Source organism: Phyllobates terribilis, unplaced genomic scaffold (assembly GCF_046119375.1).
Source record: "Phyllobates terribilis strain yellow unplaced genomic scaffold, ASM4611937v1 Scaffold_11__3_contigs__length_659146591, whole genome shotgun sequence".
NCBI lineage: Eukaryota > Metazoa > Chordata > Amphibia > Anura > Dendrobatidae > Phyllobates > Phyllobates terribilis.
Window position 1 is genome coordinate 139,164,760 of NW_027362771.1, and position 144,179 is coordinate 139,308,938.

General features: G+C 46.5%; 1 protein-coding gene across 1 annotated transcript; it reads left to right on the forward strand.

Moving 5' to 3' along the window:
- Window positions 1-14,197: 14,197 nt before the first annotated feature.
- LOC141167231 (uncharacterized) lies at window positions 14,198-108,593 on the forward strand. Its single transcript, XM_073654675.1, has 6 exons — window positions 14,198-14,569; window positions 14,686-14,900; window positions 15,302-16,876; window positions 97,281-97,549; window positions 97,972-98,547; window positions 108,576-108,593. The coding sequence occupies exons 2-6, from the start codon at window positions 14,705-14,707 to the stop codon at window positions 108,591-108,593; spliced, it is 2,634 nt and encodes an 877-aa protein (XP_073510776.1). The 5' UTR covers window positions 14,198-14,569; window positions 14,686-14,704.
- The last annotated feature ends 35,586 nt before the right edge of the window (window positions 108,594-144,179 follow it).

A 144,179-nucleotide genomic window follows, 5' to 3' on the forward strand; every position in this document is an offset into this window, starting at 1 on the left:
TCAAGGAAAGATCTGAGCCTCCTCCCTCTTCTGCTGCAGTCTTGACCTTTTCCTCCCCCTTCTGAGCAACATAGTCATCTGGCTCCCTGCAAAGAGAATATGTTACAGTACCACTGGGCATCTCCACGCCATCCTATTGAAGAGTTCAGCTGTACATCCCCCAAACACTGAATCCCATATTCTACATGTGGCCTTATAAGTGATTTCTAAGGAGCTAAGAATACGTTGCAACCATGGGAACGTTTATCCCAGCTGCCACTACTTTTCCAGGCGGCCCATCCCTGCCCTGAATGAACATGTTGCAGACAAAAGAAGGTGTGCACTGCGCAACACCATCAGTGTAAAGGTCCACATAACCACTGATACATGGACCAGTAAATATGGGCAGGGACGTCACATCTCTCTAACGGCTACTTAGTAAATGTTGTGGCAGCTGGGCATGAGGCAGAAAGCATTTTGGTGCATATCCTACCACCACAGAGAATTGCTTTATGTTTTTTGGATGTTTCTCTGTCCATGTTGCCTCCTCCTCCTACTCTGGCTCTTCCAACACCTCCTCATCAGGTCAGCATAACACCTGCACCACTATCTTCAGCTCAGCCAGAGATAAACTACAGCAAGCTGTTCTGAAACTCCTCTATTTATAGGATAAAGCACACACTGTGCAGGAGCTGTGGTTGGGGATCAAACAACAAACAGATGTGTGTTTGGTGCCAATAAACCTCAAGTCCGGCCTAGTGTTGTGCGATAATGGGCAAAATTTTGGCCCTGGGCCTAGTCGGTTTGACACACATCTCTTGCCTGATGCATGTACAAAATTTGGTGGTGCAGAGCTTCCTTATTTACACTGAAATGCTAGAGCTGCTGCAGAAAGTGCAGGCTGTCTGTCCCTGCTTTCAGCATTCTCACCCTGCTGCTTGTCTGCCTGCGCTGTAGCTTCACTTCTGTTTTCCCACTCACCGCCTCATATACAACGTACCAACAAGGTGGAACACCACCTTACATATGCTGTAGAAACTGTGCGAGCAGCAGGTGATACTGGAATTTGAACTGTCTGCAACACACACTGGTGAGTTGCTCTGCGGAACAACATCACTTCACGACCAAGAAGTGGGCCTCCATGTGGAACGTGTGTCCCATGTTGCGCTGTTTCGAGTACCTCACGAACATGGCTAGCGCTGATGACGCCATCATCAGCGTTACTATCCAACTTCTATACCTCCTAGAAAAAAAAGCTTTAGGCAATGATGGATGAGGTGGTGGCATAGGAGGAAGAGTAGAAAGAACCGTGAATATTCACACCATTATCAGGCAAGCCATCCACACATGTCGTGGAGGATGGATTCCTGAACCAATAGCAGCCGGGTATACAAATGGGACATTTTTGGATGATGAGAAAGAGGAGTCGGAGGATGAGGATGAGGAACAGTGTTCACAGCAGGGTGCCTCTCAAAGCAGCTCACGGGCATCACTGGAGCGTGGCTGGAGAGACTCAGAGGATACAGACAATACAGAGGACCTAGATTGTACACCTCCCACCGAGGATAGCTTGTTGTTGCCTTTGGGCAGCCTGCAAAATATGAGGCAATACATGCTGCTGTGTCCACACAATGACCACCGACTTGCACGAATTGCTGCAAGTGCTGATTACTGTGTGGCCACCCTGCTGGATCCCTGCTACAAGCACAATGTGCCATCCTTCCGTCACTGGTGCCAGATCGAAAAATGCGACTCACTACTGACGGCTTCCTCACCTGACAGCTGGGTCTCAGTGGAAGCACAAGGCAGTGGAGGATGAAGTTGCCAATGCAGCTGGGGCACTGGCACACCTCGGAAGGGATAGTTAGTATGGCAGAAATGTGGAAAACTTTACTCAGCACGTTACAAAATCCAGCACCACCATCTGAAAAGGTCCCTATTAGAAGGAGTCAGCATTTAGGTTATGCCAGTGTTTCAACTGGGGATTAATATGTTAGACACTAAAAAAGGAATAGATGGACAATTGAAAACTACTGTGTTAAGCTAGACAGACTGCAGCCAGAAAACAGAACCCAAACACCCAGAGAAAAGGTGTGTCTCCTGTGGCTTGGCAGAAAGAGATGCCAACCACAAAACACAAGCTTAAGGGATCAAATCCATGAGCAAGACAGTTTCAACAGCATGGTGGAAGAGTATGTGTCCACACGTCTCCACATACTGACTGATTGGTCTGGCCCATTTAACTTCTGAATCTACAAGTTGGACATATGGCCTGAACTTTCCTTTCATGCCTTGGAGGTGCTGGCCTGCCCTGCAGAAAGTGTACTGTCGGAACCTGTGTTTAGCATGGCAGGAGGTGTTACCACAGGCATGTGCATGCGCATGCACTTGTCCACATCCAGCATGGACAAGCTCACATTCATTTAAATGAACCAGGCGTTGGGCCCACATGACTTTTCCCTACCTTTGGCTGAATATAGAAGTACCAGATGCACCCAGTCATTGTTAGACTCCACCCCAGTTCGTTTTGTTCTATTTTCCATTCACAATGTTTGGGAGGCCTACCCAAATAAAATAAGAAAAGCTGGTGTTTTGCAGAGTACTCCCACACTGGCTGCTTTGCATCGTACCCCCGCAGAGGCTTTTTTTCAAAATACTGCCACAGGGACGCATGCAGAGTACACTCACAGGTTTTTTGGCACAGTATTCCCATAGACATGGTTGAAAATTTAAAATATATATATTTTTACTCACATTACTCCCACAGACACAAGTGCAGACTATAACTCTTTTAGGATCACAACTCATACAGACACAGTGGCAGAGTGTAATTCTTTTTAGTCACACTACTCATACAGAAACAGCTGCAGTGTGCGCAGAAGCTTTTTGGCACAGTATTCACAGAGGCAGGGTTGCAGAGTAGTGTTGAGAGAGTATAAATTGTTAACCCCTACGAGTATTTGGGCGCCTCAGCACAAACAGGCAATCATAAACATGCTCGATGAAGGGGTTAACAAATCATACTCGCTCAACACTATTGCAGAGTACACAAAGAGGCTTTTTGGCACAGTACTCCCAGAAGCTTTTTGGCACAGTACTTCCAGAGGCTTTTTGGCATAGCACACACAGAGGCTTTTTGACACAGTACACACAGAGGCTTTTTCGCCCACAAATGGGAAAGAGATGGCTGCATGGTAGAATTTTTTTTTTTACACTACTCACACAAACACTGCAGCAGAGTAGAAAAATGTTTTAGATACACTAATCAGATAGACACAGCAGTAGAATAAAATAACTTTTTTGGCCCACAAATGGGAAAGAGACGGCTGCAGAGTAGAATTTTTTTAGACACACTACTCGCAAAAAGACAGCTGCAGAGTAAAGCAATTTTTTGGGCACACTACTCATACAGATACGGCTGCATAGTACACAGAGGCTCTTTGGAACAGTACTCTCACAGGCAGGGTAGCAGAGTACACACAGAAGCTTAAAAGCACAGTACTCCCACAGGCAGGGTAGCAGAGCACACACACAGGCTCTATGGCACAGTACTCCCATAGATATTGGTGCAGAGTACACACAGGCTTTTTGGCACAGTACTCCCACAGATATAAGTGCACAGTACTATGAGACACAGGTGCATAAGAGTAGAAAAACTTGTTTGTACATGCAGTACTATCACAGACATGGTTGCACAAGAGTAGAAAACTTTGTATTGACGCACATGACTCCCACTGACACGGTTGCAGATTAGAAAAACTTTTGGGTGTGCACAGTACTAACACAGGCATGGGTGCATAGTGCACATGGATAGTGTTTCTGGAAAACTGGGCACATACACACGTGGTCAAAATTGTTGGTACCCCTGTTTAATGAAAGAAAAACCCACAATGGTCACAGAAATAACTTGAATCTGTCAAAAGTAATAATGAATTAAAAATCTATGGAAATGAGCAAATGAAAGTCAGTCATTGATTTTCAACCCTGCTTCCACAGAATTTTAAAAAAAATTAAACTCATGAAATAGGCCTGGACAAAAATGATGGTACCCCTGAAAATGTGACAAAAGGGACATGTTAAATCAATCTTGTAATCAGTCAGTGGGCCTGTATATAGGGCTACAGATACTCACTGTGATGTTTGGTGACATGGTGTGTACCACACACATTTAAAACTATTTTGTCCGTCACACGGATCATATACATTTTCTGAAAATTCAGCCATTTCTGGCCTCCAGTCTAATTTTTTTTTCAGTGTGTCAGCAAAGTTTTTGACACCGGTTTGCTGTTCAAAAGAGTTACCCACAGGCCAGGTATTTAAAACTGTGGTTTCTCCATCACACGGATTACATATAACTTCGCTCCAAATTCAGCCAATTGTAGTGAGCGTGGAAGATATTGTCCTCCATTTAAAATGGGCAAAGTGAATGTCAATGGACAGGGAACTGGATGTGATGGTGATGGTGCATGCAGAGGCCGAGGCAGAGGCCGTGGGCAGGCTGAAATTGTGCCACAACAAGCACCCACATTGTCTCGTCCGAACTTCCTGTGCCAATTTCTAGGGGATGGCAGCACACCACTATTGAACCCAGAGCAGTGTCAAAAGGTTGTTGGTTGGATAGCGGATAATGCTTCCAGTCACTTAGCCACCACCACCACCCTTTCTTCCACACGGTCAAGTATCAGTAGCCGTGAGTCTGGACTGCATATTTCACTCTGATCCTCCTTCCTCCCACCATGCCGAGTGCCCGTAGACAACTGATCCCACACTTGGACACTCTGAAGAGCTGTTCACTTTTCCCTTTATAGATTCGGGCCTCTCACCTGGTCCACTTGAATCGGCGTAAGAGGAGATCGCATGTAGCGATGCCCAAATATTTTAGCAGCCACGGTCACATGAAGGCAACGGTGAGAAAGTGTCACAAGAGGTGGACGAAGATGAGACACAATTGCCAGAAAGTCAGGAGGAGGACCAGGGTGCGGAAGTGGAAGACGAGGCGGTGGATGAAATAGTAACCGACCCAAACTGGAGGACATGCAAAGCGAGCACAGCAGCACACAGGGGGAGGGAGGCTGAGCACCAAAACAGGCAGGAAGAGGCAGTGTGGTGGCTGCAAACAGAAGGCAGGCAACCATTCCCCGTAACACCAACACGAAGGAAGTTGCCAGTACAACTGTTAGGTCTTCCCGAGTCTGGTTATTTTTTGAAGACTCTGCCAGTAACCCCAAAAAGGCCATTTGCACCACCTGCCAGGTAAGCATCAGCAGGGGTGGCAAAACTAGCAGCCTGACCACCACCAGCATGATCAGGCACATGGCAGCAAAGCACCCGACTTTGCGGGTTGAACCCCAGGGTCCAGGAACAGTGTCTGTGGGTGGCACCATTGCTTCTTCCACTGTTGTGCATGCAAGTCAAACCCCTGTCCATGGTGCATGCGAAGATGCCTCCTGCCCTGCACCTGTTGTTGCACACTCTCAAGTAGCAGCATCAGGAAGCACAGCCACGTCCTTGTCCCAGCGCAGCGTTCAGCTGTCCCTACCCCAGACCTTGGAACGCAAGTGCAAATACGCAGCCATCGCCCCACAGGCCGCACTACTAAATTCCCACATTTCACGACTGCTTGCGCTCTAAATGTTGCCTTTAGACTCGTGGAGACGGAAGCATTCCGCAACCTGATGGCGGCGGCCGTTCCTCGGTACTCGGTCCCCAGCCACCACTATTTCTTCCGGTCTGCCGTCCCCGCATTACACAAGCATGTGTCCCTAAACATTAGCCTTGCCCTCAACAATGCAGTTATTGTGAAAGTCCACCTAACCACGGACACGTGGGCAAGTGCTTGTGGGCATGGACGGTACATCTCGCTGATGGCACACTGGGTTAACATAGTGGAAGCTGGGACCCGGTCGGACCTTGGGACGGAACACATCCTTCCGACGCCATGGATTGCGGGCCCTAGGTCAATCAGGGTTGCCCCCACAGTCTACAGCTCCAGCACCTCAGCCTCCTCCTCCTCTTCAGCCTCCATCTCCGAAATGACCACATCAGTCATAAGCTGGAAGCACTGCAGCACTGCCTCGGCCACTCGGCAACAGGCTGTGCTGAAGCTAATATGCTTAGGACTAACCACACAATGCTGAAGAGTTGTGGACAGCTCTGAAAGAGCAGGCAGATCTGTGGCTCACACCAGTGAACCTACAGCCAGGCATGGTCTTGTGTGACAATGGCCGGAACCTGGTGGCGGCTGCTAGGCGAGCTCACACACGTACCATGCCTGGCCCATGTGCTTAACCTCGTGGTTCAGCAGTTTCTCAAATCCTACCCGGACCTGCCGGATCTGCTTGTTAAAGTATGCCTCCCATTTTCGAAAGTCACCTACAGCTTCTGCCGCCCTTGCCGTGTTTCAGCAGGGTTTGCAGCTTCCAGCTCACAGACTGGTGTGTGATGTCCCCACGCTTTAGAACTCTACACTGCAGATGTTGGAAAGGATTTGTGAGCAGAAGAGGGCAGTTGTTGAGTAGCAGCATCAATAAGGCCGTCGGTATTCAGTTCAGACTCCACACATAAGACCTCAGGAGTGGACATGAATGTTAGACATATGTACCATCCTCCAAAACTTTGAAGACTCCACCAAGATGGTGAGCGGTGATGATGACATAATTAGCGTCACCATCCTGCTTCTCTGTCTTCTGAAATGCTTCCTGCTCACAAAGAGGATGCATTGCAGGTGGAGCACGATGAGATGTAGCAAGGAACCATACAGGGTGATTTCACACCGCCCAGCCTCATCTCATCCCAACGTGGATTGGATGATAATGAGGAAGAGGAGGAGGAGGAGGAATAACAGGATCTAGTTTCATGCGCTATAGACGGTACTACCTGCACAGCTGTCATACCATCTATTCAACATGGATGGGCAGAGAACAGAGAGGAGGAGGAGGAGGAGAGCATGGTCAATCAATCTCTTTGTGAGGACACGGAAGTCTTGCCTATTAGCAGTCTGGCACGCACGGCTGAGTTTATTTTATGCTGCCTTTCCCTTGACCCTCGTGTTCTCAAAATTTTGGGTGACAGTCATTACTGGTTGGTGACACTTCTAGACCCACGCTACAAGGAGAACTTTATATCTCTTATTCCTGAGGCGGACAGGTCTACAAAAATAGGGCAGTACCAGAAGGCCCTTACTGCGGAACTATTAAAAAATTCCCATCTGAAAATGCTGGCGGCAGAGGTCACAGTCCAGTGGACAACCAAGAAGTACAAGCGAGAGAGACACAACTTTAATCCAGCAGAGGCAGGGGAACACTGTAAAAGTCCTGGGAGAATTTTCTCAGCCCCTCCCATCGCACAGGCCCTGAGATGCTGAGACTCCTCATCCTCATCCTCCACCACCATATCACCAGGGTGACCATGATCCGTGATGCAACACCCACAAAAAAATTTTAAATGTTGTTTATGATGCCCGTAAAAAAAAATTGTATACAGTATGTTCATGTATACCCCCCAGGGGTAAATGTTTGTCAGCCCATACACTTAGTGCATGGGCTTTACAAGTATAGGAGACCCACTCCTTTCTAATGAGAACATTTTTTATGAGGCCCTCCTCCACGTCTCTTCCAAGGGGCATTGGAGTGCCTCCAAATTTTTGGCAACCCTTGCATTCACTGCATAGGCAAACACAATGGGAGACTCACTTCCTATTAATTGGAACATTGTTTTCAGGAGGCCCTCTGACCTCCATGTCTCTTCCAAGGGGCATTGGAGTGTCTCCAAATTTTTGGCAACCCTTGCATTCACTGCATAGGCAAACACAATGGGAGACCCACCTCCTAATAATGGGAACAGAACATTGTTTTCAGGAGGCCCTCTGACCTCCACGTATCTTCCAAAGGGCATTGGAGTGCCTCCAAATTTTTGGCAACCCTTGCATTCACTGTATAGGCAAACACAATGGGAGACCTACTTCCTAATAATGGGAACATTGTTTTCAGGAGGCCCTCCTCTAAGTATGCAGTGAGTGGCAGTGCTGCCCAAAATTAAGACTCACTCAAATACCACTTTGAAAATTTAGATGCACCCCAATACCCCTTTTGGAGTGTGTCAAATTTTCAAAGTGGTATTGGGGTGTGTCCAATTTTTGGGCAGCCCTGCCACTCACTGCATATTCAATAACATAATAGGAGACCCACTTTTTAGTAATGGGAACAATAAAACATAGCCGGCTCATTGCTCTCTAAGAATAGGGAGGGCCGGCTGCTGGCCCTTTAAGAATAGTGAAAGCCACCTGATGGCCCTATAAAAATAGGCTTTGTGACTTTCAGAGTCCCTCCTTCATAAATGAAACGCGATGTGTCTAATGATATCTCACACACCACATGACCAGATAAGGTTGTAAAATGTTAAAATGACATTTCCTGGTGAATGCATTTGTCACGGTTGAAAGCAATGCAAAAGTGCAAAAACGCATCAAAAACGCTAAGTGTATACATAGCACAAGGTGTGGAGGAGTATTTTTGTTTTTGGCTATTTATTTTGCTTTATATACAAGTCATTACCCTGGAAAGGATGTTCCTTAACATATTTTCCAAGAAAATCCATTTTGGTTTCATTTTTGTATGTTTTATTGTGAGTCCTTAAAAGTGGCGTAATACCTCTGACAACGTTGTTGACAGAAGTAACATGGGAGTCAGAGATGCTTCCAGGGGTCTTCCCCATGCTGTTCCCATGTCATTTGAGCACTGTACCCATCGATTTGGGCAATTTTTAGGCCCTCTGCAGACCGCAGGGGGGAGCCGCCTGACAAATGCTCGCGTTTCCCATAGACTTACATTGGGCTTGTTGCTCGGGTCGAGCACCCGAGTATTCCAATGTGTTCAACCCGAGCATCGAGCACCCGAGCATTTTAGTGCTTGCCCATCACTACTAGTCATCCAAACGTGTGGACAAGTCCTGTGGGATCTATGCCTGGTTCATTTTAAGAAATATTAGCATCCCCACATTGGATGTGAGCAGACAGATCCGCCTGTCTGTGATCACACCCCCTGCCATCCTAAACACACATTCTGACAGTACACTTGCCGCAGGGCAGGCCAACACCTTCAAGGCATAGAGGCCAAACTCAGATCATGTTTCCAATTTGGAGACCAAGAAGCTAAATTGGGCAGACCCATCAGTTAGTATGTGGAGACATGTGTACAGGTACTCTTCTACCATGTTGTTACAATGCTGCCTCCTGCTAATATGGACCGTATCGGATACTATTGCCAGATAGTGTCAAGTGCCCATAAAATTTTAGCAACATTTCAGCTATGCTTGCTAACCCTGCCTTCCAAGGTGCTAGTGGTGCCCCAGATGCATTGGCGACTTTTTCCTCTGCCTTGTTCTTCCGCTGTCAGGTGGGAAAGCCATAAGTAGTTTCTCTATCAGCGTGTGATTGTATTCACACCTTTTGCAATCCTGCTCCAGTGACCGAAGTAATAATGGTACGTTGTCCTTCTAGCGAGGATCCAGCAGAATGGCCACCCAGTAATCTGCTCTGGTAACAATACTGGCAACTTGGCGGTCATTGTGCAGGTACAACATCATGTATTGGCTCATGTGTGCCAGGCTGCCCAGAGGCAACGACAAGCTGTCCTAAGTTGGAGGTGCATGGTTTGGGTACTTTGTATCCACCCAAATACACTCCAGTGATGCCCTAGGGTTGGTCTGCTTGCCACCCTGCTGTGAACACTGTTGTTCCTCCTCCTCCTCGTCATCCTCTCAAACTGTCCCCTGTCTGTACAGTTGGATACCTGGCCGCTGTTGGAACAGTAACCCACCCTTTCAGCAATGTTTGAACGACAGGCCTGATGGTGTGAATTGCCCTGCTCTTCTTCCTCTTATGACACCACCTCATCCATCATCACATAAATTAATGCCATCATCAGTGCAGGCAATATTGGCGGAGTATTCAAAGCAGTGCAACACAGCACACGCGTCTCGCATGTAAGCCCACTCATTGATGGTTGAGTGGCGTTGTTCTGCAGAGCGACTCAACCGTGCGTGCTGCAGCTGAAACTCCACTACTGCCTGATGCTGCTCGCTCATTCTCTCCATAACATGCAAGATGGAGTTCCAACTTGTTGGTACATTGCATATCAGCTGGGAAGGCAGAAGTGACACTGCAGCGCAGACAGGAGAGCAGCAGCAGAGTGAGAACGGCAAAACACAGCCCGCACTTTTATCAACAGCTCTGATATATGTGGGTAGTTTTTCAGGAAGCTCTGCATCACCAAGTTTAGCACATGCACCAGTCAAGGGATGTGCGTCAAATTGGCTAGGTCCTGAACTGCTACTAGATTTTGCTTATTATCGCACACCACCAGGACAGGCTTGAGGTTCACCAGCACCAACCACTCATCTATCTGCTGTTTTATCCCTGTTCACAGCTCCTGCGCAGCATGAGTTTGTCCCTCAAACAGAGTAGTTTAAGAACAGCCTGCTGTCGTTTCCCGCTGGCTGTGTTGAAGTTGGTGGTGCAGGTCTTACTGTGATCATATGGGGAAGCAGAGTGGGAGGAGGATGCAAACTGGTCAACTAAACATCCAGCAATTCAAGGTTGTGGTAGGACATGGTCTAGAGTAGATTTATTTATTTGCCACACTACTTGTATAGACACAGCAGTACAGAGAAATTATTTGTTTGACCTACAAATGGCAAAGAGACAGCTGCAGAGTAGAATAACTTTTTTGGACAAAAAATGGCAAAGACATGACTGAAGAGTAGAATGATCTTTTTGGCCACACAACTCTATTAGACACAGAAGTACGGTAAAAAAAAATTTGAAATACAAATAGCAAAGAGACGGCTGCAGAGTAGATTTATTTTTTGCCACACTACTCATATAGACACAACGGTACAGTAAAATTATTTGTTTGCCTACAAATGGCAACAAGACACCTGGAGAGGACAATAACGTTTTTGAACCAAAAATGGCAAAGAGACAGCAGCCGAGTAGATTTATTTTTTGGCAATATTGCTCGTATAGACACAGCGGTACAGCAAAATTATTTGTTTAGCCTACTAAACAAAGAGACAGTTGCAGAGTACAATAACTTTTTTGGACCAAAAATGGCACAGATAAAACTGCAGAGTAGAATTATTTTTTGTCCACACTACTCTTATAGACACGGGGGTACAGTAAAATTATTTGTTTGACCTAAAAATAGCAAAGCGACAGTTGCAGAGTAGATTTTTTTTACCTCACTACTTCTATCGACAAAGCAGTGCAGTAAAATTTTTTGTTTGGCCAACAAATGGCAAAGAGATGGCTGCAGAGTAGAATAACTTTTTTGTTCCAAAAATGGCAAAGAAATGACTGCAGAGTACAATTATTTTTCTGCCACACTACTCGTATAGACACAGCGGTACAGTAAAAAAAAATTTGGCATACAAATGGCAAAGAGACTACTGCAGAGTAGATTTATTTTTTGCCACACTACTTGTATAGAGACAGCAGTACAGTAAAATTATTTGTTTGGCCTTCAAATGGCAAAGAGACGGCTGCAGAGTAGATTTATTTTTTTGCCACACTACTTGTATAGACACATCAGTACAGTAAAATGATTTGTTTGGCCTACAAATGACAAAGAGGCAGCTGCAGAGAGCAATAACTTTTTGGACCAAAAATGGCAGGCACAACTGCAGAGTAGAATTTTTTTGGGCCACAGCGGTATAGTAAAATTATTTGTTTGGCCTACAAATGGCAAAGAGACGGCTGCATAGTAGATTTATTTTTTTGCCACACTACTTGCATAGACACAGCAGTACAGTAAAATTATTTGTTTGGCTTAAAAATGGCAAAAAGATGGCTGCAGAGTACAATAATTTTTGTGGTCTACAAATGGCAAAGACATAACTGCAGAGTAGAATTCTTTTATAGCCCCACTACCGGTATAGATACAGTGATACAGTAAAATGAATTGTTTGGCTTAAAAATGGCAAAGAGACGATTGCAGAGTAGATTCTTTTTTGCCACACTACTTGTATGGACACAGCGGTGCAGTAAAATTATTTGTTTGGCCTACAAATGGCAAAGAGACTTCTGCAGAGTAGAATAACATTTTTAGCCTACAAATGGCAAAAAGACGGCTGCAGAGTAGATTTATTTTTTAGGCACACAACTCACACAGACATGGCTGCCGAGTACACGGAGACTTTTTGGAATAGTACTCCTACAGATGGGGTTGCAGAGTACACATAGCGGCTTTTTGGCACAGGACTCCCACAGACAGGGTTGGAGAGTACACACAGCGACTTTTTGGCACAATACTCCTACAGGTGGGGTTGCAGAGTACATAGAGCAGCTTAAAGGTACAGTAGTCCCTCAGATAAGGGTGCAGAATACACACAGTGGCTTTTTGGCACAGTACTCCCACAGGCACTAGTGCAGAGAGCACACAGTAGCTTAAAGTCACAGTACTCCCACAGATATGGGTGCAGAGTAAACACAATGGATTTTTGGCACAGTTCTCCAACTGAGACACATGCAGAATACACACAGCAGCTTGTTGCAGAGTGCGCAACTTAACACTGTCCCTCACTCCAGCTGCGTCCTGTCCCTATTAGTGTTGAGCGAGCATGCTCGACACTGCTCGGTACTCGCCCGAGCATCTCACTACTCGGGATGTTCGGCAAGCGCAGAGCATTTTCGGGTTACTCAGGCGGGAGCTTGGGTCTCCGCCCTGCATGTTTGGCGCTCTTTACAGAGCCAATGAACATGCAGGGATTGCCAGCCAGTCACTGTAATGCTGCAGCCATGTTGGTTGTGGGCATTACAGTGATTGGCTGGCCGCACAGCGTCACCTCGAGTATTTAAAACCGGGCCCCGCAATCTTGGAGACAGTCGCTCCGGATCTGACAGTGTAGGGAGAGTGCTGCTGAGCTAGGGAGAAATTTATACTGCGAAATAGGTAGTGTAGGGTCTCTAAAGCCTGCAAAATCAAACAAACAGTCCTTCTGAAGACTAATATCCATCCCAGATATCGGGCAGGCTGCATAGGAGGCGCAGTGGTTATACCAACAAACACAGCATTACAGTCCTGTGTGCTGCTGCTGCTGCTCAAATTGCTAGACTTAGCCCCAGGTCTCAGGGGCCAGGAAAAATCCTTTTTTTTTCATCTAAATCCTCTTTTTTTTTTTTACCTCAGTCAGACTGTACAAATACTCGTCTTATTAACCTTTTGGTATATCCCCCCCCCCAAAAAAAAAATTGAGTGTGTCTGTGAGTGTTCAGATACAAATATATCTGTTTAAAAGAGTCTGGTTTCAGCCAGTTAACTAGAAAACTGTGGTTTTGCAGTTCCACTATTCAAATCTCTGTATTATCCACTTTTTTGCCTTTTTTCCATAAAAAAAAACAGTTTGATTGTCTTGCTGACCGTTCAGACACAAATATATCTATTTAAAAAAGTCTGGTATACGCCAGGAAATTAGAACTGTGGTTTTCTTCTTCCACGGTTCAAATCTGGGTGTTATCTACCTTTCTGCCTTTTTTCCATGAAAAAAAACAGTTTCAATGTCTCGGTGACTGTTCAGACACAAATATATCTATTTTAAAAAGTCTGGTATACGCCAGGAAATTAGAACTGTGGTTTTCCTCTTCCACGGTTCAAATCTAGGTGTTATCCACCTTTTTGCCTTTTTTCCCATAAAAAAAACAGTTTCAGTGTCTCGGTGACTGTTCAGACACAAATATATCTGTTTAAAAGATTCTGGTGTAGGCCAGAGAACTAGAACTGTGGTTTTCCTCTTCCACGGTTCAAATCTGGGTGTAATCCACCTTTTTGCCTTTTTTTCCATAAAAAAAACAGTTTGATTGTCTCGCTGACCGTTCAGACACAAATATATCTATTTAAAAAAGTCTGGTATACGCCAGGAAATTAGAACTGTGGTTTTCTTCTTCCATGGTTCAAATCTGGGTGTTATCTACCTTTTTGCCTTTTTTCCCATAAAAAAAACAGTTTCAGTGTCTCGGTGACTGTTCAGACACAAATATATCTGTTTAACACTAGAACTACTGATGGAGTCATTTTGACTCCTTTCGTTTTTATTTCTCTTCTGTGACTACATTTTTCAGAATTCCGGCTTGAAACTTGGTGACTTTTCCTCAAATATGATGTGAAAAAAGATTTTGTGAGAATAAATAATTTTGGTGAAAAATTTGCGCGTTTTTTTCAAAATTTACCAAGAACTACTGAAGGGAGTCATTTTGACTCCCTACTATATTTTGAGGTCCTTTTGTCACTAAATGTTGCTATAAAGTTTTGTGCATAATTTTTTCACTCTGTCTTATTTACCCTGATGTTCATATAGATGTAGTTCAATTTACATGTCAACTTTTCACATTTTCCTTGTGTTTTACCTGCTTGTATTACTGTGTAATGCTGAACAAAATAGCTTGTTTACTCTAGGCTCTTATCTTATGCTAATGAAGGGTGGTGTTTTTCTAAGGTCCTAGCAGGAGACAGTATTCTGGATAGTAACTTTACTTTCAGTTCAGCTGAAGAGACAAAGAGAACAGACGCAGACATACGAGCTCTGAAGACTCATACAGGTATGAATTGTTATGAAATAGTTTAGCTGTCTGTCAACTGTTTCAGCCCACCTACTTTTGAAGGTGGCAGAACTGTTATTATTTCTTTTAGTTTTCATTTCATTTCTATTTTTCAGCAGGGAACTATATAGAATTATGGAATTTGTGAGGAATATGGAGAGAAGACATTTGATAAAGCCTCAGGATATTCTGGCTACTTTGCAATCCATACCGGAGGATGAATCGGAATCCGAATTGCAGGAACATGTATTTGATTCTGACAGTGATGAAGATTTCATTCCTCAGAACATATCAAGTGAATCTGAAGACTCAGAAAGAACAAATCCAGAAGGTAAGTAGTTATGTGTATTTATTTGTTCTTCCACACACTGAGTTAGGGCCTGTGCACACTAGCAGAATTCTGGCTGAATAGCCATCTGGATATTCTTGCCGCAATACAGGCCGTACCTGCCCGCTCATGCCTGAAGCTCCGCTCCGAACCCAGGGCTGGAGCCGCTGTCAGGGACAGAGCAGCGCTTGCTTACGCGCGAGCACGGCTCCGTCCCAGACAGCGGCTCCAGCCCGGGGTTCGGAGCGGAGCTTCAGGTATGAAACTCCGCTCTGTACCTGAGCGGGCAGGTACGGGCCGGATTGTGGTGAGAATATCCGGTCGGATATTCCGCCGCTAATCCAGCCAGTGTGCACAGACCCTTACAAAACAAAAATTCTAAATATTCATCAACTTTTTTACAGATATTCCAAGCACATCAACTGGGGATCGGGCTCATGCAGTTATGTTGCCTCGTGACCATCCTCCTGGTCGTGGACAGAAAAAATCAGCAAAACGTCCCAGAAATGAAAGAACAACAGATAACGATGGCGGCGAAGGTAATGCAACAACAAACACCAGAGAAGGCGAATCTGAAGGAATACTAGTTTCAGCGGATGGTATTCAATGGAAACCTGTTGAAATTGGAGAACACTTGCCTGGTAGGCGTGACAGCCAAAATATTCTTCGAGAAGCACCTGGCCCTACAGGATACGCCAGAAGAAATATCATTATCGATAGTCCTTTGAGCGCATGGCGTTTATTTTTTGATTCATATATATTGACACATATAAAGAACTGTACGCTTGCAGAAGCATGCAGGAACAATAATTTACAGTTTACTCTATCTGATGAGGAGCTAGATGCATTCATTGCGATATTCTATGCTCGTGGAATATCTGGCACGAACCGTTATTCGATTAGCAGTATTTGGTGTAATGACTGGGGAATACCGTTTTGCAAAGCGACAATGTCTAGGGACCGCTTTGTTGAAATTATGAGGTTTCTCAGATTTGATGAGAAATCTACTCGATCGGAGAGACTGCAAACGGACAAGTTTGCTCTATTTTCTACTGTGTGGGACAGGTTTATTGAAAATTGTATTGCGTGTTACAAACCTGGCCCATACATAACGGTGGAAGAGCAACTTTTCCCAAGCAAAACTAGGTGTCCATTCACGCAGTACATGCCTTCCAAACCAGATAAATATGGCCACAAATATTGGCTAGCTGTTGATAAAAGGAGCAAATATCTGGCAAATGGCTTCCCTTATCTAGGCAAAGATGACACACGCCGTGCTGAGGACCGTTTAGCTGACCATGTGGTAATGAAGTTATTGGACCCGTTTTTGAAAAAAGGTCGCAATGTTACAACCGATAATTATTTTACTTCAGTAAAATTAGCTAAACAGCTAAAAAGCAAAGGAACAACCATCGTGGGAACACTGAACAAGATAAGGCGAGAAGTGCCTAAAGAAATAAAATCCATGAAAGAGGAACTGTACAACACTAAAGTGTTTAGAAATGAAGACAATTTTACACTTACAGTATATCAAGGAAAGCCCAACAAAAATGTTGTCATTTTGAGTTCCGTCCATCCAGATGTTGTTGTTGCGTCTGATTCCGCTAAAAAAACTCCAGAAACGGTAAAGTTTTACAATGAAACAAAATATGGAGTAGATGTAGTGGATCAGATGGCACGAAAATATACCACACGAACATGCACAAGGAGATGGCCTGTTCATGCATTTGAAAATGCCTTAGACTTTGCGGGTATAAATGCATGGATAATATTCAAGGAGATTACCCACCAAAAAATGTCACGCAAGGCATTTTTGCAAACGCTTGTGAGAGAGTTGAGTGGTCCTTATGTCACAGATAGGGAAAAGGGTTCCACGTCCCAAGTTTCTACATGCTCAGAAGTGATGGTTCAAACAAAATTTTGCCAGATCAAAGAAAAGTGCAAGAAAAATAGATCTGTCGGAAATTGTAAGACTTGTGGTAAGTCTTTGTGTGGGCAATGTACTGCCATAAATCAAAGGCAATGCCTAAAATGCGAAACACCAAATGTTTAGAAGGTGAATTCTGCGCCATATTTTCATTTTTATGCTCCTCCACCTATATTTTCTCTGCTTTTTGTTCTTCAGTTGTTGTTTATATGTGTGCACTTGAATAAAAAAAAATGTTTGAAAAACGTCTATTATAATTATTGTTATTTTCTGTAGAAAAATAAGAAAAGCAGAAAAAAAACAATCAAAAGCATTACTGTTGGATCTCACAATAATAATACATTACAAAAAATATAATTATTAATAAATAACCACAAATGAAACTCTAAAAATAAACGAAAACAAGCAAGGAGTCAAAATGACTCCTTTCAGTAGTTCTAGGCGAGGTCACGAGTCCAGTAGTCCTAGTGTTAAAAGATTCTGGTGTAGGCCAGAGAACTAGAACTGTGGTTTTCCTCTTCCACGGTTCAAATCTGGGTGTAATCCACCTTTTTGCCTTTTTTTCCATAAAAAAAACAGTTTGAGTGTCTCGCTGACTGTTCAGACACAAATATATCTGTTTAAAAGATTCTGGTGTCGGCCAGAGAAATAGAACTGTGGTTTTCCTCTTCCACGGTTCTAATCTCCTTTTTATTACCCTTTTGCCATTGATAGTGCGAGTGTAAGCTATTTTACTTAATTTACAATGGGCAAGGTACGTGGCAAGGGACATGGAACTGGACGTTCTGGTGATGGTGCGTGCAGAGGACGAGGCTGTGGCCAAGGTGAAAATGTGCCACAACCAACAGCCACATCTTCTCGCTTCCAGTTCTTGACCGAATTACTAGGGAAGCACACAACAACACCACTATTGTGAACTGATCAGTGTGAACAGGTTATTAATTGGATAGCAGATAATACTTCCAGTCACCTGGGCACCACCACCTCCGGTCTGTCTTCCACACAGTCAAGTCTTAGTAGTCGTGAGTCTCGACCGCATACTTCTCCTCACCCTGATGCTCCTTCCTCCCACCATGCCGAGTGTCGTCAGACAGCAACTGATCCCACACTTGGACACTCTGAAGAGCTGTTCACTGGTCCATTTCCATATTTGGGCCCCTCGCCTGCTCTGCTTGAAGTGGTGGAAGAGGAGATCCCATGCAGCGATGGGCAAATATTTGAACAGCCACGGCCACAGGAAGGCGACGCTGGCAATTTGTCACAAGAGGTGCACGATGACGAGACACAATTGCCACGAAGTGAGGAGGAGGACCGTGGTGCGTAAGTGGAATAATAGGAGGTGGTTGATGATCTAGTAACTGACCCAACGTGGCAGGAGGACATGCAGAGCGAGGCCAGCAGCACACAGGGGGAGGGAGGCAGAGTACCCCAACAGGCAGGAAGAAGCAGTGTGGTGGCCGCAGACAGAAGGCGGGCAACCGTTCCCCGTAACACCAACACGAGGGACATTGTCTGTACAACCGGTCGGTCTTCCAGAGTCTGGAATTTTTTTAAAGACTCTGCTGATAACCCCAAAAAAGGCCATTTGTACCACCTGCCAGGCCAGCATCAGCAGGGGTGACAAAACTACCAGCCTGACAACCACCAGCATGATCAGGCACATGGCAGCAAAGGACCAGACTAAGTGGGCCAAACCACAGGGTCCAGAAACAGTATCTGCGGGTGACATTGTTGCTTGTTCCGCTGCTGTGCATGCACGCCAATCCCCTGTCCATTGGCATTGCCAAAATGCCTCCCGCCCTGCTCCTGTCATTGAACACTCCCAACTAGCACCATCAGCAACCACGTCCACTTCATTGTGCCAGCGCAGCATTCAGTTGTCCTGACCCCAGTCCTTGGAACGCAAGCAAAAATATGGAGCCAACGCCCCATAGGCCACACTATTAAATTCACACATGCTTGCACTCGAAATGTTGCCTTTTAGGCTAGTGGAAACTAAAGCTTTCCACAACCTGATGGTGGCGGCCATCCCTCGCTACTCGTTCTCCAGCCGTCACTATTTCTCCCGATGTTCTGTCCCCGCTTTACACGAGCATGTGTCCCACAACATTAGATGTGCCCTCAACAACACAGTTATTGGGAAAGTCCACCTAACCACGGACACTTGGACAAGTACTTGTTGGCAGGGACGGTATATCTCGCTGATGGCACACTGGGTTAATATAGTGGAAGCCGGGACGCAGTCGGGCCTTGGGATGGAACACATCCTCCCGATGCTGAGGATTGCGGGCATTAGGTCCATCAGGGTTGCCCCCACATACTACAGTTCCTGCACCTCCTCCTCCTCCTCTTCAGCCTCCATCTCTGAAATGACCACATCAGTCACAAGCTGGAAGCACTGCAGCACTGCCTCGGACAAGCGGCAACAGGCTGTGCTGAAGCTAATATGCTTAGGTGACAAACCGCACAACGCTGAAGACTTGTGGACAGCTCAGAAAAAACAGGCAGACCTGAGGCTGACACCGCTGACACTACAGCCAGGCATGGTCGTGTGTGAAGTGACAATGTTCGGAACGTGGTGGCGGCTCTGAGGCGAGGCGAGCTCACACACATACCATGCCTGGCCCATGTGCTTAACCTTTCGGTTTAGCGGTTTCTCAAAACCTACCCTGATCTGCCAGATCTGCTTGCCAAAGTACGCCGCCTGTGAGCCAATTTTAAAAAGTCAGTTACAGCTTCCGCCACCCTTGCAGTGCTTCAGCAGCGCTTGCAGCTACCAGCTCACAGACTGATATGCAATGTCCCCACGTGTTGGAACTTTACATTGCAGATGTTGGGAAGAATTTGTGAGCAGAAGAGGGCAGTTGTTGACTACCAGAATCAACAAGGCCATCGGTATTCAGATCAGACCCCACACATAAAGCCTCAGGAGTGGACATGGATGTCAGACATATGTACCATCCTCCAAAACTTTGAGGATTCTACCAAGATGATGAGCGGCGATGACACCATAATTAGCGTCACCATCCCACTTCTCTGTCTTCTGAAATGCTCTCTGGTCACAATTAAAGAGGATGAATTGTAGGCGGAGCACGATGAGATGGAGCAAGGAACCATACAGGGTGATTCCACACAGCCCAGCTTCATCTCATCTGTAATGCAGCGGCTTGCTGCATGGCTAGAATGTCCAGGGGGTGTGCTCTAGCTGACCATTTACCTCCCCCTCAGGTGACTGATCACGTGTCCTGTGTGCACAAAAGGATATATAAACCCTGGTAGTTTTGAAACAGGTAGAGAAAGAGTGGCCTGGTGAGGCCTAGAGAGAGAGGCCTGGTGAAGCCTGGAAGGCAGAGGCTGGATCCCCCTGTGTTTGAGATACTAGTAGCCTTTGAAGGTACGTGGCCCGGAGGCCCCATCTGGGAAGCCTTAAAGCCACAGCTGTGGTAGAACCGAGCTGACTGAAGCAGCTACGACCCGGTAAAGGTAATGTTGATGTGGACAGTGATATTGTTACCTTGCTGAAGGCTGTGTCTGGAGCCAAGTGGGCATATCTGTCACTGGAAAGGCTCTTGGATATTATATGTGTAACATGTCGGCGAGCCACTGAGATGGAATATGTTATGTGCAGTTTATGAGGTGTAATAAACTGCTGTACTACATATTACCGGAAAACGTTGCATGTGTGCTTTAAATGACCCGGTGAAGCGAGTACCCCAGCATGATGAATAACACTACCTTACATGTGGTTGGAGAATGCAGGCAACTGCAGCCTGGTTGCTAGGGGTAACGGCACAGGACGACGATTGTGGATGCAAGCATCTTGCTGTGGCTCGGCGGGGTCATGAAGATTAAAGCATCTGGCTGTAACTCGGCGAGATTGCGAAAATTGTCGTCGCACTCAAACTTGGCTTTCTGTGGCTTGGTGGGGCCACGAAAATTTTCCAGGGAGAGCGGTGTGAGGTGTCTAGTGTGAACAGGGTACCGCGATGGCTTTGAATGGAGCAGTATCCTCAGACGGAATGGAGAAGTGGTGGGATGACCCGCTACAAATGTTCGGCAGCAAAATGGAGTGTCCTGAGGAAATGCAGGAGCTGATAAAGATGGCTCTGAAGGGAGCAGAAAATGAGACTGAAGCTATTGAGCGATTAAAGTGACTGTTGCAGCAGCAGGACATGCTACAGGAATGGCGGTGGCTGTTGGCACATTACAGAATGGCAACAGCGGACCATTCTGTGAGTTCTCCTGGGGCGCCGGTACTATCCCAGAGAGCCCAGGGAGGTAGTAAGAGATGTTGTGAACTGGGTCCTAAGACTATTGCTGGTTTTTGTTGTAAAAATCCCCCTACAGATGTGGGTGTCCAAAACGGGGTGGAGTCTCAAAAGGGGGAGGATTTTCAAAAGAGCATGGAGTATAGGAAACCAAAATTGGTTACTGGTTGTGGGTTGGTACCGCCTAAAAATGACAATTTGACCGTTGATAACGGGGTAGCTCCAGTAGAAGGGGTTGACTTCAAAGTGAGAGGTGACTTGTTGGTCCACAACACCATGGGGAGTGACACAGACCCCACAACTGAAGGTGACACTACAAAAATAGAAAGAGAGTTCAGTCAGGAGGAGCTAGACGAGGTGAGGAAGTCCCCCTCTCGTCGTCGACGGCGCAAGGGCCACAAAAAAGTTGCTCCTGTAGCCTTTGCTGAAAGCACAAATAAAGAAAATGTAATGCTGTGTGCTTTTATTCCGAGTGTGGATCCTCATTTAGAAACAGAAGAGGAGGTGATGTTGCCAGTAGCAACCTCCGGTACAGTACTGAGACAGAAGGATCCGACATCCCTGAAAGAGGAGGCGGCCAGTCATGACCAAGAGCTGGAGCCTATCAGGCAGTAGTATCAGAGTGACGTGCAGCAACTAAGGAAAAACCTGGAGAACGTGTCCTCAAACCAGCTGTGACTGGAGTCTGAACGGCAGAAAATAAACCAGGTTGTGAGGAACTTACAGCGAGAACTGGAGGAAAGCAGCAAGGAAGTCAACAATTGGAAGGAAAAGTTCCAGAAAAATAAAGAGGTTTTTCAGTTGGAGCTTGACAAAGCGGAGTTTGAAGATGAGCTGTGCGAGTTGAAAGATTGGTTCTCCCTGGTACACTTAGAGCTGATGCAGGTGAAGCAAAAGCTGGATGAGGGACTACACCAGAGGGATAGGGAGCTGTCGGCCTTACAAGAGGCGCTGCTGGATGAAGTTTCTGGAAGTGACCAAAACCTAGAACGACTGCGTGAACAGTTCAACCGGGAGCTGTGTGACTCCTAGAAGGAGTATGGTGAACTAATGAGGGAGCTGCAGCAATTCCAGGACCAAGTAAAGCCTCTAATGCAGGAGAAGGAGCCGCTGGTGGACTCTCTGTACCAGCGAGACCGGGAGCTATCCGCCCTGAAAGAGGAAATAAAAGATGAAGTGTCTGGTCACGACCGTGAGGCAGAAAAGAGGCATGAAAAGTTCAATAGGGAACTGCAACAAATCAAGAGAGACTATGAGGATTTCCTCAAGGTTAAGGATAAACTAGAGGATGATAAAACTGATGCAGAGCACATGCGCCAAGTGATTGAGACTACTCTACAGGACACCCGTGATGAGAATGATGATCTCTGAAGAGAGATCCCTGTCTGGAAGCTCAGGTGAAGGAGCTGCAGATGTTCTGGGGTGAACTCCAGATGGCAGAGATGTGCCTTAAGGATAGAATCTGCAGGATGGAGGAGTCCATTGGCTGCAGACATTCTGTGGTGATCTCCAGAGGGCAGAGATGTGCCTTAAGGATAGAATCTGGAGGATGCAGGAGTCCATTGAAGAAGGGAGGTATGAAGCTAATGCCTCTTCGGATAATGCGAGCTTGGGTGATTCGGTGGATGTGAGAGCCGAGATCAAGGAGCTCAAGGAGTCATTGCAAGCCCATTTGAAGCAAGAGAAGCTTGAGAGACTGGCTGTCGAGAGCCAAGTGGGCACATTGGAGACAGAGAGGTCTGAGAAAGTTCTGCTGATGAAGGAGCAGTTGAAGCCGGAGGAGCTTCAGAGATGGGTTGCAGAGAGCCGAATAGCTGAGCTAGAGAAAGAAGTTGTCGAGCTCAAAGGTCGCCAGGCAAAGTACCAATCAGTGAACGAGGCCTCCTTGGAGAAGGGCAAACAAGTTGCGCTCAGTCCTTTGGGCCATGAGAGGGTGGACCTGAGGAGAGCTGAGAGAGTGTTGAAAGAAAATAAGTATGAAATGGGAGTGGTCAAGAGGAAAATTCTTGAGTTCATAGCCGTGAGTCATCTCAGGGGAAGCATACAGGGTGCAGAAGCTGAAAGTCAGTTGTCCCTGAAACCTGAGCCAGATGATCATTTGGAGACCACTGGTGAGACAGAAACATCTCGGTACAAGTGTCTCATAGATGTACCCGAAGATTTGAGAGAAGAATGTACTAGAGAGTCAGTGCATGAAGAGTTTAAGAAGGCTGTGGGAGCCTGTAAGGTGTACTCGACCTCAGAAGCTAAACAGCTGATGGTCCTGTCCACAATCGAAGTCACAGTGAAGAGGGTGGCTATCCTAAGTAACATGCACTGGCGATGTATTCGCACGAAGCGTGTAGCATCGGCGTCTCTGCCCCCTGCCAGGCAGAGACGCCGCCCCTCTCACCACTGCGCTCCCCGCCCAGCATCCTCCAGCGCTCCTCTTCCTGCTTCTGATGGCGCGCGCAGCTTCCCGGGCACTGTGCTTAGGGCGCGCGCGCTCCCTCCCTCTTAAAGGGGCTGCGTGCACCACCCTAAGGAGTCCCCGAACAATTGCCGGAGGTCCTCCAATATATAAAGCACCACCTCTAATATGGAGGTGCCCGAGCAATAGTTGATGCACGGTGTACTTACCTCTGCTTCAGCCCTCAGGTCCCGCTACTAGCCTGACTACTAGTCCTGCCCACCAGCCTGACTATCAGTCCAGTCCGCCAGCCTGACTACTCTCCAGCCCGACAGTCTGTCTTCCATTCAGTCTGCCAGTCTGTCTATGGGCTTTGCCCGCCTGCTTACCTGGAAGCACCTGCCTGTTACCTGCCGTGCCTACCTGGAGGCCCCTGCTTGCTACCTGACCGTCACTTGCCGCGACCACCTGTCTGCCTACCTGGAGGCTCCGGCCCGTCGCTTGCCGTGACCGCCTGACAGCCTACCTAGAGGCTCCAGCCTGTCACTTGCCGTGACCACCTGTCAGCCTACCTGGAGGCTCCTTCCCGTCACTTGCCGTGGCCACCTGACAGCCTACCTAGAGGCTCCCGCCTGTCGCCTGCTGTCTCTGCCAGTTCATCTACCCAGATCACTCGTCAGCCTGCCTGCTGTGCCCATCTGCAGTATCGGTCAGTCCCAGCCATCTGACCCGTGGGAGTCACCTGCTCTCTTACAAAGTCGTCCCCAGAGTAGCACCTGATCCCTCTTCTCGGTCCCTCCCTGATCACGGAGTCGATAGCCGTCGTACGACCTAGGTCGGTCCGAGTTGATACTTAGTTACGCCCCTCTGGGTCCCTCCTTGCACCGCAGCACAGAGGTTCCACCACCCGGATCCATAACAGTTTGCTCGGGCCATGGAACCCGGTGCCCCCCAAGCTCCTTCACTCTCTGACCTGTACCAGGAGGTTTCTCGTCAGAGATCCCAACAGGAAACCATCCTGAACTTCCTGCGGAGTGTCAACTCCCGCCTGGACACACTGACTGTTCCACCTGTGTCCGCCTCGAGCCATGCGACTCCCGCTCCAGCAGCGCCGCTGCCCACCAATACCTTAGCATCCAACCCAGGTCCTCGGCTTTCTGCATCTCCTTGTTTTGGAGGCCACCCCGGGGTTTCATAAACCAGTGCACCCTGCACTTTGAACTTTTGGCACATCAGTTTCCCTCCGACCGGGCCAAGGTGGCGTTCACCATGTCTCACCTCACTGGAGAAGCACTAGCATGGCTAAATCCCCTGTGGGAGAGAGGGGATCCCCTGTTGTCCGATCTATCGTCTTTCCTCGCTGCTTTCCGAAAAGTCTTCGATGAACCAGGACGAAAATCCTCTACTGCCTCCTCTCTGCTTTGTATCCGCCAAGGGAGTCCCACCATGGGCCAATATGCCATACGGTTCCGTACCCTAGCTTCTGAGCTTGCCTGGGACAACGAGGCCATGGTGTCCATCTTCTGGGAGGGCCTTTCCGTTCGGATTAAGGACGAGTTAGCCGGCCGGGACATTCCTACCACCGTGGATGAACTGGTGTCGCTAGCTACCCGGATCGACATCCGTTTCCTGGAACGTGCTAAAGAGATTACCCGGCAGCCAGGATTTCCTCGTCTTGCTCCTACTTTCCCGAGACTTGCCTCTCAATTAGCAGCTCCCCGGGCAGACTCGTCCGAACCTATGCAGGTTGACCCGACCAAGATGGTCAAATCTCGCGAAGAGTCACGCCGAGCTGAGGGGAGCTGTTTCTACTGTGGCAGTAAGGACCACTTCATCCGTTCCTGCCAGGTGAAGCCGGGAAACGCCAGTATCTAGGACCGCTCGGAGAGGTCATCCTAGGCAAAAGTAAACCCTCTCCTTCCCTGACTTTGTCTGTCTCCATCTCCTCGGGAGAGAACCGCTACTTTGAAATTGCACACCTAGATTCCGGAGCTGCTGGGAACCTCATTTCCCAGTCCCTGGTAGAGAAATATCACATTCTCACCAAACCTCTGGCTGAACCATTGGCAGTCGCCTCCGTGGATGGAAGTCTCCTTCCGGTGACCATCCTGCTCGTCACAGAACCTATAACCCTGCAGGTGGGAATGCTGCACTCTGAGAGGATCTCCTTCCATGTGATTTCCGGTCTCTCTCACTCCCTATTTCTAGGTCTACCCTGGCTTCAGAAACATGAACCTGTGCTGAATTGGCAATCCAGTGAAGTTCTCTATTGGGGGCAGGATTGTCATAAGACCTGCCTGATCACGGTCCGCCCGGTTCGTCCTCCACCCACCCCGGCTAATCTACCCGGTTTACCGGCACCTTACTGGTCCTATGCAAATGTCTTCGACAAAAAGGAAGCAGATACATTGCCACCTCATAGGCCATATGATTGCCCGATCGACCTGGTACCCGGAGCCACTCCACCCCGTGGGCATATTTAACCGTTGTCGTTGGCCGAAACCCGGGCCATGTCGGAGTACATTGATGAAAATCTGGCTAGAGGATTCATCCGGAAATCTACCTCCCCGGCTGGAGCCAGATTCTTCTTCGTCAAGAAGAAGGATGGCTCGCTATGCCCCCTGTATTGACTATAGAGGACTCAATCTAATCACGGTCAAAAACAAATACCCCCTGCCGCTCATCTCTGAGTTGTTTGTCTGCCTTAAGGGCGCCAAGATCTTTTCCAAGCTGGATCTACGTGGGGCGTATAACCTAGTCCGGATCCATCAAGGAGACGAGTGGAAGACAACATTCAATACCCGGGACGGTCACTATGAATACCGTGTGATGCCCTTCAGTCTCTGCGATGCTCCCGCCGTCTTCCAAGAATTAGTCAATGACATCTTCTGTGACCTTTTATATTCCTGCGTGGTGGTGTACCTGGACAACATCGTGGTCTTCTCTCCAGACCTTCACACACTCCGGAGGGATGTTCGTCAGGTCCTGCTTAGGCTCAGGCAGAATCACATCTATGCCAAATTTGAGAAGTGCCTCTTCGAGCAGACCTCCCTTCCATTCCTGGGCTATATTATCTCCCAGACAGGTCTACGAATGGACCCCGGGAAACTCTCTGCCGTCTTAAAGTGGCCCCGTCAGGAGGGGTTGAAGGCGATTCAGCGATTCCTGGGCTTCGCCAACTACTACCGTCTCTTCATCCCACACTTCTCTTCCCGGACTGCTCCCATCTCTGCGCTCACCCGTAAGGGAGCAAATCCCAAGGTATGGCCGCCCGAAGCTGAGGAGGCCTTCCTTTCCTTAAAGCAAGCCTTCTCCTCTGCCCCAGTGCTGCACCGTCCGGACTGCAACAAACAGTTCTTCCTGGAGGTTGATGTTTCCTCCTCCGGAGCCGGAGCGGTGCTCACCCAAAAATCTTCATCCGGGAAAATGGTAACCTGCGGCTTCTTCTCCAAACTCTTCTCCTCGTCTGAGTGCAACTACTCCATAGGATATTGAGAATTGCTAGCCATCAAATTAGCGCTGGAGGAGTGGCGTTACCTGCTTGAAGGGGCTCTATACCCAGTGATCATCTATACTGATCACAAAAACCTTGCATATCTCCAGAATACCCAAAGACTCAATCCGCGTCAGGCCCGGTGGTCTTTGTTCTTCGCTCGCTTCGACTTTATCCTACATTTCCGCCCGGCGGACAAGAATGTTAAAGCTGACGCCTTGTCCTGATCCTTCCTGTCCTCCGATCTAGAGGAGGAGCCTATGCACATCATCGACCCCTTCAAAGTGATGAGTATGGCCCCCTTAGATCTGACTCGTCTCCCACCCGGTAAGACGTTTGTAGTGGTTCCAGATCGGGAGAAGATTCTTCACTGGGGTCATTCATCTAAACTAGCCAGCCATGCCGGTCAGAAGAAAACTTTCTTTCTCATTACCCGGCATTACTAGGGGCCCACCCTGCGCAAGGATGTGGTAGACTTCGTTTCGGCCTGTTCGTCTTGTGCCCGCAACAAAGTTCCCAGACATCTTCTAGCCGGTCACCTCCTGCCTCTTCTCGTACCTGCTGCCCCTTGGCAACACATTGCTATGGACTTTATTACAGATCTCCCTGTTTCTGCCGGCTGTACAGTCATTTGGGTGGTCGCCGACTGCTTTTCTAAAATGGCCCACTTCATCCCTCTGCCAGGTCTTCCGTCTGCATCAGAGCTTGCTAAGGACTTCTTCCTTCACATCTTCCTTCTCCATGGCCTACCCCTCCATGCTGTGTCGGATCGAGGGGTTCATTTTACCTCATGCTTCTGGAGAGCTACGTGTAAGCTGCTGGATGTCACCCTGGATTTCTTCTCTGCTTACCATCCACAGTCCAATGGCCAAGTGGAGCGTATCAACCAGATCCTTACCAGCTACCTCTGGCACTTTGTTAATGCTCACCATACCGATTGGGTGGACCTCCTACCATGGGCTGAATTCTCCTACAATAACCATAAGAGCGAATCGACTTCCAAATCCCCGTTCTTTGTAGTCTATGGTCAACGTCCCCGAATTCCGTTTCCCGTCTCCGCTTCTGTGGACAACCCTGCTGCGGAGTCTCTGGTCAGCGAATTTTCCACCATTTGGGAAAATAGTAGGTCCGCACTTCTTCAATCCTCCGACCGGATGAAACGATATGCTGACAAGAGACGTCTGGATCCGCCTCAATTCCATCCGGGAGACAAGGTTTGGCTCTCCTCCAAACATGTTCAGCTCAAAATACCCTCCTACAAGTTGGGTCCTCGGTTCATCGGTCCATTTGAAGTCCTCAAACAAATCAACCCAGTGGCTAACAAGTTAAAACTCCCGGCCACCTTACGGATTCCCAACTCCTTCCACGTATCTCTCCTCAAACCAGTTGTGTTTAATTATTTTTCCAACAATCCAGGTACTCCCCCTGCTCCGGTTTCTGCTGAGGACGTTTTGGAGGTAGAGAACATTCTGGCCACCAAGAGGGTAAGAGGAAAAACCTTTTTTCTGGTGGATTGGAAGGGGTTTGGCCCAGAGGAGAGAACTTGGGAACCCAGGGGGAACATTCATGCCCCACTTCTCCTTGAAAAATTTCTTTCTGGCCTAAAAAAGAGGGGGCGTAAAGGGGGGGTAATGTAGCATCGGTGTCTTTGCCCCCTGCCAGGCAGAGACGCTGTCCCTGTCACCACCGCGCTCCCCGCCCAGCGTCCTCCAGCGCTCCTCTTCCAGCTTCTGCTGGCGCGCGCAGCTTCCCAGGCCCTGTGCTTAGGGCGCGCGCGCACCCTCCCTCTTAAAGGGGCTGCGTGCACCACCCTAAGGAGTCCCCGGCCAATTGCCGGAGGTCCTCCCATATATAAAGCACCTCCTCCAATATGGAGGAGCCCGAGCAATAGTTGATGCACAGTGTACTTACCTTTGCTTCAGCCCTCAGGTCCCGCTACTAGCCTGACTACTAGTCCTGCCCACCAGCCTGATTATCAGTCCAGTCCGCCAGCCTGACTACTCTCCAGCCCGACAGTCTGTCTTCCGTTCAGTCCACCAGTCTGTCTATGGGCTTTGCCCGCCTGCTTACCTGGAAGCACCTGCCTGTTACCTGCCGTGCCTACCTGGAGGCCCCTGCTTGCTACCTGACCGTCACTTGCTGTGACCACCTGTCTGCCTACCTGGAGGCTCCTGCCCGTCACTTGCCATGACCACCTGACAGCCTACCTAGAGGCTCCTGCCTGTCACTTCCCACGACCACCTGTCAGCCTACCTGGAGGCTCCTTCCCGTCACTTGCCGTGACCACCTGACCACCTACCTAGAGGCTCCCGCCTGTCGCCTGCTGTCTCTGCCAGTTCATCTACCCGGACCACTCGTCAGCCTGCCTGCTGTGCCCATCTGCAGTATCCGTCTGTCCCAGCCATCTGACCCGTGGGAGTCACGTGCTTTCTTACAAGGTCGTCCCCAGAGTAGCACCTGGTCCCTCTGCTCGGTCCCTCCCTGGTCACGGAGTCGATAGCTGCCGTACGACCTAGGTCAGTCCGAGTTGATACTTAGTTATGCCCCTCTGGGTCCCTCCTTGCACCACAGCACAGAGGTTCCACCACCCGGATCCGTAACATTACGGTTGTGCTCTGGCTAAGTAGCCTTGTTTAGTTCTTTGTGCTTTGGACAATTGTTATGCTGGGCCTTCTTGTTCCACCAGTTTTGTTCCCTTTAATCTTTGCTTCTGCAACTAACTTTTCTGTTAGGAGGTCTCCTGCTTTTGCTCCCAGTCCTTAGATCTTTTAGGGACCCCTTTCCCCTTCCTACAGGTCTTCGTTTGAGATCAGTGCAGGAGTTTCGGTGGGGCTATTCATAAAGAATAGGGCACCCACCCCAGCGTAGGGTTAAGCTGAGTCTTAGTGCAGGGACAGCTTTTCCCTCCTATTCATTAGTTCTAAGTTGCAGGACATAACAGTTTTCTCAGAGCAGATTTTTAGAGCCGCTGGTGGAATTATAACCGACAGGCGCATTCGCCTGTCAACTGAAAATGCTGACAGGCTGACTCTTATAAAAATGAACAAGGGCTGGATTGGGCCAGACTTCTGAACACCACCGAATGAGAGCAGCGTAACATAAACTCAAATACAGTGTCTTTTTTTTGGGAGGTCTAACTCTATTCTTCTGTCTTCACACCCAGACATGTGTATACACTTCCTGATTTTGACTATTTGCTCTTGTCCTCCCCCTTCTTCACATCCTCATCCTCCACCATCATATCACCACCATATGTACCATATCAACATATCTACGTCTCTTGAAAGGGACATTGGAGTTCTTCCAAATTTTTAGCAGCCATTGCTTCACTGCATAGGCAAACAGTATGGGAGACCCATTTCCTCATAATGGGAACATTGTTTTCAGGAGGCCCTCTGACCTCTATGTCTCTTGCAAGGGGCGTTGGAGTGTCTCCAAATTTTTGACCATCATTGCAGTCACTGCATAGGCAAACAGTATGGGAGACTCGCTCCTTTCTAATGGGAATACATCATTACTGAGACCCACCTCTATGTGTCTTTAAATTGTTAGTGGGATTTTTCCTAAATTTTGGCAGCCATTGCACTCACTGCATACCCTATAACTGGATAGCAGACCCTCTCCTTTCTAATGGGAACATGTCGTGCTTGTTACTATGGCCCAGCTCTATGTGTCTTTAAATTGTTAGTGGTACTTTTCCCAAATTTTGGCAGGCCGTTTGACTCACTGCATATCGTATAACTGAATAGAAGACCCTATCCTTTCTAATGGGAACATGTCGTTACTGTGGCCCATCTCTATGTGTCTTTAAATTGTTAGTAGGGTTTTTCCTAAATTTTGGCAGCCATTGCACTTACTGCATACCCTATAACTGTATAGCAGACCCTCTCCTTTCTAATGAGAACATATCGCTACTGTGGCCAAGCTCTGTGTCTTTAAATTGTTAGTAGGGTTTTTCCTAAATTTTGGCAGCCGTTGAGCCATTGCACTCACTGCATACCATATCACTGAAGAGCAGACCCTCTCCTTTCTAATGGGAACATGTCATACTCGTCACTGTGGCCAAGCTCTATGTGTCTTTAAATTGTTATTAGGGTTTTTCCTAAATTTTGGCACCCGTTAGACTCACTGCATACCCTATAACTGAATAGCAGACCCTTTCCTTTCTAATGGGATCATGTCGTTACTGTGGCCCAGCTCTATTTGTCTTTAAATTGTTATTAGGGTTTTTCCTAAATTTTGGCAGCCATTGCACTCACTGCATACCCTATAACTGAATAGCAAACCCTCTTCTTTCTAATGGGAACATGTCGTACTTGTTACTGTGGCCCAGCTCTATGTGTCTTTAAATTGTTAGTGGGTTTTTTCCCAAATTTTGGCAGCCCTTGCAGTCACAGCATGGGCATTACCACTATAGGAGACTAGTGTTGAGCCACCCCCGTAGTGTTCGAGTTCGGTTCGGTTCGTCGAACACCCGTGTGTTTGCCGAACTGTTCGTCGAACTGTTCGTCGAACACCTTCGAACACCGTTAAAACCAATGGCAGGCAAACAAAAACACATAGAAACACATAGAAAACACCTTCAAAGGTGTCCAAAAGCTGACAAACTGCTCAGAAGACATAACTAACACATGGAAAAGTGACAAGTACATATAGTCATGCGAAAATAAAAGAGGTGGAGGAGTAAAAGGAGGGGGAGACACAGATATAGGCATGTCATGCCCTTCTAAAATCCAAAAAGTGAGAAGCCGACACGGCCAGTCCGTTCCTGCCCGTGCCACCTCCGTGTCGCCGGGTTTGTGCCAGAGCCGCGGTGGACCCTGACGGCCAGCCCCCCTCTCCTAATACTGGTGCCTGTCCGCTGGTGGGTCGAGCCCCCCGCGGTGGGGGGGGAGTAACATCTGCAGAAGAAAGACCATCTTCCAGCCAAACTAACATGTCGACTTCTTTTCGTGGACAATGTGATACGATCCCTTTGTTACGGACACGCCCATCGCTACAAATTCCAGATGAGGCACAAAAACAGCAGGTGCTTCAGCGGATATCAAGTGCTCCTTCAAGTGGGCTCTCCTCCACCTCAACTTCAACATCACAAATACTCCAGTCCTCAGAGGTGTCACCCCAATCGCACTTGCTTCCTCACAGCTCCCAAGTCTCCAGCTGCCCGTCTGAGTATGGGGTAACACAGATGGTTGAGTCTGCACAGCTGTTTACTCATACTATAGCCTGGGAAACGGAGGTCTGCTCCAGAGCTTCTGTTAATCCAGACGAGGAAATGATCTGCACTGATGCCCAGAATCTTTATGAGTCGGATCCAGGACCAGATGAAGAAGGTTCTGAGCATAATGTAGACCCTCGTTCCCAAACTGTAACTCCTGTTGGTGGAGACAATGATGAAGACGATGATCAGACTCAAATACCTGATTGGAGCGACAACTTGACTTTTCGGTCAGGGCAGGAAGAGGTTGGCTTTGAGGACGACGGGTGTGATAACACACAGGGTGATGATGACAAGGTTGGAGATCCCACTTACTGTCAACCCACAGTCAGCCAGTCGATGAGGTCACCCGGGCCTTTGCCTGGCCTTTGGGATGTCGCGGTGGTCGGCTACCTGGCCCGTACCCTGGGGTCACTCTTTAAAAGGGTGGATAATTGTTAATTTTATAAGAGTTTGTGACACCACCTGTGGTATCTGGTGAGAAGCACCAGCGCTGCAGCAGTCCACTGAGGCCCGTGATAAGGCAGCTCGATGGTATAGCTCCCCACAGGTGGAGCTAGGTCTCAGGGCAGCGTATGCAGGGGGAATGCAGGACAGGCGAGACCCAGCTGGGTCAGAGCAAGAACGGAAACGGACACGGTAGTCACTTCAGTACCTTTTACTGGAGGAAATTCAGGCACATCCTGGAGCACTGTAGGGTGAAGGGTGCATATCAGGATCCTCCCCAATGAGCGGGTGTAGGGCCTCCTGTTTCTTGCCTCTGCGCAGTAAGTTTCTGACCTGCCTGGAGCTAGGCCTAACTTTGTCTCTGTTCTGCGCTGGCTGACCTTGTGGTAGGGCCTTCTCTTGAAGTTCACGCTCCCAGTATGCGGGGCCTAAGCGTCTCCTGGCTCTGTTACGTATCAGCACCTTAGCGATCCTGGGACTTGTAGTTCTCCAGGGATTCCGGTTATGCCTTACTGGGTCATAGAGATCCCAGTAAGCTCGGATCCGGTGTCCGGTAAATGCTTCGGGGTGAGCTGGTTAAGCTCCTCTGCCCCTTATGTACTAACTCGCCACTCGCCTTCGGCCTACTCGGGCCCTCAATAGGCTATACACACTAACGGCAGCTTGCCGCGCTTCACCGATCTTATGACGCCGGCACACCTTAAGCTCTATCTGGGCTCCCTGAATCTAGCTAGCAGGAGCCTCGTGCTCCACTGCTGAACTATTAACTGAGTTCTCTAGACTAGACTGAGCTCCACTGCAGACTGACCTCTCTTAGGCTTCTCTACTGCAGGAACTCTTCAGAGGAACTGAACTGCCTAGCTCCACCTTCCCTATTTATATCCCTAACGGGCTCCCTCTGCTGGTCTGAGGTGGAAGGTGGAGATGTGTGAATGTTTATGGGGGCCTCTTGTTGAGGATTCCATCAATACACTCTTCTAGGATCTGTGATACCAAGCGCAGCGGGGCGTCACAGATGCTATTGACGACGAGGTTAGGTTGCGCCTTCCTGGACAGAGACGGAGTACTGGAAGCACGTCAACAACTGCATCCTCAAACACAACTCTGCCTCTGACCACAAGTCGTAGTGGCTCTTCAGGTCGCATGGGCTCTAAGCCTTGCATAGCCTGGGCATTTATTCAGATCGATAAGGATGACCCAACTCGTGTTATCTGTAATAATTGTCACCAAAAGCTAAGTAGAGGCCAAAAAATCCATAGTTTGAGTACTTCATGCATCTACCGTCACATGGATATGGAGCATAAGTTGCAGTGGGAAGCTCACTGTGCTACAATGCGGCCTAGCAGGCTGGGCCAACCACCGTCTGCCCCATCTTGTGCATCCGCGGCCTCTTCATCCTCTGTGACTGGGGGGACAGCAGTCACACATGTTTTTGGACGCAGACCTGCCACCTCTTTACCTGCAACAGCCAGTGTGATTGGCAGGTCGTCAGTTCATTGGGAAGTGGAAACACCTGCTGGTGTTGAGAGCTCTCTGACATCGAGAGCACCACCTTTGGATCAAGGCAACCTAACATGTCCGCCTGCATCTTCCTCACAGACCGGCAGTTTGCCAGGGACACCCTACTCAACCCCGTCAAAGCACAACAGCCAGCCCTCGGTCCCTCAGATGTGGACAAGTAAAAGACCATTTCCTCCTAGCCATGAGAAAGCTAAGAGGTTGAATTTCACCATCTGCAAGCTGTTGGCTACAGAAATGCTGCCTTTCCGCCTGGAGGACACAGTGGATTTTTGAGACCTTATGTCCGTCGCAGTGCCCCAGTACCAGATGCCCAGTCGGCACTACTTCTCAAAGAAAGGTGTGCCTGCGCTCCACCAGCATGTCGCACACAACATCACCGCTTCTTTGAGAAACTCTGTGTGTGACAGGGTGCATTTCACCACAGACACTTGGACGAGTAGGCATGGACAGGGGCGTTACATGTCGCTGACAGGGCACTGGGTAACTATGGTGACAGCAGGACAAGGGGCTGCTGTCCAAGTCTTGCCGTCCCCACGAGTTGTACGTCAATCCTCTTTATCTAGAAGTTCCTCCACTGCTTCTGCCTCCTCAACCTCCTCTCGGTCCTCCACCTGCACCCAAAGCCTGTCTGGTAATGCCACCTGCTTTCTAACTGCGCACCTCCTTACTATGCTGGCAGCAGGGCTCAACGGCATCAGTGTTTACTTTGAAATGTCTGGGAAATGTGAGTCACACAGCTGAGGACTTGTGGTCAGCTCTGGAGACCCAGTTTCATGAATGGTTGTCTCCACTGGATATGCAACCAGGGAAGGCCGTGTGCGACAATGCTGCAAACCTGGGTGCGGCCCTTCGCCGGGGCAATGTTACACACGTGCCTTGTATGGCTCACGTGTTGAACCTGGTTGTCCATAAATTTTTAGCCCCCTCTCCCGGACTAGATGGCCTTCTGCAGAGGGCACGGTCGCTGTGTGCTCACTTCCGCCGTTCGCATCCCGCAGCTCAACGACTTACATCTCTACAGAAGTCGTTGGGCCTGCCAGTTCACCGGCTGAAATGCGATGTGCCGACACGGTGGAATTCAACTCTGCACATGTTGCAGCGACTGTGGCAGCACCGACAAGCCCTGGTGCAATAGTTTCTGACGTATAGCCTGGGCCAACGAGATCCAGAGCTATCTCACCCGTCATGCTGTGCGTACTCAGTGAGAGGCTCAGTCCACCCCCAGATAGCTCCGGAGTACTTAGCAGGACCCCCTTCTGTGTGTGCTTTCTCTGGCCTTCTCCCTGCACCTCACACCCAGTGACACTTCTATCCGGTAGCCTCGGGCTTTGGGGGGCGACTTGTGTTCCGTCCCCTGGGTCCTATGTGGCTACCTTCTTAGTGAGACTGGTGTGGACTTTTGCCTGCAGTACATGAAATGCTGCAGCCTCCGGTTTCTAGTTGAGCCTTGCTGTTTCTCCTCTAGTTGAGGGACCGGTTCCCCTTATCTGGCCTGACCCCTCTACCTCCTGGTAGCAGCGGGAGTACAGGTGGCCTTCTGCACGGCCCGTAGCCCTAGGGTCCCTTCGGTTCCTGGAGCCTTCCTGCTCCCACTCCTCTCTTCTCTCCTTCAGTCCTGGGCCTCCCAGGCTAGGCCCGCCTCCGGAGCAGAGCTCATGCCGAGCCACTGCTCCTGTCACTTTTCCTCCTCTGACTGGCTTGCTCTTTCTAAGATGGCTTCCTATTTATACTCTCCCTGTCATGTGCTCCCCTAAGCTGCTCCCCTAAGCACCCACTACATAGGATCCTCCCACCAGCTAGGGACCTGGGACTGTGCTCTCCCTTAGGAGCAATCTCGCCCTAACCCCACTGCGGGTATGTGTTGGATGCAGGTGTTAGGGTCCCGAGCCATACGCCTTCCTTACCTGAGGGTGAGATACCACACCTCTGGGTGAGATGCAATAACTCTGTGGTGACTGCACCCTCAGGGGCGCCACACACCTTTCTGCACAGTTTTGAAATGGCGACGAAGATGTTTAGTGCTGACGACGATGCCATTATCAGCATAACTATTCCAGTGATTTACATGCTGGAGCACACATTAAACAGAATTCAGAGTCAGGTAGTCGGACAAGAGGAGGTGGAGGAAGTAGAGGAGGAGTCGTATGCGGAAGGGATAACATCTCCAAGGTCCAGACGGTTGGCAGCACCAAGGAGGCAGGCATGGGAGGGTGGGGGAGAGGGATTAAACAGGGCGCATGGTAGCAGCCAAACTGTTGAGGAAGGTGCAGGAGCCGAGGAAGAAGTGGAGGATGAACTGGCGATGGGCATGGAAGACTCATCAGATGAGGGAGACCTTGATCACATTTCTGTTGTGCGAGGTTGGGGGGAGAGGGCAGAGGAAAGAAGCATGATTCTTACCTCGCTACCAACACAACAAGGACTTGGTCCTCCTGGATGCGCAAGACACATGAGTGCCTTCTTGCTGCACTACCTGCAACATGACCCTCAGATTGCAGAATTCGAAGTAATCTCGACTACTGGGTTGCCACACTCTTAGATCCCCGGTACAAAAGTAAATTTGCCGAAATAATTCCTGCCATAAAAAGGGATTGACGCATGCAGGAGTATCTGCAGACGCTGTTGCAGAATCTTACATGTGCTTTTCCACAAAACACCAGTGGTGCACGAAGTGAATCTCACAGTTCTAACTTGCCAACCGCGGGACTGTCGAGTCTTCATCACTCAAACCGTAACAGTTACACAGTATCTGCTGGTAACAACAATTTTGTGAAATCGTTTCACCACTTTTTTAGACCATCCTTTGCAAGGCCACAGCAGACAAGAAGTCTGACACATAGTCAATGCCTAGAGAGGATGGTGCAGGAGTATCTCCAAGTGAACATCGAAGCCATGACTGTGTCACTGGACCCTTGCTCATTTTGGTATTCCAATCTGGAAAAATGGCCGGAGCTCGCCAATCACGCCTTGGAGATCTTGTCATGCCCTGCAGCCAGTGTTCTCTCTGAACGTGTGTTCAGCGCTGCTGATGGTGTGCTGACAGATAAGCGCACGCGGCTGTCCACTGAGAATGTAGACAGACTCACGTTCATAAAGATGAACAAATCATGGATTCGCAAGGACTTTTCTAATCCTGTGTTATCCTTGGGAGGCTAAAAGCTTGAGGATTTGGTAATATCACCTCACCAACCGTTTTAAGCAACTGTGGGGCAATTGATGCCACTTAACCCTAGAACGCATGACCATAAAAATCTACACTTTCATATACCTGGGGCCTTTTAGGCCCGTGTGCAAATAACATTGAATAACTCAAACTCAAATGACAAACAACTATATACATGAAGAATACCTAGAGTTTCAAAATTCTAACTAAAGTAATCTTGCAGAAAATAGAAAACAATTAACAGGGCGGGACTGCGAGGCCCCAGGTATGCGTTCTAGGGTTAAGTGGTGTCTGTGCCACAATTTTGGGAAAAAATGGAAACTCTTTTTGGAGTCCCCTTGCTGTGTCTTACGTGACGTTGGCATCGTCAATTCCAGGTGGGTTGGGTCGCTCCCCCCCCTTTTAACTGTAAGAAACTACATACACTATGGCTTGGGGTAACACAGATGATTGAGTCTGAAGAGCTGTTTACTCAGAGGTCTGCTCCAAATCTTCAGTGTCTGCTAGTCAGCGTAGAATTTTTAACTGCATCTAGCCTAGGCAATACTTTGGGCGTAGTAGCCCAGCTGCGAAGCAAGCTGCACCGCCTGTGTATCTAATAAGAATTTTTAAATGCATCTAGCCTAGGCAGACTGTGGGGACCCCCAACCAAACCCAGACGCTCAGCCCCCCTACCGCCCCCCTTTCCTTGACAATACAATAATGTAACTCTTACAACTGGATGGGTGAGAATCGGTCACAGCTTTATTAACTCTTTATACTCATTCCATTAGAAAGACATTTTATTTCTAAAATAATTCAGCTTGTTGCAGCATGCCCTGGGTCTCCACTCCGGCAACTTGGCCAACAAGTGTAACTCTCCAACATGTCCTTTCTATTTCCAGGCCACGGAGGATCCTGCGTACTCGTATGCAGGACTCTGACCCCCACCCATCACTCTTAATGCTTGTTCCACTCCGTCCTGGAGTCCTGACAGGAATATGTCCAGTCCAATATCCATTAAGTGAACACCGTCGGGCCGTATGAGGCCTGCTTTATCTCCTTCCAGTTGTCGGTGTCGTACCACTACACCGCCTCTGTCTCTTCTAAATTTTGCCATCCGAATATTTATTACCCGCCTTGTCCGTTCGATGGCCGTGATGTCTCGCGCACCTTGCCATACCGCTATCGGCACAATCTCTGACCATACTATAGCTAGTTTTGTGAAAAATTCTCTGAAGCGCTCAGTGTCTAGCTTCATTATTGCCATTAGTTACGCGCTCTTGTGATGACCTAGGTTGTTTCCCCCGGCCTGTATAACTAAGATGACCAGACATCTTGCCTCTCTCCCTACCTTGATTACCTCCATTAGTACCTGTGGCCATAGCAGGCCTCTAATACCTCTCCAGTTGAAATATGTGTTATGAAACTCTAATTTCCTCCCGCCTGGGCGGACTTTCGCCCTTTAATCTGCCCAATATATATACGAGTGGCCTATCATCCACACTGTTGGCTTAGCGTCACCTGTAAAAGAAATAAACCACGTTAGGATAACAAGTCCGGTCTTATGTATCTTGCCAAACACGTGGATCACCATCTCTCTATCCTCTGAACTTCTGTTTCTGACAATCCTGCTCTTGCTGCTTCTGTGGCCGCGCCTATGAGGAATGAGTGTGTCCCGTAATCTTTGGGGTGGTTCCCTGCCGATGTTATGCATTTATTAAATATAGCTTGGAACTGGTATCTTGATAATGGCGTCCCATCAATGTGTGATAGGAACAAATTACTTTGTGATCTGATGGTTAGATATGGTTTTACTATTGTTACCCGACTCAGTGTACCATTTGTGGGTTGTAGAAGTACCCAAGTGCCCCTGCCCGCTGGAACCATTTTCGATTTGTGTATGCGTAGACGTATTGCATTATTGCCTATGACTACGTCCTGGTGTAATAAGCCTCCACTGGTGCTAATTTTGGATTGAGGGACTAATTCGCTTATGCATAGCGCCCCGAAGAAGGCGATCACAAATGCAGTAGACAGTAGTGTTGCTTCAAATTGTGAGTGTCATGTTAATGGTGTTAGGGATATGATGTGAGAAATCAGTTTTAGTGACACGGGACGGGACGTCTACACTCCTGACTTGGCTGACCCCTTTTCCACCCTTTTATGGATTGTCTGATGATGAATCTTTGTCACATCTCCCCAATTCAGTAGTTGGAAGTGAAATGCTACTCCGGTCAGACACCGCTGCGCTGACGCCCCTGATATGCCCCTCATCATTAGCTGGTGGAGAAATTCTATGGTGACTTGTGATCTGGCTTGTTCACATTGGTCAACCCGTCTGCCTGCTACTAGTCGTGTCCACTCTTCCCATGCCTTACCGTATGCTTGCCACGTCGACGGGGCAACTGACGCTCTGATTAATGGCATCAACTATTCTCCACTAGATCCCATAGGGAAGGTGGGCAACTGTTGTCCCGATGGGTGGGCATTGTGGAAGAGCTCTGAGAAAATCTGCCAATTGAATTGTTATAAAGCGTTAGCAGCAGCTTTAGACCCCTCAGCATAGTGGCTAGCGCGGACCCATACATTGTGTTTTAGGCACAGGAATGCTAGCCTGGGTAGTAGGCCTAGCACTGGGAGAGACGATGATGCCATCTTATTAATGCAGTGCGCTAAGCTGGTGTTTTTTGTTATGAAGCGTATATTTTTGTAAGCCAGGAGCGCGCCCCATATTTCTATTGCTACCACTATTGGGAAGAAAAATTATTTTCAGGGCTAGATGCAGCGAAAAATTATTATTAATTGAAAAGCTGGTGGAGCTTGGTATAGATGGCCTAATACAATGAGACCCACACACTGCTAGAAGGCGAAATATTTTTTCAGAGTTAGATGCAGACAAAAAATTATTTTGAATTTGCAACCTGATGGAGGTCAGTATAGATGACTAATAGAACAAGTCCCACACACTGCTAGAAGGCCAAATATTTTTTCAGAGGTAGATGCAGACAAAAAATTATTTCGAATTTGCAACCTGATGGAGGTCAGTATAGATGACTAATAGAACAAGTCCCACACACTGCTAGAAGGCCAAATATTTTTTCAGTGCTAGATGCAGAAAAAAATTATATTCAGTTTGCAACCTTATGGAGGTCAGTATAGATGGACTAATAGAACAAGTCCCACACACAGCTAGAAGCCCAAATATTTTTTCAGAGGTAGATGCAGAAAAAAATTCTATTCAGTTTGCAACCTGATGGAGGTCTGTATAGATGGATTAATAGAACAAGTCCCACACACAGCTAGAAGCCCAATATTTTTTCAGAGGTAGATGCAGAAAAAAATATATTCAGTTTGCAACCTGATGGAGGTCTGTATAGATGGATTATTAGAACAAGTCCCACATACAGCTAGAAGCCCAATATTTTTTCAGAGGTAGATGCAGAAAAAAATATATTCAGTTTGCAACCTGATGGAGGTCTGTATAGATGGATTAATAGAACAAGTCCCACACACAGCTAGAAGCCCAATATTTTTTCAGAGGTAGATGCAGAAAAAAATATATTCAGTTTGCAACCTGATGGAGGTCAGTATAGATGGACTAATAGAACAAGTCCCACACACTGCTAGAAGGCCAAACATTTTTTCAGAGCTAGATGCAGAAAAATATTATATTCAATTTGCAACCTGATGGAGGTCAGTATAGATGGACTAGTAGAACAAGTCCCACACACAGCTAGAAGCCCAAATATTTTTTCAGAGGTAGATGCAGAAAAAAATTATATTCAGTTTGCAACCTTATGGAGGTCAGTATAGATGGACTAATAGAACAAGTCCCACACACAGCTAGAAGCCCAAATATTTTTTCAGAGGTAGATGCAGAAAAAAATTATATTCAGTTTGCAACCTTATGGAGGTCAGTATAGATGGACTAATAGAACAAGTCCCACACACAGCTAGAAGCCCAAATATTTTTTCAGAGGTAGATGCAGAAAAAAATTATATTCAGTTTGCAACCTGATGGAGGTCTGTATAGATGGATTAATAGAACAAGTCCCACACACAGCTAGAAGCCCAATATTTTTTCAGAGGTAGATGCAGAAAAAAATATATTCAGCTTGCAACCTGATGGAGGTCTGTATAGATGGATTAATGGAAGAAGTCCCACACACAGCTAGAAGCCCAATATTTTTTCAGAGGTAGATGCAGGAAAAAATATATTCAGTTTGCAACCTGATGGAGGTCTGTATAGATGGATTAATAGAACAAGTCCCACACACAGCTAGAAGCCCAATATTTTTTCAGAGGTAGATGCAGAAAAAAATATATTCAGTTTGCAACCTGATGGAGGTCAGTATAGATGGACTAATACAACAAGTCCCACACACAGCTAGAAGTCCAATATTTTTTCAGAGGTAGATGCAGAAAAAAATATATTCAGTTTGCAACCTGATGGAGGTCTGTATAGATGGATTAATAGAACAAGTCCCACACACAGCTAGAAGCCCAATATTTTTTCATAGGTAGATGCAGAAAAAAATATATTCAGTTTGCAACCTGATGGAGGTCTGTATAGATGGATTAATAGAACAAGTCCCACACACAGCTAGAAGCCCAATATTTTTTCAGAGGTAGATGCAGAAAAAAATATATTCAGTTTGCAACCTGATGGAGGTCTGTATAGATGGATTAATAGAACAAGTCCCACACACAGCTAGAAGCCCAATATTTTTTCAGAGCTAGATGCAGAAAAAAATTATATTCAATTTGCAACCTGATGGAGGTCAGTATAGATGGACTAATAGAATGATGCTATGCCCAAAAGATTTTCCTTCACTAGGTGCAGTAAAAAAATTGGTATTCTATACACAGGTGGTATATCTTGCAACACAGATAGGCTACTCCACTGACTAACACACTCTGCAATAGGCCAAAAAGGATTAGCTTTGCTAGATTCAGCCAAATGCTGTGAAAAAAACTTGCACAGCACTGGCACAGACCTGCCTGGCAAAAACTGATAGGAACTGATGTAACCTAGTCCTGAAAAGGACTCCAATTACAATTAGTCTTTACTCCCACAATCTATCTATTTAAGAGCACAGACCTGCCTGATAAAAGTCGTAGGAAATGCTGTAACCTAGTCCTTAAAAGGACTGCAATCACAACTATTCCCTACTCCCAAGCTATCTGTAGATTTGTGCGAAAATTGGCTTGAAATTAACAAGGTATAGCGCACACAGCAACAGCGGTGCCGTCTAACACGCAGCTGCAGCAGTGAGAAAATGGTGGCGACGGGGAAAATGGCTTGGTCTTATAGGGCAAGGACATGTGACATACACTGCCAATGACACATGCCCTTGCTTGTGTGAAAAAAAGCACTTCGCTCCGTGTGTGCGCTGCTGATAGGCTGACAGATTGCACCTCCCCACTGCAAATGCGGGAAAGAGAAAAAAAAATGGAGATCATCATTGTTCCTGCAGAGATCCATCCCCTGCCCCTCCCCCCACCCCGCTGTACACTCAAACTGCGTATTAACATTAATTTTCATCATTACTGAGAAAAAATCCAGTTATGATTTTGGTGCACGAACAGTTATCGAACATAACCTCGAACAGCCGAATTTTTCTCAAATTGTTCGTGTTCGCCGAACGGCTCCAACACCGCCCAAAACAGCTCGAATTTGAGATTGGCGAACAGTTCGAGTAGAACAACGCTCATCTCTATAGGAGACCCGCTCCTGTATAGTGGGAATTTTTTTTTTACTGAGACCCTCCTCTATGTCTCTTCAAAGGTTTATTGGGTTGCATCCAAATTTTTGGCAGCCCTTGCAGTCACTGCATACGCATTAACAGTATAGGAGGTCCACTCGCTAATAATGGGAACAACAAAGCTGATGGCTCTCTAACAATAGCAAGGGCCAATTGCTGAGCCTTTAAGAATAGTAAGGGCCATCTGATGGCCCTATAAAAATAGGCTTTGTGACTTTCAGAGTCCCTCCATCAGAAATTAAACAGGATGTGTCTGATGATGTGTCACACACCATATGGCCAGATAAGGTTGTAAAATGTTAAAATGACATTTCCCGGTGAATGCATTTGTCTTGGTTAAAAGTAATGCAAAATCGTAAAAATACTGGGTGTGAACATAGCCTAAGGCGTGTAAGAGAATTTCTGTTTTTGTATATTTATTTTGCTTTATATACAAGTCATTACCCTGGAAAGGATGTTCCTTAACATACTTCCCAGGAAAATCCATTTTGCTTTTGCTTTTGTATGTTTAATTGTGTTTAAAAGTGGCGTAATACCTCTGAGAACATCATTGACAGCATTGACCTGGGAGTCAGGAATGCTTCCAGGGGTCTTCCCCATGCTATTTCCATGTAATTTGAGCACTGTTCATATCTATTTTGGCAATTTTTAGGCCCTCTGCAGACCGCCAGGGGGAGCCGCCGGAAAAATGCTTGAATTTCCCATAGATTTACATTGTGCTCGTTACTCGGACCGAGCACTCGAGCATTCCAATTTGCTCAACTCGAACAACGAGTACCCAAGCATTTTAGTGCTCGGTCATCTCTTGTGTTGAACATATTAAGTACAAAGATCCCACAATGGTATCTTATGCAATATAGCTAGGCCACCAACTGAACGATAACACTATAACATTTATTTCATGGGTCGGGATTACCCAGAATTTATACGAGTATATTAGACCATAGAATTATAGCTTTATTGTGAAAGAATTAATAAAATACATGTAAAATACAGAGGGCTACACAACATGAGCAGGTATGCACCAAAGAAACACAACCTCATATAACTGCTAGTCTATAAATAATATGTATAAGGGTTAAGCATAGCATGTATATATATCTCAATATGGTATACACAGTGAAGAAAGTGATCAACTTAAAATAACTATTATCCTAGAATGTCAGATGAGTACTATAACACAGTATCTGGTATATATAAAGCTAAGATCACCCTAACTCAACGTGTACACACCTATTAGTAAAACAAGTAAACAAAATTGTACAAAAACACCGGCTATTGCACTATGCCCTTAAAGTAAATTGCAGGCCATCATAAATGTTGAATTGTGCATTACCTTGCGTGTGTGGTGTTAAATTGTGCCGATCTTCCCCCCTAACATGCATTTTGTCCCTTCTTCTTCGGGGAGCATATTGGTATATAGTGTGAGAGGGGTGCATATAGCAATGCCACATTTGATTAGAAGCTCTACAGCTGTCCGGCTATTCGTGTCTGATTGGACAAGAGCATCCAGCGGCGCATGTGCCGGATTCCAGCTTCATCCTATGGAGGACTTCCGTTCACGGCCGGTGAACTGCAAGAGCAGGGCTGCTGATAGCAACACGCATGCGCAGGTGTCTCATTTGGTCATGTTAGGAAGAACCCAGGAAGCCATCAGTCCAACACATGCACACATGCCTATGTCTCCGGAATTCATTTTAAATTTAACCAAAAATAATATAATAATAAGATACATTTACATGCTATGCTTAACCCTTATATTATTCATAGACTATCAGTTATATGAGGTTGTGTTTTTTTGGTGCATACCTGCTCATGTTGTGAAGCACTCAAGCACACTAATTTTATGGTCTAATATACTCAAATAATTTCTGGGTAATCCTGACCCATGAAATAAATGTTATAGGGGTATTGAGGAGATGATGTCATCAGAGGATTAGGTTGATGGCATTGGTGAAACCTAGCGCAGGCGATATGTGGCTTAAAGATCCTCTGGTCTGAACTTTTAGCTGCATGTCACCTGCACTGGTTAACAATGATGCTAATACCCTCCTCCTCTGATGCCACACATGCAGTTGGTGGAGGAGGCTCAATAGAGTCTAAAAGGGCTGATTGCAGTGGTAGCAAGTCTTAAGTGTCAGCATCTTGCCTGTGAGAGGTGTTCCCTGTCCGGAGGAGGGAACTAGGTAGGGGAGATGGGTGGAGTAAGTAGTTTAGGGGAGCACACAAGGAAGTACTGAAGGTAGAGGGGACCACGTAGAGTGACAGTTAGTGATGTGGGTCACATGACGGACAGTATAAAAAGAGAGGTAAAAACATCTAGAAGGGCCCAATGAGTGAGGACCATTGAGGAGCAGGGTCCTGACAAAGACAGGGCCCAGTCAGAGGGGCCCAGTAGGAGAGAAAACGAGAGGAGCAAGGGAGTCAGAGAAGGGCTCCAGAGACAAAGAGGGGATCTTAGGGGCATGGAAAGTTCAGAGTCCACCTGTGTTCCCGAATTCACGCCGACTGTAAGAGAAGGGATCCTAGGGGCACGGGAAGTGCGGAGTACACCCGTGCGCCTGAATTCACGCTGACTGTAGTCGGGAGAAGAGATCAGGTCACAGTAGTGGACCAGCTCCACACTAATGGAGGACTGCAAGACTCAGCTAGCAAACCGGAGGCTGCGGTATCTCTAAGTGCCGTCGCCAAAACCACACACATTCGCTGAAAAGGTGGCCATATAGGACCAAGGGGACAGAGAGGACGTCAAGGCCCACGGCCACTGGCTTGGGACACTGTGTGTGAGGTGCAGGGCAGGGAAAGGTACACAAGTGCACCCAAGTTATCTGAGAGTTGGCTGGACCACTTCCCCGGAGGACACAGGACTCTGTGGGCTATTATAACCTGCTGGCAGTTGTAACCTGGAACATCATAAGATCTGTGAGTAAAAACTTGCAGACTGCACCCCACTGTGTCCTTGACTTAATTGCTGCATCACCTGCCTTGCACTACACCAACAACTAAGCTATCTCTTTAACTGCCCTGGGACCTAGCTCTACTCGTGGAGAGCTGAACCATCTCTGCTGCGTCACCAACGGCCCCAGTGAATCTGAACAGCAGCGGCAACCACCTATAGCCGCATACCACGGGTGGCGTCACGGGACTTCATCCCCAAAACTTTATTACACTCTGTTATTGACCGCCCGGGGCAATGGACCAGGTCACGCCACCGTGACTATCCTAAAAGAACCGACCGGCCCGGCGCCGAGTGATCCACGGCTCCAGGGGGTGCGTCACAAGCCACACCTTCAAGTAGTATCTGGTTGGTGTCATCATCACCATCATCGTCATCCACCACTACTGCTTGACGTATTCCGAGTATGCCTCTTTCTCTTTGTTGCTGAACAACCTTGTGGAATCAGCTGCCTTACAATATAGACCGAGACGTTAGTGAGTGCTGTGTCATAGTTCTGTACAACAGTATGATAATTTGGGCGAAAAACTGTCAGGGTCAGTTGTAAAGGAAATGTACTTCTAATAGGGTAAGACACTTTTAAATATCACAATTTACTGTAAGATGTGAAAACATTTTATAAATTACATTAATTCTGTTTCACATCTCTGATGCAACAAAGAACTAGTTCATTCTTACTTTCCATGGCCAATCAAGTTGACATTTTTTAGAAAATAATTTAAATTCATTATATTTTGTATTAAGCTGCAACATAATGTCAGTCAAGCATTATGATTTTGTTCTCTCCAACTGTGCTGAAAAACAACTAGGAATGAAGTAATTGACCTTGTTGCTCACTGAATTGTACAATGCTTTGCTTCCCACTGTTTTTTGCCTCTCACTTTACTTTACGCTTTTCGAAAGGCATGACCTTTGTAGGGGATATTATTTTCCAACAGAGACTAAGCTGTCTGAACTAAGGCAAACATTAAATAAGGGTGCATCTGTACAAGTGCCAAACATATGTACAGTTAAAAGTTAGGTAGTAGTATATAATTAATTTGACAGTGCTTTTCCCCAATGTTCATCTCCTCTCAAAGTACAGCAGATAGTTTAAAAGTACATAAGTTGAAGTGATAGTGCTGTCTCTTTAGCTCAAAAATTAACACATACTATTCAATGATAATCCTACAGAGATCCATAAACTGATGATATCAACAACCATTCTAACAAATTATTACTAGGTTTTGCAATTTTAAAATAGCACTGCAGCAATGTTTTTGCAAGTACAGTATAATGCTAACTAAAGCTAACTAACCAGCAATATTTTAGTTTTGTAATTTGTTTCCTTAGATCTAATGGACAATCGTTTCTATTGAACTATATTCAAATTGGCAGTAGTGACATATGATCATCAGTCTGACTACTATCCTAGTATATGATCTCTTGTACAGACAGGGACAGTCCCTGACATCCTGCGAACTACAAGATGACATTGTCAATTATCAAATTCCTCTTGGAAAATCTTATACATATCTTTTCCCTATCCAGCTCCACTCTTCAGGTTCCTTTTTAAGTCCTCCCATACAGCTCGAAGATATAATTTCTCCTTTACATAAGAGGACAGTGATATAATAGATTAGCCACAGATTTTAAAATCTCCCCTGACTCCATTAATGCTGATCACATTTCCTAAGATGCTTCTGGATTTGCAGAGGAGGAATAGTCTGATCATACTGAACTTGCTTTAAAGGGAACCTGTCACCATGAAAATGCAGTCTAATCTGCCGGTAACCTGTTATAGAGAAGGGGGAGCTGAGTAGATTGATATATAGTTTTGTGAGAACAGATTCAGTATGATCTATGTTTTCTGGGACCTTTGGTTTAGTGGGCAGTCTTGTCAGTGACTGAGCGCTATCCTTGTATGCAATGGTACAAAGAAAGCTGTCAGCCACTGATAGGACTGCCCACTGGACCAAAAATTCCAGAAAGAGCAGAGGATTAAATGAAGAAAACACAGGTTATACTGAATGTTTTCTCACAAAACTATACAGTGGGAAAAATAAGTATTTGATACGCTGCCGATTTGGTACGTTTTCCCACCTACAAAGAATGGAAAGGTCAGCAATTTTTATCGCAGATACACTTCAACTGTGAGAGACAGAATCTAAAAAAAAAAATAAGGAAATTAACAATGTATGATTTTTGCAGAATTAATTTGCATTTTACTGCGTGAACTAAGTATTTTTTACAATAGAAAAACAGAACTTAGTATTTGGTACAGAAACTTTTGTTTGCAATTGCAGAGGTCAGACGCTTCCTGTAGTTCTTGACCAAATTTTCACACAATGCAGCAGGGATTTGACCCATTCCTCCATACAGATCTTCTCCAGATCTTTCAGGTTTTGGGGCTGTGGCCTAGCAACATTGAGTTTCAGCTCCCTCCAAAGATTTTCTATTGGGTTCAGGTCTAGAAACTGGCTAGGCCACTCCAGGACCTTGAAATGCTTCTTACGAAGCCACTCCATAGTTGGCCTGGCTGTGTGTTTTGGGTCATTGTCATGCTGTAAGACCCAGCCACTACACTTATTCAATGCTCTTACTGAGGGTAGGAGGTTGTTGGCCAAAATCTAGCGATGCATAACCCTATCTATCCTTCCTTTAATACGATGTAGTCGCCCTATCCCCTTTGCAGAAAAGCACCCCCAAAGTATGATGTTTCCACCATCATGCTTCACGTTTGGGACAATGTTCTTGGGTTTCTACTGCTCCATCTTCTTCTTCCAAATATGGCGAGTGGAGGTGATACCAAAAAGTTCTATTTTGGTCTCATCTGACCACATGATTTTCTCCCATGCCTCCTCTGGATCATTTAGATGTGCATTGGTGAACTTCAAACGGGCCTGGACATGTGCTGATATGAGCAGGGGGACCATGCATGCCTTGGAGGATTTTAATCCATGACAGCATAGTGTGTAACTAACGGTAATGTTTGAGACTGTGTGGTCCCAGCTCTCTTCAACTCATTGACCAGGTTGTCCTGTGTAGTTCTGGGCTGATTCCTGAATTTTCTCAGAATCATCCTTTCCCCATGAGTCGAGATCTTGCATGGAGCCCCAGACTGAGGAAGATTGACAATAATTTTGCGTTTCTTCCATTTTCTAATAATTGCGCCAACAGTTGTTGCCTTCTCAACATGCTGCTTGCCTATTGTCCTCTAGCCCATCCTAGCCTTGTGCAGGTTTACAATTTTGTCCATGGTGTCCTTAGACAGTTCTCTGGTCTTGGCTATGGTGGAGAGTGTGGAGTGTGATTGATTGTGCGTGGACAGGTGTCTTTTATACAGGTAATGAGTTCAAACAGGTGCAATGAATACAGGTAATGAGTGCAGAGTGTAAGGCGGCGGTGTTCACACCATGCAGTAACTGAGGCAGTGACCCAAGCAAGTCCAACATAAACAGCTTTATTTCAGCAACTCACGGGTAAACAGAAAGTCCTCCGGTTTGCAGCCGGGTTAACAGAAGTTCACACACAATGGTTGCCGTGGGCAACGGCCACGCCAGGCCACTCAGAGCCTGACAGGTGCAGGGCCTTCCCAGGCGTGGGTTCAGCCACACTAAATCCTGCTGAGCTTTCCTGCTATGCTCCTAGCAGGTTCCAATACAGAACACCACTAATCCTTAGTGCAGGGTTTTTAAAGGACCTGTGGCAAGAGCTACTGGAAAACCCGGATTGGAGGGAGGAGGCCGCCCCACTGCCTTTCTGTAGCCTCCCCCAAGAAATGAAGGCACTGCCGGGTTTTACTTAATCTGCCTTAGCCAGATAGCCGGACCAGGTCATTGCTCACCTTCATTCCTACATTGCAGCCGCAGCTGTGTCTGTGACTGCATTGCACTCCAATGGATTTAATAGGTCTCTGTACACATTCTGGGGGATATATAACGTCCCTCGTATACGATCCCGGTCACTGCCTCACAAGAGTAGGAGGGCTTCTTAAACAAAAACTAACAGGTCTGTGAGAGCCTGAATTCTTGCTGCTTGGTAGGTGATCAAATACTTATTTCATGCAATAAAATGCAATTTAATTATTTAAAAATCATACAATGTGATTTTTAGTTTTTTTATTTTTAGATTCTGACTCTCACAATGGAAGTGTACCTATGATAAAAATTAAAGACCTCTCCATTCTTTGTAGGTGGGAAAATTTGCAAAATCGGCATTATATCAAATACTTATTTTCCCCACTGTACAGTATATCAATTTGCTCTGCTCCCCCTGCTCTATAATATGCTGCCTACAGACTAGACTGCATTTTCATGGAGACAGGTTCCATTTAAGTCCTATGAGAAATTAGTGATATAGAACTGCTGTGCACTAACTCAGACTGCAGAGTCTCAGTGTACTCCTATGTGATGCAGCTTCACACTGTTCTCCTTTGTCTTCTGCTTGTGGGAGCTGATGGGGGAAAACCTTTGACAAGCAGGAGACATGGAGATAAGGTGAAACTGTATCACATAGAATACACAGGGAATCTTCTGAGTTGGCAGTAGTTTTATAAAGCTGATCAATTACTGCTACCCTTTGACTGGAGACAATGAGATTCTGCCCTGCCTGTGAAAGCAGAAGCTTATCAGAAAATGTGATCAGCATTAGGTGAACCAATTCCATAGGTGAATAAGAAATCTAGATGGTAAACAACTCAGAAATAGTAGCTCAAGTAAAATAGGTATGTACATGGTATAGACAAGAGCCTCTGCATTATTTTTATTTTTAAAAATACTTCATCTGTGCATTAACAATACTTTTTGCATTATAACTAGTGATGACCGAGCACTTAAATGCTCGGGTGCTCGGTTCGAGTATAGATCCCAATGTAAGTCTAAGGGAAAGTCGAGCATTTTTCTGGCGGCCCACCTTCCTGGTGGTCTGCAGATGGCCTAAAAATTGCGAAAAAATTGATGGGAACAGTGCTCAAATGACATAAGAACAGCATGGGGAAGACCCCTGGAAGCATTTCTGACTCCCAGGTCACTATTATCAACAACGTTGTCAGAGTATTACGCCACTTTTACAGACTCACAATAAAACATACAAAAACGAAACCAAAATGGATTTTCCTGGGAAATATGTTAAGGAACATCCTTTCCAGGGTAATGACTTGTATTTAAGGCAAAATAAATATACAAAAACAAAAATGCTCCTCCATACCTTTGGCTATGTTCACACATAGCGTTTTTGATGCGTGTTTTCACTTTTGCACTGCTTTTAACCAAGACAAATGCATTCACCAGGAAATGTCATTTTAACATTTTACTACCTTATCTGGCCATGTGGTGTGTGACACATCATCAGACACATCCTGTTTCATTTCTGAAAAAGGACTCTGAAAGTCACAAAGCCTATTTTTATAGGGCCATCATTTATCTGGCCATGTGGCTTGTGACATGGGAGAGCATGGGGAAGACTCCTGGGGCTGGAACCATCTCTGGCTTCCTGGGCACTGCCTAAACCTGTGGTCATCTTATCAGACGTGATCCTATATAACTGCGGTAATAATACAAACATTTTTGGCAACATGACAAATCTTAAACACCATTTTAAATGGGCAAGGTGTGTGTCAAGGGACGGGGAAGTGGACGTTATGGTGATAGTGATAGTGCACGCAGCGACCGTGGGCAAGATGAAACTGTGCCTGCTGAGGGAGCACAACAAACACCCAAGTCATGTCGAACTACCTTCCTTTCCCAATTTCTAGGGGGCCGCGGAACACCACTATTGAAGCCAGAGCAGTGTGAAAAGGTTGTTGGTTGAATAGCAGATAATGCTTCCAGCCAGTTCGCCACCACCACCTCCCTGTGTTCCACATGGTTCAGTCTCAGTAGATGTGAGTCTGGATTACATTATTATTATTACTTTATTGCCATTTATTCCATGGCACTTTACATGTGATAAAGGGGTATACATCACAAAGACAATTACAATAATCTTGAGCAAAAATGTGACAGCGACTGATACAGGAGAGGACCCTGCCCACAAGGGCTCAGTCTACAAAGCATGGGTGAGGATACAGTAGGTGAGGATAGAGCTGGTCCTGCAGCGGTATGGTGGAGTGAGTGTTACTGCAGGTTGTACGCATGTCACAAAAGGTGGGTCTTCAGCTTCCTTTTAAAGGTTTCAACAGTAGTCGAGAGTAGAGATGAGCGGTGTTCGACTAGAACTGTTCGCCAATCTCAAATTCGAGCTGTTTTGGGCGGTGTTCGAGTTGTTCGACGAACCCGAACGATTTGCAAAAAATTCGGCTGTTCGAGGTTATGTTCGATAACTGTTCGTGCACCAAAAGCGTGTCCTGCATGTCTGGCGCTATTTAGAGCACCAATCATGCAGGGATTGTCTGCCACTCACTGTAATGCCACAGCCATGGTGGTTGTGGCATTACAGTGATTGCCCAAATCGATGGGAACAGTGCCAACAGTGAAACATGAAAAGCCGGCAATTCAGCAGCGGCATACACCTGTACCCGACAATTTAGAACCGAAAGAATAGAGCTTCACACATAGATTAGATAGATATAAACATGTCAGCCACATATATACGAAGTACAGTGAAAGTGTTGCTTACTGTACTTGTCATTTAGCGTAAAGGATTTATCAAAAAAAATAATAGTGTTTTCATGCACCGTCTCTTTAAAAAAGCCGGCCGGCAATTCAGCATCTGTACCCGACAATTTATAACAGACAGAATAGAGCTTCACACATAGATTAGATAGATAGAAACATGTCAGCCACATATATACGAAGTACAGTGACAGTGTTGCTTACTGTACTTGTCATTTAGCGTAAAGGATTTATCAAAAAAAATAATAGTGTTTTCATGCACCGTCTCTTTAAAAAAGCCGGCCGGCAATTCAGCAGCGGTACCCGACAATTTATAACAGACAGAATAGAGCTTCACACATAGATTAGATAGATAGAAACATGTCAGTCACATATATATGAAGTACAGTGATAGTGTTGGTTACTGTACTTGTCATTTAGTATTAAAATAAAGGATTTATTATTAAAAAAATTGGCGTGGGGTTCCCCTTAATTTTAGGCTCTAGCGGAGGTTAAGCAGACGGCTGGGGCAGATGTTTGAAGCCTGGGAAGGGGGTAATACCCACGGAGCTTCCCAGGCTACTAATATCAGCCCCCAGCTGAATACATAGCCTTTACTAGCTATTAAAATGGGGGACCCCCCAAAAAAAATGACGTGGGGTCCCCCCTAATTTAATAGCTAGCAAAGGCTAGGCAGAAAGCTGGGGGCTGATATTAATAGCCCAGGAAGGGAGCCATGAATATTGGCCCCCTCCCAGGCTAGAAACACCAGCCGTCAGCCGCCCCAGAAATGGCGCATTCATAGGATGCGCCAATTCTGGCACTTAGCCTCGCTCTTCCACGCTGCCCTGGTGCGGTGGCAGGGGGTAATAGGGTTGGGGTTGATGTCAGCTTATAATGCCAGCTGACATCAAGCCCAGGTTAGTAATGGAGAGGCGTCTATAAGACACCCCCATTACTAACCCCATAGTCAAAGTTAAAAAAAACACAAACACCCAGAATAAAGTCCTTTAATTGAAATAAAGACACAATCCTTTATTGTTCTAAATTAAACCATACTTACCGTCACGCCCATTCCAGCTGAAGCCAACGATCTCCTGCAATAAAAGAAAAATAATAAAGCAACCTCATCCTTACCTTTCCATGGTTCCCACGACAGCTTCAGCTCTGCTACATCGAGATGACAGGCTGGACCGCAGCAGAACGCTGCCATCCAGCCTCTCATCCCGCAGACACTGAGAAGCGCAGGCTTGCTTGCGCAGCTCAGCGTCTCTCTGTGACGACATCCAGATGAGCCGAGTTCATGTCCAATGAACTCGGCTCACCTCATGCACGTCACTGACAGCGTGGGAAAATTCTCACGCTGAAGCGGTGAGTGCAGGAGAATTCTCCCACGCTGTCAGTGACGTGCATAAGGTGAGCTCATGTCCAATGAACTCAGCTCACCTCCTGCACGTCACTGACAGCATGGGAGAATTCTCCTGCACTCAGCGCTTCAGCGTGAGAATTCTCCCACGCTGAAGCGCTGAGTGCAGGAGAATTTTCCCACGCTGTCAGTGACGTGCATAAGGTGAGCTCATGTCCAATGAACTCAGCTCACCTCCTGCACGTCACTGACAGCGTGGGAGAATTCTCCTGCACTCAGCGCTTCAGTGTGAGAATTCTCCCACGCTGTCAGTGACGTGCATGAGGTGAGCCGAGTTCATTGGACATTAACTCGGCTCATCTGGATGCCCTCACAGAGAGACACTGTGGAGCGCAAGCAAGCCTGCGCTTCTCAGTGTCTGCGGGATGACAGGCTGGATGGCAGCGTTCTGCTGCGGTCCAGCCTTTCATCTCGATGTAGCAGAGCTGAAGCTGTCATGGGAACCATGGAAAGGTAAGGATGATGTTGCTTTATTATTTTTCTTTTATTTCAGGAGATCGTTGGCTTCAGCTGGAATGGGCGTGATGGTAAGTATGGTTTAATTTAGAACAATAAAGAATTGTGTGTTTATTTCAATTAAAGGACTTTTTTCTGGGTGTTGTGTTTTTTTTAAATACTTTACTAGAAATTCATGGTGGTCATGTCTAATATTGGCGTGACCCCATGAATTTCGGGCTTAGGGCCAGCTGATAATGCCAAGCTGGCCCTAACCCCTTTATTACCCAGTGAGCCACCGCATCAGGGCCCTGGATGAGTTGGGTACAGCGCCAGAAGATGGCGCTTCTATGAACGCGCCATTTTCCGGGGTGGCTGCGGACTGCAATTTGCAGCGGGGGTGGCCCAGAAAGCTTGGGCCTCCCTGCGCTGCGGATTCCAGCCCCCAGCTGCCTAGTTGTACCTGGCTGGACACAAAAACAGGGCGAAGCCCCACGTCAATTTTCTTTAAATTATTTCATGAAATAATTAAGAAAAAAAGGGCTTCCCTATATTGTTGTGTCCGGCCAGGTACAAATAGGCAGCTGGTGGTTGGGGGCAGCCCGTTCCTGCCTGCTGTACCTGGCTGGACACAAATATAGTGCGAAGCCCCACGTCAATTTTTTTAAAATTATTTCATGAATTTCCTGAAATAATTTAAAAAAATTGAAGTGGGGCTTCGCACTATATTTGTGTCCAGCCAGGTACAGCAGGCAGGAACGGGCTGCCCCCATCCACCAGCTGCCTATTTGTACCTGGCCGGACACAACAATATAGGGAAGCCCTTTTTTTCTTAATTATTTCATGAATTTCATGAAATAATTAAAAAAAATTGAAGTGGGGCTTCGCACTATATTTGTGTCCAGCCAGGTACAGCAGGCAGGAACGGGCTGCCCCCATCCACCAGCTGCCTATTTGTACCTGGCCGGACACAACAATATAGGGAAGCCCTTTTTTTCTTAATTATTTCATGAATTTCATGAAATAATTAAAAAAAAAGTACGTGGGGCTTCGCCCTATTTTTGTGTCCAGCCAGGTACAACTAGGCAGCTGGGGGCTGGAATCTGCAGCGCAGGGAGGCCCAAGCTTTCTGGGCCCCCCCCCGCTACAAATTGTAGTCCGCAGCCACCCCGGAAAATGGCGCGTTCATAGAAGCGCCATCTTCTGGCGCTGTACCCAACTCATCCAGGGCCCTGGTGCGGTGGCTCACTGGGTAATAAAGGGGTTAGGGCCAGCTTGGTATTATCAGCTGGCCCCAAGCCCAAAATTCATGGGGTCACGCCAGTATTAGACATGACCGCCATGAATTTCTAGTAAAGTATTTAAAAAAAACACAACACCCAGAATAAAGTCCTTTAATTGAAATAAAGACACAATTCTTTATTGTTCTAAATTAAACCATACTTACCATCACACCCATTCCAGCTGAAGCCAACGATCTCCTGCAATAAAAGAAAAATAATAAACCAACCTCATCCTTACCTTTCCATGGTTCCCACGACAGCTTCAGCTCTGCTACATCGAGATGACTGGCTGGACCGCAGCAGAACGCTGCCATCCAGTCTGTCATCCCGCAGACACTGAGAAGCGCAGGCATGCTTGCGCTCCTCACTGTCTCGCTGTGATGGCATCCAGATGAGCCGAGGTCATGTCCAATGAACTCGGCTCACCTCATGCACGTCACTGACAGCGTGGGAAAATTCTCACGCTGAAGTGCTGAGTGCAGGAGAATTCTCCCACGCTGTCAGTGATGTGCATGAGGTGAGCTCATGTCCAATGAACTCAGCTCACCTCCTGCACGTCACTGACAGCGTGGGAAAATTCTCCTGCAATCAGCGCTTCAACGTGAGAATTTTCCCACGCTGTCAGTGACGTGCATGAGGTGAGCCGAGTTCATTGGACATGAACTCGGCTCATCTGGATGTCGTCACAGAGAGACGCTGAGCAGCGCAAGCAAGCCTGCGCTTCTCAGTGTCTGCGGGATGACAGGCTGGATGGCAGCGTTCTGCTGCGGTCCAGCCTGTTATCTCGATGTAGCAGAGCTGAAGCTGTTGTGGGAACCATGGAAAGGTAAGGATGAGGTTGCTTTATTATTTTTCTTTTATTGCAGGAGATCGTTGGCTTCAGCTGGAATGGGCGTGATGGTAAGTATGGTTTAATTTAGAACAATAAAGAATTGTGTCTTTATTTCAATTAAAGGACTTTATTCTGGGTGTTGTGTTTTTTTTAACTTTGACTATGGGGTTAGTAATGGGGGTGTCTTATAGACGCCTCTCCATTACTAACCTGGGCTTGATGTCAGCTGGCATTATAAGCTGACATCAACCCCAACCCTATTACCCCCTGCCACCGCACCAGGGCAGCGTGGAAGAGCGAGGCTAAGTGCCAGAATTGGCGCATCCTATGAATGCGCCATTTCTGGGGCGGCTGACGGCTGGTGTTTCTAGCCTGGGAGGGGGCCAATATTCATGGCTCCCTTCCTGGGCTATTAATATCAGCCCCCAGCTGTCTGCCTAGCCTTTGCTAGCTATTAAATTAGGGGGGACCCCACGTCATTTTTTTTGGGGGGTCCCCCATTTTAATAGCTAGTAAAGGCTATGTATTCAGCTGGGGGCTGATATTAGTAGCCTGGGAAGCTCCGTGGGTATTACCCCCTTCCCAGGCTTCAAACATCTGCCCCAGCCGTCTGCTTAACCTCCGCTAGAGCCTAAAATTAAGGGGAACCCCACACCAATTTTTTTAATAATAAATCCTTTATTTTAATACTAAATGACAAGTACAGTAACCAACACTATCACTGTACTTCATATATATGTGACTGACATGTTTCTATCTATCTAATCTATGTGTGATGCTCTATCTTTCTGTTCTAAATTGTCGGGTACCGCTGCTGAATTGCCGGCCGGCTTTTTTAAAGAGACAGTGCATGAAAACACTATTATTTTTTTAAATAAATCCTTTACACTAAATGACAAGTACAGTAAGCAACACTATCACTGTACTTATTATATATGTGACTGACATGTTTCTATCTATCTAATCTATGTGTGAAGCTCTATTCTTTCTGTTCTAAATTGTCGGGTACAGATGCTGAATTGCCGGCCGGCTTTTTTAAAGAGACGGTGCATGAAAACACTAATATTTTTTTTAATAAATCCTTTACACTAAATGACAAGTGCAGTAACCAACACTGTCACTGTGCTTCTTATATGTGTGACTGACATGTTTCTATCTATCTAATCTATGTGTGATGCTCTATTCCTTCTTGTCTAAATTGTCGGGTACCGGTGTATGCCGCTGCTGAATTTGCCGGCCGGCTTTTTAAAGAGAGTGTCTTCTGAGCAGTTTGTCAGCTTTTGGACACCTTTGCAGGTGTTTTCTATGTGTTTCTATGTGTTTTTGTTTGCCTGCCATTGGTTTTAACGGTGTTCGACGGTGTTCTAAGGTGTTCGACGAACAGTTCGACGAACAGTTCCTCGAACATCCCGGTGTTCGACGAACCGAACCGAACCCGAACACTACGGGGGTGGCTCAACACTAGTCGAGAGTCAGAAATGGTGGGGTAGAGAGTTTCAAAGAAGGAGGGATGCACGGGAGAAATCTTGTATGCGATTGTGGGAAGAGGAGATAAGAGGGAAGTAGAGAAGGAGATCTTGTGAGGATCAGAGGTTGCGTGCAGGTAAGTACCGGGAGACCAGGTCACAGATGTATGGAGGAGACAGGTTGTGGATAGCTTTGCATTCCAAGGTTAGGATTTTGAACTGGAGTCTCTGGGTAATGGGGCCAGTGAAGGGATTGACAGAGAGGAGAGGCCAGGGAATAGCGAGGGGACAGGTGGATTAGTCAGGCAACAGAGTTTAGGATAGATTGGAGGAATGCAAGTGTGTTAGAAGGGAGGCCACAGAGCAGGAGGTTGCAATCATCGAGAAGGAAGATGATGAGCGTGTGAACTAGTGTTTTTGTAGATTTGTGGTTGAGGAATGTGCGGATCCGGGTGATTTTTTTTTTACTTGGAGTCTGCATCTTCCTCACCCTGATCCTCCTTACTCCCACCATTCTGAGTGCCCTGAGACAACTGATCCCACACTTTGAAGAGCTGTTTTGTTCCTCTTTCCATTTATATATTCTGGCCTCTCGCTTGGTTCGGAAGTGGAAAGAGCTTGGATATGTGGTTTGAAGGAGAGATTAGAGTCCAGGGTTACCCCAAGAGCTGTTCACTTTTCCATAGATAAATTTGGGCCTCTAAACTGGCCAGCTTCGAGCAGGGCAACAGAAAATCACATGTAGCGATTTGATGAGCCATGGTCACCCAAAGGTGACGTTGAGAAAGTGCAAATACTGTTGCAAGAGGTGGATAATGATGAGACGCAATGGACAGAAAGTCACGAGGAGGACCAGGGTGCAAAGGTGCAAAAACGAATCGGTGGACGATGAAGTCACTAACCCAACAGAGCAAGGACAGCAGCACACATGGGGAGGGAGGAGTAGCACCACAACAGGCAGGAACAAGCAGTGTGGTGGCCGCAGACACAAGGCGGGCAACTGCTCCCAGGAACACCAACACAATGGAAGTTGCCAGTACAACTGTTAGGTCTTCCCGAGTCTGGTTCTTTTTTAAAGACTATGCAGATAACCACAAAAAGGCCATTTGCAACATCTGCCAGGCCAGCATCAGCAAGAGTACCAAAACTACCAGCCTGGCCACCACCAGCATGCTTAGGCACATGACAGCAAAGCACCAGACAAGCTGGGCCTAACACTAAGGTCCAGAAACAGTGTCTGCAGGTGACACCACTGCCTCTTCTGCTGTTTTGCGTGCACGCCAATCCCCTGTCCTTGGCACATGCGAAGATGCCTCCTGCCCTGCACTTGTCATTGCAGACTTGCAATAATCACCATACACGCCCTTGTCCCTTTGCAGAGTTCAATTGTCCTTACCACAGTTCTTGGAATGCAAGCGCAAGTATGCAGCCACCCACCTACCCACAGGCCGCAATACTAAACTGCCACATTTCTGGACTGCTTTCACTTGAAATGTTGCCTTTTAGGCTTGTGGAGGTGAAAGCTTTCCACAACCTCATTGCAGAGGTGGCCAGGTGTCCATACTTGGTCCCCAGCTGCCACTATTTCTCCCTGTATCGTCTCCACCTTCCAAAAGCACGGGTCCCTGAAAATTATCCATGCCCTTCCCAGGGCACTTAAGTGGGAATTACCGCCTAACCACAAACACGTGGACAAGTGAATGTGGCCAGGGACGGTACATCTCACTGACGTATTCCACTGAGTTAATATTGTGGAAGCCAGATCCCAGTGGGACCCTGGGGCGGAACACATCCTCCCGATGCAGAGGATTGCGGGCCCTGGGTCAATCAGGGTTACCCCTACATTCTACAGCTCCTGCACCACTTCCTCCTCCTCCTCTTCAGCCTCCATCTCCATCACTTGATTAATTTTTTCAGGACATATTCCAGATTATTTACTTAAACTTTGTGTGTGGCAATAACAATAAGCATGACTGTATGCTGAGGTGACAAACCGCACAACATTGCAGAGTTGTTGAAGGCTGTATCAGAGAACCTAGTGTCAGTTCTGAAGCTAGGCAGGTGCTCAACTTAGTTGTTCTGCAGTTTCTCAAAATCTACTTGGATCTGCCAGAGCTGCTTGTGAAAGTATGCCGCGTGTGTGCCCATTTTAGAAAGTCAGCTACAGCTTCCACTGCCCTGGCAGGGATTCAGCAGCGTTTGCAGCTTCCAGCTCACCGACTGGTGTGTGATGTGAATACGTGTTGGAAATCAACGTTGATGATGTTTGGAATGATTTTGAGCAGCAGAGAGCAGTTGTTGAGTGCCAGTTTCAACACATCTCTGCACATAAGAGTTGATGAGTGGGCATGGATGTCTGACATCTGTGCCCTCCTCCAAAACTTTGAGGACTCCACCAAGATGGTGAGCGGCGATGACGGCATAATTAGTGTCACCATCCCATTTCTCTGTCTACTGAAAAGCTCGCTGCTCACAATTAAAGAGAAGGCATTGCAGGCGGAGCAAGGAACTGTACAGGGTGATGCTGTCCAACCCAGCCTCATCTCAGCACGGATTGGCTGATAAGGAGGAGGAGGAGAACAAAGACAGTAATACTCTTGGTGAGAACAGGGAAGTCTTGTCTGTTGGCAGTCTGGCACACAAGACCGAATTTATGTTCCCCTGCCTTTACTGTGACCATCACGTTGTACATATTTTGGGCATTACAGAAAACTGGCATGGCAAGAGAGAATTCTTGGAGACAGAGGTGTTAGGTTCTGATTAAGGAAGATGTCTATCTTAGATCAGTTGCAGAACGTAGGGCACAGGAGGGATGATACACAGAAAAAGAGGGAAGAGATATAGGCCAGTACAGAACTGTGGACAGCTTAGTGGGTGAGAGAGATGAGTTTGTATTGCATTCTGTAGTGATTGTTTAACCTAACCCGTGCAATGACTGGCACAGGGTAGAGGCGTAGGTGAAGTGGCTTGATAGATATACAACCCTGGCTGCTGCATTCAGAAGGGATTGAAGAGGAGACAGTTTGTTTAGAGGGAGACCAATTAGAAGAGAGTTGCACTAGTGAATAAGAGTGACAATAAGAGTTTTTGCAGTATCAAAGGTGAAAAAAGGTCGACTACTGGAGAAGTTTTTAAGGTGTAGGTGATATGAGCGAGTGAGTGATTTTCCAAGTAGAATAAAGGAAAGTTGTGTGTTAAATATGACTCCAAGATAGCAGGCGTGTCGAGTGAGAGTTATGGCGGCAGCACGTAAAGGAAATTGCAAAGTCAGGTATAGGTAGGTTAGAGGGAGGAAACTGAAGGAGTTCATTTTGGGAGATATTAAGTTCAGGTTCTTGTTGAAGAATTATAACAAAAAAAATTCCCATCTGACAATGCTGGCGGCAGAGGTCACAGTCAGACAGGTTATTGGATAACCAAGGAGCACAAGCGAGGAAGACACAAACCAGATGCGGCAGAGGCAGGAGAACGCTGTCAAAGGTCTGGAACAGTTTTCTCAGACCCTCCCGACCCCCAGGCTCTGATACACGGGGTACTCTGACAAGGAGGGAAAAGTTTTGGAAGATGTAAGCTGGACACGTGGAATGAACAGTCTTTCTACACCTTAGAGGTCCTGGCCGCTAGCATTTAGTCAGAGATAATTTTTAGTGCCGCCAGGGGCATTATAAATGATAAAAACTGATAGGCGCATCCGCCTGTCAACTGAAAATGCTGACAGGCTGACTCTTATAAAAATGAACAAGGGCTGAATTGGGCCAGGCTTCTCAACACCACCAGATGATAGCATCAAACATAAACTCAAATCCAGTGGTTATTTTTTGGGGGGGCTATTCCTATGCACCTCTTCACACCAAACATGGGTATACCCTTCAGGAATTGTTTTATTTTATGTTGCCCTCCTCCTTCTCCTCATCCTCTACCACCATATCACCAGGGAGACCATGATGCAACACCCACATAATTTTTTTAAGGGTGTTTCTGATTAGAGACAAGCAAATATTTCAATATTCGTTTCGGATTACAATCGCCATTTTTGCAATATTCGCCAATGTAATTGTCGAATATTCACCCAACATTGCCAGACGCCATTGGATTCAATGGGTGCCAAAACCAAACGTATACACAACTCCTTCAAACGGGACAAAAAGCTGCCAAAACACATCAATTTAAGGGCAGTCACCAGGAAAGTGTCATCAATTGACTTAGATTACAAGTAGAGATGAGCGTTGTTCTACTCGAACTGTTCGCCAATCTCAAATTCGAGCTGTTTTGGGCGGTGTTCGAGCCGATCGGCGAACACGAACAATTTGAGAAAAATTCGGCTGTTCGAGGTTATGTTCGATAACTGTTCGTGCACCAAAATCATAACTGGATTTTTTCTCAGTAATGATGAAAATGAATGTTAATACGCAGTTTGAGTGTACAGCGGGGCGGGGGGAGGGGCAGGGGATGGATCTCTGCAGGAACAATGAAGATCTCCATTTTTTTTTCTCTTTCCCGCATTTGCAGTGGGGAGGTGCAATCTGTCAGCCTATCAGCAGCGCACACACGGAGCGAAGTGCTTTTTTTCACACAAGCAAGGGCATGTGTCATTGGCAGTGTATGTCACATGTCCTTGCCCTATAAGACCAAGCCATTTTCCCCGTCGCCACCATTTTCTCACTGCTGCAGCTGCGTGTTAGACGGCACCGCTGTTGCTGTGTGCGCTATACCTTGTTAATTTCAAGCCAATTTTCGCACAAATATACAGATAGCTTGGGAGTAGGGAATAGTTGTGATTGCAGTCCTTTTAAGGACTAGGTTACAGCATTTCCTACGACTTTTATCAGGCAGGTCTGTGCTCTTAAATAGATAGATTGTGGGAGTAAAGACTAATTGTAATTGGAGTCCTTTTCAGGACTAGGTTACATCAGTTCCTATCAGTTTTTGCCAGGCAGGTCTGTGCCAGTGCTGTGCAAGTTTTTTTCACAGCATTTGGCTGAATCTAGCAAAGCTAATCCTTTTTGGCCTATTGCAGAGTGTGTTAGTCAGTGGAGTAGCCTATCTGTGTTGCAAGATATACCAACTGTGTATAGAATACCAATTTTTTTACTGCACCTAGTGAAGTAAAATCTTTTGGGCATAGCATCATTCTATTAGTCCATCTATACTGACCTCCATCAGGTTGCAAACTGAATATAATTTTTTCTGCATCTAGCTCTGAAAAAATATTTGGGCTTCTAGCGGTGTGTGGGACTTGGTCTATTAGTCCATCTATACTGACCTCCATCAGGTTGCAAATTAAAAATAATTTTTTTCTGCATCTAGCTCTGAAAAAATATTTGGGCTTCTAGCAGTGTGTGGGACTTGGTCTATTAGTCCATCTATACTGACCTCCATCAGGTTGCAAATTAAAAATAATTTTTTTCTTTATTTATCTCTGAAAAAATATTTGGGCTTCTAGCAGCGTGTGGGACTTGTTCTATTAGTCCATCTATACTGACCTCCATCAGGTTGCAAATTAAAAATAATTTTTTTCTGCATCTAGCTCTGAAAAAATATTTGGGCTTCTAGCAGTGTGTGGGACTTGGTCTATTAGTCCATCTATACTGACCTCCATCAGGTTGCAAATTAAAAATAATTTTTTTCTTCATTTATCTCTGAAAAAATATTTGGGCTTCTAGCAGTGTGTGGGACTTGTTCTATTAGTCCTTCTATACGGACCTCCAGCAGGTTGCAAATTGAATATAATTTTTTTCTGCATCTAGCTCTGAAAAAATTTTTGGGCTTCTAGCGGTGTGTGGGACTTGGTCTATTAGTCCATCTATACTGACCTCCATCAGGTTGCAAATTAAAAATAATTTTTTTCTGCATCTAGCTCTGAAAAAATATTTGGGCTTCTAGCGGTGTGTGGGACTTGGTCTATTAGTCCATCTATACTGACCTCCATCAGGTTGCAAATTAAAAATAATTTTTTTCTGCATCTAGCTCTGAAAAAATATTTGGGCTTCTAGCAGTGTGTGGGACTTGGTCTATTAGTCCATCTATACTGACCTCCATCAGGTTGCAAATTGAATAAAAAAATTTTCTGCATCTAGCTCTGAAAAAATATTTGGGCTTCTAGCGGTGTGTGGGACTTGGTCTATTAGTCCATCTATACTGACCTCCATCAGGTTGCAAATTAAAAATAATTTTTTTCTGCATCTAACCCAGCCAATAGTTTTGGCCTAATACCACAGTTTGGCCACTCAGCTCTGCTCGGTTACCATCCATTGTTTTTTTGTGCAAACAACTCCAGAGTTGTGAATTAGTTAACCACCAAAATGAGTGGAAAAAGGCCTGCTGCTGGTGGAAAGGGGAATAGGCGTGTTGGGAAGGGGGAAAAAAGGTTGTGTCCGTGGGGTAGGTGCAGAAGAAAGACCATCTTCCAGCCAAACTAAAATGTCTACTTCTTTTAGCGGACAATGTGATAAGATCCCTTTCTTACGGCCACGCCAATCGCTACAAATTCCAGATGAGGCACAAAAACAGCAGGTGCTTCAACGGATATCAAGTGCTCCTTTACGTGGCTCTCCTCCACATCAACTTCAACATCACAAATACTCCAGTCCTCAAAGGTGTCACCCAAATCGCACTTGCTTCCTCACAGCTCCCAAATCTCCAGCTGCCCGTCTGAGTATGAGGTAGAACAGATGGTTGAGTCTGCAGAGCTGTTTACTCATACTATAGCCTGGGAATCAGAGGTCGACTCCAGCGCTTCTGTGAATCCAGACGAGGAAATGATCTGCACTGATGCCCAGAATCTTTATGAGTCGGATCCAGGACCAGACGCAGAAGGTTCTGACCATAATGTAGACCCTCATTCCCAAACTGTAACTCCTGTTGGTGGAGACAATGAGGAAGACGATGATAAGACTCAAATACCTGATTGGAGCGACAACTTTAGTTTTTTGTCAGGGCAGGAACAGGTTGGCTCTGAGGACGACGGGTGTGATAACGCACAGGGTGATGATGATGAGGTCGGAGATCCCACTTACTGTCAACCCACAGTCAGCCAAGAGATGAGGTCAGCAGAGGAGGTGGAGGAAGATGCTAGTGACGACGAGGTCAGGTTGCGCCTTCCTGGACAGAGACGTAGTACTGGAAGCACGTCAACAACTGCATCCTCAAACACAACTCTGCCTCTCACCACAAGTCGTGGTGGCTCTTCAGGTCGCATGGGTGCTAAGCCTTGCATAGCCTGGGCATTTTTGCAGATCGATAAAGATGACCCAACTCGTGTTATCTGTAACATTTGTCAGCAAAAGCTAAGTAGAGGCCAAAAAATACATAGTTTGAGTACTTCATGCATGAACCGGCACATGGACATGAAGCATAAGTTGCAGTGGGAAGCTCAGTGTGCTACAATGCGGTCTAGCCGGCCGGGCCAACCACCGTCTGCCATATCTTGTGCATCCGCGGCCTCTTCATCCTCTGTGACTGGGGGGACAGCAGTCACACCTGTTTTGGGGCACAGACCTGCCACCTCTTTACCCGCAACAGCCAGCGTGATTGGCAGGTCATCATTTTCTTTGGAGGTGGTAACACCAGCTGGTCTTGAGCGCTGTCCGACATCGATAGCACCACCTTTGGATCAAGGCAACCTAACATGTCCGCCTGCATCTTCCTCACAGACCGGCAGTTTGCCGGGGACACCCTTATAAACCCCGTCTAAGCACAATAGCCAGCCCTCGGTCCCTCAGATGTGGACAAGTAAAAGACCATTTCCTCCTAGCCATGAGAAAGCTAAGAGGTTGAATTTCACCATCTGCAAGCTCTTGGCTACAGAAATGCTGCCTTTCCGCCTGGTGGACACAGAGGATTTTCGAGACCTTATGTCCGTCGCAGTGCCCCAGTACCAGATGCCCAGTCGGCACTACTTCTCAAAGAAAGGTGTGCCTGCGCTCCACCAGCATGTCGCACACAACATCACCGCTTCTTTGAGAAACTCTGTGTGTGACAGGGTGCATTTCACCACAGACACTTGGACGAGTAGGCATGGACAGGGGCGTTACATGTCGCTGACTGGGCACTGGGTAACTATGGTGACAGCAGGACAAGGGGCTGCTGTCCAAGTCTTGCCGTCCCCACGAGTTGTGCGTCAATCCTCTTTATGTCATTTTTCCTCCACTGCTTCTGCCTCCTCAACCTCCTCTCGGTCTTCCACCTGCACCCAAAGCCTGTCTGGTCATGCCACAAGCTTTCTAACTGCGCAGAAGGGATCCTGCACACCTCCTTACTATGCTGGCAGTAGGGCTCAACGTCATCAGGCGGTTTTTACATTGAAATGTCTGGGAAATGTGAGTCACACAGCTGAGGAGTTGTGGTCAGCTCTGGAGAACCAATTTCATGAATGGTTGTCTCCACTGGACCTGAAACCAGGGAAGGCCGTGTGCGACAATGCTGCAAACCTGGGTGCGGCCCTTCGCCGGGGCAATGTCACACACGTGCCTTGTATGGCTCACGTGTTGAACCTGGTTGTCCAGCAATTTTTAGCCCACTATCCCAGACTAGATGGCCTTCTGCAGAGGGCATGGTCGCTGTGTGCTCACTTCCGCCGTTCGCATCCCGCAGCTCAGCGACTTACATCTCTACAGAAGTCGTTGGGCCTGCCACTTCACCGGCTAAAATGCGATGTGCCTACCCGGTGGAATTCAACTCTGCACATGTTGCAGCGACTGTGGCAGCACCGACAAGCCCTGGTGCAATACGTTCTGACGTATAGCCTGGGCCAACGAGATTCAGAGGTGGGGCAAATCACGCTGGAGGAGTGGTCTCAGATCAGGGACCTATGCACCCTTCTGCACAGTTTTGAAATGGCGACGAAGATGTTTAGTGCTGACGATGCCATTATCAGCATGACTATTCCGGTGATTTACATGCTGGAGCACATGTTAAACAGAATTCGGAGTCAGGTGGTGGCACAAGAGGAGGTGGAGGAAGTAGAGGAGGAGGAGTTGTATGCGGAAGGGCTAACATCTGCAAGGTCCAGACGGTCGGCAGCACCAAGGCGGCAGGCATGTGAGGGTGGGGGAGATGATTTTACCAGGGCGCATGGTAGCAGCCAAACTAGTGAGGAAGGTGCAGGAGCCCAGGAAGAAGTGGAGGACGAACTGATGGAAGACTCATCAGATGAGGGAGACCTTGATCACATTTCTGTTGTGCGAGGTTGGGGGGAGAGGACAGAGGAAGGAAGCATGATTGCTACCTCGCCACCAACACAACAGGGACTTGGTGCTCCTGGATGCGCAACACACATGAGTGCCTTCTTGCTGCACTGCCTGCAACATGACCCTCGAATTGTGAGAATTAGAAATAATCCTGACTACTGGGTTGCCACACTGTTAGATCCCCGGTACAAAAGTAAATTTGCAGAAATTATTCCTGCCATAGAAAGGGATGCACGCATGCAGGAGTATCAGCAGAGACTGTTGCAGAATCTTACATGTGCTTTTCCACAAAATACCAGTGGTGCACGTAGTGAATCTCACAGTTCCAACTTGCCAACCGTGGGACCGTCAAGTGTTCAGCACTCAAACCGTAACAGAACCACAGTATCTGCTGGTAACATCAATTTTGCGGAATCATTTCACCACTTTTTTAGCCCATCCTTTGCAAGGCCACAGGAGACAAGAAGTCTGACACATAGTCAACGCCTAGAGACGATGGTACAGGAGTATCTCCAAGTAAACATTGAAGCCACGACTGTGTCACTGGACCCTTGCTCTTTTTGGGCTTCCAATCTGGATAAATGGCCGGAGCTAGCCACTTACGCCTTGGAGATCTTGTCATGCCCCGCAGCCAGCGTTCTGTCTGAACGTGTGTTCAGCGCTGCTGGTGGTGTGCTGACAGATAAGCGCACGCGGCTCTCCACTGATAATGTAGACAGACTCACGTTCATAAAGATGAACAAATCATGGATCCGAAACGACTTTTCTACCCCTGTGTCATCCTGGGGAGAGTAAAAGCTTGAAGATTGGTTAAAATCACCCTACCAACCGTTTTAAGCTTTCAAATTACTAATCATGTTTATCTGTATCTTGACTGGAAAATAATTTGGGCTTTGTAGCAGTGTGCAGCACTGATCCTATTAGGCCATCTATAATAAGCTTCACCAGATTTAAAATTAAAAATAATTTTTAGCTGCATCTAGCCCGGAAAATAATTTTGGGGCTCCGAGATGCGCAAGACACATAAGTGCCTTCTTGCTGCACTACCTGCAGCATGACCCTCATATTGTCAGAATTCGAAGTAATCATGACTACTGGGTTGCCACACTCTTAGATCCCCCAAACTTTTCGATCAACCTTTTCATTTTAATAAAGACCAAAAAAATGGTCATTTTTGAAATTATAAGCATTAGCAGGTTGTTAGAAACTGAAATCAAACAGTTTTCAACTCAAAACTTTATTCTAGGTGATGTTACATTTTCACATAGGACCCCTTGTTCGAAAGGAGCTTCTGAACTCTCTCGTCCATTGAAATTGTCAGGTTTTGGATGGTTTCTGCTTCAATTGTTTTGCATGAGGACAGAATACCCTCCCAGAGCTGTTGCTTAGATGTGAACTGCCTCCCGCCATCATAGACACTCCTTTTAATGATGCTCCAAAGGTTCTGAATGGGGTAGAGGTCAGGGGAGCATGGGGGTCACACCATAAGTTTGTCCCCTTTTATGCCCATATCAGCCAGAGATGCAGATGTTTTATGTGCAGCATGAGATGGTGCATTATCATGCAGAAAAATGATCTTGCTGTGAAATACACGGTTCTTCTTCTTGAACCATGGCAGGAAGTGCTGTTTGAGAAAATCCACATACATTATGGAGTTCATCTTTAGCGCCTTCAGGGATCCTAAAGGGGCCGACAATCTCTCTCCCCATGATTCCAGCCCAAAACATTACTCCACCTCCTCCTTGTTGGCGCTGTAGCCGTGTTTGCGTGGGGTGTCCATCAACCAGCCATCCTCCACTCCATTCATCTGGACCATCGAGCGCTGCACGGCACTCATCCGTGAACAAAACAGTTTTGAAATCAGTCTTCATGTAATGTTTGGCCCACTGGAGCCGTTTCTGCTTGTGTGAAGTGGATAGAGGAGGTCGACAGGATGGCATATGCACAGCTGCAAACCTCTGAAGGACCCTGCATCTTGTTGTTCGGGGGATGTTGGAGGCACAAGCAGCTTCAAAAACTTGTCTGCTGCTATGACAAGGCTTTTTTGCCGCTGCTGTTTCAACCTGACGTAATTGCCTGTAGGAAAGAGTCCTCAATTTGCCCTTATCAGCACGCACACGTGTGTACTGTGAATCAGCTAAATACTTCTTGATTGCCAAGACACTTCATCCTGATCATCGCACAATGTTGATTGTAGTCATGCCTTGACCTAAACACTCCACAATTTGTTGCTTCTCAGCAGCCGACACATCCTTTTTCTTTCCCATTTTGGCAGAAAATGTAGGCTGCTTAATAATGTGAGAGAGCCTTCTTAAGTAGTCTTGCCTTTCATTGGACACACCTGCCAAACTAATTAGCACAGGTGTCTGCAATTGCTTACAGTGATATAAAAAGCCCTGACACACATCACCATCAATGAGTTTAACTGACAAACAAACAAATTCTTCCCTTATCACTCCTAAACACTTTTTGCATAATAATTTGGAACGCGGTGTACATGTGCTTTTCCACAAAACACCAGTGGTTCACGTAGTGAATCTTACAGTTCTAACTTGCCAACCGTGGTCTGTATGGAATTGTTCAATAAAGGGCCCAAAATTAAGATAACATAGATGGGAGAGGTCTCTATGAATAGGAATTCCTAAGTATTTGATACCCTGTGAGGGCCAGGCAAAGGGAAAGTTGGACTGGATGGAATCCTATATGGATTTAGGGAGGGAGACATCGAGGGCCTCAGACTTCGCTGCATTGATTTTAAAATTTTACCATGTAACAAAGTGATCTATTTCAGCCATAACAGCAGGGATGGATATATGTGATTGAGTGATATATACTAGGACATCATCAGCAAATAGAGAGCACTTGTACTCGGTGCCTCCCACCTCAATCCACCTAATATTGGGGTTATGGCGAATTGATGAGAGCAGGTGCTCCGTCACTAGGATGTATAAGAGAGGGGACAGAGGACATCCCTGCCTTGTCCCATTGGTGATTGTGAAAGGTGATGAAAATGTTCTGACGCACCCCCTGGGCCTTGGGACACCCGGAGCCGGACCCTTTTTGGTGGATGCTGGTGGTTGTAGTCTTCGTGGCGGCGATCCGGTTCCGTGGCTCAGGGCGGTCAAACCAGTGGCGGAACTATTTATGTGGTTTTGATGTTTAAATGTCCGACTACGCCACCCGTGGATTGCGGTCAGAGTGAACCGCCGCTACAGGGCAGACCGCTAAGGCTGGTGTTGTGGGTGCAGCAGAGCGTAGCATAACTCCCCACGGGAGGAGTATAGCCTCAGGGCAGTGTATGCGGAGGATGGGGGTGATGGTGCAGGGCAGCAGCAGTAACGACACGGAGTCAGTGATGCAGTTCAGGGCCTTTACTCACAGTTCTTATTATCCAGACCACGTCTGCAGGTAACGGCTGCCCACGTCGTACTGTGCTCACCAGGTGAGGGGCTCAGACAACTCCCAGATAACTTTGGAGCGCTTCACAGGACCCCCTTTGTGTGTCCTTTGTCTGGCCTTTCTTACCAACACTTCTGTCCGGCTGCCTCGGGCCTCCTCTTGGTAAACTTGGCGCCAGTTTCCCTGACCCTATGTGGTGCCTTCCTAGCGGGTGGAGCAAGGGGCTGCGCCACATAAAATGTCAGAGCCTCCGGTTTCTAGCTGAGGGTCGTTTCCTGTCTCCACTAGTTCGGGGACCGGTCTCCCCCTTTGGCCTGACCCCTCCACGCAGGTGGATTCGGGCGTGCGGTGGCGACTCGCCCGTCCGCACCCCTGGGATCCCTTCATTCCTCGTTCCTGGAGCCTTCTCCGCTCCTCTTCCTTCCTTCTCCCTCTTGCAGGCCTGGGCCTCTGTTACTAGGCCCGCCTCCGGAGCAGAGCTCATGCAGAGCCCCTGCTCCCTGCCACTTCTGCTCAGACTTCTCTGCACTGAACTAAGATGGTGCCCACCTTTTATACTCCCTTCTCAATGCACCCAGGAACTGCTTCCTCCCTGCTCCTGCACTGCAGGGTTCCCCTTCCTCAGTGTTCCCTCCCCCCACTCCAGCCAGGGACAGGGACTGTCGTGCCCATCTCAGGGGCATATTGGTCGCCCTGCCCCACGGCAATGTGGTGTAATGCATGCAGGTGTCGGGTCCTGATCCACACTCCATCCTTATCTGAGAGTGAGATATCACACCTCTGGGTGAGGTGCAATACGTCTGTAGCAACCGAGCCCTCGGTGCTACAGTTCCATTTATCTTCAGCCTAGGTGACGTATTGTGATACAGGGCCGTGATTTTGGCTATAAAAGGGTCCCCTAGACCCCTACCCCAAGCTTTTTAAGAGAATCATATATGGCGTGCCAGGAGACTCTATGGAATGCTTTCTGAGCATCCAACGAGAGTATCTACTTACAAATTTTTAACTGCATCTAGCCCAGGAAAAACTTTGTGCCTAGTAGCAGTGTCTGCTAGTCAGCGGATTATCCCGGCTGTTAAGCAAGCTACACCACCTGTAGTTTGGACACTTAATTTTTTCAAAGGAAATGCTTCGGGACCACGGGATACTTAGTGAAGAGCATCAGGAGGCACCCCAAGGCATAGGAGCTGGGACTGGCACTAGGATGCCTTGCGGTGGACAGCCGAGCTCGATCCTTATAAAAGCTTTTTAACTGCAGCAGCTTTAGTGGACGCTACTGGAGCTGGAATTACGCGGCTGCTGGCATGAGACTTGCCCTCCAATAGATCCTTGTAAATAGATTTAAAGTGTATTCATTTAAATTAGAGGGACAATTTAAATTAAAAAGCTTAGAGCTGCCTCCACCACAGGGGGGCTCTCTCGACCCACCAGCGGACAGGCACCAGTATTGGGAGAGGGGGGCTGGCCGTCAGGGTTCACCGCGGCTCTGGCACAAACCCGGCGACACGGAGGTGGCACGGGCAGGAGCGGACTGGCCGTCTCGGCTTCTCACTTTTTGGATTTTAGAAGGGCATGACATGCCTATATCTGTGTCTCCCCCTCCTTTTACTCCTCCACCTCTTTTCTTTTCGCATGACTATATGTACTTGTCACTTTTCCATGTGTTAGTTGTGTCTTCTGAGCAGTTTGTCAGCTTTTGGACACCTTTGAAGGTGTTTTCTATGTGTTTCTATGTGTTTTTGTTTGCCTGCCATTGGTTTTAACGGTGTTCGAAGGTGTTCGACGAACAGTTCGACGAACAGTTCGGCGAACACACGGGTGTTCGACGAACCGAACCGAACTCGAACACTACGGGGGTGGCGCAACACTAATTACAAGTAGTATAATTATTATTATTCATTATTATAGCGCCATTTATTCCATTGCACTTTACATGTGAAAAGAAGTCACTGACTGGTACAAGAGTAGAGAGGATCCTGCCCGTGAGGGCGCACAAACAGTCTATAAGGGAGTAGGTGAGGGTACAGCTGGTCGTGCAGCGGTATGGTGGAGCAAGGTTTACTGCAGGTTGTAGGCTTGTTGGAAGAGGTTGGTCTTCAGCTTCCTTTTAAAGGTTTCAACAGTAGGCGAGAGGCTGATATGTTGGGTACACAGTTCAATCTTGTATGCAATTGTGGGAACAGGAAAGGAGACGGGAGTTGAGAAGGAGGTCTTGTGAGGATCGGAGGTTGCGTGCTGGTATGTACTGGGAGACTAGGTCACAGATATATGGAGCAAACAGGTTATGGATGGCTTTGCATGTCATGATTATGTTTTTGAACTGAAGTCTTTGGCCAATGGGGAGGAAGTGAAGGGATCATAGATTGCAATCTTATAGATTGCTGGAGCCAGTCCACAGTAAAAAAAAAACAGCCATAGAGTGTCCAGGAACCTTCTTAAAGACTTTTATTAGCCAGGGCTGATTCTCTGCAGGGTTTTACAGGCCCACCAGAGGATCCTCGGGTGGGCCCTAGCTTCTCCATCAGAAGAGTTTATGATAGCACAAACTTAGCAGCTTCTATGGGGTTCTTGAGCAGGCGAGAAAGGTGGGCCCTCAGAATCAAATCCTCTGGTGGATCCAATGTTTTTCACTGATACTGCTTCTCAGTGAGAGTTGTATTTCACCACAGCCATATTCTTGAGCTCGGTGAAAGGACTGGCATAGAGGGAAGCTGTATATACTCTGGCTGTCATTTCTCTGCCACCAGGTTCTGCCCATTCTCACACACGACCATGCCTGGCTGTATGTTCAGTGGTGAGACCCACGGATCAGGCTGCTGTGTTACAGCTTTCAACAACTCTGCAGTAGTGGGCGGTTTGTCACCTAAGCATTAAGCATATTATCTTCAGTAAAGCCTGTTGCCGCTTGGCCAAGACAGTGCTGCAGTGCTTCCAGCTTGTGACTGATGTGGTCATTTTGGAGATGGAGGCCGAACTGGAGGAGGAGGCGCAGGAGCTGAACAATGTGATTACATTGAGTTTACATTGGCGAGTCTGGTTTTCATACTAAATAAAGATCCTACTATGTTTTTATTTTTTTATTTTTACGTCTCTTCAAATGTGTATTGGAGTGCGCCCTAATTTTTGGCAGCCCTTGAAATTGTTGCATATGCAACAACAGTATAGGAGGCGCACTCCTTACTAATGGGAAGGCCAATTCAAATAGATTCTATGTTCAGGAATATTAACTGTCTTATCTGAAATTCTTTTACGGGTGAGGTATCGCAGTATTACACCGATCCAGCCAGGTATTATTGCCTTATACTGCGTGCTGCTGGTGCTGCCCAAAAAAAAAATTAAATCTATTCTATTCCCTATCAATAACGCTGTAAGATGCATTTACAAAAGGAACAGGTGCTGCTAGGTGGTATCATCACCAGCTAAACATGAGTGTTCATTCTGCTCGCATAAATGTCTTCCACAGTCCATGACTTTATTTTTTTTTATTTCTTTGGCCAAATATACAAGTCATTACCCTGGAAAGAATGTTTCTTAACATTTTTTCCATTTTAGCTTGTTTTTTGTATGTTGTTTTTTTTTCGTTAGTCCGCAAAAGTGGCGTAATACTCTGACAACATTGTTCACAGATATTCTATTTGTCAGCAGCCAACTGAGAATAGGTTTGAACCCTCAACTGCAATACTTTAAATGGAGTGTAATATTTGACACGCTCACAATAATTGCTGGATTATTAGGGCAGTCATATGGGATAACGTCTGATGGCCATGATTTCAGGCAGTTGCCTAATAGTATGGTATTTGTCAGCAACCAAGTGTCAATTGGCTCAACAAAACACAGGTGGCTGACTTTAAAAGATGTGGAATATTTGGCACGCTCCACAAAAACTCTGTATTATTACAGCAGTCATATGGATCACGTGCGTCTGATCACTGAAAAAAGTTCCTCTGCTTCCACAATACAGTAATATGAATAAAATGAAAAAAATCTGGCTGTATTCTGTGAAGAAGCAAATGGAGCTGTAAAATAGTGTACACTGACACACTGCTACAATCTATAAATGGAGGACAATATTTTCCACGTTCACTACAAATAGCTGGATTTTAACGGCAGTTATATGTGATACTTCTGACAGAGAACCACGGTTTGAAATAGCAGGCATATAATTTACTAATATTATTCTACACAGAGATCTAGTGTGAATAACTTGACCGACACACTGCAATGAAATGAATATGTCTGACAGATAACCAAGGTTTAAAATAGCAGGCACTGTAATGCCGTAGCCATGTTGGTTGTGCCATTACAGTGATTGGCTGGCCGCACAACGTCATCAGGTCTATATAAGACCTGGCGCCCCTACACACAGTCTACCCCAGAATCAGGCAGAGTAGGGAGAAGTGCTGCTGCGTCAGGTAGAGATTTGCTTGTTTATAGTTAGTATAGGTATTCCACAACATACAAACACATATATATATATATATATATATATATATCCAATTGAATAAACAGTCCTGTGGACTAATCGAGCTGCATATATTCAGTTGTGATAGCAGGAGTTAGGCAGGCAGGGTATGTGGCAGACTGCAGTGTATAATATAGCACTAGAGGTTCCATTGATTGTCCTGTCTGCTGCTGTAATAATTACAGATATTTGTAGACATAACCACAGATATCAGGGGCCAGGGCAATTTTTTTTTATCTTAATCCTGGTTATTTGCTTAAAAAGCAATCCAGGGTACACCATTTTTCTGCTCCATTAGCTTGTTCTCACTGCAGAATAAAGCCAGTTTTGTTCCATATTTCAGCAGTAAAAATCCAGAAATTTAAACTGAACATGGAAAATATTGGCCTCCTTTTCCATTCTGCTGCAGTGTGTCGGTCAAGCTATTCACACTAGGTGTCTGTGAAGAATAGTATTAGTAAATTAAAGACCTGCTATTTAAAACCGTGGTTCTCTGTCAGACATAACACCTATAAGAGTATTCCAAATCAGCCATTTCTTCCATTTTCATTTTGTTGCAGTGTGTCGGTCAAGCTATTAACACTAGGTGTCTGTGAAGAATAGTATTAGTAAATTACAGGCCTGCTATTTAAAATTGTGGTTCTCTGTCAGACGTATCACATATAACTGCATTCCAAAATCAGTCATTTCTCGTGAACATGAAAAATATTGTCCTCCATTAAAAATGGACAAGGTGCGTGACAAGGGACGGGGAAGTGGACGTGATGGTGATGGTGCATGCAGAGGTCGAGGACGTGGCCGTGGGAAAGCTGAAATTGTTCCTCAACAAACACCCACATTTTTTAGCTCGACCTTCCTGTCCCACTTACTAGGGGTCCGCAAAACACCACTATTGAACACAGAGCAGTGTCAAAAGGTTATTGGTTAGATAGCAGATAATGCTTCCAGTCACTTAGCCACCACCCCCACCCTTTCTTTCACACGGCCATGTCTCACTAGCCGTGAGTCTAGACCACATATTCCTCAGCCTGATCCTCCTTCCTCCCACCATGCCGAGACAACTGATCCCACACTTGGACACTCAGAAGAGCTATTCACTTTTCCATTTGTAGATTCGGGCCTCTCACCCAGCAAGCTTCAAGAGAGTCAAGAGGAGAACGCGTGTAGCGATGCCCAAATATTGGAGCAGCCACGGTCACACTAAGGCGATGGTGGGAAAGTGCAATTACTGTCACAAGAGGTGGATGATGATGATGATGATGATGATGATGATGATGATGATGAAACACAATTACCAGAAAGTCAGGAGGAGGACCATGGTGCGGAAGTGGACAACGGGGTGATGATATAGTAACTGACCCAACCTGGCAGACGGACATACAGAGCGAGGAAAGCAGCACATGTGGGGAGGGAGGCGTAGCACCACAAAAGTCAGGAAGAAGCAGTGTGGTGGCCACAGCCACAAGGTGGGAAAGCGCTCCTCGTAACGCCAACACCACGGAAGTTGCCAGTACAACTGTTAAGTCTTCCCGAGTCTGGTTATTTTTTCAAAGACTCTGCAGATAACCCCAAAAAGGTCATTTGCACCACGTGCCAGGCCAGCATCAGCAAGGGTAGCAAAACTAGCAGCCTGACCACATGCATGATCAGGCACATGGCAGCAATGCAGCTGATTAAGTGGGCCAAACCCCAGTGTCCAGCAACAGTGTCTGCGGGTGACACCACTGCTTGTTCCGCTGTTGTGCGTGCATGCTAATCCCCTGTCCATGGCGCATGCCAAGATGCCTCCAGCCCTGCACCTTATGTTGAACACTCTCAACTGGCACCATCAGCAAGCATGTCCACGTTCTTGTCCCAGCGCAGCGTTCAGTTGTCCCTACCCCAGTCCTGGGAACGCAAGCACAAATACGCAGCCAATGCCCCACAGGCCACATTACTAAATTCACACATTTTACGAATGCTTGCGTTCAAAATGTTGCCTTTTAGGCTCGTGGAGATGGAAGCTTTCCGCAACCTGATAGCGGCGGCCGTCCCTCGGTACTCGGTTCCCAGCCGCCACTATTTCTCCCGGTGTGCCGTCCTCACATTACACTAGCACGTGTCCAACAACATTAGACATGCCCTCAACAATGCAGTTACTGGGAAAGTCCACATAACTACGGACACTTGGACAGCTTGCGGGCAGAGATGGTACATCTCGCTGGGTTAATATAGTGGAAGCCGGGACCAAGTCGGACCTGGGGATGGAATACGTCCTCCCAACGCTAAGGATTGCGAGCCCTGCGTCAATCAGGGTTGCCCCCATATTCTACAGCTCCTGCATCTCCTACTCTTCATCCTCCATTTCCGAAATGACCACACCAGTCACAAGCTGGAAGCACTGCCTCGGCCAAGCAGCAACAGGTTGTGCTGAAGCTAATATGCTTAGGTGACAAACCGCACAACGCTGAAGAGTTGTGGACAGTTCTGAAATAGCATGCAGATCTGTGGCTGAAACTGATGACTAGAGATGAGCGTTGTTCTACTCGAACTGTTCGCCAATCTCAAATTCGAGCTGTTTTGGGCTGTGTTCGAGCCGTTCGGCGAACACGAACAATTTGAGAAAAATTCGGCTGTTCGAGGTTATGTTCGATAACTGTTCGTGCACCAAAATCATAACTGGATTTTTTCTCAGTAATGATGAAAATTAATGTTAATACGCAGTTTGAGTGTACAGCGGGGTGGGGGGAGGGGCAGGGGATGGATCTCTGCAGGAACAATGAAGATCTCCATTTTTTTTTCTCTTTCCCGCATTTGCAGTGGGGAGGTGCAATCTGTCAGCCTATCAGCAGCGCACACACGGAGCGAAGTGCTTTTTTTCACACAAGCAAGGGCATGTGTCATTGGCAGTGTATGTCACATGTCCTTGCCCTATAAGACCAAGCCATTTTCCCCGTCGCCACCATTTTCTCACTGCTGCAGCTGCGTGTTAGACGGCACCGCTGTTGCTGTGTGCGCTATACCTTGTTAATTTCAAGCCAATTTTCGCACAAATATACAGATAGCTTGGGAGTAGGGAATAGTTGTGATTGCAGTCCTTTTAAGGACTAGGTTACAGCATTTCCTACGACTTTTATCAGGCAGGTCTGTGCTCTTAAATAGATAGGTTGTGGGAGTAAAGACTAATTGTAATTGGAGTCCTTTTCAGGACTAGGTTACATCAGTTCCTATCAGTTTTTGCCAGGCAGGTCTGTGCCAGTGCTGTGCAAGTTTTTTTCACAGCATTTGGCTGAATCTAGCAAAGCTAATCCTTTTTGGCCTATTGCAGAGTGTGTTAGTCAGTGGAGTAGCCTATCTGTGTTGCAAGATATACCACCTGTGTATAGAATACCAATTTTTTTACTGCACCTAGTGAAGTAAAATCTTTTGGGCATAGCATCATTCTATTAGTCCATCTATACTGACCTCCATCAGGTTGCAAACTGAATATATTTTTTTCTGCATCTACCTCTGAAAAAATATTGGGCTTCTAGCTGTGTGTGGGTCTTGTTCTATTAATCCATCTATACAGACCTCCATCAGGTTGCAAACTGAATATAATTTTTTTCTGCATCTAGCTCTGAAAAAATATTTGGCCTTCTAGTAGTGTGTGGGACTTTCTCTGTTAGTCCATCTATACTGACCTCCATCAGGTTGCAAACTGAATATATTTTTTTCTGCATCTACCTCTGAAAAAATATTGGGCTTCTAGCTGTGTGTGGGTCTTGTTCTATTAATCCATCTATACTGACCTCCATCAGGTTGCAAACTGAATATAATTTTTTTCTGCATCTAGCTCTGAAAAAATATTTGGCCTTCTAGTAGTGTGTCGGACTTTCTCTATTAGTCCATCTATACTGACCTCCATCAGGTTGCAAATTAAAAATAATTTTTATCTGCATCTACAGTACCTCTGAAAAAATATTTGGGCTTCTAGCTGTGTGTGGGACTTGTTGTACTAGTCCATCTATACTGACCTCCATCAGGTTGCAAACTGAATATAATTTTTTTCTGCATCTAGCTCTGAAAAAATATTTGGCCTTCTAGTAGTGTGTGGGACTTTCTCTGTTAGTCCATCTATACTGACCTCCATCAGGTTGCAAATTAAAAATAATTTTTATCTGCATCTACAGTACCTCTGAAAAAATATTTGGGCTTCTAGCTGTGTGTGGGACTTGTTGTATTAGTCCATCTATACTGACCTCCATCAGGTTGCAAACTGAATATATTTTTTTCTGCATCTACCTCTGAAAAAATATTGGGCTTCTAGCTGTGTGTGGGACTTGTTGTATTAGTCCATCTATACTGACTAGAGATGAGCGTTGTTCTACTCGAACTGTTCGCCAATCTCAAATTCGAGCTGTTTTGGGCGGTGTTCGAGCCGTTCGGCGAACACGAACAATTTGAGAAAAATTCGGCTGTTCGAGGTTATGTTCGATAACTGTTCGTGCACCAAAATCATAACTGGATTTTTTCTCAGTAATGATGAAAATTAATGTTAATATGCAGTTTGAGTGTACAGCGGGGTGGGGGGAGGGGCAGGGGATGGATCTCTGCAGGAACAATGAAGATCTCCATTTTTTTTTCTCTTTCCCGCATTTGCAGTGGGGAGGTGCAATCTGTCAGCCTATCAGCAGCGCACACACGGAGCGAAGTGCTTTTTTTCACACAAGCAAGGGCATGTGTCATTGGCAGTGTATGTCACATGTCCTTGCCCTATAAGACCAAGCCATTTTCCCCGTCGCCACCATTTTCTCACTGCTGCAGCTGCGTGTTAGACGGCACCGCTGTTGCTGTGTGCGCTATACCTTGTTAATTTCAAGCCAATTTTCGCACAAATATACAGATAGCTTGGGAGTAGGGAATAGTTGTGATTGCAGTCCTTTTAAGGACTAGGTTACAGCATTTCCTACGACTTTTATCAGGCAGGTCTGTGCTCTTAAATAGATAGGTTGTGGGAGTAAAGACTAATTGTAATTGGAGTCCTTTTCAGGACTAGGTTACATCAGTTCCTATCAGTTTTTGCCAGGCAGGTCTGTGCCAGTGCTGTGCAAGTTTTTTTCACAGCATTTGGCTGAATCTAGCAAAGCTAATCCTTTTTGGCCTATTGCAGAGTGTGTTAGTCAGTGGAGTAGCCTATCTGTGTTGCAAGATATACCACCTGTGTATAGAATACCAATTTTTTTACTGCACCTAGTGAAGTAAAATCTTTTGGGCATAGCATCATTCTATTAGTCCATCTATACTGACCTCCATCAGGTTGCAAATTAAAGCTAATTTTTATCTGCATCTACAGTACCTCTGAAAAAATATTTGGGCTTCTACCTGTGTGTGGGACTTGTTGTATTAGTCCATCTATACTGACCTCCATCAGGTTGCAAACTGAATATATTTTTTTCCTGCATCTACCTCTGAAAAAATATTGGGCTTCTAGCTGTGTGTGGGTCTTGTTCTATTAATCCATCTATACTGACCTCCATCAGGTTGCAAACTGAATATAATTTTTTTCTGCATCTAGCTCTGAAAAAATATTTGGCCTTCTAGTAGTGTCGGACTTTCTCTATTAGTCCATCTATACTGACCTCCATCAGGTTGCAAACTGAATATAATTTTTTTCTGCATCTAGCTCTGAAAAAATATTTGGCCTTCTAGTAGTGTGTCGGACTTTCTCTATTAGTCCATCTATACTGACCTCCATCAGGTTGCAAATTAAAACTAATTTTTATCTGCATCTACAGTACCTCTGAAAAAATATTTGGGCTTCTAGCTGTGTGTGGGACTTGTTGTATTAGTCCATCTATACTGACTTCCATCAGGTTGCAAACTGAATATATTTTTTTCCTGCATCTACCTCTGAAAAAATATTGGGCTTCTAGCTGTGTGTGGGACTTGTTGTATTAGTCCATCTATACTGACCTCCATCAGGTTGCAAACTGAATATATTTTTTTCTGCATCTACCTCTGAAAAAATATTGGGCTTCTAGCTGTGTGTGGGTCTTGTTCTATTAATCCATCTATACAGACCTCCATCAGGTTGCAAACTGAATATAATTTTTTTCTGCATCTAGCTCTGAAAAAATATTTGGCCTTCTAGCAGTGTGTGGGACTTGTTCTATTAGTCCACCTATACTGACCTCCATCAGGTTGCAAATTCAAAATAATTTTTTGTATGCATCTAGCTCTGAAAAAATATTTGGCCTTCTAGCAGTGTGTGGGACTTTCTCTGTTAGTCCATCTATACTGACCTCCATCAGGTTGCAAACTGAATCTAATTTTTTTCTGCATCTAGCTCTGAAAAAATATTTGGCCTTCTAGCAGTGTGTCGGACTTTCTCTATTAGTCCATCTATACTGACCTCCATCAGGTTGCAAATTAAAAATAATTTTTATCTGCATCTACAGTACCTCTGAAAAAATATTTGGGCTTCTAGCTGTGTGTGGGACTTGTTGTATTAGTCCATCTATACTGACCTCCATCAGGTTGCAAACTGAATATATTTTTTTCTGCATCTACCTCTGAAAAAATATTGGGCTTCTAGCTGTGTGTGGGACTTGTATTAGTCCTTCTATACTGACCTCCATCAGGTTGCAAATTGAATATAATTTTTTTCTGCATCTAACCCAGCCAATAGTTTTGGCCTAATACCACAGTTTGGCCACTCAGCTCTGCTCGGTTACCATCCATTGTTTTTTTGTGCAAACAACTCCAGAGTTGTGAATTAGTTAACCACCAAAATGAGTGGAAAAAGGCCTGCTGCTGGTGGAAAGGGGAATAGGCGTGTTGGGAAGGGGAAAAAAGGTTGTGTCCGTGGGGTAGGTGTTAAAGCAACAGTAACATCTGCAGAAGAAAGACCATCTTCCAGCCAAACTAAAATGTCTACTTCTTTTAGCGGACAATGTGATAAGATCCCTTTCTTACGGCCACGCCAATCGCTACAAATTCCAGATGAGGCACAAAAACAGCAGGTGCTTCAACGGATATCAAGTGCTCCTTTAAGTGGGCTCTCCTCCACATAAACTTCAACATCACAAATACTCCAGTCCTCAAAGGTGTCACCCAAATCGCACTTGCTTCCTCACAGCTCCCAAATCTCCAGCTGCCCGTCTGAGTATGAGGTAGAACAGATGGTTGAGTCTGTAGAGCTGTTTACTCATACTATAGCCTGGGAATCAGAGGTCGACTCCAGCGCTTCTGTGAATCCAGACGAGGAAATGATCTGCACTGATGCCCAGAATCTTTATGAGTCGGATCCAGGACCAGACGCAGAAGGTTCTGACCATAATGTAGACCCTCATTCCCAAACTGTAACTCCTGTTGGTGGAGACAATGAGGAAGACGATGATAAGACTCAAATACATGATTGGAGCGACAACTTTAGTTTTTTGTCAGGGCAGGAACAGGTTGGCTCTGAGGACGTCGGGTGTGATAACACACAGGGTGATGATGATGAGGTTGGAGATCCCACTTACTGTCAACCCACAGTCAGCCAAGAGATGAGGTCAGCAGAGGAGGTGGAGGAAGATGCTAGTGACGACGAGGTCAGGTTGCGCCTTCCTGGACAGAGACGTAGTACTGGAAGCACGTCAACAACTGCATCCTCAAACACAACTCTGCCTCTCACCACAAGTCGTGGTGGCTCTTCAGGTCGCATGGGTGCTAAGCCTTGCATAGCCTGGGCATTTTTTCAGATCGATAAAGATGTCCCAACTCGTGTTATCTGTAACATTTGTCAGCAAAAGCAAAGTAGAGGCCAAAAAATACATAGTTTGAGTACTTCATGCATGAACCGGCACATGGACATGAAGCATAAGTTGCAGTGGGAAGCTCAGTGTGCTACAATGCGGCCTAGCCGGCCGGGCCAACCACCGTCTGCCATATCTTGTGCATCCGCGGCCTCTTCATCCTCTGTGACTGGGGGGACAGCAGTCACACCTGTTTTGGGGCGCAGACCTGCCACCTCTTTACCCGCAACAGCCAGCGTGATTGGCAGGTCATCATTTTCTTTGGAGGTGGTAACACCAGCTGGTGTTGAGCGCTGTCCGACATTGATAGCACCACATTTGGATCAAGGCAACCTAACATGTCCGCCTGCATCTTCCTCACAGACCGGCAGTTTGCCGGGGACACCCTTATCAACCCCGTCTAAGCACAATAGCCAGCCCTCGGTCCCTCAGATGTGGACAAGTAAAAGACCATTTCCTCCTAGCCATGAGAAAGCTAAGAGGTTGAATTTCACCATCTGCAAGCTCTTGGCTACAGAAATGCTGCCTTTCCGCCTGGTGGACACAGAGGATTTTCGAGATCTTATGTCCGTCGCAGTGCCCCAGTACCAGATGCCCAGTCGGCACTACTTCTCAAAGAAAGGTGTGCCTGCGCTCCACCAGCATGTCGCACACAACATCACCGCTTCTTTGAGAAACTCTGTGTGTGACAGGGTGCATTTCACCACAGACACTTGGACGAGTAGGCATGGACAGGGGCGTTACATGTCGCTGACTGGGCACTGGGTAACTATGGTGACAGCAGGACAAGGGGCTGCTGTCCAAGTCTTGCCGTCCCCACGAGTTGTGCGTCGATCCTCTTTATGTCAAAGTTCCTCCACTGCTTCTGCCTCCTCAACCTCCTCTCGGTCTTCCACCTGCACCCAAAGCCTGTCTGGTCATGCCACAAGCTTTCTAACTGCGCAGAAGGGATCCTGCACACCTCCTTACTATGCTGGCAGTAGGGCTCAACGTCATCAGGCGGTTTTTACATTGAAATGTCTGGGAAATGTGAGTCACACAGCTGAGGAGTTGTGGTCAGCTCTGGAGAACCAATTTCATGAATGGTTGTCTCCACTGGACCTGAAACCAGGGAAGGCCGTGTGCGACAATGCTGCAAACCTGGGTGCGGCCCTTCGCCGGGGCAATGTCACACACGTGCCTTGTATGGCTCACGTGTTGAACCTGGTTGTCCAGCAATTTTTAGCCCACTATCCCAGACTAGATGGCCTTCTGCAGAGGGCACGGTCGCTGTGTGCTCACTTCCGCCGTTCGCATCCCGCAGCTCAGAGACTTACATCTCTACAGAAGTCGTTGGGCCTGCCACTTCACCGGCTAAAATGCGATGTGCCTACGCGGTGGAATTCAACTCTGCACATGTTGCAGCGACTGTGGCAGCACCGACAAGCCCTGGTGCAATACGTTCTGACGTATAGCCTGGGCCAACGAGATTCAGAGGTGGGGCAAATCACGCTGGAGGAGTGGTCTCAGATCAGGGACCTATGCACCCTTCTGCACAGTTTTGAAATGGCGACGAAGATGTTTAGTGCTGACGATGCCATTATCAGCATGACTATTCCGGTGATTTACATGCTGGAGCACATGTTAAACAGAATTCGGAGTCAGGTGGTGGCACAAGAGGAGGTGGAGGAAGTAGAGGAGGAGGAGTTGTATGCGGAAGGGCTAACATCTGCAAGGTCCAGACGGTCGGCAGCACCAAGGCGGCAGGCATGTGAGGGTGGGGGAGATGGTTTTACCAGGGCGCATGGTAGCAGCCAAACTAGTGAGGAAGGTGCAGGAGCCCAGGAAGAAGTGGAGGACGAACTGATGGAAGACTCATCAGATGAGGGAGACCTTGATCACATTTCTGTTGTGCGAGGTTGGGGGGAGAGGACAGAGGAAGGAAGCATGATTGTTACCTCGCCACCAACACAACAGGGACTTGGTGCTCCTGGATGCGCAACACACATGAGTGCCTTCTTGCTGCACTACCTGCAACATGACCCTCGAATTGTGAGAATTAGAAATAATCCTGACTACTGGGTTGCCACACTGTTAGATCCCCGGTACAAAAGTAAATTTGCAGAAATTATTCCTGCCATAGAAAGGGATGCACGCATGCAGGAGTATCAGCAGAGACTGTTGCAGAATCTTACATGTGCTTTTCCACAAAATACCAGTGGTGCACGTAGTGAATCTCACAGTTCCAACTTGCCAACCGTGGGACCGTCAAGTGTTCAGCACTCAAACCGTAACAGAACCACAGTATCTGCTGGTAACATCAATTTTGCGGAATCATTTCACCACTTTTTTAGCCCATCCTTTGCAAGGCCACAGGAGACAAGAAGTCTGACACATAGTCAACGCCTAGAGACGATGGTACAGGAGTATCTCCAAGTAAACATTGAAGCCACGACTGTGTCACTGGACCCTTGCTCTTTTTGGGCTTCCAATCTGGATAAATGGCCGGAGCTAGCCACTTACGCCTTGGAGATCTTGTCATGCCCCGCAGCCAGCATTCTGTCTGAACTTGTGTTCAGCGCTGCTGGTGGTGTGCTGACAGATAAGCGCACGCGGCTCTCCACTGATAATGTAGACAGACTCACGTTCATAAAGATGAACAAATCATGGATCCGAAACGACTTTTCTACCTCTGTGTCATCCTGGGGAGAGTAAAAGCTTGATGATTGGTTAAAATCACCCTACCAACCGTTTTAAGCTTTCAAATTACTAATCATGTTTATCTGTATCTTGGCTGGAAAATAATTTGGGCTTTGTAGCAGTGTGCAGCACTGATCCTATTAGGCCATCTATACTAAAGCTTCACCAGATTTAAAATTAATAATAATTTTTAGCTGCATCTAGCCCGGAAAATAATTTTGGGGCTCCGAGATGCGCAAGACACATAAGTGCCTTCTTGCTGCACTACCTGCAGCATGACCCTCATATTGTCAGAATTCGAAGTAATCATGACTACTGGGTTGCCACACTCTTAGATCCCCCAAACTTTTCGATCAACCTTTTCATTTTAATAAAGACCAAAAAAATGGTCATTTTTGAAATTATAAGCATTAGCAGGTTGTTAGAAACTGAAATCAAACAGTTTTCAACTCAAAACTTTATTCTAGGTGATGTTACATTTTCACATAGGACCCCTTGTTCGAAAGGAGCTTCTGAACTCTCTCATCCATTGAATTTGTCAGGTTTTGGATGGTTTCTGCTTCAATTGTTTTGCATGAGGACAGAATACCCTCCCAGAGCTGTTGCTTAGATGTGAACTGCCTCCCGCCATCATAGACACTCCTTTTAATGATGCTCCAAAGGTTCTGAAAGGGGTAGAGGTCAGGGGAGCATGGGGGTCACACCATAAGTTTGTCCCCTTTTATGCCCATATCAGCCAGAGATGCAGATGTTTTATGTGCAGCATGAGATGGTGCATTATCATGCAGAAAAATGATCTTGCTGTGAAATACACGGTTCTTCTTCTTGAACCATGGCAGGAAGTGCTGTTTGAGAAAATCCACATACATTATGGAGTTCATCTTTAGCGCCTTCAGGGATCCTAAAGGGGCCGACAATCTCTCTCCCCATGATTCCAGCCCAAAACATTACTCCACCTCCTCCTTGTTGGCGCTGTAGCCGTGTTTGCGTGGGGTGTCCGACAACCAGCCATCCTCCACTCCATCCATCTGGACCATCGAGCGCTGCACGGCACTCATCCGTGAACAAAACAGTTTTGAAATCAGTCTTCATGTAATGTTTGGCCCACTGGAGCCGTTTCTGCTTGTGTGAAGTGGATAGAGGAGGTCGACAGGATGGCGTATGCACAGCTGCAAACCTCTGAAGGACCCTGCATCTTGTTGTTCGGGGGACGTTGGAGGCACAAGCAGCTTCAAAAACTTGTCTGCTGCTATGACAAGGCTTTTTTGCCGCTGCTCTTTCAACCTGACGTAATTGCCTGTAGGAAAGAGTCCTCAATTTGCCCTTATCAGCACGCACACGTGTGTACTGTGAATCAGCTACATACTTCTTGATTACCAAGACACTTCATCCTGATCATCGCACAATGTTGATTGTAGTCATGCCTTGACCTAAACACTCCACAATTTGTTGCTTCTCAGCAGCCGACACATCCTTTTTCTTTCCCATTTTGGCAGAAAATGTAGGCTGCTTAATAATGTGAGACAGCCTTGTTAAGTAGTCTTGTCTTTCATTGGACACACCTCCCAAACTAATTAGCACAGGTGTCTGCAATTGCTTACAGTGATATAAAGAGCCCTGACACACATCACCATCAATGAGTTTAACTGACAAACAAACAAATTCTTCCCTTATCACTCCTAAACACTTTTTGCATAATAATTTGGAACGCAGTGTACATGTGCTTTTCCACAAAACACCAGTGGTTCACGTAGTGAATCTTACAGTTCTAACTTGCCAACCGTGGTCTGTATGGAATTGTTCAATAAAGGGCCCAAAATTAAGATAACATAGATGGGAGAGGTCTCTATGAATAGGAATTCCTAAGTATTTGATACCCTGTGAGGGCCAGGCAAAGGGAAAGTTGGACTGGATGGAATCCTATATGGATTTGGGGAGGGAGACATCGAGGGCCTCAGACTTCGCTGCATTGATTTTAAAATTTGACCATGTAACAAAGTGATCTATTTCAGCCATAACAGCATGGATGGATATATGTGATTGAGTGATATATACTAGGACATCATCAGCAAATAGAGAGCACTTGTACTCGGTGCCTCCCACCTCAATCCACCTAATATTGGGGTTATGGCGAATTGATGAGAGCAGGTGCTCCGTCACTAGGATGTATAAGAGAGGGGACAGAGGACATCCCTGCCTTGTCCCATTGGTGATTGTGAAAGGTGATGAAAATGTTCTGATGCACCCCCTGGGCCTTGGGACACCCGGAGCCGGACCCTTTTTGGTGGATGCTGGTGGTTGTAGTCTTCGTGGCGGCGACCCGGTTCCGTGGCTCAGGGTGGTCAAACCAGTGGCGGAACTATTTATGTGGTTTTGATGTTTAAATGTCCGACTACGCCACCCGTGGATTGCGGTCAGAGTGAACCGCCGCTGCAGGGCAGACCGCTGAGGCTGGTGTTGTGGGTGCAGCAGAGCGTAGCATAACTCCCCACGGGAGGAGTATAGCCTCAGGGCAGTGTATGCGGAGGATGGGGGTGATGGTGCAGGGCAGCAGCAGTAACGACACGGAGTCAGTGATGCAGTCCAGGGCCTTTACTCACAGTTCTTATTATACAGACCACGTCTGCAGGTAACGGCTGCCCACGTCATACTGTGCTCACCAGGTGAGGGGCTCAGACAACTCCCAGATAACTTTGGAGCGCTTCACAGGACCCCCTTTGTGTGTCCTTTGTCTGGCCTTTCTTACCAACCCTTCTGTCCGGCTGCCTCGGGCCTCCTCTTGGTAAACTTGGCGCCAGTTTCCCTGACCCTATGTGGTGCCTTCCTAGCGGGTGTAGCGAGGGGCTGCGCCACATAAAATGTCACAGCCTCCGGTTTCTAGCTGAGGGTCGTTTCCTGCCTCCACTAGTTTCGGGGACCGGTCTCCCCCTTTGGCCTGACCCCTCCACGCAGGTGGATTCGGGCGTGCGGTGGCGACTCGCCCGTCCGCACCCCTGGGATCCCTTCATTCCTCGTTCCTGGAGCCTTCTCCGCTCCTCTTCCTTCCTTCTCCCTCTTCCAGGCCTGGGCCTCTGTTACTAGGCCCGCCTCCGGAGCAGAGCTCATGCAGAGCCCCTGCTCCCTGCCACTTCTGCTCAGACTTCTCTGCACTGAACTAAGATGGTGCCCACCTTTTATACTCCCTTCTCAATGCACCCAGGAACTGCTTCCTCCCTGCTCCTGCACTACAGGGTTCCCCTTCCTCAGTGTTCCCTCCCCCCACTCCAGCCAGGGACAGGGACTGTCGTGCCCATCTCAGGGGCATATTGGTCGCCCTGCCCCACGGCAATGTGGTGTAATGCATGCAGGTGTCGGGTCCTGATCCACACTCCATCCTTACCTGAGAGTGAGATATCACACCTCTGGGTGAGGTGCAATACCTCTGTAGCAACCGAGCCCTCAGGGTGCTACAGTTCCATTTATCTTCAGCCTAGGTGACGTATTGTGATACAGGGCCGTGATTTTGGCTATAAAAGGGTCCCCTAGACCCCTACCCCAAGCTTTTTAAGAGAATCATATATGGCGTGCCAGGAGACTCTATGGAATGCTTTCTCAGCATCCAACGAGAGTATCTAATTACAAATTTTTAACTGCATCTAGCCCAGGAAATACTTTGTGCCTAGTAGCAGTGTCTGCTAGTCAGCGGATTATCCCGGCTGTTAAGCAAGCTACACCACCTGTAGTTTAGACACTTAATTTTTTCAAAGTAAATGCTTCGGGACCATGGGATACTCAGTGAAGAGCATCAGGAGGCACCCCAAGGCATAGGGGCTGGGACTGGCAGTAGGATGCCTTGCGGTGGACAGCCGAGCTCGATCCTTATAAAAGCTTTTTAACTGCAGCAGCTTTAGTGGACGCTACTGGAGCTGGAATTACGCGGCTGCTGGCATGAGACTTGCCCTCCAATAGATCCTTGTAAATGGATTTAAAGTGTATTCATTCAAATTAGAGAGACAATTTAAATTAAAAAGCTTAGAGCTGCCTCCACCACAGGTGGGCTCGCTCGACCCACCAGCGGACAGGCACCAGTATTGGGAGAGGGGGGCTGGCCATCAGGGTTCACCGCGGCTCTGGCACAAACCCGGCGACACGGAGGTGGCACGGGCAGGAGCGGACTGGCCGTGTCGGCTTCTCACTTTTTGGATTTTAGAAGGGCATGACATGCCTATATCTGTGTCTCCCCCTCCTTTTACTCCTCCACCTCTTTTATTTTCGCATGACTATATGTACTTGTCACTTTTCCATGTGTTAGTTATGTCTTCTGAGCAGTTTGTCAGCTTTTGGACACCTTTGAAGGTGTTTTCTATGTGTTTCTATGTGTTTTTGTTTGCCTGCCATTGGTTTTAACGGTGTTCGAAGGTGTTCGACGAACAATTCGACGAACAGTTCGGCGAACACACGGGTGTTCGACGAACCGAACCGAACTCGAACACTACGGGGGTGGCTCAACACTACTGATGACCCTACAGCCAGGCATGGTCGTGTGTGACAGTGCTCAGAACCTGGTGGCGGCTCTGAGGCGAGGCAAGATCACACACGTACCATGCCTGGCCCATGTAACATAGTAACATAGTAACATAGTTTGTAAAGCCGAATAAAGACTTGCGTCCATCAAGTTCGACCTGTTAGTTCTGTAATTGCTAAAGTTGATCAAGAGGAGGGCAAAAACCCCAAATAATTTGGCCAATCTTCACCTGAGGAAAAATTCCCTCCCGACTCTGAAACCAGCAGCCAGAATAAATCCCTGTATCAACCTACTATTTTATTTTATTTTTAAGTATATGCTGAAATCTGCCTGGTATCTAGAAATGCATCCAGTCCCCGCTTGAACTGGTGTAGTGAATCCGACATTACCGTCTCCTCACTCAGTGAATTCCATATTCTCACTGCTCTTACCGTAATGAACCCCTTCCTATGCTGGTGCTGAAACCTTTTCTCTTCCAGTCTTAGTGAGTGCCCTCTTCTTACCGTAATATCCCTCCTTTTGAACAAATCCCGGGCAAGATCTCTATACTTTCCCCTAACATATTTGTACACATTTATTATGTCCCCCCTCAACCTTCTCTTTTCCAGGCTGAATAGTCCTAGTTTTGCCAACCTCTCTGGGTATTGCAGTCCCTCCATTCCCTTTATTAATTTTGTTGCCCTCCTTTGTACCTTTTCAAGCTCATTTACATCCTTTCTATATATTGGGGCCCATAACTGAGCACAGTATTCCAAGTGTGGTCTGACCAGTGCTTTGTTCAGTGGAAGAACAATGTTCTCATCCTTTGCAGCTATACCTCTTCTGATACATCCCATTACCCTGTTTGCCCTTACAGCAGCGGCCTGACTTTGGGCACTCCAATTTAGTTTGCTATCAATCAAGATGCCCAAGTCCTTCTCCATCTCTGAATTCCCCAATGATTTCCCATTCAGTGAGTACTGGTGACTTCCATTTTTCCTTCCCATATGTATGACCTTACATTTCTCCTCGTTAAACCTCATTTGCCATTTAATGCTCCACCTACCCAGCTTATCCAAATCCCTCTGTAGGTCTGCACTGTCCTCTTTTGTATTAATTGTTTTACATAACTTTGTGTCATCTGCAAATATTGATATTTTACTATTTATCCCGTTGTCTATGTCGTTAATAAAGATATTAAATAACATTGGGCCTAGTACAGACCCCTGTGGTACCCCACTAGTGACGCTTACCCAATCTGAGTATATTCCATTTTTAACCACCCTCTGCCTTCTCTCCTTTAGCCAGTTAGCTACCCACTTGCAGACATTTTCCCCCAGCCCCATCATTCTCATTTTGTATACCAACCTATTATGTGGCACGCTATCGAACACTTTTGAGAAGTCGAGATACACAACATCCACTGGTTCCCCCTGATCTACTCGAGAGCTAACCTCCTCGTAGAAGTCAATCAGGTTTGTTTGGCAGGAGCGATTCCTCATGAATCCATGTTGGTTCGGGATTAAAAGATTATTAGCATCAATATGCTCCGTAATTGCCTCTTTAAAGAAGCTTTCAAAAATTTTGCCCACAACGGACGTCAGACTCACCGGCCGATAGTTTCCGGCGTCACTTTTCACTCCCTTTTTGAATATTGGCACTACATTCGCCTGTCGCCAATCAAGTGGCACAGACCCAGTCTCTACAGAGTCCTTAAATATAAGATATAACGGTCTGTCTATCACATTACTTAGTTCCCTTAGTACCCGTGGGTGTATGCCATCAGGTCCTGGTGATTTGTTTATTTTAATGTTACTGAGGCGTTTCTGTACCCCAGCTTGGGTTAGATTTGTCATACTTAGTGGAGGATTAAGTTTGTCACTTTTCATTTCTCCTGTTAGTTCGATTTCCTTTGTGAAAGTTGTCGAAAAAAAATTATTTAATAGATTAGCTTTATCCTCATCTTTCTCTATGATTTTGCCTTCCTCACTTTTTATCGGTCCAATATTATCCGATTTAATCCTTTTACTATTTATATACGTAAAGAACAGTTTGGGATTTGATCTACTTTCCCTAGCAATACGTCTCTCTGTTTCCTCCTTCGCTATTTTTATTTGTTTTTTACAGGTTCTCATTTTTTCCTTGTAACACATTAGTGCTTCCTTACTGTTTACCTGTTTTAATCTCTTGAATGCCTCTTTTTTGCTATTTAACGCCCCTTTTACGTTCTTGTTCAACCATATTGGTTTCCTCTTATTTCTGGCCCTTTTATTCCCATACGGTATATATCTCTCGCACTGAGTATTCAGAATTCTTTTGAAGGTTTCCCATTTACTATTCGTATTCCTTTGATTAAGAACTTTGTCCCAGTCAATAAGTTGAAGGCTTTCTTTCAGCTGATCAAACTTCGCCCTCCTAAAGTTTAATGTTTTTGTTGTTCCCTTATTGATAACCCTACTGAAGGGCATTTTGAAGTCGATAATATTATGGTCGCTATTACCTAGGTGCCCCCCTATCTGTACCTCAGTTATTCTATCAGGCCTATTAGTCAATATTAAGTCCAACACGGCCTTCCCTCTCATTGGTTCCTGCACTAGTTGGGAGAGATAATTATCCTTAATATTTGTCAAGAACCTTTTTCCTTTCTGAGATCTACAGGTTTCTGTTTCCCAGTCAATATCCGGGTAGTTGAAATCCCCCATTACAATCACTTCATTATGTTTTGCTACTTTGTCTATTTGTCCTAATAGCAGATTCTCATTCTCCTCTGTTATATTTGGTGGCTTATAGCAGACCCCCAGTAATATTTTATTATTATTTTTAGTTCCCTCTATCTCTACCCACATGGACTCGACCCCCTCTTCTCCCTCTCCTATATCTTCCCTTAGTCTGGGTTTTAGACATGACTTTACATATAAGCAGACTCCTCCGCCTTTCCCCTGTTTCCGGTCCCTTCTAAATAAACTATAATCTAATAAATTTACCGCCCAGTCGTAGCTATCGTCTAGCCAAGTCTCTGTTATACCTACGATGTCATACCTCTCCTCCGATATAAGCGCCTGCAGCTCATCCGCCTTATTGGTCAGGCTTCTTGCGTTGGTCAGCATGCAAGATAAAACTTTGGGGTTATTTAGCATCCTATTCTTCTCTAACGATCTAACGGTACTATCCCCACCCCCCTCTCCACCCTCATTATATTCACTTCTCCCCTTCCCCCTTGCTTGCCTCACATCCCACCTATTTCCTTGGTTTCCCCCCCGTCTCAAGTTTAAAAACTCCTCCAACCTATTAGCCATCTTCTTCCCCAGCACCGCTGCACCCTCCCCATTGAGGTGCAGCCCGTCCCTACGGTAGAGCCTGTAGCCGACCGCGAAGTCGGCCCAGTTCTCCATGAACCCAAACCCTTCTGCCTTGCACCAACTCTTTAGCCACTTATTCACCTCCCTAACTTCCCGTTGGCCCTCCTGTGTGGCTCGCGGGATTGGTAGTATTTCTGAGAAAACTACCTTGGAGGTCCTTGCCCTAAGCTTCCTACCTAGGTCCCTGAAATCGTTTTTAAGGACCCTCCATCTACCACTCACTTTGTCATTGGTGCCGATGTGGACCATGACCGCTGGGTCTTCGCCAGCCCCACCCAGTAACCTGTCAACCCGATCCGCGATGTGCCAGACTCGAGCGCCAGGGAGGCAGCACACCGTTCGGCGATCCCGGTCTTTGTGATAGATTGCCCTGTCTGTCCCCCTAATAATAGAGTCACCCACTACCAGAACCTGTCTTGCCTGCCCTACACTTCCCCCCTCCCCCTCATTACTGGAGCATACACTCCCCCGGCGGTCAGAGGATCTGTCGTGCTCCAATAATGCCGGTTCTGAACCAGCCTTCCTATACTTCTTCCCTCTATCCCTCCTAACTGTTATCCAGCTCCCTGCCTGTTCAGCCTGCACTTCCCCTCTATGCTCCACCCCCAGTATTGACCCATTGAGTGTCTGCTCGGTGAGCAGCAAACTCCGTTCCATGTTGTCGATGCTCCTCAGTACCGCTATCTGAGCACTTAGATCCAGAATTTGGGCTTCCAAGTGCACGATATGCTCACATCTCTCGCAGCAGTATGGATCCTCGAGCGGTTGCTCACGTAATGCATACATTGCGCAAGATGTACACTGCACGGCTCCGGCCAACATGGACGTCATTCTAAATATGGGGATACAGTCAGTATATATATATACAAGTACAAAACACAATTATTTATATATAGGTGTATGGACGGGGATCAATTAGGGATGTGCAAGTGTATCAATTAGATATCGGCGGGGGATCAGTTAAGTATGGACGGGGGATCAATTAAGTATCAAGTATGGACGGGGGAATCAGATAAGTAGGTCAGGTGCATTAATTAAGTAAAAAGTAAAGTAAAGAAAGAATGAAATACAGTCAGCAATTCAGTCCTAAGTCCTCCCTTCCAAACTCCCTGAATCCAAAGTCACTGAAAAACAAGTCACACACTTACTTTCGTTCGCACTTACGCTCCGGACACACGCAGCTCATTCACACTCGCAAACTAAGAGATTTAAAGAGGTTTTTTTTTTTTTTTTTTTTTCTTCCTTTTCCAGCAATGTACCCTTCACCTCAATGCACTTCCAAAGGACTTGATGTCCAACCAGCTGCCCCTTATAAACCCTTAATTATGACCCCTTCCCCTTAATTAACCCCTTTTGAGTAAATCTACACCTCAGGATTTTAGTGCAATGTAGTTAACCCTTAAATACACAGGTAGTAAACTAAGAAACTAAAACTGTAGTGAGAAAATAGGTTTTAAAAAGCCCAATAAATCTAAACAGGTAGAAAAGCACTCAGCAGGTCACAATGCAGCACTCACCGCAATTCACACAGGTATTTTCTGCAGGATTCCCAAATACCTCTTCACTGAAAAACAAGTCACACACTTACTTTCGTTCACACTTACGCTCCTGACACACGCAGCTTGTTCACACTCGCAAACTAAGAGAGTTAAAGAGTTTTTTTTTTTTTTTTTTTTCTTCCTTTTCCAGCAATGTACCCTTCACCTCAATGCACTTCCAAAGGGCTCAAGCTTGTGGTTCAGCGGTTCTCAAATCCTACCTGGAACTGTCGGATCTGCTTGTCTAAGTACGCCACCTGTGTGCCCATTTAAGAAACTCAGCTACAGCTTCCGCTGCCCTTGCCGTGTTTCAGCAGTGTTTGCAGTTTTCTGATCTACGATGTCCCCACACGTTGGAACTCTACATTGCAGATGTTGGGAAGGATTTGTGAGCAGAAGAGGATAGCTGTTGACTACAAGCATCAACAAGGCCGTTGGTATTCAGGTCAGACTCCACACATAAAACCTCAGGAGTAGACATGGATGTCAGACATATGTACCATCCTCCAAAACTTTGAGAACTCCAACAATATGGTGAGCAGTGATGACGCCATAATTAGCGTCACCATCCCACTTCTCTGTCTTGTGAAACGCTCTCTGCTCACAACTAAAGAGGATGCATTGCAGGCGGAGCACGATGAGATGGAGCAAGGAACCATACATGGTGATTCCACACAGCCCAGCCTCATCTCTTCCCAACGTGGATTGGGTGACATTGAGGAAGAGGAGGAGGAGGAGGAAGAACAGGAGCTATTTTCCTGCACTATAGACTGTACTACCTGCACAACTGTCATAATGTCTGTTCAGCGTGGATGGCCCGAGGACAGGGAGGAGAAGGAAGAGGAGGAGGATGAGGAGAAGAACATGGCCAGTCATCCTCTTGGTGAGGACACGGAAGTCTTGCCCCTTTGCAGTCTGGCACACATGGCTGAGTTTATGTTACACTGCTTTTCCAGTGACTCTCGCGTAGTCCAAATTTTGGGTGACAGTCATTACTGGTTGGTGTCACTTCTGGACCCACGGTACAAGGACAACGTTCTGTCTCTTATTCCCACCCAGTACAGGCCTAATAAAATGGGGCAGTACAAGAAGGCCCTTATTGTGGAATTATTTAAAAAATTCCCATCTGAAAATGCTGCTGGCAGAGGTCACAGTTCGTTGGACAACCAAGGAGTAGAGGCAAGAGAGACACAAATGCAATCCAGCAGAGGCAGGTGAACACTGTCAAAGTTCTGGGACCGTTTTCTCAGACCCTCAAATCGCACAGGCCCTTGGTCGTGTTTGACAATGGGCAGAACCTGGTGTTAGAGAAAGGACTGCCGGAGTAAAAACGATTTCCCTCTATGCCAGTCCTTTCACCAAGCTAAAGAATATGGCTGTGATGAAATACAACTCTCACCGACAAGCAGTGTCAGAGTGAAAAACATTGGGCCCACCAGAGGATTTGATTTTGAGGGTCCACCTTTCTCACCCACTCAAGAGCCCCATGGCAGCTGCAAAGTTTGCGCTATCATGAATTCTCCTAATGGAGAAGCCAGGGCCCACCTGAGGATTCTCTGATGGACCTGTAAAACCCTGCCGAGAAGCAGCCCAGGCTAAGAAAAGTGTGTGGGAAGGTTCCTGGACACTCTATGGCTGCTTTTTTACTGAGGGAGAAACCCATGCAAACATGGGGAGAGCATACAAAATCCTTGTAGATGTTGTCTTTGGTGAGATTTGAATCCCGGACCCCAAAGCTGCAAGGCTTGAGTGCTAACTACTGAGCCACTGTGATGCTCTCTCTGTTTTCCCTCTGATATCTTGCATGCTGCAGAAACTTTCTCCTACTGCCACTCAGAATCTTCAGCTCCTTTTTGAGAAACTAATTTATTATTATTATTATTTGGGCAGAAGAAAAGGAAATTGTGGATGGCTTCACTACTGGTACTGGAGGCATTGCTAATACCATGGCGTCGTGCCATAGTTCACTGGAAATAATCCAGGCTGGTTGGAGCCAAGCTGATTCCCATAGAAAAGTACCAGCAGCAAGCTAAGGAGATGGTGGCCTCAATTATCATCACAACCTCTCTATGCACTCTCCTGAAGGAGAAGCCAGGGCCCACCAGAGGAGTCTCCGGTTCTCTGGTGCGCCCGTCCAACCCTGCCGAGAAGCATCCCTAGCTAAGAAAAGTCTGTGGGAAGGTTCCAGGACACCCTATGGCTGCTTTTTTATTGTAGACTGGCTCCAGCAATCTATAAGATTGCAATCTATGATTTGTTCAATGGCTCCGTAGATAAAAAAAATTCCGGCATTGAGCCTATTCCCTAATATTGGAACTTTGGTTGATTTGGTTTTTGAAGATTTTGCACAGATACCGAAAAATATTTCTTAGGCAATCTCAATTTTGAGCAAAGAAAGGCTTTGGATGAATTGAAAAAATTAGACAGTGTGGTTATAAAACAGGCTGATAAACGCAGGAACATTGTTCTGTGGCCAAACGAAATGTATGAAAAGGAGGCATTTTGTCAATTAAAGAACACAAAATGTTCTAAGAAATTAACATATAATCCTCTCACCTCCTTGCACAGTGCTCTTCAGGAGAATCTGAATGAAGCCCTAGAAGGTAATATCATTACAAGAGAACAGAGAGACTTCCTACATGTAAAATATCCAAAGATTCCATGTTTTTACTTACTCCCAAAGATTCATAAAAACGCCACTACTCCACCCGGATGACCAATTGTTTCAGGTAATGGAAATATGTGTGAACTTTTATGTAAGTTCCTGGATTTTCATTTAAAACCGCTTGTAGAGAATCTGCCCCTTTTTCTATAGGACTAAAATTACTTATTACGAAAAATTGAAAATATCAGTATGGAACAAGACATGTGGCTTGTAACTTTAGATGTTTCATGCACTAGATACCTCTATTAAGCACGAAGATTGGCTGCAAGCCACCAGATATTTTCTCTCTATGAGCACTTTGGAATCAGACTTTGTGAATTTCCTTATGGAATCTTTGGAATTTGCACTAACAAAAAATGTTTTTTCTTTTTAACGACTCCTTCTTCTTGCTGCTCCAGGGAACAGCGATGGGGGTGGCATTTGCACCCTCTTACGCCAATCTGATCCGGGGGCTGTGGGAGAGGGAGATCTTTCTTTTTAATCCAAAGAAGAATATTGATAAGGTGCTACTTTGGTTGCGATTCATTGATGACATTTTTGTTATCTGGCAGGGCTCTGAGGAGGACCTACGATCATTCATTGATGACCTAAATAAGAATTCTCAAAATATTATACTATCTAGCAAATATGATCAAGTAAGCATGGACTTCCTTGACTTATCCATATACAATGGCAAGGATAACACTCTTCAAACTCAAGTGTATAGAAAACCAACCGCGGTAAATTCTCTACTATTTGCAGATTCATCGCATCCCAAACCTCTTGTTAATAATATTCCTACAGGGGAGTTCGTCCGAATCAGGAGGAATTGCTCAGAAGAAGAAACATTCCATGAACAATCCAAGGAATTGTTTCAGAGGTTTAGACAAAGGGGTTATAGTAGACGAGTGTTACTTAAGGCCTATAGGAGAGCGTGCAATACCTCAAGAATAGACTTGCTGAAGCCTAGATTGGGACATCAAGATAATCAACAGGTGAGATTTATCTTGCAATATAACAAAAATTGGGAGATGATGAGAGATGCACTTGAAAAGTTTTGGCCTCTCCTGTCGGCAGATCCGGCCCTGAGGGACTCCTTAACGGCCAAACCCTCGATAAGCTATTGAAGATTACATAACCTGAAAGACAATTTGGTTAGGAGTTATTATCGAGGAAGTAAAGCGAAAAATATTTTTGGATCAAAAGGCCCCAGATGGGTTTTTTTCCCTTGCGGAAAATGGATCTCATGTCCGAATATGGAAAGAAGATTGTCTTTTATTTCTAGCAATGGTAATCTAACATTTAATATTACTCACCATATTACCTGTGATACAGAATTTTTGATATACCACTCAACTTGCCCATGTATCTTGATTTATGAGGGGTTGACGTCTTGGAAATTGAGAGTTAGGGTTCGCGAACATGTTTTGGATATATTTAATGCAAAAAAGATTGATGATGTGTCTCAACTAAAACCCATGCCACGTCACTTTAAAATAACCCATAATTGTGACGCGAAACTTTTGCGTGTCTCAGGTACAGACAAAATTATGATAAACAACAGAGGAGGTGACTAGTGTTGAGCCACCCCCGTAGTGTTCGAGTTCGGTTCGTCGAACACCCGTGTGTTCGCCGAACTGTTCGTCGAACTGTTCGTCGAACACCTTCGAACACCGTTAAAACCAATGGCAGGCAAACAAAAACACATAGAAACACAAAGAAAACACCTTCAAAGGTGTCCAAAAGCTGACAAACTGCTCAGAAGACACAACTAACACATGGAAAAGTGACAAGTACATATAGTCATGCGAAAAGAAAAGAGGTGGAGGAGTAAAAGGAGGGGGAGACACAGATATAGGCATGTCATGCCCTTCTAAAATCCAAAAAGTGAGAAGCCGAGATGGCCAGTCCGCTCCTGCCCGTGCCACCTCCGTGTCGCCGGGTTTGTGCCAGAGCCGCGGTGAACCCTGACGGCCAGCCCCCCTCTCCCAATACTGGTGCCTGTCCGCTGGTGGGTCGAGAGAGCCCCCCTGTGGTGGAGGCAGCTCTAAGCTTTTTAATTTAAATTGTCCCTCTAATTTGAATGAATACACTTTAAATCCATTTACAAGGATCTATTGGAGGGCAAGTCTCATGCCAGCAGCCGCGTAATTCCAGCTCCAGTAGCGTCCACTAAAGCTGCTGCAGTTAAAAAGCTTTTATAAGGATCGAGCTCGGCTGTCCACCGCAAGGCATCCTAGTGCCAGTCCCAGCCCCTATGCCTTGGGGTGCCTCCTGATGCTCTTCACTAAGTATCCCGTGGTCCCGAAGCATTTCCTTTGAAAAAATTAAGTGTCCAAACTACAGGTGGTGTAGCTTGCTTAACAGCCGGGATAATCCGCTGACTAGCAGACACTGCTACTAGGCACAAAGTATTTCCTGGGCTAGATGCAGTTAAAAATTTGTAAGTAGATACTCTCGTTGGATGCTGAGAAAGCATTCCATAGAGTCTCCTGGCACGCCATATATGATTCTCTTAAAAAGCTTGGGGTAGGGGTCTAGGGGACCCTTTTATAGCCAAAATCACGGCCCTGTATCACAATACGTCACCTAGGCTGAAGATAAATGGAACTGTAGCACCGAGGGCTCGGTTGCTACAGACGTATTGCACCTCACCCAGAGGTGTGATATCTCACTCTCAGATAAGGATGGAGTGTGGATCAGGACCCGACACCTGCATGCATTACACCACATTGCCGTGGGGCAGGGCGACCAATATGCCCCTGAGATGGGCACGACAGTCCCTGTCCCTGGCTGGAGTGGGGGGAGGGAACACTGAGGAAGGGGAACCCTGCAGTGCAGGAGCAGGGAGGAAGCAGTTCCTGGGTGCATTGAGAAGGGAGTATAAAAGGTGGGCACCATCTTAGTTCAGTGCAGAGAAGTCTGAGCAGAAGTGGCAGGGAGCAGGGGCTCTGCATGAGCTCTGCTCCGGAGGCGGACCTAGTAACAGAGGCCCAGGCCTGCAAGAGGGAGAAGGAAGGAAGAGGAGCGGAGAAGGCTCCAGGAACGAGGAATGAAGGGATCCCAGGGGTGCGGACGGGCGAGTCGCCACCGCACGCCCGAATCCACCTGCGTGGAGTGGTCAGGCCAAAGGGGGAGACCGGTCCCCGAACTAGTGGAGGCAGGAAACGACCCTCAGCTAGAAACCGGAGGCTCTGACATTTTATGTGGCGCAGCCCCTTGCTCCACCCACTAGGAAGGCACCACATAGGGTCAGGGAAACTGGCGCCAAGTTTACCAAGAGGAGGCCCGAGGCAGCCGGACAGAAGTGTTGGTAAGAAAGGCCAGACAAAGGACACACAAAGGGGGTCCTGTGAAGCGCTCCAAAGTTATCTGGGAGTTGTCTGAGCCCCTCACCTGGTGAGCACAGTACGACGTGGGCAGCCGTTACCTGCAGATGTGGTCTGGATAATAAGAACTGTGAGTAAAGGCCCCGAACTGCATCACTGACTCCGTGTCGTTACTGCTGCTGCCCTGCACCATCACCCCCATCCTCCGCATACACTGCCCTGAGGCTATACTCCTCCCGTGGGGAGTTATGCTACGCTCTGCTGCACCCACAACACCAGCCTTAGCGGTCTGCCCTGTAGCGGCGGTTCACTCTGACCGCAATCCACGGGTGGCGTAGTCGGACATTTAAACATCAAAACCACATAAATAGTTCCGCCACTGGTTTGACCGCCCTGAGCCACGGAACCGGATCGCCGCCACGAAGACTACAACCACCAGCATCCACCAAAAAGGGTCCGGCTCCGGGTGTCCCAAGGCCCAGGGGGTGCGTCAGAACATTTTCATCACCTTTCACAATCACCAATGGGACAAGGCAGGGATGTCCTCTGTCCCCTCTCTTATACATCCTAGTGACGGAGCACCTGCTCTCATCAATTCGCCATAACCCCAATATTAGGTGGATTGAGGTGGGAGGCACCGAGTACAAGTGCTCTCTATTTGCTGATGATGTCCTAGTATATATCACTCAATCACATATATCCATCCCTGCTGTTATGGCTGAAATAGATCACTTTGTTACATGGTAAAATTTTAAAATCAATGCAGCGAAGTCTGAGGCCCTCGATGTCTCCCTCCCTAAATCCATATAGGATTCCATCCAGTCCAACTTTCCCTTTGCCTGGCCCTCACAGGGTATCAAATACTTAGGAATTCCTATTCATAGAGACCTCTCCCATCTATGTTATCTTAATTTTGGGCCCTTTATTGAAGAATTCCATACAGACCACGGTTGGCAAGTTGGAACTGTGAGATTCACTACGTGCACCACTGGTATTTTGTGGAAAAGCACATGTAAGATTCTGCAACAGTCTCTGCTGATACTCCTGCATGCGTGCATCCCTTTCTATGGCAGGAATAATTTCTGCAAATTTACTTTTGTACCGGGGATCTAACAGTGTGGCAACCCAGTAGTCAGGATTATTTCTAATTCTCACAATTCGAGGGTCATGTTGCAGGTAGTGCAGCAAGAAGGCACTCATGTGTGTTGCGCATCCAGGAGCACCAAGTCCCTGTTGTGTTGGTGGCGAGGTAACAATCATGCTTCCTTCCTCTGTCCTCTCCCCCCAACCTCGCACAACAGAAATGTGATCAAGGTCTCCCTCATCTGATGAGTCTTCCATCAGTTCGTCCTCCACTTCTTCCTGGGCTCCTGCACCTTCCTCACTAGTTTGGCTGCTACCATGCGCCCTGGTAAAATCATCTCCCCCACCCTCACATGCCTGCCGCCCTGGTGCTGCCTACCGTCTGGACCTTGCAGATGTTAGCCCTTCCGCATACAACTCCTCCTCCTCTACTTCCTCCACCTCCTCTTGTGCCACCACCTGACTCCGAATTCTGTTTAACATGTGCTCCAGCATGTAAATCACCGGAATAGTCATGCTGATAATGGCATCGTCAGCACTAAACATCTTCGTCGCCATTTCAAAACTGTGCAGAAGGGTGCATAGGTCCCTGATCTGAGACCACTCCTCCAGCGTGATTTGCCCCACCTCTGAATCTCGTTGGCCCAGGCTATACGTCAGAACGTATTGCACCAGGGCTTGTCGGTGCTGCCACAGTCGCTGCAACATGTGCAGAGTTGAATTCCACCGGGTAGGCACATCGCATTTTAGCCGGTGAAGTGGCAGGCCCAACGACTTCTGTAGAGATGTAAGTCGCTGAGCTGCGGGATGCAAACGGCGGAAGTGAGCACACAGCGACCGTGCCCTCTGCAGAAGGCCATCTAGTCTGGGATAGTGGGCTAAAAATTGCTGGACAACCAGGTTCAACACGTGAGCCATACAAGGCACGTGTGTGACATTGCCCCGGCGAAGGGCCGCACCCAGGTTTGCAGCATTGTCGCACACGGCCTTCCCTGGTTTCAGGTCCAGTGGAGACAACCATTCATGAAATTGGTTCTCCAGAGCTGACCACAACTCCTCAGCTGTGTGACTCACATTTCCCAGACATTTCAATGTAAAAACCGCCTGATGACGTTGAGCCCTACTGCCAGCATAGTAAGGAGGTGTGCAGGATCCCTTCTGCGCAGTTAGAAAGCTTGTGGCATGACCAGACAGGCTTTGGGTGCAGGTGGAAGACCGAGAGGAGGTTGAGGAGGCAGAAGCAGTGGAGGAAAAATGACATAAAGAGGATTGACGCACAACTCGTGGGGACGGCAAGACTTGGACAGCAGCCCCTTGTCCTGCTGTCACCATAGTTACCCAGTGCCCAGTCAGCGACATGTAACGCCCCTGTCCATGCCTACTCGTCCAAGTGTCTGTGGTGAAATGCACCCTGTCACACACAGAGTTTCTCAAAGAAGCGGTGATGTTGTGTGCGACATGCTGGTGGAGCGCAGGCACACCTTTCTTTGAGAAGTAGTGCCGACTGGGCATCTGGTACTGGGGCACTGCGACGGACATAAGGTCTCGAAAATCCTCTGTGTCCACCAGGCGGAAAGGCAGCATTTCTGTAGCCAAGAGCTTGCAGATGGTGAAATTCAACCTCTTAGCTTTCTCATGGCTAGGAGGAAATGGTCTTTTACTTGTCCACATCTGAGGGACCGAGGGCTGGCTATTGTGCTTAGACGGGGTTGATAAGGGTGTCCCCGGCAAACTGCCGGTCTGTGAGGAAGATGCAGGCGGACATGTTAGGTTGCCTTGATCCAAAGGTGGTGCTATCGATGTCGGACAGCGCTCAAGACCAGCTGGTGTTACCACCTCCAAAGAAAATGATGACCTGCCAATCACGCTGGCTGTTGCGGGTAAAGAGGTGGCAGGTCTGCGCCCCAAAACAGGTGTGACTGCTGTCCCCCCAGTCACAGAGGATGAAGAGGCCGCGGATGCACAAGATATGGCAGACGGTGGTTGGCCCGGCCGGCTAGACCGCATTGTAGCACACTGAGCTTCCCACTGCAACTTATGCTTCATGTCCATGTGCCGGTTCATGCATGAAGTACTCAAACTATGTATTTTTTGGCCTCTACTTAGCTTTTGCTGACAAATGTTACAGATAACACGAGTTGGGTCATCTTTATCGATCTGAAAAAATGCCCAGGCTATGCAAGGCTTAGCACCCATGCGACCTGAAGAGCCACCACGACTTGTGGTGAGAGGCAGAGTTGTGTTTGAGGATGCAGTTGTTGACGTGCTTCCAGTACTACGTCTCTGTCCAGGAAGGCGCAACCTGACCTCGTCGTCACTAGCATCTTCCTCCACCTCCTCTGCTGACCTCATCTCTTGGCTGACTGTGGGTTGACAGTAAGTGGGATCTCCGACCTCATCATCATCACCCTGTGCGTTATCACACCCGTCGTCCTCAGAGCCAACCTGTTCCTGCCCTGACAAAAAACTAAAGTTGTCGCTCCAATCAGGTATTTGAGTCTTATCATCGTCTTCCTCATTGTCTCCACCAACAGGAGTTACAGTTTGGGAATGAGGGTCTACATTATGGTCAGAACCTTCTGCGTCTGGTCCTGGATCCGACTCATAAAGATTCTGGGCATCAGTGCAGATCATTTCCTCGTCTGGATTCACAGAAGCGCTGGAGTCAACCTCTGATTCCCAGGCTATAGTATGAGTAAACAGCTCTGCAGACTCAACCATCTGTTCTACCTCATACTCAGACGGGCAGCTGGAGATTTGGGAGCTGTGAGGAAGCAAGTGCGATTTGGGTGACACCTTTGAGGACTGGAGTATTTGTGATATTGAAGTTGATGTGGAGGAGAGCCCACTTAAAGGAGCACTTGATATCCGTTGAAGCACCTGCTGTTTTTGTGCCTCATCTGGAATTTGTAGCGATTGGCGTGGCCGTAAGAAAGGGATCTTATCACATTGTCCGCTAAAAGAAGTAGACATTTTAGTTTGGCTGGAAGATGGTCTTTCTTCTGCACCTACCCCACGGACACAACCTTTTTTCCCCTTCCCAACACGCCTATTCCCCTTTCCACCAGCAGCAGGCCTTTTTCCACTCATTTTGGTGGTTAACTAATTCACAACTCTGGAGTTGTTTGCACAAAAAAACAATGGATGGTAACCGAGCAGAGCTGAGTGGCCAAACTGTGGTATTAGGCCAAAACTATTGGCTGGGTTAGATGCAGAAAAAAATTATTTTTAATTTGCAACCTGATGGAGGTCAGTATAGATGGACTAATAGACCAAGTCCCACACACCGCTAGAAGCCCAAATATTTTTTCAGAGCTAGATGCAGAAAATTTTTTTATTCAATTTGCAACCTGATCGAGGTCAGTATAGATGGACTAATAGACCAAGTCCCACACACTGCTAGAAGCCCAAATATTTTTTCAGAGCTAGATGCAGAAAAAAATTATTTTTAATTTGCAACCTGATGGAGGTCAGTATAGATGGACTAATAGACCAAGTCCCACACACCGCTAGAAGCCCAAATATTTTTTCAGAGCTAGATGCAGAAAAAAATTATATTCAATTTGCAACCTGCTGGACGTCAGTATAGAAGGACTAATAGAACAAGTCCCACACACTGCTAGAAGCCCAAATATTTTTTCAGAGCTAAATGAAGAAAAAAATTATTTTTAATTTGCAACCTGATGGAGGTCAGTATAGATGGACTAATAGACCAAGTCCCACACACTGCTAGAAGCCCAAATATTTTTTCAGAGCTAGATGCAGAAAAAAATTATTTTTAATTTGCAACCTGATGGAGGTCAGTATAGATGGACTAATAGACCAAGTCCCACACACCGCTAGAAGCCCAAATATTTTTTCAGAGCTAGATGCAGAAAATTTTTTTATTCAATTTGCAACCTGATGGAGGTCAGTATAGATGGACTAATAGACCAAGTCCCACACACTGCTAGAAGCCCAAATATTTTTTCAGAGCTAGATGCAGAAAAAAATTATTTTTAATTTGCAACCTGATGGAGGTCAGTATAGATGGACTAATAGACCAAGTCCCACACACTGCTAGAAGCCCAAATATTTTTTCAGAGCTAGATGCAGAAAAAAATTATTTTTAATTTGCAACCTGATGGAGGTCAGTATAGATGGACTAATAGAACAAGTCCCACACGCTGCTAGAAGCCCAAATATTTTTTCAGAGATAAATGAAGAAAAAAATTATTTTTAATTTGCAACCTGATGGAGGTCAGTATAGATGGACTAATAGACCAAGTCCCACACACTGCTAGAAGCCCAAATATTTTTTCAGAGCTAGATGCAGAAAAAAAATATTTTTAATTTGCAACCTGATGGAGGTCAGTATAGATGGACTAATAGACCAAGTCCCACACACCGCTAGAAGCCCAAATATTTTTTCAGAGCTAGATGCAGAAAAAAATTATATTCAATTTGCAACCTGCTGGAGGTCAGTATAGAAGGACTAATAGAACAAGTCCCACACACTGCTAGAAGCCCAAATATTTTTTCAGAGCTAAATGAAGAAAAAAATTATTTTTAATTTGCAACCTGATGGAGGTCAGTATAGATGGACTAATAGACCAAGTCCCACACACTGCTAGAAGCCCAAATATTTTTTCAGAGCTAGATGCAGAAAAAAATTATATTCAGTTTGCAACCTGATGGAGGTCAGTATAGATGGACTAATAGAATGATGCTATGCCCAAAAGATTTTACTTCACTAGGTGCAGTAAAAAAATTGGTATTCTATACACAGGTGGTATATCTTGCAACACAGATAGGCTACTCCACTGACTAACACACTCTGCAATAGGCCAAAAAGGATTAGCTTTGCTAGATTCAGCCAAATGCTGTGAAAAAAACTTGCACAGCACTGGCACAGACCTGCCTGGCAAAAACTGATAGGAACTGATGTAACCTAGTCCTGAAAAGGACTCCAATTACAATTAGTCTTTACTCCCACAATATATCTATTTAAGAGCACAGACCTGCCTGATAAAAGTCGTAGGAAATGCTGTAACCTAGTCCTTAAAAGGACTGCAATCACAACTATTCCCTACTCCCAAGCTATCTGTATATTTGTGCGAAAATTGGCTTGAAATTAACAAGGTATAGCGCACACAGCAACAGCGGTGCCGTCTAACACGCAGCTGCAGCAGTGAGAAAATGGTGGCGACGGGGAAAATGGCTTGTTCTTATAGGGCAAGGACATGTGACATACACTGCCAATCACACATGCCCTTGCTTGTGTGAAAAAAAGCACTTCGCTCCGTGTGTGCGCTGCTGATAGGCTGACAGATTGCACCTCCCCACTGCAAATGCGGGAAAGAGAAAAAAAAATGGAGATCTTTATTGTTCCTGCAGAGATCCATCCCCTGCCCCTCCCCCCGCCCCGCTGTACACTCAAACTGCGTATTAACATTAATTTTCATCATTACTGAGAAAAAATCCAGTTATGATTTTGGTGCACGAACAGTTATCGAACATAACCTCGAACAGCCGAATTTTTCTCAAATTGTTCGTGTTCGCCGACCGGCTCGAACACCGCCCAAAACAGCTCGAATTTGAGATTGGCGAACAGTTCGAGTAGAACAACGCTCATCTCTAGAGGTGACCTCAAGAAAATGCTATCTCAGCAGGAAACACGCTGCATTTGGAGCCTGTAAACAATACGTCCACATGGCCTCAATGATGTACTGAGCTTTGCTCCTTTCCTCCAAGTGGGTAGTAGGATTAATTCTACTCACTTTTTTTATTATAGTTTTAATTAATTGTCTAAGTGTGTTTTAATTCTGTTATTTAATTTGATGTATGTATGTTTTATCTAGGATACGACAACCATGGAAATAAAGAGTTTTCTACAATTCAACTGTTGCATTGTTTTTGGATAAATTTTGATCTTTTGTGCATTTGGGAAGTTGGATATTTTAAGGGATTGTTCTTCCCTATTAATGAATTATGAAATTTTCTGCCCCATATTTATTATTATAATTTTTCTGGTTACATGGGAAGACCCGTATTTAAATTAAATAATATTTTATGCAGTAATTCTGTTAATTGATAATGTTTGTCTCTGCTCTGGTATGTTTCTTGTTTTTCTGTTTCGCCCCCTTTTTTTTATATATATGGATATGAGGTATCAACATCTGATATTCTTGGTTGGTAAGCATATTGGCACTTTTAATACTAGCAGCACTTTATCATCTAGCATCATCACACATATTATATGGGGTACTCCATTATTGAGACTTCACATAATAATATGCATGTATGTTAAATGCATGCATGGATGTTAATTATATTTTACACCTATGATATTAATTTAATTATTCATTTTAATATTATATTACATAACATATTACAAAGGGATTTTTTTAAAAAAAAATTCTTTTATGGAAGGATTTTTAAAGAAAAGTTCTTTTCTAATAATTTTTAAGAAGAATTACTGTGTAATATCACTTATCACACTAGCACTTTTGTCTTGTGTCTTTTGTGTTTAACTTGTTTTTTCACATTTTTCACACTTTTTTGGTATATCACCATCACTAATAATTATGTCCTATATGGGTAATTTTGTATTCCTAATGTTTTCCTTGCAGGTTTCTTTTATCATATAACAAATTATTTTCATCTTATTTATGCATCATGAACTAGATCTGAGGTTATTTATAAGCTATCCTTGAATTCTAGCATCCTTTTCTGAACTAGTCATTGCCACTGATCCTTGGTGATTATGCGCTCACAGATTGGAGCTTCCGCACACCTTTACTGTGGCAACGCGTCGCTTGACGTCACTGTGGCTCTACCCCCTGAGTGACGCATCCTGGATGGGCGTGCTTGAGTGACACGATCCCGCCGGGCATGTTCGCATGATGCGCCCCATGTGGGCGTGATTGTGTGATGCTCCATGGTGGGCGTGGTCGCTCGGCATGTCCTAGATGGGCGTGCTTGAGTGACGCGACCTGACCGGGCGTGATTACATGACGCGCCCCAGGTGGGCGTGGTTATGTGATGCACCATGATGGGCGTGGTCGCTCGGCGCATCCTGGATGGGTGCAGTCTCGCTGGATGGTAGAATGCCGCAATGGCGCTTGACGCCGAGGACAGCTACAGGTGGTGGCAGTGTCCCACGTGAGCGCCTTTATTTGTCTCCATGGACATTATTTAGAGAGTGGATTTGAACTTCAACCCGCACACCTGAATTAAATTTTAAAGGTATTCCATTGGTTGTTGTTCCATATAAAACTAAGCACTTGGTTATGCTTCCCATACCCTTTCTGAAGAAGCCATTAGATGAAACACGCATAAAAGGGCTGTGTGGTAAACTAACTCTCAGTTGTTACATGTTGTTTATTTTGCTCTTCCTCTAGGATTATTCATTATTTAATACTATTAAGTTGTTATGTGTTGTAGTACCAAGTGGTTACATCCTATTGGTATATTTCTTTCATAAATAACTCTTTATAATGCACTATGCACTTTTGATGGCACCTTAAATATTACTTTGCACTTTAGTTAAACTATTTATTATATATGTTTCATTTGAAGATATTATTGGTCTTTACTATAGAGGATTGACTTATAAGATATATAATATTCTGAGATTGTACTTTGTTTGTGGGTCTTCCCATTTCACCAGAAGGGTGGAAAGTTTATCTATTTTTTGCATTATAATATCCGAGATACCACATTTTTTTCTGTGCTTGTTTTCTTGTTTTTTTATATACTGTATATGTTTTGTCTATATTTTAATTATGCCTAATAAAGATGAAAACAACTTTTAAATAATTTTTTGGATAGTTTTACTTTCTTCTTTGGTGTTTATTTGATATATTGAACACCCACTTTATATTTATGGTCTTGCTTTCAGTGGCTCCCTATTGTCCAGAGACTTAAGTTCAAAACCGTAACCATGGCATGCAAAGCCATCCACAACCTGTCGGCTCCATATATCTGTGACCTAGTCTCCCGGTACATAACTGCACACAACCTCCGATCCTCACAAGATCCCCTTCCCTACTCTCGTCTTCTCTCCTCTTCCCACAATCACATACAAGATTTTTCCCATGCATCCCTTCTACTGTTGAACTATGTACCCCAACATATTAGACTCTCACCTACTGTTGAAACCTTTAAAAAGAAGCTGAAGACCCACCTCTTCCGACAAGCCTACAACCTGCAGTAACCCTCGCTCCACCATACCGCTGCACGACCAGCTGTACCCTCACCTACTGTATCCTCATCCATCCCCTATAGACTGTTTGTGTGCCCTCACGGACAGGGTCCTCTCTGCTCTTGTACCAGTCAGTGACTTCTTTTCACATGTTAAAGCGCAATGGAATAAATGGTGCTATAATAATAAATAATAATAATTATACTACTTGTACTCTAGGTCAATTGATGGCACTTTCCTGGTGTTTGGGCAGCTTTTGGTCCCGTCTGAAGGTGTTGTGTATACGTTTGGTTTTGGCACCCATTGAATCCAATAGCGTTTGTTAATGTTCGGCGAATATTCGACAATTACATTGACGAATATTGCAAAAATGGCAATTGTAATCCGAAACGAATATTAAAATATTTGCTTGTCTCTAATCAGAAACACCCTTAAAAAATTATGTGGGTGTTGCATCACGGTCTTCCTGGTGATATGGTGGTGGAGGATGAGGAGGTGGAGGGCGACATAAAATAGGACAATTCCTGAAGAGTATACCCATGTCTGGGTGTGAAGGGGTGCATGGGAATAGACCTCCCAAAAAATAACCACTGGATTTGAGTTTATGTTTGATGCTAGTGGCCAGGACTTCCAAGGCGTAGAAAGACAGTTCATGCCACGTGTCCAGCTTGTATGTTCCAAAACTTTCCCTCCGTGTCAGAGTACCCCATGTACCAGGGCCTGGGCACTGGAAGGGTCTGAGAAAACTGTTCCAGACCTTTGACAGCATTCTCCTGCCCCTGCCGCATCTGGTTTGTGTCTTCCTCGCTTGTACTCCTTGGTTGTCCAATGAACTGTCTAACTGTGAACTCTGCCGCCAGCGTTGTCAGATGGGAATTGTTTGGCCATAATTCTTGAACAAGAGCCTGAATTTAATATCTCCAAAATGAACTCCTTCTTTTTGCTCCCTCTACTAACCTACCTATACCTGACTTTGCAATTTCCTTTAGGTGCTGCTACCATAACTCCCATACTGGCGCTTGCCTTCCAAGTAACTCAAAGCTAAGGAGATGGATGATCAAACCATCATGAATAATTTGGTCACTGTCTAGGAGACTGAGCACAATATTAACCCAGCGACAATGTCACGGGTGTATCAGAGGTGACAGACAGTCACCCTGCTGTTGGTTGCAGAAGATCTCTGCGTTTGGCATTACAGACATCTTCTTAGATGAGAGGCTGTCTCTAGGACCTAGCGGCTACCTCCCTCTGGTAATTAGCTCCCTGGCCTGGGTGTATATATATCTGGTGTGTCTGAGAGGGAGGTGCCGGTTATATTCATTTCTACTTGTGAAGGCTTAGCAAGAGCAGTACTTAGTTCTCTGTGGAGCTTGAGGCCGAGTTCGCATTTGTCTGGAGTCGTCTAAAGCTAAGAAAAGCATTATCCCCCTGTTTGTCTACCCTTGTTGTTTATAGAGAATAGTGGAGATCGACTAGTGCTCATCTCCTCCCATCCCTAGCCTTAGCCATACGCCAGGGATAGACAGGGCAAGGCACGTGTGCGGCGATTCCTGAAGAGGCAATATAGGAACCGTATTTGAGACAGGGTGACACTAGACCAGTCTAGGAGGTATTCACTTCCCCCTTTCCCTAGTGTCTGGGCTCCCTTTCCCTCTTCCCTCTGTGTTGCACTAAGTCTTCGCCACACCTGGCGTGAGAGACATGCGTCTATGAGATGTACCGTCCCTGGCCACATTCACCTGTCCATGTGTTTGTGGTTAGGCGGTCCTTCCCACTTAAGTGCACTGGGGAGGGCACGGGTAATGTTCTGGAACTCACGCTTGTGGAAGGCAGAGATGATAACTAGTGTTGAGCCACCCCCGTAGTGTTCGAGTTCGGTTCGGTTCGTCGAACACCCGTGTGTTCGCCGAACTGTTCGTCGAACTGTTCGTCGAACACCTTCGAACACCGTTAAAACCAATGGCAGGCAAACAAAAACACATAGAAACACATAGAAAACACCTTCAAAGGTGTCCAAAAGCTGACAAACTGCTCAGAAGACACAACTAACACATGGAAAAGTGACAAGTACATATAGTCATGCGAAAAGAAAAGAGGTGGAGGAGTAAAAGGAGGGGGAGACACAGATATAGGCATGTCATGCCCTTCTAAAATCCAAAAAGTGAGAAGCCGAGACGGCCAGTCCGCTCCTGCCCGTGCCACCTCCGTGTCGCCGGGTTTGTGCCAGAGCCGCGGTGAACCCTGACGGCCAGCCCCCCTCTCCCAATACTGGTGCCTGTCCGCTGGTGGGTCGAGAGAGCCCCCCTGTGGTGGAGGCAGCTCTAAGCTTTTTAATTTAAATTGTCCCTCTAATTTGAATGAATACACTTTAAATCCATTTACAAGGATCTATTGGAGGGCAAGTCTCATGCCAGCAGCCGCGTAATTCCAGCTCCAGTAGCGTCCACTAAAGCTGCTGCAGTTAAAAAGCTTTTATAAGGATCGAGTTCGGCTGTCCATCGCAAGGCATCCTAGTGCCAGTCCCAGCCCCTATGCCTTGGGGTGCCTCCTGATGCTCTTCACTAAGTATCCCGTGGTCCCGAAGCATTTCCTTTGAAAAAATTAAGTGTCCAAACTACAGGTGGTGTAGCTTGCTTAACAGCCGGGATAATCTGCTGACTAGCAGACACTGCTACTAGGCACAAAGTATTTCCTGGGCTAGATGCAGTTAAAAATTTGTAAGTAGATACTCTCGTTGGATGCTGAGAAAGCATTCCATAGAGTCTCCTGGCACGCCATATATGATTCTCTTAAAAAGCTTGGGGTAGGGGTCTAGGGGACCCTTTTATAGCCAAAATCACGGCCCTGTATCACAATACGTCACCTAGGCTGAAGATAAATGGAACTGTAGCACCGAGGGCTCGGTTGCTACAGACGTATTGCACCTCACCCAGAGGTGTGATATCTCACTCTCAGATAAGGATGGAGTGTGGATCAGGACCCGACACCTGCATGCATTACACCACATTGCCGTGGGGCAGGGCGACCAATATGCCCCTGAGATGGGCACGACAGTCCCTGTCCCTGGCTGGAGTGGGGGGAGGGAACACTGAGGAAGGGGAACCCTGCAGTGCAGGAGCAGGGAGGAAGCAGTTCCTGGGTGCATTGAGAAGGGAGTATAAAAGGTGGGCACCATCTTAGTTCAGTGCAGAGAAGTCTGAGCAGAAGTGGCAGGGAGCAGGGGCTCTGCATGAGCTCTGCTCCGGAGGCGGGCCTAGTAACAGAGGCCCAGGCCTGCAAGAGGGAGAAGTAAGGAAGAGGAGCGGAGAAGGCTCCAGGAACGAGGAATGAAGGGATCCCAGGGGTGCGGACGGGCGAGTCGCCACCGCACGCCCGAATCCACCTGCGTGGAGGGGTCAGGCCAAAGGGGGAGACCGGTCCCCGAACTAGTGGAGGCAGGAAACGACCCTCAGCTAGAAACCGGAGGCTCTGACATTTTATGTGGCGCAGCCCCTTGCTCCACCCGCTAGGAAGGCACCACATAGGGTCAGGGAAACTGGCGCCAAGTTTACCAAGAGGAGGCCCGAGGCAGCCGGACAGAAGTGTTGGTAAGAAAGGCCAGACAAAGGACACACAAAGGGGGTCCTGTGAAGCGCTCCAAAGTTATCTGGGAGTTGTCTGAGCCCCTCACCTGGTGAGCACAGTACGACGTGGGCAGCCGTTACCTGCAGACGTGGTCTGGATAATAAGAACTGTGAGTAAAGGCCCTGAACTGCAACACTGACTCCGTGTCGTTACTGCTGCTGCCCTGCACCATCACCCCCATCCTCCGCATACACTGCCCTGAGGCTATACTCCTCCCGTGGGGAGTTATGCTACGCTCTGCTGCACCCACAACACCAGCCTTAGCGGTCTGCCCTGTAGCGGCGGTTCACTCTGACCGCAATCCACGGGTGGCGTAGTCGGACATTTAAACATCAAAACCACATAAATAGTTCCGCCACTGGTTTGACCGCCCTGAGCCACGGAACCGGGTCGTCGCCACGAAGACTACAACCACCAGAATCCACCAAAAAGGGTCCGGCTCCGGGTGTCCCAAGGCCCAGGGGGTGCGTCAGAACATTTTCATCACCTTTCACAATCACCAATGGGACAAGGCAGGGATGTTCTCTGTCCCCTCTCTTATACATCCTAGTGACGGAGCACCTGCTCTCATCAATTCGCCATAACCCCAATATTAGGTGGATTGAGGTGGGAGGCACCGAGTACAAGTGCTCTCTATTTGCTGATGATGTCCTAGTATATATCACTCAATCACATATATCCATCCCTGCTGTTATGGCTGAAATAGATCACTTTGTTACATGGTAAAATTTTAAAATCAATGCAGCGAAGTCTGAGGCCCTCGATGTCTCCCTCCCTAAATCCATATAGGATTCCATCCAGTCCAACTTTCCCTTTGCCTGGCCCTCACAGGGTATCAAATACTTAGGAATTCCTATTCATAGAGACCTCTCCCATCTATGTTATCTTAATTTTGGGCCCTTTATTGAAGAATTCCATACAGACCACGGTTGGCAAGTTGGAACTGTGAGATTCACTACGTGCACCACTGGTATTTTGTGGAAAAGCACATGTAAGATTCTGCAACAGTCTCTGCTGATACTCCTGCATGCGTGCATCCCTTTCTATGGCAGGAATAATTTCTGCAAATTTACTTTTGTACCGGGGATCTAACAGTGTGGCAACCCAGTAGTCAGGATTATTTCTAATTCTCACAATTCGAGGGTCATGTTGCAGGTAGTGCAGCAAGAAGGCACTCATGTGTGTTGCGCATCCAGGAGCACCAAGTCCCTGTTGTGTTGGTGGCGAGGTAACAATCATGCTTCCTTCCTCTGTCCTCTCCCCCCAACCTCGCACAACAGAAATGTGATCAAGGTCTCCCTCATCTGATGAGTCTTCCATCAGTTCGTCCTCCACTTCTTCCTGGGCTCCTGCACCTTCCTCACTAGTTTGGCTGCTACCATGCGCCCTGGTAAAATCATCTCCCCCACCCTCACATGCCTGCCGCCCTGGTGCTGCCTACCGTCTGGACCTTGCAGATGTTAGCCCTTCCGCATACAACTCCTCCTCCTCTACTTCCTCCACCTCCTCTTGTGCCACCACCTGACTCCGAATTCTGTTTAACATGTGCTCCAGCATGTAAATCACCGGAATAGTCATGCTGATAATGGCATCGTCAGCACTAAACATCTTCGTCGCCATTTCAAAACTGTGCAGAAGGGTGCATAGGTCCCTGATCTGAGACCACTCCTCCAGCGTGATTTGCCCCACCTCTGAATCTCGTTGGCCCAGGCTATACGTCAGAACGTATTGCACCAGGGCTTGTCGGTGCTGCCACAGTCGCTGCAACATGTGCAGAGTTGAATTCCACCGGGTAGGCACATCGCATTTTAGCCGGTGAAGTGGCAGGCCCAACGACTTCTGTAGAGATGTAAGTCGCTGAGCTGCGGGATGCGAACGGCGGAAGTGAGCACACAGCGACCGTGCCCTCTGCAGAAGGCCATCTAGTCTGGGATAGTGGGCTAAAAATTGCTGGACAACCAGGTTCAACACGTGAGCCATACAAGGCACGTGTGTGACATTGCCCCGGCGAAGGGCCGCACCCAGGTTTGCAGCATTGTCGCACACGGCCTTCCCTGGTTTCAGGTCCAGTGGAGACAACCATTCATGAAATTGGTTCTCCAGAGCTGACCACAACTCCTCAGCTGTGTGACTCACATTTCCCAGACATTTCAATGTAAAAACCGCCTGATGACGTTGAGCCCTACTGCCAGCATAGTAAGGAGGTGTGCAGGATCCCTTCTGCGCAGTTAGAAAGCTTGTGGCATGACCAGACAGGCTTTGGGTGCAGGTGGAAGACCGAGAGGAGGTTGAGGAGGCAGAAGCAGTGGAGGAAAAATGACATAAAGAGGATTGACGCACAACTCGTGGGGACGGCAAGACTTGGACAGCAGCCCCTTGTCCTGCTGTCACCATAGTTACCCAGTGCCCAGTCAGCGACATGTAACGCCCCTGTCCATGCCTACTCGTCCAAGTGTCTGTGGTGAAATGCACCCTGTCACACACAGAGTTTCTCAAAGAAGCGGTGATGTTGTGTGCGACATGCTGGTGGAGCGCAGGCACACCTTTCTTTGAGAAGTAGTGCCGACTGGGCATCTGGTACTGGGGCACTGCGACGGACATAAGGTCTCGAAAATCCTCTGTGTCCACCAGGCGGAAAGGCAGCATTTCTGTAGCCAAGAGCTTGCAGATGGTGAAATTCAACCTCTTAGCTTTCTCATGGCTAGGAGGAAATGGTCTTTTACTTGTCCACATCTGAGGGACCGAGGGCTGGCTATTGTGCTTAGACGGGGTTGATAAGGGTGTCCCCGGCAAACTGCCGGTCTGTGAGGAAGATGCAGGCGGACATGTTAGGTTGCCTTGATCCAAAGGTGGTGCTATCGATGTCGGACAGCGCTCAAGACCAGCTGGTGTTACCACCTCCAAAGAAAATGATGACCTGCCAATCACGCTGGCTGTTGCGGGTAAAGAGGTGGCAGGTCTGCGCCCCAAAACAGGTGTGACTGCTGTCCCCCCAGTCACAGAGGATGAAGAGGCCGCGGATGCACAAGATATGGCAGACGGTGGTTGGCCCGGCTGGCTAGACCGCATTGTAGCACACTGAGCTTCCCACTGCAACTTATGCTTCATGTCCATGTGCCGGTTCATGCATGAAGTACTCAAACTATGTATTTTTTGGCCTCTACTTAGCTTTTGCTGACAAATGTTACAGATAACACGAGTTGGGTCATCTTTATCGATCTGAAAAAATGCCCAGGCTATGCAAGGCTTAGCACCCATGCGACCTGAAGAGCCACCACGACTTGTGGTGAGAGGCAGAGTTGTGTTTGAGGATGCAGTTGTTGACGTGCTTCCAGTACTACGTCTCTGTCCAGGAAGGCGCAACCTGACCTCGTCTTCACTAGCATCTTCCTCCACCTCCTCTGCTGACCTCATCTCTTGGCTGACTGTGGGTTGACAGTAAGTGGGATCTCCGACCTCATCATCATCACCCTGTGCGTTATCACACCCGTCGTCCTCAGAGCCAACCTGTTCCTGCTCTGACAAAAAACTAAAGTTGTCGCTCCAATCAGGTATTTGAGTCTTATCATCGTCTTCCTCATTGTCTCCACCAACAGGAGTTACAGTTTGGGAATGAGGGTCTACATTATGGTCAGAACCTTCTGCGTCTGGTCCTGGATCCGACTCATAAAGATTCTGGGCATCAGTGCAGATCATTTCCTCGTCTGGATTCACAGAAGCGCTGGAGTCGACCTCTGATTCCCAGGCTATAGTATGAGTAAACAGCTCTGCAGACTCAACCATCTGTTCTACCTCATACTCAGACGGGCAGCTGGAGATTTGGGAGCTGTGAGGAAGCAAGTGCGATTTGGGTGACACCTTTGAGGACTGGAGTATTTGTGATGTTGAAGTTGATGTGGAGGAGAGCCCACTTAAAGGAGCACTTGATATCCGTTGAAGCACCTGCTGTTTTTGTGCCTCATCTGGAATTTGTAGCGATTGGCGTGGCCGTAAGAAAGGGATCTTATCACATTGTCCGCTAAAAGAAGTAGACATTTTAGTTTGGCTGGAAGATGGTCTTTCTTCTGCACCTACCCCACGGACACAACCTTTTTTCCCCTTCCCAACACGCCTATTCCCCTTTCCACCAGCAGCAGGCCTTTTTCCACTCATTTTGGTGGTTAACTAATTCACAACTCTGGAGTTGTTTGCACAAAAAAACAATGGATGGTAACCGAGCAGAGCTGAGTGGCCAAACTGTGGTATTAGGCCAAAACTATTGGCTGGGTTAGATGCAGAAAAAAATTATTTTTAATTTGCAACCTGATGGAGGTCAGTATAGATGGACTAATAGACCAAGTCCCACACACCGCTAGAAGCCCAAATATTTTTTCAGAGCTAGATGCAGAAAATTTTTTTATTCAATTTGCAACCTGATGGAGGTCAGTATAGATGGACTAATAGACCAAGTCCCACACACTGCTAGAAGCCCAAATATTTTTTCAGAGCTAGATGCAGAAAAAAATTATTTTTAATTTGCAACCTGATGGAGGTCAGTATAGATGGACTAATAGACCAAGTCCCACACACCGCTAGAAGCCCAAATATTTTTTCAGAGCTAGATGCAGAAAAAAATTATTTTTAATTTGCAACCTGATGGAGGTCAGTATAAATGGACTAATAGACCAAGTCCCACACACCGCTAGAAGCCCAAATATTTTTTCAGAGCTAGATGCAGAAATTTTTTTTATTCAATTTGCAACCTGATGGAGGTCAGTATAGATGGACTAATAGACCAAGTCCCACACACTGCTAGAAGCCCAAATATTTTTTCAGAGCTAGATGCAGAAAAAAATTATTTTTAATTTGCAACCTGTTGGAGGTCAGTATAGATGGACTAATAGACCAAGTCCCACACACCGCTAGAAGCCCAAATATTTTTTCAGAGCTAGATGCAGAAAAAAATTATTTTTAATTTGCAACCTGATGGAGGTCAGTATAGATGGACTAATAGACCAAGTCCCACACACCGCTAGAAGCCCAAATATTTTTTCAGAGCTAGATGCAGAAAAAAATTATATTCAATTTGCAACCTGCTGGAGGTCAGTATAGAAGGACTAATAGAACAAGTCCCACACTGCTAGAAGCCCAAATATTTTTTCAGAGCTAAATGAAGAAAAAAATTATTTTTAATTTGCAACCTGATGGAGGTCAGTATAGATTGACTAATAGACCAAGTCCCACACACTGCTAGAAGCCCAAATATTTTTTCAGAGCTAGATGCAGAAAAAAATTATTTTTAATTTGCAACCTGATGGAGGTCAGTATAGATGGACTAATAGACCAAGTCCCACACACTGCTAGAAGCCCAAATATTTTTTCAGAGCTAGATGCAGAAAAAAATTATTTTTAATTTGCAACCTGATGGAGGTCAGTATAGATGGACTAATAGACCAAGTCCCACACACCGCTAGAAGCCCAAATATTTTTTCAGAGCTAGATGCAGAAAAAAATTATATTCAATTTGCAACCTGCTGGACGTCAGTATAGAAGGACTAATAGAACAAGTCCCACACACTGCTAGAAGCCCAAATATTTTTTCAGAGCTAAATGAAGAAAAAAATTATTTTTAATTTGCAACCTGATGGAGGTCAGTATAGATGGACTAATAGACCAAGTCCCGCACACTGCTAGAAGCCCAAATATTTTTTCAGAGCTAGATGCAGAAAAAAATTATTTTTAATTTGCAACCTGATGGAGGTCAGTATAGATGGACTAATAGACCAAGTCCCACACACCGCTAGAAGCCCAAATATTTTTTCAGAGCTAGATGCAGAAAATTTTTTTATTCAATTTGCAACCTGATGGAGGTCAGTATAGATGGACTAATAGACCAAGTCCCACACACTGCTAGAAGCCCAAATATTTTTTCAGAGCTAGATGCAGAAAAAAATTATTTTTAATTTGCAACCTGATGGAGGTCAGTATAGATGGACTAATAGACCAAGTCCCACACACTGCTAGAAGCCCAAATATTTTTTCAGAGCTAGATGCAGAAAAAAATTATTTTTAATTTGCAACCTGATGGAGGTCAGTATAGATGGACTAATAGAACAAGTCCCACACGCTGCTAGAAGCCCAAATATTTTTTCAGAGATAAATGAAGAAAAAAATTATTTTTAATTTGCAACCTGATGGAGGTCAGTATAGATGGACTAATAGACCAAGTCCCACACACTGCTAGAAGCCCAAATATTTTTTCAGAGCTAGATGCAGAAAAAAATTATTTTTAATTTGCAACCTGATGGAGGTCAGTATAGATGGACTAATAGACCAAGTCCCACACACCGCTAGAAGCCCAAATATTTTTTCAGAGCTAGATGCAGAAAAAAATTATATTCAATTTGCAACCTGCTGGAGGTCAGTATAGAAGGACTAATAGAACAAGTCCCACACACTGCTAGAAGCCCAAATATTTTTTCAGAGCTAAATGAAGAAAAAAATTATTTTTAATTTGCAACCTGATGGAGGTCAGTATAGATGGACTAGTAGACCAAGTCCCACACACTGCTAGAAGCCCAAATATTTTTTCAGAGCTAGATGCAGAAAAAAATTATATTCAGTTTGCAACCTGATGGAGGTCAGTATAGATGGACTAATAGAATGATGCTATGCCCAAAAGATTTTACTTCACTAGGTGCAGTAAAAAAATTGGTATTCTATACACAGGTGGTATATCTTGCAACACAGATAGGCTACTCCACTGACTAACACACTCTGCAATAGGCCAAAAAGGATTAGCTTTGCTAGATTCAGCCAAATGCTGTGAAAAAAACTTGCACAGCACTGGCACAGACCTGCCTGGCAAAAACTGATAGGAACTGATGTAACCTAGTCCTGAAAAGGACTCCAATTACAATTAGTCTTTACTCCCACAATCTATCTATTTAAGAGCACAGACCTGCCTGATAAAAGTCGTAGGAAATGCTGTAACCTAGTCCTTAAAAGGACTGCAATCACAACTATTCCCTACTCCCAAGCTATCTGTATATTTGTGCGAAAATTGGCTTGAAATTAACAAGGTATAGCGCACACAGCAACAGCGGTGCTGTCTAACACGCAGCTGCAGCAGTGAGAAAATGGTGGCGACGGGGAAAATGGCTTGGTCTTATAGGGCAAGGACATGTGACATACACTGCCAATCACACATGCCCTTGCTTGTGTGAAAAAAAGCACTTCGCTCCGTGTGTGCGCTGCTGATAGGCTGACAGATTGCACCTCCCCACTGCAAATGCGGGAAAGAGAAAAAAAAATGGAGATCTTCATTGTTCCTGCAGAGATCCATCCCCTGCCCCTCCCCCCGCCCCGCTGTACACTCAAACTGCGTATTAACATTAATTTTCATCATTACTGAGAAAAAATCCAGTTATGATTTTGGTGCACGAACAGTTATCGAACATAACCTCGAACAGCCGAATTTTTCTCAAATTGTTCGTGTTCGCCGACCGGCTCGAACACCGCCCAAAACAGCTCGAATTTGAGATTGGCGAACAGTTCGAGTAGAACAACGCTCATCTCTAATGATAACAGGAGAAATAGTGGTGGCTGGGGACCGAGTATGGACACTCAGCCGCCGCCACCATGAGGTTTTGGAAAGCTTCCGCCTCCACGAGCCTAAAAGGTAACATTTTAAGTGCAAGCAGTCCAGAAACTTGGCAGTTGAGTATTGTGGCCTGTGGGTGGGTGGCTGGCTGCATACTTGCGCTTGCATTCCAAGGACAGTGGTAGGGACAACTGAATGCTGCAAAGGGACAAGGACATGGACAGTGATGGTTGCAAGTCTGCAATGTCAGGTGCAGGGCGGGAGACATCTTCGCATGCACCATGGACAGGGGATTGGCATGCACACACAACAGCGGAAGAGGCAGTGGTGTCACACGCAGACACTGTTTCTGAACCTTGGTGTTCGGCCCAGATTGTCAGGTGCTTTGCTGTCATGTGCCTGAGCATGCTGGTGGTGGTCAGGCTGGTAGATTTGGTGCTCTTGCTGATGCTGGTCTGGCAGATGTTGCAAATGGAATTTTTGGGGATATCTAAACAGTCTTTAAAAAAGAACCAGACCTAACAGTTGTACTGGCAACTTCCATCGTGTTGGTGTTCCGGGGAGCAGTTGCCCACCTTGTGTCTGTGGCCACCACACTGCATGTTCCTGTCTGTTGTGGTGCTACACCTCCCTCCCGATCTGTGCTGCTGTCCTTGCTCTGCATGTCCCCTTGCCAGGTTGGGTAAGTGACTTCATCATCCACCACTTCGTCTTCCACTTCTGCACCCTGGTCTTCCTCCTGACTTTCTGTCCATTGTGACTCATCATTATCCACCTCTTGTGACAGTAATTGCACTTTCCTACCATCACCTTGGGGAGACCATGGCTGCTCAAATCGCTACATGCGATCGTCTGTTGCACTGCTCGAAGCTGGTCGGTCGAGAGGCCCGAATCAATCGATGGAAAAGTGAACAGTTCTTGGGGTAACCATGGACTCTAATCTCTTCTTCAAGCCACATATTCAAGCTCTTTCCACTTCCAAGAGGACCAAGCGAGAGGTCAGAAACTATACATGGAAAGATGAACAAAACAGCTCTTTGGAGTGTCCAAGTGTGGGATCAGCTGTCTCAGGGCACTCGGAATGGTGGGAGGAGGGATCATCAGGGTGAGGAAGATGCTGACTCCAAGTAAAAAAAATCTCCTAGATCTGCACATTCCTCAACCACGCATCTACAAAAATACTAGTGCACGCACTCATCATCTCCCTTCGAGACGACTGCAACCTCCTGCTCTGTGGCCTCCCTTCTAACACTCTCGCATTCCTCCAATCTATCCTAAACTCTGGTGTCTGACTAATCCACCTGTCCCCTCACTATTCCCTGGCCTCTCCTCTCTTTCAATCCCTTCACTGGCTCTCCATTACTCAGAGACTCCAGTTCAAAACCCTAACCTTGGAATGCAAAGCTATTCACAACCTGTCTCCTCCATACTAGTGTTGAGCCACCCCCGTAGTGTTCGGGTTCGGTTCGGTTCGTCGAACACCGGGATGTTCGAGGAACTGTTCGTCGAACTGTTCGTCGAACACCTTAGAACACCGTCGAACACCGTTAAAACCAATGGCAGGCAAACAAAAACACATAGATACACATAGAAAACACCTGCAAAGGTGTCCAAAAGCTGACAAACTGCTCAGAAAACACTCTCTTTAAAAAAGCCGGCCGGCAAATTCAGCAGCGGCATACACCGGTACCCGACAATTTAGACAAGAAGGAATAGAGCATCACACATAGATTAGATAGATAGAAACATGTCAGTCACACATATAAGAAGCACAGTGACAGTGTTGGTTACTGCACTTGTCATTTAGTGTAAAGGATTTATTAAAAAAAATATTAGTGTTTTCATGCACCGTCTCTTTAAAAAAGCCGGCCGGCAATTCAGCATCTGTACCCGACAATTTAGAACAGAAAGAATAGAGCTTCACACATAGATTAGATAGATAGAAACATGTCAGTCACATATATATGAAGTACAGTGATAGTGTTGCTTACTGTACTTGTCATTTAGTGTAAAGGATTTATTTAAAAAAATAATAGTGTTTTCATGCACTGTCTCTTTAAAAAAGCCGGCCGGCAATTCAGCAGCGGTACCCGACAATTTAGAACAGAAAGATAGAGCATCACACATAGATTAGATAGATAGAAACATGTCAGTCACATATATATGAAGTACAGTGATAGTGTTGGTTACTGTACTTGTCATTTAGTATTAAAATAAAGGATTTATTATTAAAAAAATTGGCATAGGGTTCCCCTTAATTTTAGGCTCTAGCGGAGGTTAAGCAGACGGCTGGGGCAGATGTTTGAAGCCTGGGAAGGGGGTAATACCCACGGAGCTTCCCAGGCTACTAATATCAGCCCCCAGCTGAATACATAGCCTTTACTAGCTATTAAAATGGGGGACCCCCCCAAAAAAATGACGTGGGGTCCCCCCTAATTTAATAGCTAGCAAAGGCTAGGCAGACAGCTGGGGGCTGATATTAATAGCCCAGGAAGGGAGCCATGAATATTGGCCCCCTCCCAGGCTAGAAACACCAGCCGTCAGCCGCCCCAGAAATGGCGCATTCATAGGATGCGCCAATTCTGGCACTTAGCCTCGCTCTTCCACGCTGCCCTGGTGCGGTGGCAGGGGGTAATAGGGTTGGGGTTGATGTCAGATTATAATGCCAGCTGACATCAAGCCCAGGTTAGTAATGGAGAGGCGTCTATAAGACACCCCCATTACTAACCCCATAGTCAAAGTTAAAAAAAACACAAACACCCAGAATAAAGTCCTTTAATTGAAATAAAGACACAATCCTTTATTGTTCTAAATTAAACCATACTTACCATCACGCCCATTCCAGCTGAAGCCAACGATCTCCTGCAATAAAAGAAAAATAATAAAGCAACCTCATCCTTACCTTTCCATGGTTCCCACGACAGCTTCAGCTCTGCTACATCGAGATGACAGGCTGGACCGCAGCAGAACGCTGCCATCCAGCCTGTCATCCCGCAGACACTGAGAAGCGCAGGCTTGCTTGCGCTGCTCAGCGTCTCTCTGTGACGACATCCAGATGAGCCGAGTTCATGTCCAATGAACTCGGCTCACCTCATGCACGTCACTGACAGCGTGGGAAAATTCTCACGCTGAAGCGCTGATTGCAGGAGAATTTTCCCACGCTGTCAGTGACGTGCAGGAGGTGAGCTGAGTTCATTGGACATGAGCTCACCTCATGCACATCACTGACAGCGTGGGAGAATTCTCCTGCACTCAGCACTTCAGCGTGAGAATTTTCCCACGCTGTCAGTGACGTGCATGAGGTGAGCCGAGTTCATTGGACATGACCTCGGCTCATCTGGATGCCGTCACAGCGAGACAGTGAGGAGCGCAAGCATGCCTGCGCTTCTCAGTGTCTGCGGGATGACAGACTGGATGGCAGCGTTCTGCTGCGGTCCAGCCAGTCATCTCGATGTAGCAGAGCTGAAGCTGTCGTGGGAACCATGGAAAGGTAAGGATGAGGTTGGTTTATTATTTTTCTTTTATTGCAGGAGATCGTTGGCTTCAGCTGGAATGGGTGTGATGGTAAGTATGGTTTAATTTAGAACAATAAAGAATTGTGTCTTTATTTCAATTAAAGGACTTTATTCTGGGTGTTGTGTTTTTTTTAAATACTTTACTAGAAATTCATGGCGGTCATGTCTAATACTGGCGTGACCCCATGAATTTTGGGCTTGGGGCCAGCTGATAATACCAAGCTGGCCCTAACCCCTTTATTACCCAGTGAGCCACCGCACCAGGGCCCTGGATGAGTTGGGTACAGCGCCAGAAGATGGCGCTTCTATGAACGCGCCATTTTCCGGGGTGGCTGCGGACTGCAATTTGTAGCGGGGGGGGGGCCCAGAAAGCTTGGGCCTCCCTGCGCTGCAGATTCCAGCCCCCAGCTGCCTAGTTGTACCTGGCTGGACACAAAAATAGGGCGAAGCCCCACGTACTTTTTTTTTAATTATTTCATGAAATTCATGAAATAATTAAGAAAAAAAGGCCTTCCCTATATTGTTGTGTCCGGCCAGGTACAAATAGGCAGCTGGTGGTTGGGGGCAGCCCGTTCCTGCCTGCTGTACCTGGCTGGACACAAATATAGTGCGAAGCCCCACTTCAATTTTTTTTAATTATTTCATGAAATTCATGAAATAATTAAGAAAAAAAGGGCTTCCCTATATTGTTGTGTCCGGCCAGGTACAAATAGGCAGCTGGTGGATGGGGGCAGCCCGTTCCTGCCTGCTGTACCTGGCTGGACACAAATATAGTGCGAAGCCCCACTTCAATTTTTTTAAATTATTTCAGGAAATTCATGAAATAATTTAAAAAAAATTGACGTGGGGCTTCGCACTATATTTGTGTCCAGCCAGGTACAGCAGGCAGGAACGGGCTGCCCCCAACCACCAGCTGCCTATTTGTACCTGGCCGGACATAACAATATAGGGAAGCCCTTTTTTTCTTAATTATTTCATGAAATAATTTAAAGAAAATTGACGTGGGGCTTCGCCCTATTTTTGTGTCCAGCCAGGTACAACTAGGCAGCTGGGGGCTGGAATCCGCAGCGCAGGGAGGCCCAAGCTTTCTGGGCCACCCCCGCTGCAAATTGCAGTCCGCAGCCACCCCGGAAAATGGCGCGTTCATAGAAGCGCCATCTTCTGGCGCTGTACCCAACTCATCCAGGGCCCTGATGCGGTGGCTCACTGGGTAATAAAGGGGTTAGGGCCAGCTTGGCATTATCAGCTGGCCCTAAGCCCGAAATTCATGGGGTCATGCCAATATTAGACATGACCACCATGAATTTCTAGTAAAGTATTTAAAAAAAACACAACACCCAGAAAAAAGTCCTTTAATTGAAATAAACACACAATTCTTTATTGTTCTAAATTAAACCATACTTACCATCACGCCCATTCCAGCTGAAGCCAACGATCTCCTGAAATAAAAGAAAAATAATAAAGCAACATCATCCTTACCTTTCCATGGTTCCCATGACAGCTTCAGCTCTGCTACATCGAGATGACAGGCTGGACCGCAGCAGAACGCTGCCATCCAGACTGTCATCCCGCAGACACTGAGAAGCGCAGGCTTGCTTGCGCTCCACGGTGTCTCTCTGTGAGGGCATCCAGATGAGCCGAGTTAATGTCCAATGAACTCGGCTCACCTCATGCACGTCACTGACAGCGTGGGAAAATTCTCCTGCACTCAGCGCTTCAGCGTGGGAGAATTCTCACACTGAAGCGCTGAGTGCAGGAGAATTCTCCCACGCTGTCAGTGACGTGCAGGAGGTGAGCTGAGTTCATTGGACATGAGCTCACCTTATGCACGTCACTGACAGCGTGGGAAAATTCTCCTGCACTCAGCGCTTCAGCGTGGGAGAATTCTCACGCTGAAGCGCTGAGTGCAGGAGAATACTCCCACGCTGTCAGTGACGTGCAGGAGGTGAGCTGAGTTCATTGGACATGAGCTCACCTTATGCACGTCACTGACAGCGTGGGAGAATTCTCCTGCACTCACCGCTTCAGCGTGAGAATTTTCCCACGCTGTCAGTGACGTGCATGAGGTGAGCCGAGTTCATTGAACATGAACTCGGCTCATCTGGATGTCGTCACAGAGAGACGCTGAGCAGCGCAAGCAAGCCTGCGCTTCTCAGTGTCTGCGGGATGACAGGCTGGATGGCAGCGTTCTGCTGCGGTCCAGCCTGTCATCTCGATGTAGCAGAGCTGAAGCTGTCGTGGGAACCATGGAAAGGTAAGGATGAGGTTGCTTTATTATTTTTCTTTTATTGCAGGAGATCGTTGGCTTCAGCTGGAATGGGCGTGACGGTAAGTATGGTTTAATTTAGAACAATAAAGGATTGTGTCTTTATTTCAATTAAAGGACTTTATTCTGGGTGTTTGTGTTTTTTTTAACTTTGACTATGGGGTTAGTAATGGGGGTGTCTTATAGACGCCTCTCCATTACTAACCTGGGCTTGATGTCAGCTGGCATTATAAGCTGACATCAACCCCAACCCTATTACCCCCTGCCACCGCACCAGGGCAGCGTGGAAGAGCGAGGCTAAGTGCCAGAATTGGCGCATCCTATGAATGCGCCATTTCTGGGGCGGCTGACGGCTGGTGTTTCTAGCCTGGGAGGGGGCCAATATTCATGGCTCCCTTCCTGGGCTATTAATATCAGCCCCCAGCTGTCTGCCTAGCCTTTGCTAGCTATTAAATTAGGGGGGACCCCACGTCATTTTTTTGGGGGGGTCCCCCATTTTAATAGCTAGTAAAGGCTATGTATTCAGCTGGGGGCTGATATTAGTAGCCTGGGAAGCTCCGTGGGTATTACCCCCTTCCCAGGCTTCAAACAGCTGCCCCAGCCGTCTGCTTAACCTCCGCTAGAGCCTAAAATTAAGGGGAACCCCACGCCAATTTTTTTAATAATAAATCCTTTATTTTAATACTAAATGACAAGTACAGTAACCAACACTATCACTGTACTTCATATATATGTGACTGACATTTTTCTATCTATCTAATCTATGTGTGAAGCTCTATTCTGTCTGTTATAAATTGTCGGGTACCGCTGCTGAATTGCCGGCCGGCTTTTTTAAAGAGACGGTGCATGAAAACACTATTATTTTTTTTGATAAATCCTTTACGCTAAATGACAAGTACAGTAAGCAGCACTTTCACTGTACTTCGTATATATGTGGCTGACATGTTTATATCTATCTAATCTAAGTGTGAAGCTCTATTCTTTCGGTTCTAAATTGTCGGTACCGGTGTATGCCGCTGCTGAATTGCCGGCTTTTCATGTTTCACTGTTGGCACTGTTCCCATCGATTTGGGCAATCACTGTAATGCCACAACCACCATGGCTGTGGCATTACAGTGAGTGGCAGACAATCCCTGCATGATTGGTGCTCTAAATAGCACCAGACATGCAGGACACGCTTTTGGTGCACGAACAGTTATCGAACATAACCTCGAACAGCCAAATTTTTTGCAAATCGTTCGGGTTCGTCGAACAACTCGAACACCGCCCAAAACAGCTCGAATTTGAGATTGGCGAACAGTTCTAGTCGAACACCGCTCATCTCTACTCCATACATCTGTGACCTAGTCTCCCGGTATTTACCTGCACACAAGCTCTGATCCTCACAAGATCTCCTTCTCTACTCCCCTCTTATCTCCTCTTCCAACAATCTCAAATAAGATTTCTCCCGTGCATCCCCCCTTCTCTGGAACTCTCTACCTCACCATTTCTGACTCTCGCCTACTGTTTAAACCTTCAAAAGCACCTGAAGACTTACCTCTTGTGACATGAGTACAACCTGCAGTAACACTCGCTCCACCATACCTCTGCAAGACCAGCTCTATCCTCACCTACTGTATCCTCACCCATGCCTAGTAGACTGTGAGCCCTCGTAGGCAGGGTCCTCTTCTCTCCTGTTCCAGTCGCTGTCACATTTTTATCAAGATTATTATAATTGTTTTTACAATGTATACCCCCTTTTCACATGTAAAGTGCCATGGAATAAATGGCGATAAATTAATAACAATGTGATCCAGACTCTACTGAGATTGGGCCATGTGAAACACATAGTGGTAGTGGTGGTGGCAAACTGACTGGAAACTTTATTTGCAACCCAACCAAAAGCCTTTTCACACTTCTCTGGCTTCAATAGTGGTGTTCCGCAGCCCACTAGAAATTGGGACAGGAAGGTAGTTCGTCATGACGTGGGTGTTTGTTGTGCTCCCTCAGCAGGCACAGTTTCATCTTGCCCACGGCCTCTGCATGCACTATCACCATTACCATAACGTCCACTTCCCCGTCCCTTGACACACACCTTGCCCATTTTAAATGGATTTTTAGATTTACCATATTGCCAAAAAGGTCTCTTATTACTGCAGTAATATAGGATCACATCTGATGAGATGACCACAATTTTAGGCAGTGCCCTCGGAGTCAGAGATGCTTCCAGGGGTCTTCCCCATGCTGTTCCCATGTCACACACCACATGGCCAGATAAGGTTGTAAAATGTTAAAATGACATTTCCCGGTGAATGCTTTTGTCTTGGTTGAAAACAATGCTAAAGTGCAAAAACGCTTCAAAAACGCTATGTATGAACATAGCCCAAGGTGTGGAGGAGCATTTTTGTTTTTGGTTATTCATATTGCCTTATATACAAGTCATTACCCTGGAAAGGATGTTCCTTAATATATTTCCCAGAAAAATCCATTTTGGTTTCGTTTTTGTATGTTTTATTGTGTCTATAAAAGTGGCGTAATACCTCTGACAACATTGTTGACAGCAGAGACCTGGGTGTCAGAAATGCTTCCAGGGGTTTTCATCATGCTGTCCCCATGTCATTTGAGCACTGTTCCCATCAATTTGGGCAATTTTTAGCCCCTCTGCAGACTGCTGGGGGGGAGCCGCCGGAAAAATGCTTGAATTTCCCATAGAGTTACAATGGGCTCGTTACTTGGACTGAGCACTCGAGCATTTCAATTTGCTCAACCCGAGCAACGAATACCCGAGCATTTTAGTGCTCGCTCATCACTACTGGTCAGCAATAGTGATGGGCGAGTACTAAAATGCTCGGGTGCTCGATGCTCGGGTTGAGCACATTGGAATACTCGGGTGCTCGACCCGAGCAACGAGCCCAATGTAAGTCTATGGGAAACGTGAGCATTTTTCCCCCTGGTGGTCTGCAGAGGGCCTAAAAATTGCCCAAATCGATGGGAACAGTGCTCAAATGACATGGGAACAGCATGGGGAAGACCCCTGAAAGCATTTATGACTCCCAGGTCACTGCTGTCAACAACGTTGTCAGAGTATTATGCCACATTTACGGACTCACAATAAAACATACAAAAACGAAACCAAAATGGATTTTCCTGGGAAATATGTTAAGGAACATCCTTTCCAGGGTAATGACTTGTATATAAGGCAAAATAAATAACCAAAACCAAAAATACTCCTCCACACCTTGGGCTATGTTCACACATAGTGTTTTTGATGCGTTTTTGTGCGCTTGCATTGCTTTCAACAAGGACAAATGCATTCACTGCGAAATGTCATTATAACATTTTACAACCTTATCTGGCCATGTGGTGTGTGACACATCATCAGACACATGCATACAGTGCTGAAAAGACATGGGAACATCATGGGGAAGACCTCTGGAAGCATCTCTGACTCCCAGGTCACTGCCTAAAAGTGTGGCCATCATAAGTGTTCCTTGGCGCATGCAAAGATGCCTCCCGCCATGCACCTGTCATTGCAGACTTGCAACAATCACTGTCCACGTCCTTGTCCCAGTGCAGCGTTCAGTTGTCCCTACCCCATTCCTTGGAAACTAATCGCAGGTATGCAGCCAGCCACCCACCCACCCACAGGCTGCAATACTATACTGACACATTTTTGACAGCTGCTTGCACTTGAAATGTGGTCTTTTAGGCTCATAGAGATGGAAGCTGTACACAATCTTATGGCGGCATCGACCAGGTATCCACACTCTGTCTCCAGCCGCCACTATTTGTCTTGGTGTAAGCTCCGCCTTCCTCCAGCACGGGTCCCATAACATTACCCGTGCCCTCCCCAGTGCCATTACTGGAAAGGACCACCTAACCACAAACACGTGGAAAGGTGAATGTGGCCAGGGACTGTACGGAGCCAGTCCATAGCTTTTTTTGCTGAGTTGCATTTCACCACAGCCATATTCTTTAGCTTGGTGAAAGGACTTGGTAAACCATATCTACCCAGCTGTCATTTCTCCCAGGAAGTCCTCTAAAGCTGCTTTCACTTGAAATTTGGCCTTTTAGGCTCCTGGAGGCAGAAGCTTTCCATAACATCATGCTGGCGGCGGCCAGGTGTCTTTACTCGGTCCCCAGCCACCACTATTTCTCCCGGTATCGTCTCTGCCTTCCACAAGCATGGGTCCCACAACATTACCCGTGCCCTCCCCAGTGCACTTACTGGGAAGGACCGCCTAACCACAAACATGTGGACAGGTCAATGTGGCCAGGGACGGTACGGAGACAGTCCACAGCTTTTTTTGCTGAGTTATATTTCACCACAGCCATATTCTTTAGCTTGGTGAAAGGACTTTGGAAACCATATCTACCCAGCTGTCATGTCTCCCAGGAAGTCCTTTAAAGCTGCTTTCACTTGAAATGTGGCCTTTTAGGCTAATGGAGGTGGAAGCTTTTCATAATGTCATGCCGGCGACGGCCGGGTGTCCATATTCGGTCCCGAGTCGCCACTATTTCTCCCGGTATCCTCTCCGCCTTCCACAAGCATGGGTCCCACAACATTACCCATGCCCTCCCCAGTGCACTTACTTGGAAGGACCGCTTAACCACAAACACGTGGACAGGTCAATGTGGCCAGGGACGGTACGGAGACAGTCCATAGCTTTTTTTGCTGAGTTGTATTTCACCACAGCCATATTCTTTAGCTTGGTGAAAGGACTTGGGAAACCATATCTACCCAGCTGTAATTTCTCCCAGGAAGTCCCCTAAAGCTGCTTTCACTTGAAATGTGGCCTTTTAGGCTCATGGAGCCGGAAGCTTTTCACAACCTCATGCCTCATGCCTCGTGTCCATACTCGGTCCCCAGCCGTCACTATTTCTCCAGGTGTTGTCTCCACCTTCTACAAGCGGGGGTGCCTGAACATTACTGCTGGTACTTTTCTGTAGGAATTTGCTTGCCTCCTACCAGCCTGGAATATTTTCAGTAAACTATGGTACGACGCCATGGTATTAGCACTGCCCCCAGTACCAGTAGCGAAGCCATCCCCAATTTCCTTCTCAGGAATTTTATTTGGTAGACTGAGTGGTTGCCCAAATACATTAGTTTCTCACAAAGGAGCTGAAGATAGAGTGGCAGTAGGTGGAAATTTCTCCAACCTGTTAGATATTAGAGGGTGAACGGCAGCACATTGGATCAGTGGTTAGCACTGAAGCCTTGCAGCGCTGGGATCCTGGGTTCAAATCCCAGCAAGGACAACATCTGCAAGGATTTTGTATGTTCTCCCCGTGTTTGCATGGATTTCCACCTCAGTAAAAAAGCAGCCATAAAGTGTCCGGGAACATTCCCACACACTTTTCTTAGCCAGGACTGCATCTCGGCAGGGTTGGACAGTCCCACCAGAGAATCCTCTGGTGTGCCCTGGCTTCTACATCAGGAGAGTTCATGATAGCACTAACTTTACAGCTGCTATGGGGCTCTTGAGCGGGGGAAAAAGGTAAGCCCTCTGAATCAAATCCTCTGGTGGGCAAAATGTTTTTCAATCTGAAACAGATTCTCAGTGGAAGTTGTATTTCACCACAGCCATATTCTTTAGCTTGGTGAAAGGACTGGCATAGAGGGAAACCATATTTACTACGGCTGTCATTTCTCCATCACCAGGTTCTGCCCATTGTCACACACGACCATGCCTGACTGTATGTTCAGCGGTGAGAGCCACAGATCAGGCTGTTGTGTTACAGCTTTCAACAACTCTGCGGTGCTGGGCGGTTTGTCACCTAAGCATTAAGCATGTGATCTTCAGCACAGCCTGTTGCCACTTGGTCAAGGCAGTGCTGCTGTGCTTTCAGCTTGTGACTGATGTGGTCAATTCGGAGATGGAGGAGGAGGTGCATGAGCTGAACAATGTGATTACATTGAGGTTACATTGGTGACTCTGTTTTTTATACTAAAGAAAAAGCCTACTGTTTTGGGATTTTTTTATGTTATTTTTTAAGACAAATGCATTCACCGGGAAATGTCATTTTAACATTTTACAACCTTACCTGGCAATGTGGTGTGTGACATATCATCAGAAACATCCTGTTTTATTTATGATGGAGGGACTCTGAAAGTCACAAAACCTATTTTTATGGGGCCATCAGGCGGCCCTTACTATTCTTAAAAGGCCAGCAGTCAGCCCTCGCTATTGTTAGAGAGCCATCAGCCGGCTAGGCTTTGTTGTTCCTATTATTAAAGAGTGGGTCTACTATACTGTTATTGCGTATGCAGTGACTGCAGAAATTGCCAAAATTTCGGACACAACCCAGTATCCCTTTAAAGAGACATAGAGGAGGATCTCAGTAAAAAAAAATGTTCCCATTATAAAGCAGCGGGTCTCCTATAGTGGTAATGCACATGCTGTGACTGCAAGGGCTGCCAAAATTTGGGAAAAACCCCACTAAGAATTTAAAGACACATAGAGCAGGCCACAGTAATGAGTACGACATATTCCCATTAGAAAGGAGAGGTTCTGCTATACAGTTATAGGGTATGCAGTGAGTCCAACGGCTGACAAAATTTAGGAAAAAACCCACTAAGAATTTAAAGACACATATAGCAGGGCCACAGTAACGACATGTTCCCATTAGGAAGGAGCGGGAGTGCTATACAGATATAAGGTATGCAGTGAGTCCAATGGCTGACCACATTTAGGAAAAACCCACTAAGAATTTAAAGACACATAGAGCAGGGCCAGAGTAATGACAAATTCCCATTCGAAAGGAGAGATTCTGCAATACAGTTATAGAGTATGCAGTGAGTACAACGGCTGACCAAATTTAAGAAAACCCCACTAAGAATTTAAAGACACATAGAGCAGGGCCACAGTAACAAGTACAACATGTTCCCATTAGAAAGGAGAGGGTCTGCTATACAGTTATAGGGTATGCAGTGAGTCCAACGGCTGACCAAATTTAGGAAAAACCCCACTAAGAATTTAAAGACACATAGAGCAGGGCCACAGTAACGAGTACAACATTTTCCTATCAGAAAGGAGAGGGTCTGCTATACAGTTATAGGGTATTCAGTGAGTCCAACGGCTGACAAAATTTAGGAAAAACCCCACTAAGAATTTAAAGAAACATAGAGCAGGGCCACAGTAATGACATGTTCCCATTAGGAAGGAGCGGGAGTGCTATACAGTTATAGGTTATGCAGTGAGTCCAACGGCTGACCAAATTTAGGAAAAACCCCACTAAGAATTTAAAGACACATAGAGTAGGGCGACAGTAATGACAAATCCCCATTAGAAAGGAGATAATCTCCAATAGTGTTGGCCTATGCAGTGAATGCAAGGGCTGCCAAAAATTTGGAGGCACTCCAATGCCCCTTGGAAGAGACTTAGAGGGCCTCATTAAAAAATGTTCCCATTAGAAAGGAGAGGGTCTCCTATACTTGTAATGCCCATGCACTAAGTGTATGGGATGACAAACATTTACCCCTGGGGGGTATACATGAACATACTGTATTAAAAAAAATGTTTACGGGCATCATAAACACCCTTCAAAAAAATTATGTGAGTGTTACATCACGGACCACTGTCACCTTGGTGATATGGTGGTGGAGGATGAGGATGTGGAGAAGGAGGAGGACAAGAGCAAATAGCCAAAATCAGGAAGCGTATACCCATGTGTGGGTGTGAAGAGGTGCATGAGAATACACCTCCCAAAAAAAGACAATGGATTTGAGTTTATGTTACGCTGCTATCATTCGGTGGTGTTGAGAAGTCTGGCCCAATCCAGCCCTTGTTCATTTTTATAAGAGTCAGCCTGTCAGCATTTTCAGTTGACAGGCGGATGCGCTTATCAGTTATAAACCCACCAGCGGCAATAAAAACCCATTCTGATAAAATGCAAGCGGCAGGGCAGCCATGGACCTCCAAGGCGTAGAGAGCCAGTTCATTCCACGTATCCAGCTTGGATACACAATAATTATAAGGCACAGAGGAAACACGGAGGACGTTGGTACGGTCGGCAAGGTACTCTCTCGGCATCTTCCCAAACTTTGCACTCCTTGAGAGAGTACCCCGCGCCTCAGGGCCTGTGCGATGGTAGGGGCTGAGAAAATTCTCCCAGAACTTTGACAGTGTTCCCCTGCTGGATTGAAGTTGTGTCTCTCTTGCCTGTACTCCTTGGTTGTCCAAGGAACTGTGACGTCTGCCGCCAGTGTTTTCAGATAGGAATTTTTTTAATAGTTCTGCAACAAGGGCCTTCTGGTACTGCCCTATTTTTGTAGACCTGTCCGCCTCAGGAATAAGAGATATAAAGTTCTCCTTGTAGCGTGGGTCTAGAAGTGGCACCAACCAGTAATGACTGTCACTAGTGTTGAGCGAGCACTAAAATGCTCGGGTGCTCGAAGCTCGGGCCGAGCTCGCCGTGATACTCGGGTGCTTGACCCGAGCAACGAGCGCAATGTTAGTCTATGGGAGACCCGAGCATTTTTGCGGTGGCACCCCTGGCAGTCTTGTAAAAGCCTAACAAGTACCCAAAATTATAGTGACAGTTTTCAAATGACATGGGGACAGCATGGGGATCACCCCAGAAAGCACTTCTGACCCCCAGGTCACTGCTGTCAACAACGTGGTCAGAGGTATTAAGCCACTTTTAAGGGCTCACAATAAAACGTTCAAAAACGAAAATGAAACTGCTTTCCTGTGAAATATGTTAAGGAAGTTCCTTTCCAGGGTAAAGACTTGTGTATAAGGTAAAATAAATAACCCCCCAAAAAAATACTCCTCCACACCTTGGGCTATGTTCACAAGTAGCATTTTTTATGCGTTTTTGCACTTTTGTATTGCTTTCAACCGTGACAAATGCATTCACCGGGAAATGTCATTTTAACATTTTACAATCATATCTGGCCATGTGCTGTGTGACACATGCATACAGTGCTGAAAAGACATGGGAACAGCATGGTGAAGACCCCTTGAAGCATCTCTGACACCCAGGGCACTGCCTAAAAGTGTGCCCATCAGAAGTCATCCTTGCCGCATCAGAAGATGCAGACTTGCAACTATCCCCGTGCAAGATCTTGTCCCAGGGCAGTGTTCAATTGTACCTCCTTCATTCCTTGCAATGCAAGCGCAAGTATGCCGCCTGCCACCCACCCACCCCCAGGCTGCAATACCATACTGTTGCTTGCTTGCACTTGAAATTGGGCCTTTTAGGCATGTTGAGGCGGAATCTGGCCACCACGTCATGGTTGCGTTGGCGGCCTGGTATCCATACTCAATCCCCAGCCGCCCGGCGGCCGGGTGTCCACGCTCGGTCCCCAGCCTCCTGGGGGCAGCCGGGTGTCCATAAACGGTCCCCAGCCGCCCCTATTTCTCCTTAGAACATCCCCGACAAACTTTTCTTAGCCCGGCCTGCATTAGGGCAGCATTGGACGAGCCCACCAGAGAACCAGACTCCTCCGGTGGGCCTGGCTTCTCCATCAGGCGAGTTGAGATTGCCAAGGTGAGGACCATGATGATAATGATAGAAGTTAGCATCTGCTTTGTTTTCTTGGAATGCAAGCGTAAGTGTGCAGCCTGCCACCCACCCACCCCAAGGCTGCAATGCCATACTGCTAGCTTGCACTTGAATTGGGCCCTTTTAATTTGGAGGAGGCCGAAGCTGGCCACTACCTCATGGCTGCTTCGGCAGCGAGGTATCCATACTCAGTTCCCAGCCGCCCCTATTTGTACCAGTGTGCCTTATACATAAGATTAAGCGCGCATACGAAAACATTACCTGTGCCCTCCCCAGTGCATTTAGTGGGAAGGACAGCCTATTCCACTGTAGTGTGTGCATGCCAAACCCCTGTTCATGGAACATGCGAAGATGTCTCCCACCCTGCACCTGTCATTGCAGACTTGCAACTATCCCCGTTCAAGTTCTTGCCCCAGGGCAGTATTCAATTGTACCTCTCCCATTCCTTGCAATGAAAGCGCAAGTATGCAGCCTGCCACCCACCCACCCACCCCCAGGCTGCAATACCATACTGCTTGCTTGCTTGCACTTGAAATTGGGCCTTTTAGGCATGTAGAGGCGGAATCTTGCCACCACGTCATGGCTGCGTTGGCGGCCTGGTATCCATGCTCAGTCCCCAGCCGCCCAGCGGCCGGGTGTCCACACTCGTTCCCCAGCCGCCAGGGGGCGGCCAGGTGTCCATACTCGGTCCCCAGCCGCCCCGCGGCCGGGTGTCCACACACGGTCCCCAGCCGCCTGGGGGCAGCCGGTGTCCATAAATGGTCCCCAGCCGCCCCTATTTCTCCTTTGGAACATCCCCCCACACACTTTTCTTAGCCCGGCCTGCTTTAGGGCAGCATTGGACGAGCCCACCAGAGAACCAGACTCCTCCGGTGGGCCCAGGCTTCTCCAACAGGGGAGTTGAGAGTGCCAAGGTGAGGACCATGATGATGATGATGATGATAGAAGTTAGCATCTGCTTTGTTTTCTTGGAATGCAAGCACATGTATGTAGTAGCGGCTAGGCCTGAGGTGGTCAGCGTTTTGGCACATATCCTACCTCCTCCGAGGATTGCTGGATGTTTTCCTGCTACTATCCCAGTTCTATGACTCCCGTTAAAACAAAGCTTCAGGTGATAAAAGATGGATGAGGTAGTGGCAAAGGAGAAAGAGCAGGAGGAACAGGGACTATTCACATCAATATCAGGCCAGTCAACCACATATGTCTTGTAGGATATGTTTCTGTAACAAAATGAGTGGTTCGGCTACACAGTTATAGGGCATACAGTGAGTGCAATGCCTACCAAAAATTTTGAGGCACTCTAATGCACCTTGGAAATGACATGGAGGTCAGAGGGCCTTAACTAAACCGTTTTTTCCATTTATAGCAACTGGGTCTCCTTTACACTGTTGGCCTAAGCAGTGAATGGAAGGCTTTCCAAAAATTATGAGGAACTGCAATGCCCCTTGAAACAGACGTGGATTACAGCGTACTATAAACCTTCTCCCCATTATTGGGGAGTGGGTCTACCTTAGTTTTCGCCTTTTCATTGAAAAGCAAAAGCTGACTAAAATTAGTCGTGGAGGTTAGAGTTAATTAAAAACAACATTTCAATGCCCCTTGGAAGAGCTGTGGAGCTCAGAGTGGCTTAAGAAGACGCTTTTAATGCCCCTTTAAAGAGGAGGTCACATTAACTTAACAAGATGGTTTTAATGCCCATCGGAAAAGACGTGGAGGTCCCAGTAGCTTAACAGGACGGTTTGAATGCCCTTTGGAAGAGAAGTGGAGGTCACAGTAGCTTAACAAGATGGTTTTAATGCCCCTCGGAGAAGTGGTGGAGGTCGCAGTAGCTTAACTAGACGGTTTTAATGCCCCTTACAAGAGCCATACAGTACAGCATATTACAAACATTATTCCCATTATTGAGGAGTGTGTCTCCCATAGTATTTGCTTATGCATTCCAAGCAAAAGCTGGCAAAAATTAGGACGGAGGAACTTGCAATGCCCCTTACAAGAGCCATGCAGTACAGCATATTACAAGCATTAATCCCATGATTGGGGAGTGGGTCTCCCATAGTATTTGCTTATGCCTTCCAAGCAAAAGCTGCCATAAATTAGGACGGAGGAATTTGCAATGCCCCTTACAAGAGCCATGCAGTACAGCATCTTAAAAACATTATTCCCATTGTTGGGGAGTGTGTCTCCCATAGTATTTGCTTATGCCTTCCAAGCAAAAGCTGCAAAAAATTAGGATGGAGGAACTTGCAATGCCCCTTACAAGAGCCATGCAATACAGCATATTAAAAACATTATTCCCATTATTGGGGAGTGGGTCTCCCATAGTCTTTGCTTATGCCTTCAAAGCAAAAGCTGCCAAAAATTAGGACAGAGGAACTTGCAATGCCCCTTACAAGAGCCATGCAGAACAGCATATTACCAACATTATTCCCATTATTGGTGAGTGGGTCTCCCATAGTATTTGCTTATGCCTTCCAAGCAAAAGCTGCCAAAAATTAGGACGGAGGAACTTGCAATGCCCCTTACAAGAGCCATGCAGTACAGCATATTACAAACATTATTCCCTTTATTGGGGAGTGGGTCACCCAAAGTCTTTGCTTATGCCTTCCAAGCAAAAGCTGCAAAAAATTAGGACGGAGGAACTTGCAATGCCCCTTACAAGAGCCATATAGTACAGCATCTTAAAAATATTATTCCCATTATTGGGGAGTGGGTCTCCCACAGTCTTTGCTTATGCCTTCCAAGCAAAAGCTGACAAAAATAAGGACGGAGGAACTTTAAATAATGTCAACATGGACCACGGTCACCCTGGTGGTATAGTGGTGGTGGAGGCTGAGGATAAGGAGAAGAACATAAAACAGCCGAAATGAGGAAGCGTATACTCATGTGTGGGTGTGAAGCGGTGCATGTGAATACACCTCCCGAAAAAACACAGTGGATTTGACTTTATGTTACTCTGCTGTCATTTGGTGGTGATGAGAAGTCTGGCCCAATCCAGCCCTTGTTCTTTTTGATAAGGGTCAGCTTGTCAGAATTGTCAGTTGACAGGCGAGTGCGCTTATCAGTTATAATTCCCCCAGCGGCACTAAAAACACGCTCCGATAACACGCTAGCGGCAGGGCAGGTCAGGACCTCCAAGGCGTACAGAGGGAGTTCATTCCAAGTGTCCAGCTTGGATACCCAATAAATGCACAGAGGAATCACGGAGGACGCTGGTATGGTCGGCAAGGTACTCCCTCACCATCTTTTGAAACTTTCCACTCCTTGTGAGAGTACCCCGCGCCTCAGGGCCTGTAAGCTGGGCGACTCTCAGAAAACTGTCCCAGAACGTTGACAGTGTTCCCCTGCCTCTGCTGGATTGGAGTTGCCTCTCTCTCACTCGTATGCCTTGGTTGGTCAACGAACTGTGACCTCTGCCACTAGCGTGTTCAGATGGGAACTTTTTTAACAGTTCTGCAGCAAGGGCCTTCTGGTACTGCCCCAGTTTTGTAGACCTCTCTACCTCAGGAATAAGAGAGTGAAAGTTCTCCTTGTAGTGGGGGTCTAAATGTGTCACCAACCAGTAATGACTGTCACCCAATATTTTGACAATGCGAGGGTCATGGTTAAGGTAGCGTAACATAAAGTCAGCCATGCGTGCCAGACTGGTAACGGGCAAGACTTCCGTGTCCTCACCAAGATGACGACTGACCATGCTCTCCTCCTCCTCCTCCCCCCCCCCCTGTCCTCAGTCCACCCACGCTGAACCGACGGTATGACAGTTGTACAGGTACTACCGTCTACAGCGCATGATACAAGCTCCTGTTCTTCCTCCTCCTCCTCCTCCTCCTCTCCCTCATTGTCCCCCAATGCACATTGGGATAAGATGAGGCTGGGCTGTGTGTAATCGGCCGCTACGGCTTCTTGATCCATCTCATCATACTCTGGCTACAATGCCTCCTCTTTAATTCTCTGCAGAGAGCGTTGCAAAACACAGACAAGTGGGATGCTGACAATAATGATGGCGTCATCGCCACTCACCTTCTGGGTGGACTCCTCAAAGTTTGTCAAGATGGTACAGATGTCAGACATCCAGGTCCACTCCTGAGGTCTTATGTGTGGACTCTGACCTGAATATCGACGGCCTTGTTGCAGCTGGTACTCCACAACTGCTCTCTTCTACTCACAAATCCTTTACAACATGTGGAGGGTAGAGTTCCAACGTGTGGGGACATCACACACCAGTCGGTGTGACGAAAGCTGCAAACGCTGCTGAAACACAGCAAGGGCGGCATAAGCTGTAGCCGACTTGCGAAAATGAGCTGACAGGCGGCGTACTTTGAGGAACAGATCTGGCAACTCGGGGTACGATTTAAGAAACCGCTGAACCATGAGGTTAAGCACATGAGCCAGGCATGGTACGTGTGTGATCTCACCTGCCTCAGAGCCGCCACCAGGTTACGGCCATTGTCACACACGACCATGCCTGAATGTAGGTTCAGCGGTCTCAGCCACAGATCTGCCTGCTCTTTCACAGCTGTCCACAACTCACAAGCAGTGTGAGGTTTCTCACCTAAGCTTATGAGTTTCAGCACAGCCTTTTGCCGCTTGGCGGAGGCAGTACTGCAGTGCTTCCAGCTTGTAACTGATGTGGTGATATCTGAGATGGAGGTTGAACATGAGGAGGAGGAGGAGGATGATGCGCAGGAGCTGTACACTATGTGGGCAACTGTGACTGACATAGGGCCCGCAATCCTCGGCGTGGGGAGGATGTGTTCCGTCCCAAGGTCCGACTGGGTCCCGGCTTGCACTATGTTTACCCAGTGTGCCGTCAGGGAGATGTACCGTCCCTGGCCACAAGCACATGTCTCCGTGTCCGTTGTCAGGTGGACCCTCCCAGTAACTGCGTTGTTGAGGGCACGGCAGATGTTTTGGGACACGTGCTTGTGTAGTGCAGGGATGGCACACCGGGCAAAATAGTGTCGGCTGGGGACCGAGTACCGAGGGATGGCCACCGCCATAAGGTTGCGGAAGGATTCCGTCTCCACCATCCTAAAAGGCAGCATTTCCAACGCAAGCAGTCGTGAAATGTGCGAATTTAGGACTGTGGCCTGTGGGGCATTAGCTGCAAATTTCCGCTTTCGTTCAAAGGTCTGGGATATGGACAATTGAACGTTGCGGTGGAACGTGGACGTGGACGTTGATGCTGTTTCTTGAGAAACTGCCATAATAAGTGAAGACTGAGAGGAGGGGGCATCTTTGCATGCAGTATGGACAGGGGATTGCCTTGCACATACAACAAGGGGTTCTATTGCACGCGCAACAGCGGAAGAAGCAGTGGTGACACCCGCTGACATTTGTCGTGGACCCTGGGGTTCACCCCACAAAGTCGGTTGCTTTGCTGCCATGTGCCTGATCATGCTGGTAATGGTCAGGCTGGTATTTTTGTCACCCCTGCTGATGCTGGCCTGGCAGGTGGTACAAATGGCCTTTTTGGGGTTATCAGCAGAGTCTTTAAAAAAATTCCAGACTCTGGAAGACCTACCGGTTGTACTGGCAACGTCCCTCGTGTTGGTGTTACAGGGAACGGTTGCCCGCCTTCTGTCTGCGGCCACCACACTGCTTCTTCCTGCCTGTTGGGAACTCTGCCTCCCTCCCCCTGTGTGCTGCTGGCCTCACTCTGCATGTCCTCCTGCCACGTTGGGTCAGTTACTAGATCATCCACCACCTCCTCCTCTTCCACTTGCGCACCACGATCCTCCTCCTCACTTCCTGGCAATTGTGTCTCGTAATTGTCCACCTCTTGTGACAAATTGCCAGCATTGACTTCCTGTGGCCGTGGCTGTTGAAATATTTGGGCATCGCTACATTGGATCTCCTCTTCCACCACTTCAAGCGGGGCAGGCGAGGGGCACAAATCTGGAAATGAACCAGTGAACAGCTCTTTAGAGAGTCCAAGTGTGGGATCAGTTGCTGTCTGATGACTCTCGGCATGGTAGGAGGAAGGAGCATCAGGGTGAGGAGGAGTATGCGGTCGAGACTCACGGCTACTAAGAGTCGACCCTGTGGAAGACAGGCTGGAGGTGGTGTTGCCCAGGTTAACTGGAAGTATTATCTGCTATCCAATTAATAACCTGTTCACACTGATCAGTTCGCAATACTGGTGTTGTTCTGTGCTTCCCTAGTAATTTGGTCAAGAAGTGGGAGCGAGAAGATATGGCTGTTGGTTGTGGCACATTTTCACCTTGGCCACGGCCCCGTCCTCTGCATGCACCATCACCAGAACGTCCACTTCCTCGTCCCTTGCCACGCGCCTTACCCATTGTAAAGGAAGTAAAATAGCTTACACTCGCACTATCAATGGAAAAAGGGTAATAAAAAGTAGATTAGAACCGTGGAAGAGGAAAATCTCAGTTCTATTTCTCTGGCCTACACCCGCCTCTTTTAAACAATCTGACCAATCAGGGAGAAACTATTACTGTTTTTCATTACGGAAAAATACCAAAAGCTGAATAATAGAGATTTCTTACCGTGGAACAGCAAAACCACAGTTATAATTTACTGGTGTATACCAGACTTTTTTAAATATATATATTTGCGGCTGAACAGTGAGCGACACACTCAAACTGTTTTTTTTAGATACAAATGGCCCAAAAGTGGATAATACAGAGATTTGACCCGTGGAACTGCAAAACAACATTTGTATTTCTCGGGCCTACACCAGACTATTTTCAACAGATATATTTGTGTCTGAACAATCAGGAGACACTATTATTTATTTTTTACAGCAAAAAATGCCAAAAGCAGGATAATACAGAGATTTGACCCGTGGAACTGCAAAACCACACTTGTATTTCTTGGGCCTACACCAAACTATTTTCAACAGATATATTTGTGTCTGAACAATCTGGAGACACTATTATTTATTTTTTAAGGAAAAAAATGCCAAAAGCAGGATAATACAGAGATTTGACCCGTGGAACTGCAAAACCACACTTGTATTTCTCGGGCCTACACCAAACTATTTTCAACAGATATATTTGTGTCTGAACAATTAGGAGACACTAATATTTATTTTTTACGGCAAAAAATGCCAAAAGCAGGATAATACAGAGATTTGACCCGTGGAACTGCAAAACCACACTTGTATTTCTCGGGCCTACACCAGACTATTTTCAACAGATATATTTGTGTCTGAACAATCTGGAGACACTATTATTTATTTTTTACGGCAAAAAATGCCAAAAGCAGGATAATACAGAGATGTGACCCGTGGAACTGCTAAACCACACTTGTATTTCTCGGGCCTACACCAGACTATTTTCAACAGATATATTTGTGTCTGAACAATCAAGAGACACTATTATTTATTTTTTACAGCAAAAAATGCCAAAAGCAGGATAATAGAGATTTTTTACCACGGAACAGCAAAACCACAGTTATAATTGACTGGTGTATACCAGTCGTTTTTAAATATATATATTTGCGGCTGAACAGTGAGCGACACACTCAAACAGTTTTTTTTAGATAAAAATGGCCCATGGAACTGCAAAACCACACTTCTATTTCTCTGACCTA

Coding starts and splice junctions, on each gene's coding strand:
- LOC141167231 (XM_073654675.1), top strand. CDS start 14,705: ATGGAATTTGTGAGGAATATGGAGAGAAGACATTTGATAAAGCCTCAG. Junction 14,901..15,301: donor AGAAAGAACAAATCCAGAAG/GTAAGTAGTTAT, acceptor ACTTTTTTACAG/ATATTCCAAGCACATCAACT. Junction 97,550..97,971: donor AACAGAGAGACTTCCTACAT/GTAAAATATCCA, acceptor TTGCTGCTCCAG/GGAACAGCGATGGGGGTGGC.